Here is a 109,075-nt window from a genome sequence, read left to right as displayed (position 1 = left end):
GGTCGGGAAGATCCTCTGGAGAAGGGAATGGCAACACACTCCAGTATTCCTGACTGAAATATTCCATGGACAGAGGAGCCTGGTGGCGGGCTACAGTCCACAGGGTAGCAAAGAATCAGACACAACTGAGTGACTAAAACACACACAGATATATACTGTATATTCTCTAAAACGTTCAACGGGTCTGGGGAAATACTCCCGAATCAAATATATTAATACTTCTGTGGCAAAATATATTCATAATCACATTAAAGTGGCATAAAGACCATAAACAGCCTCCTATCAATGCAATCAGGTTTTACTTGCAAATGAGTTATGAAAAAACTTTCCATTTTTAAAAATTTTTGTAGTTTATAATTTAGACAGGGAATTTACCCTAAGAAAATGAATTAAGCCTCCTTTTCTTATTGAAGAAGTTAAATGAAATGTTCTATCATAATAGTAATGTTTATCTTTAAAAATGGCTAAAATGTTCACTTGAAAAAGAAACCAACATATGTGAAGATTATGAGAAATCCCTAAGATACTTTTCAGCTAGTTGTGTATAGAAGGAAGCTAATCCACTATACATTTCATGTAAGCACACAACAAAAATTGAGCAGCTAATGTAAGCTGAAAGACCATTTGGAAAATTCATTAGTATACATAGCAAGCTAAACTTGAGCTTTATAGTATGTTCCAAATTTTTTTAATTTTTTCTATCTCATGTTTCTATATGTGCTTTGCATGTTCCCGTTCCTCTGTCTCTGTGTTTATAAAAAGCATGTGTTGAAATGTCCTTATTTTCAGCCTGGTCCCTTGTGTGACTCTCGAGCACTGCCATTCCATGTCATGTCATTTTAAGTCTTAGACCAGTCAGAAGAACCTAGAAGACCAGAGGAAAATGTCTTCCTCCTTGACAAAGTCAAAGTGGGAATGTAATACAGGAATTCAATTATTGATGGGGACTGGAGAAATTTATTTGTATGTTTTTATTTAGAAGTTATTAGCCACTTCTTATCGGAGAAGGAAATGGCAACCCACTCCAGTGTTCTTACCTGGAGAATCCCAGGGACAGGGGAGCCTGGTGGGCAGCCGTCTATGGGGTCACACAGAGTCGGACACGACTGAAGCGACTTAGCAGCAGCAGCCACTTCTTAGTGAAGGAAATCATGAGAAAAATAGTGAATTGGAATAGGTTTTCCTTAAATCCTAATTGTCTTAATACAATAAGTTTGTTTTCTTATGGGGTGGCAGTGCTCAAGAGACACACAAGGGATTCAAGCTGAAAATAATGACATTTCAACATATGAACATATGCTTTTATAAACACAGAGGCAGGGGAACGGGAACATGGCTGGCTTAAAACATTCAAAAAACAAAGATCATGGAATCTAGTCCTATCACTTCACGGCAAATAGATGGGGAAGCAATGGAAGCAGTGTCAGACTTTATTTTCTTGGGCTCCAAAGTAACTGCAGATGGTGACTGCAGCCATGAAATTAAAAGATGCTTGCTACTTGGAAGAAAAGCTATGACAAACCTAGACAGCATATTAAAAAGCAGAGACATTACTTTGCCAACAAAGGTCTGTCTAGTCAAAGCTATGGTTTTTCCAGTAGTCATGTATGGATGTGAGAGTTGGACTATGAAGAAAGCTGAGTGCCAAAGAATTGATGTTTTTGAACTGTGGCATTGGAGAATACTCTTGAGACTCCCTTGGACAGCAAGATCAAACCAGTCAATCCTAAAAGAAATCAGTCCTGAATATTCATTGGAAGGACTGATGCTGAAACTGAAGCTCCAATACTTTGGCCACCTGATGTAAAGAACTGACTCACTGGAAAAGACCTTGATGCTGGGAAAGATTGAAGGCAGGAGGAGAAAGGGACAACAGAGGATGAGATGGTTGGATGGCATCACTGACTCGATGGACATGAGTCTGAGCAGGCTCCAGGAGCTGGTGATGGACAGAGAAGCCTGGCCTGCTGCAGTCCATGGGCTTGCAAAGAGTCAGACACAACTGGGCTACTAAACTGACTGAAGACACAAGAGAAAAACCAGACACATTTTAATAATATGTATTCATGGAAATGACCCAGAAACACCCAATTAACTCAACCAAAATGGCTAAAAACCTGACATTGCATACCATCTTCACCTAAAGACAAAAGAGAATACTACAGGTGTGGGTTGGGAATTCATGGGGAAGACAGCATTTCACAAGTATATAGAAAAACAAATGTTTGGTAAATGTTTGTTAGGCCATAGAGAGTAGGACACTGGAATTTTAAGACTTTGCTAGGTTCCTCCCTGTCTGCACACCTAGTTTGTATTATAGTTATGCATGGTGATAGCTTCCTTCAGAATTTCTTCCAGAGTCTTTAGGCCTTGTTTTCAGCTCAAAATAATCAGCATACCAAAGAGACTTAGTGGGGTAGCGTGTTTTACTCCTCTACAATTTGTGACTTCTGTTTTAAATAAACCTCTTCATCCTCCTCTAAACCAACTCTTACCTTCTCATTTACTTTTCTCATAAAATTACTGTAATTGTATTTTAGGCTGTAATCCCACTGAGTACTGAGCTTCAAAGGAAATTCTGCCCTCAAATGCAAAATACTCATGGTATGTTCAATGATTTGCTGTTCTACCCTAGACCCCAGAACATGCTTGCACCGGTGGTTTCTTTAACTTCTATTTATTGATATAACCATAGAAGCTGGAAGAAAAAGAAAAGGCTGATATTAGCCTACATGTGGGAATTTTCTTCTACGGAGCACTGTTGATTTTCTCCCTTAGAAGAATAAAAAAAAAAAAGTGAGATTAGCAACTACCTTCCAGTGATTGAGGTCTGATATATTAATAGATAACTGGGGAATTGGCAAGGGTTCAAGATCTAATGTCCTCTTTCTGCAGTTAAAGAACATTAAGTCCTGCAAGACCTAAAGATTTTGGCCTCTTGAGAATAATGAAAATGATCTTCAATTTATGGAAGAGTAGCTTGTGAAACAGGACACAGACTCTCCGGAATACCATCTTGCTTGTCAGAAGGCATTAGAAGAGCTGGTCCTGTGGGAAGGCTCATTTGAAAAGCCTGCTGAAGCACCAGGTAAAGGACCTTAACATCTGAAGGCAACCCAACAAGTCTTGCCCTTGTAGTATAGGTCCCCAAATCTGCTACGGGAAGAATCTGGTGACAAGACCAAGGTGGACCTGAAGGAGCAGCCCGTAGCAAGTGAGAGGCAGGCCCACAGCTGGGTTGACCACAGAGAAGACGGTCAACTTCTTGTTGACCCACTTGTGCCCCACTTTGCAAATGTGGACCAGGCAGCCCTCAGGGAAGCCAGCTCAGACATGGAGGCCAACAGGCTGCTCACTCCTGGCCCCACCAGCAGCACTGAATAATGTTAGCTGCCTTCGATGGTGAAAAAAAATAAAAATAAAAATACTACCTTTGAAGGTAAGAACTACCAAATTTAAGTATTTAGACATGAGAGGCAGCTATTAACAAAAACAAAAGGTGAGGACAAATGAAAAGTAATTTTATTTTTGTTTAACCTTAAACTTACCAAACTGCTTCTTTCTTTGAACAGCAGTTATCTTCTGTTTGATATCCAACTGCACTTACACTGAAAAGTAGTGAAAACTACTTAACGATTCCACTTTGAAGTTATAAGCATACAACTAAGATGTTTTGAATATAAGCCTATCTGTATGTCATTTCCTTGGAGAAGGAAATGGCAACCCACTCCAGTGTTTTTGCCTGAAGAATCCCAGGGACGGGGGAGCCTGGTGGGCTGCCGTCTATGGGTCGCACAGAGTCGGACATGACTGAAGCAACTTAGCAGTAGCAGTAGCAGTATGTCAGATAAACTTTAGGAACTCTTAGTGTCTCTTCTTTTACAGAAATTCTCCCTCTATCCTGATATATTTTGGTTATCAAGAAAACTAAAGACTAAGGGCCAGAAAACTAATTTCCTTAAATGAGACAAAAGTTTTTCCAACTACTACTATAAATAAAAATCTTTCTTTCAAATACAAAATCAATTTTCCCAAGTGTACACTGAATTCTAATTTGATGGTTTCTTCCTTACTACTTCACTTTAAACAGTGACCTATTAATTTGTTTAAACAACAATAATAATTATCTGTTTTTCCAGAATAAAAATTAAATCATCTGTTAAAGATACTACTAAAAATACTTCACCTTTCGAATACAGCCCCTACACTATGATCTATTGGAATTTTTCCAATTAAGTTTCAATCTTCCCACAACCTATTTTTTTTTTTTTAATTACCTTTGAAATAACTTGAATGCTCTACAAATCAAAAACTGAATTCACAAATTACCATCATCAACTTTAACAAGTCGCTTAAATGTGTTTTGTATCAGTTATCTTGATGATAAGATAATAGGGAAACATTTTTTAACATATAACAGAATATTTAATTACATCAGTCTCCTATCAACAGATAAGTTAGTTAATGCTGTTTATATTGGCCATTTCCATTGGCTGGCTGGAGGCTCTTCCACTAAAGGCTCCCATGGTTTCCACTGGATCATTTTTCTTGCCAGACTTAGTTCGTTTTCAGCCTGTTAATAAAAGATTTTTAAAAGATCATTTGATTATATTGTTTAGTAGGTATTTACCATAGCTAATAACTGAAATATAACTATTTAGAAGTACTTCGTACATGTTAATACCTAATAAGCTGTTTCATCATCAAATGTGGAACATACTTAAATAAATTACCTTCATCATGAGTGAGAAAGGATGGCATTTGATTTTTCTGTTTAATTAAAATTTGCTTTTAGAGTGTTCAAAATTTAGTTGGTGAGTAAAGGATCCATGACATACACATATAACTAAAACAAAACTAAAAATATCATTACCTTTACTAGCTGTCATACTCAATTTTCTGATGAATGTAAAAAAAAAAAAAAAAAACTAGTCACAGTCTACCTAACTGATTTCATGATCCATAATAATGTTAGACCAACAATATGTAAAGCAGAGATCTACAGAATATAATAATAGAACAGTTATATTTTTATTCATCAATTGAATCAGTTTCCTTAATCAGATTATGCTACATTTATTTTCCTTTTAAACACAATTATAACATATTTAACAAATATATTTTAGTTATCTTTTTGCTTCACATTATTTTCTACAGCAAAAGATCTATGACAACTCTGGCCACTAGAAGAACACTGGAGAAGGCAATGGCACCCCACTCTAGTACTCTTGCCAGGAAAATCCCATGGATGGAGGAGCCTGGAAGGCTGCAGTCCATGGGGTTGCTGAGGGTCGGACACGACTGAGCGACTTCACTTTCACTTTTCACACATTGGAGAAGGAAATGGCAACCCACTCCAGTGTTCTTGGCTGGAGAATCCCAGGGACGGGGGAGCCTGGTGGGCTGCCGTCTATGGGGTCACACAGAGTTGGACACGTCTGAAGTGACTTAGCAGCAGCAGAACACTGCTGAACACTTGTCAGAATATGAGAGAAGGAATTCAAACACAGAACGAGTGCTTAGTTTCTATGCCAGTGATGTAGAACAGGCACATACATTTAGTGGTAACAGTCTAAAATGTATACAAACAATGAGCTAAAGAATCAATTCAGCTCACTCAGTTGTGTCCAAATCTTTGCAACCCCATGGAGTGCAGCACACCAGGCCTCCCTGTCCTTCACCAACTCCCGGAGTTCACTCAAACTCATGTCCATCAAGTCGGTGATGCCATCCAATCATCTCATCCTCTGTCGTCCCCTTCTCCTCCTGCCCTCAATCTTTCCCTTCATCTTTTCCAGTGAGTCAGTTCTTCGCATCAGGTGGCCAAAGTATTGGAGTTTCAGCTTCAGTATCAGTCCTTCCAATGAATATTCAGGTATTGATTTCCTTTAGGATGGATGGTTCAATCTCCTTGGAGTCCAAGGAGTCTTCCCCAACACCAAAGTTCAAAAGCATCAATTCTTCAGTGCTCAGCTTTCTTTATATTCCAACTCTCACATCCATACAGGACTGGTGGAAAAATCATAGCTTTGACTAGACGGACCTTTGACGGCAAGGTCATGTCTCTGCTAATATACTGTCTAGGTTTGTCATAGCTTTTCTTCCAAGAAGCAAGCGTCTTTTAATTTCATGACTGCAGTCACCATCTGTGTGATTTTGGAGCTGCTGCTGCTGCTGCTGCTGCTAAGTTGCTTCAGTCGTGTCCGACTGTGCGACCCCACAGACGGCAGCTCACCAGGCTCTGCCGTCCCTGGGATTCTCCAGGAAAGAACACTGGAGTGGGTTGCCATTTCCTTTTCCAATGCATGAAAGTGAAAAGTGAAAGTGAAGTCGCTCAGTAAGTGTCTGACTCTTCGTGACCCCATGGACTGCAGCCTATTAGGCTCCTCTGTCCATGGGATTTTCCAGGCAAGAGTACTGGAGTGGGTTGCCATTGCCTTCTCTGATTTTGGAGCACCCCACCCCACAAAAAAATAAATTTTCTCATTGTTTCCATTGTTTCCCCTCTATTTTCCATGAAGTAATGAGACTGGATGCAATTATCTTTTTTTGAATGTTGAGTTTTAAGCCAGCTTTTTCACTCCCCTCTTTCACTTTCAAGAGGCTCTTTAGTTCCTCTTCACTTTCTGCCATAAGAATGGTATCATCTGCATATCTGAGGTTATTGATATTTCTCCTGGCAATCTTGATTCCAGTTTGCACTTCATCCAGCCCGATATTATGCATGATGTACTCTGCATAAGAGTTAAACAAACAGGGTGACAACATACAGCCTTGGCGTACTCCTTTCCCGATTTGGAACCAGTCTGTTGTTCCATGTCCGGCTCTAACTGTTGCTTCCTGACCTGCATACAGATTTCTCAGGAGGCAGGTCAGGTGGTCTGGTATTCCCTTCTCTTTAAGAATTTTCCACAGTTTGTTGTGATTCACACAAAGGCTTTGGCGTAGTCCATAAAGCAGAAGTAGATGTTTTTCTGGAATTCTGTTTTTTCGATCATCCAACAGATGTTGGCAATTTGATATCTGGTTCCTCTGCTTTTTCTAAATCCAGCTTGAACATCTGGAAGTTGATGGTTGAAGCCTGGCTTGGAGAATTTTAAGCATTACTTAACTAGTGAGTGAAATGATTGCAACTGTGCAGTGGTTGAACATTCTCTGATATTGCCCTTCTTTGGGACTGGAATGAAAACTGACCTTTTCCAGTCCTATGGCCACTGCTGAGTTTTCCAAATTTGCTGGCATACTGAGTGTAGCACTTTCACAGCATCATCTTTCAGGATCTGAAATAGCTCAACTGGAATTCTATCACCTCCACTAACTTTGTTCGTAGTGATGTTCCCTAAGGCCTATTTGACTTGACATTCCAGGATGTCTGGCTCTAGGTGAGTGATCACATCATCATGAAGATCTTTTCTGTATAGTTCTTCTGTGTATTCTTGCCACCTCTTCTTAATACCTTCTGCTTCTATTAGGTCCATACCATTTCTGTCCTTTATTGAGCCCATCTTTGCATGAAATATTCCCTTGTATCTCTAATTTTCTTGAAGAGATCTCTAGTCTTTCCCAGTCTATTGTTTTCCTCTATTTCTTTGCATTGATTGCTGAGGAAGGCTTTCTTATCTCTCCTTGCTATTCTCTGGAACTCTGCATTCAAATGGGTATATCTTTCCTTTTCTCCTTTGCCTTTCACTTCTCTTCTTTTCTCAGCTATTTGTAAGGCCTTCTCAAACAACCATTTTGCCCTTTTGCATTTCTTTTTCTTGGGGATGATTTTGATCACTGCTTCCAATACAATGTCAGAAACCTCCATCCATAGTTCTTCAGGTACTCTGTCTATCAGATCTGATCTCTTAAATCTATTTGTCATTTCCACTGTATAATCATAAGGGGTTTGATTTAGGTCATACTTGAATGGTCTAGTGGTTTTCCTGACTTTCTTCAATTTAAGTCTGAATTTGGCAATAAGAAGTTCATGATCTGAGCCACAGTCAACTCGCAGTGTTGTTTCTGCTGACTGTACAGAGCTTCTCCATCTTTGGCCACAAAGAATATAATCAATCTGATTTCAGTATTAACCATCTGGTGATGTTCATGTGTAGTTTTCTCTTGTGTTGTTGGAAAAGGGTGTTTGCTATGAGCAGTGCGTTCTCTTGGCAAAATCTGTTAGCCTTTGCCCTGCTTCATTTTGTACTCCAAGGCCAAATTTGTCTTGTTATTCCAGGCATCTTTTGAGTTCCTCCTTCTGCAATCCAGTCCCCTATGATGAAAAGAACATCTTTCTTGGGTGTTAGTTCTAGAACGTCTTATAGGTCTTCACAGAACTCCAGAGTTATCTGGGATCAGAGGTATTTATTGCTGAAATTGGGAAAATACTGATTAAAAATGTCCCTTATTAAAAATATCCTTTATTAAAAATAAAAGAGTGCTCTTTTTCTGACTGCCCTGTAGCCTGTTTCTCTTGAACACTCATCTTTCTCTATTTCCCCAAGTGACAGCAGGCTGGGCAGGGTTGTTGTTGATTAGTAGAGAAGTTGTCTCCAATTCTGTTGCAAACCCATGAGCTGTGGCCCACCACGCTCCTCCGTCCATGGGATTTTCCAGGCAAGAATATGGAGTGGGTTGCCATTTCCTTCTTCAGAGGATCTTCCCAAGCCAGGGATTGAACCTGTGTTTCCTACATTGGCAGGTGGTTTATTTGCCACCGAGCCACTTGGGAAGCCCAGGCTGGGGAAGGTCCATGTCCTTAAATATAACTGAGGTCAGCCCTATCTCATGGAGCTCAACTCAGCTACATGTAGCTCCACTCCCTCCCTCTTCTCCGGCCTTCTTATTTTTCTCATACTGGCCCTCTAGAAATGGGCTGTCCAATAACGTAGCCACTTCCTACCTATGACTATTGAGAGAGTACTAAAAATATAGCTAGTTCAAATTCAGATGTGCTGAGAGTATAAAATACATCCCAGATTTTAAACACTCAGTATTCAAAAAACTTTTTCAGTGTCTTACTTTCTATATTGATGATATGTTTCAATGATATTTTAGATCTCTTAGGTTAAATAAAACATTATTAAAATGAATTTGACCCTAATATTGCCCATGAAGATGTAAGACTTATACAGCTAACTTAAAAATACTTAGTGTACCCTAAGACTTTAATTGCATGATAAATTAATGTATCAACTAAACTAAAGTCAAGATCCAAGTGAAATCAGATATAAAAGAGGAACAGGAGGAAAACAGTAAGTGTGCAGCAAGTTCCCACAATACTATATCTAGTACCATATTCCACCCAGCAAAGGAATAGAAAGGCCAAGAAGACAGACCTTTGAGTGACTGAAACAGTCTCCATTCATAGAAAGCTATCTGAATGCTCCATTCCTCTTTTAGGAGAGACCTCCAACAATTCTTTTGAATTTGTGTATCATTGGTATATCATTGTATATCACGTATATCACTGTACAATTGTATATATGTCATTGGTAATATACTTTGATAAAAAGGAAGAAAAAATAATAAATGGTTACAGTTTTTAAAAATATTAAATGAAACACAGTTGAATGTTTATTAGATTCTTATAAGGGGAAGACATTCTAAAGCTATAATATTGGCAAAGAGAGCAGATTGTAGGGGAAGTGAGAAAGGGGAAGGTGATTTTACCAAATAAAAAATTTTAAAATCTCTAAATATGGGAGAAAATATTCAACTAAAATCAAAAGGCAAAGATAGACTTAAAAAAAAAAAAAACAGATAATATAGCAAAAATTAAAGGCTAATATTTTATTACAAAAAAAAAGCTTGGGACTTCCCTGGCCTTCCAGTGATTGGGATTTCATGATTCTACTGGACGGGGTGCAGGTTTGATCCCTGGTTGGGGAATTAAGATACCTTCATGCCATGCAACACAGTCAAAAAAAAAAAAACTCAAAAAGAAAATATAAAGAGAAACACAGTAAAAACATTAAAGATATAATTTACAAAATATGAAATACAAAACAAAGACATGCAGTATAAAAATTTAACCTTCAATAGTCAAAATGATAATAAATATTTAACTGACAAGCATGTCAGAAGTATGTATTTGCTTATGTGACTAGTCTTATATTTGATGAGTTGATATAAATTAAAAATTTTAGTTTTCCTTTCTTTCTGGAAAGTCAGTTTTATACCTCTATACATTGTGCCTTTGAACACTTAAAGCCAAATATCTGAATGCTCAATTTTTTCTTTACCTGAAGAATCACCTCTTCTATTTGGCCACCCTGCAGTCGCTCTTCTAGTTTTTTAACATCAGGTTCCTATAATTTAAGGAGAAAAGAGAAAAACATATTTAAACAAAGCAGCACAAAAAGCAATTAATGTGACAGACATAATTAACTTTTCTTTCACTGTACCGTTGCTACTTTTTACCAAATATCTGGTGAAAAGCCATTTTGTCTCTCTACTATTTTATTGCTTTTCTGTCTTAATATTAAAAGGGTTAAACATTTAATGATATGCTTATCAAGGGTAAGAATATGATGTTTAATTCAGTTTTTCTGAAATAGAGATTTTAAATAATGCTTTATTCTCTGAGTATTTCCTATCCCTTAAACATTAGCATTAAAAATAAATGCTACCCTATGACCCAGAACTCTACTCCTAGATAGATATCAAACAGAAATGCGTAGTACATTAATCAAATGACAGGTTCAAGAATGTTCAAAGTAGCACAAATTACAGCTCCAAACTAAAAACAATCCAAATGACCATAAATAATAGAATAAATTATTATATTTGAATATAATACCATAGAGCAAGAGGATGAACAAACTAAAACTGTTCACAACACAGATAATTCTCTCAAACATAATATTAAGCAAAAGAAACCAAATACATAATGATGATTCCACTCATAAAAAGTTCAAAACCAGGCAAAATGAATTTCTGGTATTAGAGGTAAGAAGAGTAGCTATCTTTAGGAGGGTAATAACCTTGAGGGTAAAGAGAGGGTTTGGGCATTCTGGAATTGTTCTCTTTTTTGATTTGGTGTTGACACGTGGATTGCTTTGTGAAAATACATCAAGTTCTATACTTATGACTTCTGCACATTGATTTCTGTATATTATTCAATAAAAGGTTTTGTAAAGAGAGATGTTAATATAGTAACTAGAACATTCAATAACATATATTTATTTTCTAGTAAACTACACTTTTTGAGAGTCAGAAACCATGTCCTATATATACATGTGCAAATGTAAACAGGGTATTTTCTTGGCTTAATAAATAGAATGAAAAGAGGGAGGGGAAAAAGAAGTTATTTTCTATAGGAACTGGCATCTGTCTCAGGGCGTCTGCTGGCTGACCCAAGGCATCTGTATGCCATGTTCCTCCACTTTCATCAAAGTCCTCACTCATACATCTTAATGGGGAGTACTCTGATAATGTATACAGTGGTAGGCTGGAACAATGCCACACAAAATGCACGTGAACTAGTCCCTGGAATCAGTGAATGTTACCTTATATGGCAAATACTTTGCAGATATGAGTACAGATCTTGGAATGGGGAGATTATCCTAGATTATCTGAATGGGCCCTAAATATGAATACAATCATATGTATCCTTGTAAGATAGAGGCAGTGAAGAAAGTAATGTGGCCACAAAGGCAAAGACTGGAATGACTTAGTCATAAGCCAAGGAATACCAAAAGTCCACCACTCCTTAAAGAGGCAAGGAATGAATTCTGTCCTAGAACCTCCAAAGGGAGTGCAGGCCTGCTGACACCTTGACTTGGGCCCTAATACTACTCATTTTAGACTTCTGGCTTCCAGAAATGCAAGACAATAAATTTCTGTTGTTTTAACTCACCAAGGTTGTTGTAATTTGTTATAGCAGTCATAGGAAACTAATACATACTGTAACACCCCTCATCACCCTAGTACCTCCTATACATCATTCTTCCTTCCTTAATTTCCTTCACTTTATACTACATTCTAACATACTATGTATGCAATGTACTTCTTTATTCACTTATTTATTTACTTGCCTCCCATCATTAGTGTATAATCTCCAAGGCAGGAATTTTTATGTTTTGTTCATTGCCATGTAGGCACTAGCTTCCATGCCCAGAACCATATGTGGTATGTGACAGACATGCAGTAAGTGTCTCCTGAATACATACAAAATAGAAAAGGAAAAAGAAAGCAGATGAATGGTTTGATTAAGACTGTTTTAACTCAAAATGACTGAGCTATGAAGCCTAAAAAGGGAAGCTGGTCATTACTGTAAAGACCTAAGAGGAAGAATATAAAGAAGAAAAGGAATATTCAACATTATTTTCAACTCAGGAAAAACTTGTTTTGGGAAAAACAATTGAAAATTTGTCTTACTTGAGTCAATAATGTGATTTTTATTTACTAACAGTGTAATGCCACCAAGCTTAATAAGGTACCATGGACTGAATGCTCCCTATATGCTTGCAACTGTGTTAAGAAACTGTACATATATCACCCATTCAGTGCTAACAAGTGATGAATGAAGGTATTATTATACCTGTTATAGATGAAATTGAGACAGAAAATGGGCCATATGCCAACTCACCAAGTAAGTATTAGACCTGAGATGAAAATTTTGCAAAGGCCACAAACCAATGCTTTTCACCACTATGCTATTACTATCTCCCTAGTATAATCTGGGGGAAAAAATTTATTTTTATTTTAAATTTAGTAAATATAAACTTTATAATCATTATAACAGTCAGTGAAGATTCTATGGCTCTATTAGGGGGTGTAAAATCTGTGCTGATTTTATCAAACAGGTTTCAGCAATACAGATATTATTAATACACAGTGCTTGATGTTCTTAAAAAATATTTGTAATACGCACTTTGGATAAACAAACATTTCTAAGAAACTTATTAAATGTCAGGCATTAAGCTAGATTTTTGAGATAAAAAGAAAAATGCAATCTACAAGTAGCTTATAGACTACTGCTGCTGCTGCCAAGTCACTTCAGTCGTGTCCGACTCTGTGTGATCCCGTAGACAGCAGCCCACCAGGCTCCCCCGTCCCTGGGATTCTCCAGGCAAGAACACTGGAGTGGGTTGTCATTTCCTTCTCCAATGCATGAAAAGTGAAAAGTGAAAGGGAAGTCACTCAGTCGTGTCCAACTCTTAGCGACCCCATGGACGGCAGCCTACCAGGCTCCTCCGTCCATGGGATTTTCCAGGCAAGAGGACCGGAGTGGGTTGCCATCGCTACAGACGTTATAAAAGGCTTCACAGAGGAAGCAACAGATCTTGAGAGCTGAGCAAGAACTGCCTGGCAGAGAAAGTAAGGTTATTATAGGAAGGAGGAACAGAAAATACAAAGAAACCAAAAATAAAATCACATGGAATTCATATAACTGTCAACAGGCTTGCGTTAGTGAAGCATAGTGTACAAAACAGGAAACGACAAGGTAAGATTGAGAAGATAACTGACAGCCAGATCTTAGGGGGCTTCCAAACAATGATAAGGGCTTTATTCCCTATGCCACTGGTTCCCAAACCTGGCTGTACAGCAACATCATGCAGATAAAGGTAGCTAGATGGTTAAACAGGCCAAGCATAAATTCTTAAACTCAGCCTTTGAGAAAACACCAAACAGGAAACCAAAATAAAATATGATGGAACTACACACAGCCAATTTAGTTATAAGACAACTGAAATAAGACAACAGTCAGAGAAAAGAATTTTAGAACTAAATGAAAGCAGTAACAGTGAACTATTCTTTGCCTGACACTGGCAAAAGTAAAGGGAACAAAAGGATAAGTTTTCTTTTAAGGTAAGAAAAAGCTAAATACATTTTGAGGTTAATTGAAAGATGATGATAAAATGGAGACTAAAAGAAAAACAAAGAAATAATTAAAGGGGGAAAAGGTTACAGGGAAAAACAAAAGATAAGACTCTACACATGGACATCACCAGACGGTCAATACCAAAATCAGATCAATTATATTCTTTGCGGCCAAAGATGAAGAAGCTCTATACAGTCAACAAAAACAAGACTGTGAGCTGACTGTGGCTCATCAGATCATGAACTCCTTATTGCCAAATTCAGACTTAAATTGAAGAAAGTCAGGAAAACCACTAGACCATTCAGGTATGACCTAAATCAAACCCCTTATGATTATACAGTGGAAATGACAAGTAGATTCAAGGGATCAGATCTGATAGACAGAGTGCCTGAAGAACTATAGATGGAGGTTTTGACACTGCACAGGAGGCAGTGATCAAAACCATCCCCAAGAAAAAGAAATGCAAAAAGGCAAAATGGTTGTTTGAGAAGGCCTTACAAATAGCTGAGAAAAGAAGAGAAGTGAAAGGCAAAGGAGAAAAGGAAAGATATACCCATTTGAATGCAGAGTTTCAGAGAACAGCAAGGAGAGATAAGAAAGCCTTCCTCAGCAATCAATGAAAAGAAATAGAGGAAAACAATAGAATGGGAAAGACCAGAGATCTCTTCAGGAAAATTAGAGATACAAGGGAATATTTCATGCAAAGATGGGCTCAATAAAGGACAGAAATGGTATGGACCTAATAGAAGCAAAAGGTATTAAGAAGAGGTGGCAAGAATACACAGAAGAACTATACAAAAAAATCTTCACGACCCAGATAATCACGATGGGGTGATACTCACCTAGAGCCAGACATCCTGGAATGCCAAGTCAAGTGGGCCTTAGGAAGTATCACTACGAACAAAGCTAGTAGACGTGATGAAATTCCAGGTGAGCTATTTCAGATCCTGAAAGATGATGCTGTGAAAGTGCTGCACTCAATATGCCAGAAAATTTGGACAACTCAGCAGTGGCCACAGGACTGGAAAAGGTCAGTTTTCATTCCAGTCCCAAACAAAGGCAATGCCAAAGAATGCTCAAACTACTGCACAATTGCACTCATCTCACATGCTACCAAAGTAATGCTTAAAATTCTCCAAGCCAAGCTTCAACAGTACATGAACCATGAACTTCCAGATGCTCAAGCTATATTTAGAAAAGACAGAGGAACCAGAGATCAAATTGCCAACATCCGTTGGATCATCGAAAAAGCAAGAGAGTTTCAGAAAAACATCTACTTCTGCTTTATGGACTACGCCAAAGCCTTTGACTGTGTAGATGACAACAAACTGTGGAAAATTCTTAAAGAGAAGGGAATACCAGACCACCTGACCTGCCTCCTGAGAAATCTGTATGCAGGTCAAGAAGCAATAGTTAGAACTGGACATGGAACAATAGACTGGTTCCAAATAGGAAAAGGAGTACGTCAAGGCTGTATATTGTCACATTGCTTATTTAACTTACATGCAGAGTATATCATGAGAAACGCTGGGCTGGATGAAGCACAAGCTAGAATCAAGACTGCTGGGAGAAATAACAATAACCTCAGATATGACACCACCCTTATAGCAGAAAGCGAAGAAGAACTAAAGAGCCTCTTGATGAAAGTGAAAGTGGAGAATGACAAAGTTGTCTTAAAACTCAACATTCAAAAAACTAAGATCATGGCATCAGGCCCCATCACTTCATGGCAAACATATGGGGAAAAAATGGAAAAAGTGACTGACTTTATTTTTTTTGGCTCCAAATCACTGCAGATGATGACTGCAGCCATGAAATTAAAAGATGTTTGCTCCTTGGAAGAAAAGTTATGACCAATCTAGACAGCATATTAAAAAGCAGAGACATTACTTTGCCAACAAAGCTCTGTCTAGTCAAAACTATGGTTTTTCCAGTAGTCATGTACAGATGTGAGAGTTGGACCATAAAGAAAGCTGAGGGCCAAGAATTTATGCTTGTGAACTGTGGTGTTGAAGAAGACTCTTGAGAATTCCTTGGACTTCGAGGAGGAGATCCAATCAGTCCATTCTAAAGGAAATCAGTCCTGAATACTCATTGGAAGGACTGATGCTGAAGCTGAAACTCCAACACTTTAGCCACCTGATGCAAAGAACTGACTCATTGGAAAAGGCCCTGATGATGGGAAAGATTGAAAGTGGGAAGAGAAGGGGTGACAGAGGATGAGATGGTTGGATGGCATCACCAACTCAATGAACATGAGTCTGAGTAAATTCCGGGAGTTGGTGATTGACAGGGAGGCCTAACGTGCTGCAGGCCATGGGGTCGCAAAGAGTCAGACACAATTGAGCAACTGAACTGAACTGAAGGTTATGGAGAAGGAAAAGCAGAGAAAGAGTAGAATACACAGATGAAGAGGTTCACCTCATGAAGAAAAAAAAAAAAAGTGAAATTTCTTATTTAGAGATGGGAGAAAATGCATCAGCCCGTTTTCCTTAGAGAGGAATTGAAAAGAAATGTTAATATCTCCCTTAGATACATAAAATCTGCAAATTACTTCCAGATCTGCCAAGATAAGAACAGAAGTTCCAAATCAAATTGCACTGTTTTGCCATATACCTGCAGAAAATATAAGAATTTCCTCTGGACTACAGAGGTTGGTGATCTAATAATAAGAAAACTTTATTAGGGCCACTTACTACATACATGTAAATTACTTTGGGGATTTATGGACACTACTTTGGATAATAACAAAAGTCCATGAAATAACTGCTAGTGTGGAAATTTACCAAGAGTGCAATATAGTTTGTTCTAAAAGAAGTGGCAGCAGTCTATTGTGTGCCTGTCTAGGGTCTACGATCCAGAAGCTGTAAAATGCTTCTATTAGTCTACCTGGGCTGCCATAACAAAATACCATACATACCATACACAGACTGGATGGCTCAAATGAGAAAAATTTATTTTCTCACAATTCTGGAGACTGGAGTCCAAGGCCAAGGTACAACAGAGTCAGTTTCTGGTGGGAGCTTTCTTCATGGCTTATACACATTGACCTTCTTGCTGTGTCCTTACATGGCAAAGAATGCCAACTCTCTGGTGTCTCTTCTTCAAACAAGAACTCTCTGGTGTCTCTTCTTATAAGGACACTAATCCTATTGGATCAGGTACCACTCTTATGCTCTCATTAATCTTAATTACTCCGCACTGGAGGTTGGGGCTTCAAAATATGAATCTGGGAGGACACATTCAGTCCATAACAATGCTCAATATAATTTCTGGCAGTTAAGAAACTAACTTGGTCCTCTTTTTTTTTGGTAACAAAGCACTTTTTAAAATAGCTAGTCCTGACAGGTGTTAAACACAACATATATATATTTTTTCCATTTTGCTTTCACTCTTCTCTACTCTTAAAACTAGAAAAGTGAAATAAAGATTGATGTATCGATATATAAGAGGTAAAGATCAATAAAGGACTTGACAGGTAACAGAGATAAAAGAAAGTTATAATGTTAATGTAAGGAAGGGACTTGATCTTATTCTTTCAATCCTGTGTTTAGTAGTGCTTGTGATATAAAAAGTATTCAGGTAGACAGGAGTCTGATGAATGAAAGGGAGAAACAATGGAAGAAACACATGAAAGGAAGGAGATTAGAAATGAGAGAGGAAAGTGTGCAGAAAATGCAAAAAGTAATCAAGTGAATTTGCTTTGTTAAATGCTGCACTGCATACCAAAAATCCTAGAAAAACAAACCAAGTTAGCTACTTACCGCTTTAACCATACTCAGCTTCTCATTTGTAATCTGTTCTGTATACTTTCTATATGCTGCATTTTTAGGGATGTGTCCAAGAACATCAAGAATTTTTGTATACAATATTTTTAGCCTCTGAAAAGACAACATACATATTTCCAGTTTAAAATATCACCAAAGATTTAAAAGTTTCACAGATGATATTAAAAAAAAAAAAAATTCACACCTGTTTTTAAAGAAAGCATTATTCCTTGCTGCAATTTCTTATTTATGCTTATCTACCCCCTTTCGCTGCTGCCACTTAGTCACTCAGGTGTGTCCAACTCCTTGCGACCCTTTGGACTGTAGCCCACAGTCTGCTGTATCCATGGGATTTCCCAGGTAAGAATACTAGGGTGGGTTGCCATTTACTCCTCCAGGGGATCTTCCCCATCCAGGGATCAAACCCTGGTCTCCTGCATTGGCAGATGGATTCTTTATCACTGAGCCACAGGAAAGTTAATTTAGCAGATCTGAATTCACAACAGTACATTAATAGTAAGTATAATCATAAACATACCAACTAATGAAGAATTTTTCCTTATTATTTCTTTGTATTTGAAATTTGTTTTAAAGTGTATAACACCATAGGTGCAATATCTAATTTCATTCATATATATTCACCATATATATGAATAAACAAAACCAATCTTGAGGGCCTCTAAGAACCATTTTTATTAAAAAGTACTCTGCATATTTAGACTTTATACTTGACGATGATGTTCCATAATAGAGAGTATTTTACTATACTAATGTAGAGCTTGTCAGATAACATATAATCTGAATTGTGTGTGAGGGGGGTGGTTTAACCTCATTTTTAAATTTAAGGGTATGAAAATACAAGGTCTTGTAAGAGACTTAGGTTCTAAAATGGGGGTGTTAATAACATCAATTTCAAAGGATCCTGTATAACTTAGAACAGTACCTGGCACACGTAAGTTTCAATAAATAATAGCATTATTATTCTATTGGGGAAAGAGAGTCCATCAGCAGATATCAGAGAAGGTTTCCTAGAAAAGGCAGCATCTGAGACAGACTGGAGGGATGGCAGGACTGAGACACTTGAAGATGTTAGAAAAGGCAATCTTACACACTGACTTCCCTCGTGGCTCAGACAGTAAAGCCTCTGTCTACAATGTGGGAGACCTGGGTTCGATCCCTGGGTTGGGAAGATCCCCTGGAGAAGGAAGTGGCTACTCACTCCCTTCTGGCCTGGAGAATTCCATGGACAGAGGAGCCTGACAGGTCCCGGGCGGCGCAAAGAGTTGGACATGACTGAGCAAATAACACACACACACACACACACACATTGAAATGGTAATATTTTGATGTGTTGGTTAAAATATATATATTATCCTTTCTTTATTAAAAAAGTAATTCCTAGAAAATTTTGAACTATTAATACAAACATAGTTTACATTTATGACTTGCATTATATTTTCATTGCACAGCATGAGGCTAGAGTTTAGTACACACAGGAAATGCTTAGGAGATAAGTTTAGAGGAAAAGCGAATCAGGTTGTATGTGGGTTCTGCATGTCAAAGAAAGCATTTGGGCTTTATTCTGTGGGCAATTAAAAGATTTATGGAAATTCTGATTAGATGTGTGCCTCAGAAAAATTAATCTGGCAGTAGCCAGTTAAAAAAATGATAAAGGAGCAAGACCAGTAACAAAGTTGTTGCAATTCTCTAAACAAGAACAAGGGACTAAACTGTGGTAATGACAGTAGGAAAAGGAAAAAAAGAGAGAGATGGCGTGATTATGCAGGGAGGGAAAAGATCAAGGGAGGGTTTTTGTTTTTTTATGGAAGCATGACAATATTAGCGGTAAAGTCCCACTAGAAGGGAAAACTGATGACAAAAGGGGGCAACTCCTGGAGAACTATCTTAGTAATCCAAAGTGTATAGAATCCAAGGCACTTAAGAAAAGTGAGGCAGGGGAGACGGGTGGAAAAATGGGGAGAACACTCACAAAAGTACAAGTGACAACACGAGAATGCCTCGGGAAAAAATCAACAAGAAAAGTGATTTGAGAAAGAGATCATGGCAACAAAAACATAAAAAGTGGCACCAAATCAACTTAGTACTAAATAGCGCTATTGTCTTAAGAGCTCACGCCGACTTGAAATCCGGAGCCGGAAACATCCGTATTCCGTTAACCACTCAAAAAACAAGGTCGCGGGGCTCTAGGCTTCCTTGGAAACTCAGGAAGGAAAGAGGTACATACCTCATGTGGAGTTTCACAAACAGCCAATCCCACCAGGCCAGTGGTCTGTTCAAAAACCAAGCAAGATTCAGGCTGTTAACTACAATTCCGACGGTTCCCACGTTAAGAAAAGCAAAACCATCACTGTCTTGGCTAAAACTGGCCTAAAACCAGCTACCGGTGTCTCAAAACCTCTGGTTCGGAGTTTTTCCTGCCTCTCCAATCGAGGCCGCTAAACTGGTCACCCCTAGGGGCACAGCAAAATGAGTCTCCAAGAATTACCGTTACCCGCACCAGTTCAGGCCACCACCCGCGGACTGACTCCATTCCCGCAGTCTAAACTACAGCAGTGACCTCCACCCGTCTCACCTTCTTCAGCAAGCCCGCCATGACAGCGCCGAGAAGCCGGGACGCGCGGCCCTCTGGGAGCCTCTCTCAGACCCGCTCAATCCACCGCCGAGGCCGCCTCTCCGTCACCTTGGAAACAGCTTGGCCCCGCCCGCTGAGGCTCTGCCGGGGAGCAAAAGGCGTTGCACCGCCCACTCCTATGCGAAAAATTGATGTCTGAGCAAGGAGTGCACAAGTCTCTCAATCAAGCACAATCAGGGAAAGAGTTCTCTTAAATGTCTCTCGTCTCAGTTCCTGTACCTTTACAAAGATCTATTGAACATCCATTGTGTGTTAGTTTCTGGGACAGAATTTGTACGACAGGATCTCACATCCCGGAATTCACAGAACAATGACCGAAACTCGCGTTAATAAGTAATGGGGTAAGAGTTCCAAAAGAGGTTTGTGCCAAGTGCAGTGGTAGCAGGTAGACTAAAAATCGTGGGGCTACTGTTGTTAAAAAGGGGCATTTGCTTAAAAAGTCAATGAGAGAAGAGCACAAAAAATTGAGACTACGTGTAGCTTAAGCATCAATAATAAAACAGCCCACAGAATGGGAGAAGATATTTGCAACCATATATAATCACCAAACGGAGAAGGCAATGGCACCCCACTCCAGTACTCTTGCCAGGAAAATCCCATGGATGGAGCAGTCCATGGGGTTGCTAGGAGTCGGACACGACTGAGCTTTTGACTTCACTTTCACTTTTCACTTTAATGCATTGGAGAAGGAAATGGCAACCCACTCCAGCGTTCTTGCCTGGAGAATCCCAGGGACGGGGGAGCCTGGTGGGCTGCCGTCTATGGGGTCGCACAGAGTTGGACACGACTGGAGCGACTTAGCAGCAGCAGCAGCATAATCACCAAAAGATAAGTGGTGCCTAGAATATATAAGGAATTTTCTTCAATCAGTAAGAAAAGAATTAAATAACCAGAACAAGTCTTCCTGCTTCAGTTCTTGCCTTTCTGAGATATATCAAATGAGTTTGTAAATATGTAAAGGGCCTGGCTCAATGCATGGAACATAGCAATACACAGGTGACTGTGTTATTTTTTGTTTTGCTGTTATTATTCTCAACCCAGTAGCTAGACTAATCCTTTTGCTCTTCTGTGATTTTTCACTCAAAGTGTAGAAAGCAAAGTCCTTACATCTGCCTGCATTGTCCGGTACTGTTGCCTCCTCTGCCTCTCTCCCCTCAGACCTAACCTCCTATTCCCCTCTTGCTTCCCAGATAGCTGCTCTTCTAACCCCTTTCTTGGGAAACTCTTCCACTAGATGGGTGCCTGGTTCATTCATTCAAATATTTCAAATATTTGCACAGTTACCTTCCCAATGTGTCCTGCCGTGGCTTTGAGATTTAAAATTGCAAATCATCACAAAGACACTCTTTACCCTCTTCTCTGTTGCAGTCTTCTTCGTAGCCCTTGTCACCCTCTAATATGCTGTCTAGTTATCTTATATTGTGTTTATGTATCATCATTTTCTAAAATATAAGCCATGTATGGGTGGAAATTTTTTTTCCTACCATATCTCAAGGGCCTGAAATAGTACCTAATGGACACCCAGTTAATACAGGTTTAGTGAATACAATAGAAATACAGGCAAGAGAAATAAATAAGCCATTGGCAGAAATGGAAACAGAAACAGTCAATAAACATGAAAAGGAATCAACCTCCCTATTAAGAAAAGAAATGCAAAGTAATAATTTTACTGCTGTCTTATGGGCAAAAGTTAAGGATTGACAATACCAATTGTTAACTAGGATGTGGAGCAACAGGAATACTCATACACTGTCGATGGGAGTGAATTAGTATAATCACTTTGGGGAATAATTTTGCAGGAGTTAGTTGAAGATATTCGAAACCTATGATTGAGAGCTATTGGTGAATCTGAATTGTGTCCCCTCAAAATTCTGTTGGAAGTCCTAACCCCCACAACATCAGAATGTGACCTTAGGTGGAAACAGCGTCAATGAAGATGTAAATTAGTTAAGCTGAGGTCGTGGGAGTGGGCCCTGGTCCCATATGACTGGTGTCTTTATTAAAAGGGGAAATTTGGACACAAATGATACACACAGGGAGAACATCATGCAAAGATGAAAGCAAAGACTGAGATGATGTTTCTACAAGCCAAGAAACACCAAAGATTTCCAGAAAACCACTAGAAGTTAGGGGAGAGGCCAGGAATGAATTCTGTCTCTTAGCCCTTGGAGGAAACTAACCCTGCTGACTCCTTGATGTTGGACTTCAGCCTCCAGTTCAGTTCAGTTCAGTCACTCAGTCATGTCCGACTCTGCGACCTCACGGACTGCAGCACACCAGGCCTCCCTGTCCATTACCAACTCCCGCAGTTTACTCAAACTTATGTCCATTGAGTCAGTGATGCCATCCAACCATCTAATCCTCTGTCTCCCCTTCTCCTCCCACCTTCAATCTTTCCCAGCATCAAGGTCTTTTCCAATGAGTCATTTCTTCACATCAGGTGGCCAAAGTATTGGAGTTTCAGCTTCAACATCAGTCCTTCCAATGAACACTCAGGACTAATTTCCTTTAGGATAGACTGGTTGGATCTCCTTGCAGTGCAAGGGACTCTCAAGAATCTTCTCCAACACCATAGTTCAAAAGCATCAATTCTTCAATGCTCAGCTTTCTTTATAGTCCAACTCTCACATCCATACATGACTACTGGAGAAACCATAGCTTTGACTAGGTGGACCTTTGTTGGCAAAGTTATGTCTCTGCTTTTTAATATGTTGTCTAGATTGGTCATAACTTTCCTTCCAAGGAGCCTCCAGATGGCTGAGCAAATAATTTTTATTCTGTTTAAGCCATTCAGTTTGTGGTATTTTGTTACAGAAACCCTACAAACTGAGTAATAGATTAGTTTAATCATATGTTCCTCTCTTCTCTTAAAGGATAGCTACTCCTAGATATATGAGCTATGGGGATATAATCTTTCTAGTTCAGATTACCCAATAATTTGTTATTTTGTTGTTTAATTGCTAAATTGTATCCAACTCTTTTGCATCCCCATGGACTGTAGCTCACCAGGCTCCTCTGTCCATGAGATTTCCCAGGCAAGAATACTGGAGTGGGTTGCTATTTCCTTCTCCAGGGGATCTTCCAGACCCAGGGATCAAACTCGAATCTCCTGCATTGTGGGTGGTTTCTTTACCACTGAGCCACCAAGGAAGCACCCAAGAATTAGGCTTTACCATAACTTCCATCATAATTTCCAACTTTGGGGAGGCCCACTCCCATGACCTCAGCTTAACTAATTACATCTTCAGTGACCCTATTTCCACATAAGGTCCCATTATGATGTTGTGGGGGTTAGGACTTCCAACAGAATTTTGAGGGGACACAATTCAGATTCACCAATAGCTCTCAATCATAGGTTCTGCATATCTTTGAGTATTTAAATCATCCATAGTTACTGTTCAGGACAGAGGAAATATGTAGTAACAAATATGCATGAATAATGGCATTTTAAAGATACACAGACACGTGTGCATGGATATACACACATACGTAAATATAAAGAAACTGTTGATTTGGAACAAACCTGATGTACACATTTGCTCCTAAAAAGGTGACATATATATCTGGACATACTAGATTAGATTCAGGAAACAGCATTAGGACTAAGAGGAAAAGTCCTTTTTCAAACCAGATAATGCTGAAAGAGTGACTGGAACTTAGATGAATAGAAGTTTATGAGGTCACAGTCTTTGTTCCCTGTCCCTCCAGATTCTAAGAATTTTCACCATTGTAGGGTGTGTTCTAGAATGTAGAATCATGTGATTATAAAAGATGCATGTGTTTTCATTGGTTGTAACTTTGACTTTGGGCTTCTGCTGTATCACCTTTGCTAAAGACACCACAGCTAAACAGACCTAGCTGATCCTGGCTAAGGTACTGCACAGCTAATCAGTTCTATGTGGTGGGAAAATGTGTAGGTTTTCAGAACTAACCCCTTTGCAGAGGTGCCAGGCTATGTCTGGAGGGGTTTGATAGTGGTGTCCCATGGCTGGTGGCAGTAGATTTAGCTACAGAGGGAAATCAACCTTGGCATCTATTATATCAGAAGGGGATTTGGGAATATCTTATTGTGAGTAGCAAGAGCATCAAATGCACTATATTCTCAGGTAAGAGTTCCCAGAGGGGTAAATATTGGAGATAGATGTTGGGGAGTTATTTGGCAAATAAAGTTAGCAGGCCAGGTGACTTAAAGCTAAAATCTGTAACACAATTTGCTCTGCAGGACCTGTAGCCTAGCCAATAAAGTGAAAGTGAAGTCGCTCAGTCATGTCCGAAGGTCTTATTTCTCTAAAATTAATTAACTGGGAGAGTTAGAAACTCCTACACTGCTTCTTGGACTTCTCAGGTGGCGGTAGTGGTAAAGAACCTGCCTGCTAATGTAGGAGATATAAGAGATACAGTTCGATCCCTGGGTAGGGAAGATCCCCTGGAGGAGGGCATGGCAACCCACTCCAGTATTCTTGCCTGGAGAATCCCATGGACAGAGGAACCTGACGGGTTACAGCCCATGGGGTCACAAAGAGTCAGACACGACTGAAGCAACTTAGCACGCATGCATGCACACTGCTTCTTAATGACTCAGAACTCTTGTGTGAAGGGCTGGATCTTACCAGAGTTGCACAGTTAGAGTATTTCCTTAGAAGGTATGGCTCAGGGACCTCTTACCTGAGAGAGACATGAGACCAAATGACTGAAAAAGAAGAAAACACCTCAATTTTCAGAGCAGGAAGAGTTCATTCTACAAAATCTAGAGATGATGAATCCTATCTTGGTCACACCTTAGTTTTCATGTCAGGAGCAGGGGTGAAAATAATTGCCATTTAGGGAGTGTTCTTTCCTCTTCTAACTTTGTAACCAAAAAAAAAGTTCATTTTTCTCAAGTTAGTTCTTAGAACAGACTGACATATTAAAATTCTAATAGTTTGGATACTATCCACCTCTAATGCTTCCATCCATAACAAGTTGGATTTCTTCTTGTCTTCTTCTCTATCTGTGCTATGGATACTTCTAAAAAGTGTTTGTAACCAGATAATTAGGTGTTTCTGGTATGATGGGTTTTAGAACCTCATTCTAAATTGGACTGTAAGTCAAATAAAAGCCATTACCCAGTTTTATCTGACTGGCTATTGGCTTCCAGATGTTTGGGTTATCTAACATGTCAGAATGGGACTATCCAACACTCCCACCTGGGCTTCCCTGGTGGCTCAGGCAGTGAAGAATCTGCCTGCAGTGCAGGAGACTCAAGTTCAGTGCCTGCATTGGGAAGATCCCCTGGAGAAGGGAATAGCTACCCACTCCAGTATTCTTGCCTAGAGAATTCCGAGGACAGAGGGGCCTGGCAGGCTACAGTCCATGGGGTTGCAAAGAATCAGACATGACTGAATGACTAACACAGCACTCCCACCCAGATTTGAATTAAGCTTAACAACAGAGGTTAAACACAGTCATCTCCATCCTACAGGAGGAAGGAATAATAAAGATGTCTGAGGGGGCATATCTGTGTACTTAAGTCTGTCACTTCTTATTTAAAACCAGGAAAGAAAGTAAAGAAGTGATGAAAAACAGGAATTTTTTTAAGGAGATAAAAAATATTTTATGAGACTAAAATAAGCATTTATTAATATAAAAGATAATAATATACTAAAAATGGTAATAAAACTATTTTAAAAATAAATTTCTTAACAGAATTTAGAAATAGGAAGATAAAATGAGGTATAAGAAAAAAGTTGAAAATGGTGAAAAGATAATCAACACTGTATTTTTTAACTAGTTCTTCCAAAGTAAAAGGACAAATCAAGTGAAATAAAATAACCAAGATAAAATGGGGGGAGGGCGGCACTAGCTAAAGCAGAGAAAGAACTTCAGAAATGTGAGAGGAAGCATATGACTGCTTTTAAAAAATGGACAAGCAACAGAAAAATAAAATAATCATTCATTCAGTTCAGTTCAGTTCAGTCCCTCAGTTGTGTCCGACTCTTTGTGACCCCAAGAATCACAGCACGCCAGGCCTCCCTGTCCATCACCAACTCCTGGAGTTCACTGAGACTCACGTCCATCGAGTCAGTGATGCCATCCAGCCATTTCATCCTGTGTCGTCCCCTTCTCCTCCTGCCCCCAATCCCTCCCAGCATCAGAGTCTTTTCCAATGAGTCAACTCTTCACATGAGGTGGCCAAAGTACTGGAGTTTCAGCTTTAGCATCATTCCTTCCAAAGAAATCCCAGGGCTGATCTCCTTCAGAATGGACTGGTTGGATCTCCTTGCAGTCCAAGGGACTCTCAAGAGTCTTCCCCAACACCACAGTTCAAAAGCATCAATTCTTTGACGCTTAGCTTTCTTCACAGTCCAACTCTCACATCCATATATGACCACAGGAAAAACCATAGCCTTGACTAGACGGACCTTTGTGGGCAAAAGTAATGTCTCTTCTTTTCAATATGCTAGCTAGGTTGGTCATAACTTTTCTTCCAAGGAGTAAATGTCTTTTAATTTCATGGCTGCAGTCACCATCTTCAGTGATTTTGGAGCCCCAAAAAATAAAGTCTGACACTGTTTCCACTGTTTCCCCATCTATTTCCCATGAAGTGATGGGACCAGATGCCATGATCTTCGTTTTCTGAATGTTGAGCTTTAAGCCAACTTTTTCACTCTCTGTTTTCAGTTTCATCAAGAGGCTTTTTAGTTCCTCTTCACTTTCTTCCATAAGAGTGGTGTCATCTGCATAGCTGAGGTTATTGATATTTCTCCCAGAAATCTTGATTCCAGCTTGTGCTTCTTCCAGACCAATGTTTCTCATGATGTACTCTGCATATAAGTTAAATAAGCAGGGTGACAATATACAGCCTTGACGTACTCCTTTTCCTATTTGGAACAAACAAATGTATATTGATTGCTTACTTTGTATCAGAAGCTACCATGGGTCCTAGGGTCTGTCAGTGTACCAGATGGTCAGGTCTCAGTCATCAAGGAGATTCGTTCTAGTGGCTAGACATATGGTAAACACATAAATTGATTCATAAATAGAATTACCAAATGTGGTTATTTTCAAAAGGGAATGAAAATAATTATTTGCATGATCTCCATCCTCAACCTCCAGACTGTTCCCCTTCCACAGAGACCTGTCAGGACTGCTGCTGGCACAGAACACATGTCTAGAGTCACGTGATGCCTTCTTGACTGACCTTTATTTGGAGGATATTCTAGGCATGGGAAAGGAAAGCTGAATATATTAAGAAACTGGGTTTCCATGTACTCATTTACTGCAGTAGGCATGCCTGCTCATCTTTACCTGTAGGCTTGAACTAATACACCTTGACAAATTATGGTCTTAGCAGATTGACCCGAGAGTCCTTCAGTTAACCAGCTATTAATTCTGCAAGGGACATAATACAATAGAGTTACCAAGCAATTTCTCTCTCCCTATCTTAATTTGGAAGAATCAAGAAAGCTATATATCTTACTTCTTCAGCCCTGTCTATTCCCCATTCCCACTGAAATTTATATATTCCTTCTGAATCATATACCCTACCCATTTACTCAAAATAATTATGAACTGAAAGGAACTCTAAGCAGGAATATTGGCTGCACTGTTTACCAGCTCTATGACTTGTGTGCGTTGCATGCTCAGTCACTTCATTTGTGTCTGACTCTGCGACCCCATGGACTGCAGCCCACCAGACTCCTCCGTCCATGGGATTCTCCAGGCAAGAATACCGGAGTGGGTTCCCATGCCCTTCTCCAGGGGATCTTCCTGACCCAGAGATCAAACCCAAGTCTCCCACGTTGCAGGCAGATTATTTACCACCAGGCCACCTGGGAAGCCCAGCTCTATGATTTAGGGAGGTCCTTTCACTTCTCTGGATCCAGACAAGTATCTCCATCTATAAAGCTCATGATGGTTGGTCTCGGGCTTCATTTCCTAGGAAGTAGTTGTAGAATCCCTAGCTGTTCCAGACTGTGTTCCAGGGCATTCCAGTCAATATATGTTATGATGATATTTGTTTCAATTTATATTTTCAAGTAATAAAAACTCTTTTAAATTTCTCATTAAAATGGAAATATTTGAGCTCCTCCAATAGCACAGCAGGTGACTATGTGCTGTGGTTTGTGAAAGTCAGATTATTACGGATCAGTTCATTGCTCCTATACAGAGAAACTGAATAATTTTGAATGTTATTCAGTATTGTTTTTTTTAATTGTGGAAGGGATGTTAACATTTATACAAGCTGTTGATATCTATACAGTTAAGATATGGAGCTTCCATTATTGTAAGGATCTCTCAGGTTGTCTTTTAGTAACTACTCCTAATTCTCTCTCATTCACCAACACCCATCTCCCCACGCCCCACCCCGCCTCCGCCTCGCCCTTTAGCTCCTGGCAACCATTAATCCTTCTTTCATTTGGAGAAAGTTCTGTAAATGAAATCATACAATATGTAACCATTTGGAATTCACTTTTTTCACTCAGAATATTCCTCTAAAGTTTCATCCAGAGTGTTACTGTATCAACAATCCTTTCCTTTTTATTGCTGAGTAGTATGCACCCCACTCCAGTACTCTTGCCTGGAAAATCCCATGGACAGAGGAGTCTGGTGGGCTGCAGTCCATGGGGTCGCTAAGAGTCAGACATGACTGAGCAACTTCACTTTCACTTTTCACTTTCATTGTTGGAGAAGGAAATGGCAACCTACTCCAGGGTTCTTGCCTGGAGAATCCCAGGGATGGGGGAGCCTGGTGGGTTGCCATCTATGGGGTCGCACAGAGTCGGACACGACTGAAGTGACTTAGCAGCAGCAGCAGCAGTATTCCACACTACGGATATACAGTGTTTGTTTAACCATTTGCCTATCAAAGGATATCCAGCTTGTTTCCAGTTTTGGGCCATTACAAACAAAGCTGCTATGGACATTTGTGTTCAGATATTTGAGTCAGCATAAGTTTTCATGGTTCTGTATAAATGTTCAGAAGTGCATATGCTGGGTTGAATGATAGCTCTATATTTAAGTTTTTAAGAAGCTATCAAACTATTTTCCAGAGTGGCTATATTATTCTACATTTCTCCCAACCATGCATGAATGATCCAGTTTTCTACATTTTTGCCAGTATTTGGTGTTGTTACTGTTTTTTGGTTTTGTAGTTTTTTTTTGTCATTCTGATAGATGTGTAATTATATCTCATTGTGGCTATAATTTGCATTTCCCTAATGGTTTATTGATGTTGAACATCTTTTCATGCATTTTATCATTTCTATAGGCTCTTCTCACGCAAAAAATAAAAAGGTAGTTGTATGAGTGATCAGTAATGGGTATGTTAACTAGCTTATGGCAGTCATTTTACAGTATATACGTTCATCAAATCATCACACTGTACATTTTAAATATATACAGTTTTGTCAATTATACATCAATAAAACAAACAAAAATTACCAGCACACCACTAACTTTATTTAACTTGCTAATTTCTCACTTCCTTGATTTCCTTGTACTCTTACGTTAGTACCACGCAGCTTAAAAATAGCTTGATTTCTGTTTTCTCTTTCCTAATTTTGAGAGCAGAAAGCATGATTTTTACTACCTGCAGTTTCCCATTACATTTTTCTAGAGAGCTAGTCAGAGAGTAGGTGTGCCTAGCAAATATACCTAAATCAATGAATAGATTGCTGAAGCTTTGAGGGAGTCCTCAGCAATTATAAGTGATGGAAGAAACTTGGATTTGAGAACCATTGTTTTACCATCCATATTTTGTTTTTACTTTTAGTATTTCAGACTTAAAGATCGCTGAAGGAAAATATGCATCCAGGCTCTGAAGAAGTGTTCCGGAGCGTGGGCATAAGCTGTTCTCTGTTCTTCACAAACACATCTTTGGCCTGAGGCTGCACTATTTAATTTTTATTTATTTTTTAGTAATCTCTATTTACTCAAGCAGTTCATTCAAACAGCTAGACAGCTGATTCCTTCACCTAATGTGTTTTGATCAGAAGACCTTGTACCTTGTACCTCTTCAATATTTTTTCTTGAAGAGTGAATTCATTTCTTATCCAGGAACAGGCTAAATATAACATGTTTAAATTCTTACAGTCTCCTTTTCCTCCATAGGACTCTTTTAGTTTACTTTGAAAGTATTAGTCACTCAGTCGTGTCTGACTCTTTGCAACCCCATAGACTGTAGCCTACCCTGGCTCCCCTGACCATGGAATTCTCCAGGCAAGAATACTGGAGTGGGTGGCCGTTCCCTTCTCCTGGGGATCCTTCTGACCCAGGAATTGAACCTGGATTTCCTGCATTGTAGGCAGATTCTTAATCGTTTGAGCCACCAGGGAAGCCCCTATTTTCGTTTACTTTTACTTTATTTTTCTGTTTCAGTCTTGAAGACTTGGTTGGATTTAGATCCGACTCTATTTGCTTCCTGCTCCCTTGCACTCTATTTAAGACACGTTAAAAAAAATATGGAGAGAAAGGTAAGAACCCACCATAAATATGTCAAACTGATTCTTTTCCTTAATCAATGGTAAGCTCATTTTCATTTAATGAATAACAGATATGTTTGTTCTGGTTTTTGTAGTTTTTAAAATTATCTTTTCCTATGAATCTGTTTCTATTTTTTATGTTGTTCTTCAGATATTTAGGAAGACTTTAGTTTTTGTTTCATGGTTATATTTATAATATTATTATGTATCTCTCTTGGTTTCCAATTTTCCTAGACAATTTCCTAGACAATTTTACTGTCAGTTTTCTACTAGGAAAAATTGATAAAATTATGAGGTTTCCTTTTTGTCTCCTCTGCTCTGCATTTCCTCTCCTATTCAATTTTAGGGGAAAAAAAATTACTTTTCTCAGTGTTCACCTTCACATGTTAAATATTTTTATACTTTGACATTTGGTATGTCAGATTTACTTTTTATTATTTTACTCCCAGCTACACCAGAGGAAGCAATTTCTGCTACTTACCTTCTCTTCCTTTCTGTCCCAAATTTATGTCCCAAATAATTGTCTCATATCTGTGTTGTCAGAGCATATAATATCAACACTCCATTCTGTCATCCTAATTCCTAAATTTCTTTTTCTACAGTAAATATATTTTGTCAATATTCTCTGCCATCAAGGATGGCAAATTTTTCCTTACTCCTCTTGGTTATTTTGGCTGGTCTAATAATTAAATGGACAGGAGGCAGATTAACAGGGGAAAGAAATAATTTTGTATGTACAGGAGTTCATACAAATATAGACTCAAATAAGTGACCAAAGCAGGCAGCTTTTATACCTTTTGGACAAAGAAACAATAAATTTGTGAAGAATTGAAAAGAGGAAGAAGTTTGGATTTGAGGTAGTAAATTGGTAAAGAAGTAACTCATTTTGTGTATACAGCCTTCTTGGCCCTGAACTTCCTTTGTATCTCTGGAGATCAGGATGTCTCTTTGCCTTCTGGTTCAGAGAAGTTTCCTTTCACAGGGGAGATTTATTTCCTACTTTCAAGGGAGCAAAAGAGAGTCAGAAGGTCCTCCTCACACCAGCTGTTTCTTGAGTGACTTTAATTCAAAATAATCAGCATGTCCAAGTGGCATATTTGGGGGCATCCTGCCCTGACCTCCATTGCTGCTAATCCGTATGTAATGTTTACCCCTGTCATTTATTGTTTGGCAGATTTAATCCTTTAGCCACTTCTTTTTTTCCCCTATAGGTTATTATCAAATCTCATCTGAATTTATGCTGGTTCATTATATGTGTCAGGAATTTCTGATGTTCAGTAGTGATTCAGTTATACATATGCCAAGCACATATAATTTGCACATAGAAACTGCTATTAAAATATTGAATGAAGAAATGGATATATGAATAGTAAAATAAAGTTCAAATGATAAAAGTTATTCACAATCCATCCTGGATAATCTAGACCTAACTGCTCACAAACTATCTGCTTATATTTTTGCATCAGTTTAAAAAAATCATGGCACTTTCCCTTCCAAAGCTTCCTAATGCCTTTTTCATTCTCTTGTCTTGTTCAGACTTTACTAAAAGTAGTTCTTTGATCAGAACTAACTGTTCTTCAGTCTACAGGAAATAACTTGCCTCAGCCTGGATACCTGTCATTTTAATATTTGCCATTTACCTAATTTGTGAACATAGGTTCAGTGGTAAAGAATCCGCCTGTCAATGCAGGAGATGTGGGTTCGAGTGCTGGGTTGTGAAGATCCCCTGGAGAAGGAAATGGCAACCCACTCCAGTATTGCCTGGGAAATCCCATGGACAGAGGAGCCTGCCAGGCTACAGTCCATGGGGTTGCAAAGAGTCGGACACCACTTAGCAACTAAACAACAACAAAACTGTGAACATACTATTCTTTCCTGCTTCTACTTCTTTCTCTTTAATAAACTGTTAAACTGTTAAAAAAAATTCTGTAGTTTTAGTACTTGTTCAATCATTCCTTCATTCATGCCATCTCAGTTAATTTGAGGCTTTAGCTTTTAACATTATTAGCACCAGTCTTTATATTTATCCATATTATAGGGGCCTTTGTCATCTTCTATACAGGCCCTTTTAATATCTGAGCTCGTTAAAGAGATCACTGTGAAGCCCAGGAATTTCTTGCAGTGCCTCACCCTTTCCTTTCTCAGTCAAATTTGTTTGCCTGGTTAGAATTTTCTATCCTATGATCTTCCCTCCTTCTTGTGGACAACTGAATCACTGTCATCTGGAAACTTTATAAATTCTAATTCCTCTTATTTCCTTTCTGAAAAATACAATTTTTATTTTCCTTAGTGTAAATCTATGGTAACACAATTTATATATGATGTATTTTATATATAAAAATTAAGAAGTAACAGTGTTAATAATAGATGTTATACAATATATAAAAATGTAGGTCATGTTTATTTTACCAATTATATTTGAGTACATTGATTCCATAGTAACAGCATGTTTTCTTTGATAATTTCAAAGCTTAATTAGGAAAAATCTTAGATGAAAAATATCTTCTTAGCTAGGATTGAAGAATAAGGATCTTAAGTTTATTTTTTAAATGAATATCTACTGTTAAATTTCTACATTGCTATGTACTCACTGAAGAGGTTATAATAGTTATGTTCTCTGAATTCTTTTTTATTACCAATTCATTTTTATGCAAAATAAATCCTCCATAAATATGTTCAAAAATACTCTGAATGGCTTTTCTATTTGTTTTCTTCTATTTAACCCTACCTGGCTTTAGCCTGAGGGCCAAAAAGGTAATTGTAGTCAAAATAGAAGTTTAAAATCAATTCAGAACTGGTTTGTAACTTCCCTGATACCAAGGGCTTTGCAAATCTATAACTCATTCAGCTCTTGGAAGCTGAGTTAATTATGGCAAATCACACTAATTAAATTATTTACAAGGTCTTTATTAAAAACAAATCTATTATGTTTAGCAATGCATTGTGGATTTGCCTTGAGACTCCCAGCTGTCTTTCCCGACAAATTTCGTAGTTAGACATTTAGTTTAAGTGAGAACCTTAAGCATATGGTGAAGCTGCAGGTTTCCCTGGCTGTTGTTTAGGTCCCCAGGCCTTCAATTCAATTCAGATTTATTGAACACCCGTTTTGTTCAAATCCCATGTGTTATATTCTCTGTCCTCAGAGTTTCCAAATAACAGCTGATGTAAGAAATGTACATAAATGATTACAATTCAAGGCAAACAAAAAATATATCATCAGAAGATAAAAGAGAAAAACAGATGGGCTCTGACAGAACTTCATAGAAATGAAGAGCGAAGATTTAGGCTGGGTCTTAAAAGAGCAGAACCTCTGCTCTGCAGGCAGAAATCGGGAGTGGCACTGAGGGCCTTTGAGACAGGTCACAGAGTGAGTAGGACCCAGAGGGAAGAATGTACAGAGCCTGATCAGAGAGCAAGCAAGTTGAGCTAGGGGAGCCGGGGAAGACTTGAGGGGCATGGCAACCCTCGGGTCTCCACTGCAGTGCTTGGTAAGAATTTGGTTTGGCTATTTGGTTGAGTTGCTTGAATTATTGAACAAAGCAATTACAGTACAATCGAACTTGCTGGGAACAGGGATAACTCTGAGCTTGCCTCTGCTTTGGGCCACTTGAGCAGGGGCTACTCTAGTGCAGTCACTGAATGACATCTCTTGCTCCAGTATGGGAATGGAGAGGGCAGTGATTCTACATGAGAGCTTGGGTGCACACACTCACACACACCCTCAGTCACACTCCTGGGAGCCCTCCAGCACGTGGGCCAGCCTGACTGTGTTAAAACTGTAGCTCTGCCCCCAGTAGCCATGCAAACCTGGGCAATTTACTTAGCCCCCTAAGTCTTGTTTCCTCCTTAAAAGTCTTCCTTCCTCCTACATTGCAGGAATGTTGTGAGGATTTGTTGTTATTTAGTCACTAAGATGTGACCGGCTTTTTATGACCCCATAGACTGTAGCCCGTCAGGCTCCTCTGTCCATGGGATTTCCCAGGCAAGAATACTGGAGTGGGTTGCCATTTCCTTCTCCAGGGGATCTTCACAACCCAGCACTCGAACCCACATCTCCTGCATTGCAGGCAGATTCTTTACCATCTGAGCCAGAATACAGAATTTGAAAGCAAATCCCTGAGTAGCCTTCTTGTGTGACTCTCCTCCCACTAGGTGGCGCTGTCTTCCGCGCAGTTTCCGCTTCCGCTTGCTTTGTTGAAACTGACCTCCGTTTAGAAAATGGCCTTTATTCAGTCAATAGCGACTTGGTATCTGTGACCCACAGGCTTCCTTCAACTCCTTAGGTGTTATGTCTCAAAGTGTATACTTAAACAGCGCTTCAAGGAAAGAGTCTCACTAGATAGTGGAAAGCTGAAGGAAGGCTATCAGTTGTTGTGAAAAAAGGCTCCATTAATTTCCTAACTCTTTGGATTCAAAACCAGAATGTTGTGAATAAGTTCGTTAACAAGTAACAGCACCACTTTACTATTTGACGACCTATGGCATTGCTAGAGTGTGAGTGTGGAGGCAGGACATGATAATTCAACTGTGTGGTTTTAAAAAAGTCAATCTCCAACACCTAGTCTCAACACCAGAAGAAGATTCTGCTCAACTTAAGTCCTAAAACTGTGTTTTCGTTATTAACATCTTTATAATTTTTAAATGTTTTTGGTTCTAAAGAACTTGTGAGCTTCACTACACATAAGTTTTAGGGAACTCTTTCGGTTAAAGTTCTATACATCAAATTATGAATGTAACTTGTTACTTAAATTATTTAATAAATTACTTTATAAACTGAAAATTTTCTTTTATTGCTGTTTAAATCTAGTTGTGAAAACAACATATATGTTTCATCAGATCAGATCAGATCAGTCGCTCAGTTGTATCCAACTCTTTTCGACCCCATGAATCGCAGCACGCCAGGCCTCCCTGTCCATCACCAACTCCCAGAGTTCACTGAGACTCATGTCCATTGAGTCAGTGATGCCATCCAGCTATCTCATCCTCTGTTGTCCCCTTCTCCTCTTGCCCCCAATCCCTCCCAGCATCAGAGTCTTTTCCAATGAGTCAACTCTTCGCATGAGGTGGCCAAAGTACTGGAGTTTCAGCTTTAGCATCATTCCTTCCAAAGAAATCCCAGGGCTGATCTCCTTCAGAATGGACTGGGTGGATCTCCTTGCAGTCCAAGGGGGTCTCAAGAATCTTCTCCAACACCACAGTTCAAAAGCATCAATTCTTCGGCGCTCAGCCTTCTTCACAGTCCAACTCTCACATTTCATACATGACCACAGGAAAAACCATAGCCTTGACTAGACAAACCTTTGTTGGCAAAGTAATGTCTCTGCTTTTGAATATGCTATCTAGGTTGGTCATAACTTTCCTTCCAAGGAGTAAGCGTCTTTTAATTTCATGGCTGCAGTTTCATAGTTTCTGTCTTTTTCTCAATCCCATGTCTGACAGATTTGGAGGGAAAAATATGAGACTTTGTGGGTATTTTTCAAAAAATTACTGCAGACCACTTAAGATGAATGACATTTTTAAGTAAAGCAAATGGATTAACAAACTGTAAAGAGCCTTTTGACTGCTCCTGCCAGTCAGTCTGGGCAATGCTGAGGTGTATGTTGTGCTGCTGGTGCTCCAGGTCCATTTGCAAACAGAGCACCTCCTATTCATTTGGAACAAAATCTACATCTCCATTTTAGTGGTGAAATATCTGCAAAATGAGAAAAGGGAGGAGAAATTGTGAAATCAGATCAGGGCATTGTCCTGCCTGGAATGCTCCTGTAGCTTCCTCTTGCCGAGGCAGTTCTCAGACCCAGATGCTTGCAGGATAGACTCATTCCCCAGCATTTGAAGCTTACATTTTTGTGGAAGGAAGGATGAGAGACTAGGCTATATTAGACTATTCAAAGGGAGTGTATGTTCAAAATGTTCAGACCCTACACACAGCCTTTGAGATTCTGGTGAATAATACCACATACACTAGTTCACCCCAGAGAGAAACCCCTTTCTCATCTCCACTGCCCTAGAAGAAGAAATAAAATCCTGAATTCCCCTAGTTCAGTATATAACATCCTACATATTATGACTTCTGCCTAAGTCTCCTGCTCGTCTACTGCAGGCTTCCTTCCCACTGCATTCTGTGACCAGCAATTACCCATCAGTTCAGTTCAGTCACTCAGTCGTGTCCGATTCTTTGCGATCCCATGAATTGCAGCACGCCAGGCCTCCCTGTCCATCGAGGTGATTCACAATTACCCCCATGTATGCATTTTCCTTTAGACAAATGTGCATTTTTTTTTCTGCCTTGAATACTTGTCCCTTCTTTAGATTATTAAAAAAAAAATCCTCATCCTTCAAGTCTTGAGCCTTTATCTTCTCTGTGACACACTCTTGTCCTCTCCTGGAAGCTAATTATCAACTTCTTTTGGTCATCTCTTTATCTACTCCATTAACTGATACTAAAAATGGCCTTGTTTAATATTATCAGTGTACCAGGCACATAATAGCAAATAAACCCATGCCTAGTGAATAAATGAGTGTAGCGCTGTTCAAAGGGGATACATGTCATCTAGGTTACTTGGAAATAATAACTTAGGACTGTGAAAGAAATCAATGTAAATCTTATTTAAGAATTAATTAGCCTTTTAAAATCTGATTTAGATAGAAGGCAAAAAGATGGCACACATCACAAACAAAAATACTTTAGCAGAATCTGAAACTTTAAAAGTAAAATATTCAGGCTATAGAAGATGAAATGATAGCATTGCAGATTCTTAAAAGAGAAATTCAAGCTCGTGTAGTTCCAGGCCTAATTTCAATATTTCAGCTGAGAAAGAGAGGATCCCAAGAAGTAAGAGACTGACCCATTTCAAAGAATCTCAGAACTTTCCTTTCTGATGATCTGATAGCACAGGAAGCGATATGGAAAGTGAGTTCTCAGGACAAGCTGGAAGGGCGGGCCGTGAAGCACAGCAAAATTCTAAGAAGCCTAGGAAATCCTCTCGCATGGCAGTCACCATGGCACAGTCCTGATGTTCACCTCGACCACTTGCTTCTCCTGTGTTTGATGATTTTTCTACCAAAGTATAATACAACAGTTTTCATTTCTACTTCAGTTTCTGCTTTTTGACATCCTTTTAATCCTCAAGTAGCTGCTGATATAAACTTTAAAAGAACTGATTTTAATAGATCAATGGCCCTTTTTCACAAAGTGAGACAAACAAAATGAGCTGAGAGATTTTTCTCAGAGAGAAACAGCCTAAGTAAAGAAAGTAATGTCCCTAAATTTAAGGAAATTGTATGTGGGTCGTAAAAGCCCTTAGACACAAGAACCTTGTGTCTTTATTCTTTATACTGAGAAGAAGGACAGAGGGGGGAAAAGATGGAAAACCTCTGAAATGCAGTCAGTTAGGGAGATGATTCTGGAATAGAAGACAAACTGACAGTTTGCTGAGTCCCATGGTCAGTTCTTAGTCCTCATCTTACTTGGCCTGGCAACAGAATTTGATACAGTTAATTGCTCTCTCCTGCTGCAAATATTTTTCTTCCCCTAGCTTGCATTCTGTTCTATCCTGCGACTTTGGTTAGCACAAGGCTAATCCCTTGAATGCCTGTATTTTTATGCCTTTGTGTATTCATTTGGTGAATTTATCCAACCTCATGGCTTTATGTATCACCAATTTGTTTTTCCAGCTCAGACTCCCTTGCCTAAATGTGGACTCACATTCACCTGCCCCCTTAACCTTTCCTCTTGCTTGGATTTTAACAGGTATTTCATGCTTTACATGATCCACGATGAACTCCTGTTCTTCCTCTTTAAACCTGCTCTTTTGGGGACTTTTTCCATCTCAGTTGATGGCAACCCTATCCTTCCGGTAGTTTAGGCTCCATCTTTCTCCACCTCGTACATCTGACATCAAATCTAAGACAAAAATCTGTAAATTTTACCTTCAAACACAGCAAAATACCTTTATATTAGCTGGTGAAATGTTATGCTCTTTCCTGTATCCTGTGCTCAATCGCTCAGCTGCATTCAACTCTGCAACTCCATGGACTGGCAGGCTCTTCTGTCCATGGGATTTCCCAGGCAGGAATACTGGAGTGGGTTGCCATGTCCTTCTCCAGGAGATCTTCCTGACTCCAGGGATCAAACCCATGTCTCCTGCATCTCCTGCATTGCAGCCAGATTCTTTACCACTGAGCCATCTGGGAAGCCCTCCTGTATCCTGAGTACCCAGAAAAGAAAGCCCCTAGAAAGTATTCACTTACCTGACACTGGATGGTCCAGATCTTCAGGATTGGCGGATTACCCAGACATTCCAAACTGCATCCAAATATTTTCACCAAACCTCAAAACTCAACTTGAGTTTAACATTTTTGAATTATAGCCCCAGTGAAGGAAATGTGAAAATGCGCCTTATTTGTATTGTAATTACATATTAAATCCTGAAATCAAGTTACAACTAAGCTGCATATAATGTATGGTAGTAGGCATTCCATTTTGGAAAAATTGGAGTGTTTTATTCTTGGATTGACACTATTTACTAGAGGTAAATCTAAGTCTAGCAGAAATAATCACATTTTTCTAGTTTCCTGAAAGAATCACTAAGCTTAACTTCTTTATTGAAATTGTTTGAACAAAATGGTAAGTCAATTTTGATATGTAAAACATAAAAGATCTGAATGCAAATGGGGTATTAATGTATCTCTTAATGGTAATGAATTTATGTCGAAATTTTAAAATTTTAACATGGTAAATTTTATTCATCAAATTCTTATAATTTTTCCATAACAGGTAATGTCAAAATGCTCTTTTTCATAATTAGCTATTAATTAGGGAAACATCATACACTAGCAACTTCAAAAAAAATCAAAACATAACAACAAGTGTGATTCTTTTGAGAAAGAACAGGATACTGAATTTTCAACAATTCAAACTTTACTTTGGTTGTCAATATGAAGCTCTATTATACAGTCTTGATTATGATTATGTTCAATTGATATAAAAAGATACTAAGAATAGTGAGAGTCTCCTTGCCTTAAGTCACTATCAATTTAGGATATGTAAGAGGTTAGAATGGCACCCCACTCCAGTACTCTTGCCTGGAAAATCCCATGGATGGAGGAGCCTGGTGGACTGCAGTCCATGGGGTCGCTAAGAGTCGGACACGACTGAGCGACTTCACTTTCACTTTTCACTTTCATGCATTGGAGAAGGAAATGGCAACCCACTCCAGTGTTCTTGCCTGGAGAATCCCAGGGACAGGGGAGCCTGGTGGCTGCCATCTATGGGGTCACACAGAGTCGGACACGACTGAAGTTACAGCATAGCATAGCAAGAGGTTAGAATCAGAAAAGATTAGAAGAAAAGGACTCCACATACTTTGATTTTCCATTAATGTAAAACTGATCTCTCTTTGTAAAACTCAAATGTGTATCTGTATGAGTCTTTTGTTCTCTGACCCTCTCTTCCGTAGCCTACTTATGTCTTATCTCTCTTACCAAGTTTGGGCCTCTTTTCCACTTATTTTCCTCTGCAAGATGGTAAACTTGTTCAGGACTAGAGCTGTGTGTCCCACCCATCTTGCTGTGCATGCTTTGAGCGGTCCAGCACTGCCTTCTGCATATACTAAAATGTCTGCATTTATAGCACAGACGACCGAATGGGACAGTTGCCTTATGTTCATTTTATATCCCAGAAGTATGATACTGTCAGTACATACTGTGTCTGTACAGTGATTACTATTTTTCAAGGAATTTCCATAATTATGCTCTTGTTTTATTCTCATAGTGGTGGGGAGTAGTGAGAGCAGTGTTTATACAGGTGGGAACTAAAGCACAAGCATTTCAGTGATCTGCCTTAATTCACAAAGATACGGACAGATCTGAGGCTAAAATAGAGGTTCCCTGCCTTATTTTAATTTAGAGTTCTTTCTCTTCGATGCACTTGAAATGTCTTTCGTGATGTTGAAAATTAAGAGCTTTGTTCTAAAAAAAAAAGAAAGATCAAATCGCTTTCTTAAAATTCAGCTGAAGTTTTAACTGAATCAGCCTTTAGTTAAGTGAGACAGGAAGTAACTGCTAACCCGGTGTTAGAGAGTAATAAGTCACCAGTGTTTAGCAGAACATTTAGCACATGTTTGATGTGTGCTTTCTACGTGGCAAACTCTTTACCAGACACTGTTGATGAAGTGGTAAGTCTAACTGAGAGCCAGTACAGAATACTCCCGCTTTTTGCCCATCATTAGTTCAGTGTGCTGTCTACAGCACTATCTTACTAAAAACTACCTTCTCGTCACTTGCCTTTGTCCCTCCGCGTGGAAACAAAATGACAGTGATGTCAACAACGCAGGTTCTCCCAGGGGCCTGTGACATCAGTGCTACTGATGAAAGGCAATGCTAATACATTTGACTCAGTTTTAGTTGTTTCTCAGTCTGGGGGAAAAAAACAACAACAATAGAAAGCACAACAAATGCAAACAACCAATTATCAAAGTACTAGGAAGCACACTAAAATAAAAAGCATACTTTTCTCACATTTTTCTCCTCTGTTTTATACCCAACTGAAATAAAATGTGCATTTTTTTTTAATAACAGCTCCCAAGACCAAACTAATGAACACGTGTAGAAAGGGAGGAAGGAGGAGAAGAAAATCTGAACTATCCTAAAGTAAAAATTAAACCAAGTGAGGTACACAGTACCACTCACTAAATTACAAAATAAAAGAGCAGAACAAAGGAGGGTTCTCCAAGATGTGTGGACAACCCCATTTTGCTCAGGAGGCAAAGATAAAGCTGTGCTCTGATAGGCTTTTATGAATAAGAGGATGTATTGAAAGGGAATATGGTAATGGCCTCATAGCAAGAGTGGTATGTTAAAAGTCACAGTCGAAGGCCCACAAGCCCCGCACCTGTTTTCAGGAACAGAGTACCTGTGGGCAAGTAACAAGTGTGGCAGCAGTTCGTGTGTTAAACAAGAAGGCCAGGAAGCCACCTAACTCCCTGGGAGTTCACCGTGCAGTGCTGCCCAAACTTCCCGGCCCCCGAGTTCCAGGGACAGTCCCTTTAATAATGTGTTACAACCATTTCCACCTAAGCCTCCTGGTGTCAGTTGCTAGAATTAGCATCTTGACACAGGACATGCATTTCTTGCTATATATAGATAGAAAGGACACGTATTTGGATGTTGGTATCATTGTATGTACCTTCTCAGAACAATGATAATATTCAGTAGCCCTTCACTGCCTGATCATACCCCTCACTGAAACTCACCCTAATCTACAAAACAGGGGTGCAAGGTTCTTTGTTTCCATTTGAGAAAACCAGCAGGAAAAGTCAATTTCCAAAACAAGCAAATGTGGAAGTGATTATTACCATTATGAAAAGCTCATTTTCTTAAATACTTGAATTACTCAAAGCCTGCTTTACTGTGTGGGTATAGATGATTAGCTACTTGAGGAATAAATCTCATAAAAATGGTGAGTGCCAAGGTCATTGTGTTATTATTTGTTATTATTATGGTTTTGATTATTATTACCCCCATATTACAGATGAATAAACTGAATTTCAGAGCCTTTAAATAGCAAATGTAAGGTGACAGAGTAAGTGATAAGGCAAGACTTGTTCATAGATCTGTGTCATCAGTAGCATATTTTCATTGATTTGATACACTCTGTTTTTTTCTATTATATTAAGCATTATTTTTAATATTGTGCAACATAACTAGATCCACAGTAATCATTATATAAATGCATAAAATGGGCATAAATTTATTCATATAAGAGCAGAAAAGTCCCTGAAATGTACCAAATCACATTTTTAAATGTTGAGTATAGATTTTTCTTACCCTTGATATAAATTTTAAATATCGTAAGTTAAGAAAAAGTCAATAAAAAGAGTTTCACAATGCTGCTTGCTTTTTATAAGAATGCTTCATTGAAAAATTCCAAATCAGATTAATAACTATAAAACATGCATAGTATTCTAGCCTTCAACCTTGATTATTTCAAGACATGGTAATAATGGCATAAATACAAAATATTTCATGGGGTTTGTTCCAAGGCTGACAGAAATATAGCCTTTTTTTTTTAATCACAAAGAGAAGGTAGAACCTCTGATTTCACATTTATGGTTTCCCACATTTTGAAATAAACCTGATAAATCCACTACAGTCCGTGTGTTTATTCCTTAACACTAAGTACAGAGTGACACATAGAAAAATCAGATACAAAGAAAAACCAATGCATATAGTACTCCCCGGAGCCTAGGGAGTAGAGAGTTCCAGGAAAAAAGGGAGGGAGTAAGAGCAGTAAGTCCAATAGAGGGCCTGAAAAATAAGAACCAAAAAGTGTCCATCAACCTTAGACACTAGCAGGTCAATGAGACCCTTGAGACGAGTTGTTTTAGTCGAGTGGTGGGGACAGAAGCCAGATGGCTTTGTGAGTGCTGACAGTGACTGAGTTAATCCAAGGATACCCATGTCAAAACAAACTTAAGGCAGATTATTTTCATTAGAAAATCAGTGAAACCCTAAGCTTTATTTTTTTAATAGAAAACAAACAACTCTTCCTCATTAAAATAATTTTCTGCTTGCTTTACCTCTGCTGCTCACTTTATATGTTTTATAACTTGACATTAAAATTTTTGGTCAGATTAGATGTCATTGCATATCATATCCCCATCTGTGTATCAGACTGGCAGCTTTGAAATGCAAATCAAATCAAAACCAGTAGATTCCTACAACAAGAAGATTGTATTTAATGAGATTTGACATGAGTCTGAAAGATGAAGAATGAGAAATAATGTGTGTTAAAACTGACTAAAAGTGGACTGGAGTCTGCAGACACAGAGAGTCACAGGTTTGTTTCCTGAACCACTGATTTTAAAATATTTTTAGGGTTTTCTATGTAGAGGATCATGTCATCTGCAAATAGTGAGAGTTTTACTTCTTCTTTTCCAATTTGGATTCCTTTTATTTCTTTTTCTGCTCTGATTGCTGTGGCCAAAACTTCCAAAACTATGTTGAATAGTAATGGTGAAAGTGGGCACCCTTGTCTTGTTCCTGATTTTAGAGGAAATGCTTTCAATTTTTCACCATTGAGGATAATGTTTGCTGTGGGTTTGTCATATATAGCTTTTATTATGTTGAGGTATGTTCCTTCTATTCCTGCTTTCTGGAGAGTTTTTATCATAAATGGATGTTGAATTTTGTCAAAGGCTTTCTCTGCATCTATTGAGATAATCATATGGTTTTTATTTTTCAATTTGTTAATGTGGTGTATTACATTGATTGATTTGCGGATATTGAAGAATCCTTGCATCCCTGGGATAAAGCCCACTTGATCATGGTGTATGATCTACATAGAAAACCCTAAAGAATCCACCGGAAAATTACTAGAAATAATCAATGACTACAGTAAAGTTGCAGGATATAAAATCAACACACAGAAATCCCTTGCATTCCTATACACTAATAATGAGAAAACAGAAAGAGAAATTAAGGAAACAATTCCATTCACCATTGCAATGGAAAGAATAAAATACTTAGGAATATATCTACCTAAAGAAACTAAAGACCTATATATAGAAAACTATAAAACACTGGTGAAAGAAATCAAAGAGGACACTAATAGATGGAGAAATATACCATGTTCATGGATTGGAAGAATCAATATAGTGAAAATGAGTATACTACCCAAAGCAATTTATAGATTCAACGCAATCCCTATCAAGCTACCAACAGTATTCTTCACAGAGCTAGAACAAATAATTTCACAATTTGTATGGAAATACAAAAAACCTCGAATAGCCAAAGCGATCTTGAGAAAGAAGAATGGAACTGGAGGAATCAACCTACCTGACTTCAGGCTCTACTACAAAGCCACAGTTATCAAGACAGTATGGTACTGGCACAAAGACAGAAATATTGATCAATGGAATAAAATAGAAAGCCCAGAGATAAATCCACGCACATATGGACACCTTATCTTCGACAAAGGAGGCAAGAATATACAATGGATTAAAGACAATCTCTTTAACAAGTGGTGCTGGGAAATCTGGTCAACCACTTGTAAAAGAATGAAACTGGACCACTTTCTAACACCATACACAAAAATAAACTCAAAATGGATTAAAGATCTAAACGTAAGACCAGAAACTATAAAACTCCTAGAGGAGAACATAGGCAAAACACTCTCCGACATACATCACAGCAGGATCCTCTATGACCCACCTCCCAGAATATTGGAAATAAAAGCAAAAATAAACAAATGGGACCTAATTAACCTTAAAAGCTTCTGCACATCAAAGGAAACTATTAGCAAGGTGAAAAGACAGCCTTCAGAATGGGAGAAAATAATAGCAAATGAAGCAACCGACAAACAACTAATCTCAAAAATATACAAGCAACTCCTACAGTTCAACTCCAGAAAAATAAACGACCCAATCAAAAAATGGGCCAAAGAACTAAATAGACATTTCTCCAAAAAAGACATACAGATGGCTAACAAACACATGAAAAGATGCTCAACATCACTCATTATCAGAGAAATGCAAATCAAAACCACTATGAGGTACCATTTCACACCAGTCAGAATGGCTGTGATCCAAAAGTCTACAAATAATAAATGCTGGAGAGGGTGTGGAGAAAAGGGAACCCTTTTACACTGTTGGGGGGAATGCAAACTAGTACAGCCACTATGGAGAACAGTGTGGAGATTCCTTAAAAAACTGGAAATAGAACTGCCTTATGATCCAGCAACCCCACTGCTGGGCATACACACTGAGGAAACCAGAAGGGAAAGAGACACGTGTACCCCAATGTTCATCGCAGCACTGTTTATAATAGCCAAGACATGGAAGCAACCTAGATGTCCATCAGCAGATGAATGGATAAGAAAGCTGTGGTACATATACACAATGGAGTATTACTCAGCCATTAAAAAGAATACATTTGAATCAGTTCTGATGAGGTGGATAAAACTGGAGCCTATTATACAGAGTGAAGTAAGCCAGAAGGAAAAACATAAATACAGTATACTAATGCATATATATGGAATTTAGAAAGATGGTAACAATAACCCGGTGTACGAGACAGCAAAAGAGACACTGATGTATAGAACAGTCTTATAGACTCTGTGGGAGAGGGAGAGGGTGGGAAGATTTGGGAGAATGGCAATGAAACATGTAAAATATCATGTAGGAAACGAGTTGCCAGTCCAGGTTCGATGCATGACGCTGGATGCTTGGGGCTGGTGCACTGGGACGGCCCAGAGGGATGGTATGGGGAGGGAGGAGGGAGGAGGGTTCGGGATGGGGAACACATGTATACCTGTGGCGGATTCATTTTGATATTTGGCAAAACTAATACAATTATGTAAAGTTTAAAAATAAAATAAAATTAGAGAAAAAAAAATAAATAAAATATTTTTAAATTTTACTTAGCTGGTTTTGCTTTGTTCCTTCATCAAGGACCCTGGGTTGGCAGGTCGTTTGTTTTCATGAGAGCTCTTTGAACCAATGAGGATCTGGATAATCTTATTATACCTCTGTGGCCGTGTGCTTCTTGTGATGAGGGTCCAGAGAAGTGGCGGGTAATGCTTCACTGTGTGCCAGGAATCGCTCATGTTTCAGTTGTACAAGGTCAGAGCTTAATTTAGCCACCAACTGGGTACTTAATTTTAGATACACAGAGGAACACATTGGCTCCAGGGCACTTCCTCTGATTTAGGAAGGCAAGGCCCTGGATAAGAATGACAAGACGATCATTCCAAAAGGTGAGATTATGAAATATTTGGTTTGTACCTGATCAACTAGCTTCAGTAGTTTAGTATTAGGAATATTTTGAAGAGATGGAAACATTGTGATCACTTCTCCTTACCTTCTTTCTGATTGATCACTTGTGGGTTTGCTTGTCAATGGCATTTTTAATTATAGAATAAAGCCAGGGTTGTTTTGTTTGTTTACAGAATACTAACTCAATTGCATAATTATTAAACTTGATAAAAAATAGTATCATGAGTAAAGCAGATCAAGAATGAATATGCTTATAAGTATCAATGTATACACTGTGGAATGTCTTTGCTAGCTTTGGTTTCTGAGAAAAAATTAAATGATTTTTGTGAATAATTAAACTTCTCTCAAGGCTTTTTAAAATCACTTATAACAAAAAAATGAATTAAATTTAAAAAATTTATATTCAGATTAAAAATGCCTTTAAATTCTTTTAGTCAGATGGAAAACAAAGGAACTCAGTAGAATTGTAAATTCACTTCTGGAAGTTCAATCATAGCGTCTGGAGGCTGGAAAGTCCTTAGAACTTGTCTGAGACCATCACTCATCTGGTTCTTCAGTGAACAGATAATTTCTAAGGAACATTCTACATCTAAAATAAAATGGTTCCTAGGAAACAGCAGCAGTGTGCACAGAGAACACTTTGTTTAACACATTTTTTGCTGAGAACATTGTATAATTGTCATAAAATATCGTAATTCTACACTTTGTTGTTTTTAATGGGAATACCTTGTTTTGAAATGAAAATATACCTAAAATATTTATAGTTTTACTAGAGTTGTTTGGTAGTTTGCTAGTTGCTTGCTTAAACTCATTAGAAAATTTTTTCTGAGGCTTATGAATATTTGGGTTATAGGAATATGATCCTTTGGTATTAATTCCCAGTAGCTGAGTTATCAGTTACAGTACAAGGGTCAAGCTGTGTGACCTCTAATGTCAGACACCTCAGTTCACATCTACATCATCTCCATCACTCAGCAGATATTCAGGCTTGGACAAATTACCTAACCATTGTGTGCCTCAGTTTCCTCATCTGTAAAATGGGAGTTATAATCTATTTAGCATACTTAGCGTAATGCATGTCACAGATAGGCACTTAATAGATGTTACCTATAATAATTATTAAATTTGATAAAACAAATATTTATTGAGGACTTCCTGTGTGCTTAACTCTCTGCTAAACCATTGAAGGAAGGGCAGATATTGGTGTTGTTTCTGGGGAGAATGCATTATTTAAAGGCAGCAAACTTCTTAGGGCATGGATCCTATTGTCTGATGTCTAGCAGTGTGCCTGAAATATAGCAGATATTGAATATATTTGAATAAGCAAATAGGATGGTCTGAAATTCCTAAGAAAAATTAATAATAATTATTGAGAACTAGTGAGTCAGTGTTCCTCATTTGCTTTTTTTGTCTCAGTGGAGAAAGAGAACGTAGTAGATACAACGTATCTGTATTTCAATAAGATATTTGACAGCATCTCTTGATGACGGTCTTGTTATCAAAAAGGAGACATTAATACTAGATGTGGTGTCTTTGGGAGGATTTGTAAATGGATAAACAGCCTTTCTTGAAGAGTGCTAAATAATAGATCAATGTCAACCTGAAGGTCTCTGTCCCACGCCAGTTTCTGTTCAACATTTATCATTACTAATGAAGCGGGTAGACACAGAAGACTTGCAAATAGAACACTGATACTTGGAGGATAGAAAATGCATTTTCTTTTAGCTGACTGAAATAAAGGTCAAATCCAAAAGAAAGAAGTAAATGTAATAGGACTAAATAAAGAGTCTTGCACAGAATTGTGCAGCAATAATGTGGATGGAAAAAGTGACATGTAGAATTTAGGGCAACAGGAATCCAAATCAAGTCTGTAACATGAGAGCCCCAAATTCATCTGAACATGGGTTAAATTAACACCTCTTCAGTGTCCAGCAAAAAGGAAGTGGTCACAGTCACTTAATGTTGTGTTGGTGTGACTGTAGCTGTTGTGTTGCCTTCAGAGTCCATGGTCCGCAGCTGCTTTTTGAAAGAGATGGATAAATGAGTGTGTTTACAGGAAAGCCATCAACACGGTGGAGGGAGGTAAACTGTTCACGGGAGGAACAGTTGTCCAGGCCTGGGCGGAGAAGGCTCAGTGCAGACTGACAGCCTTCCTGAGGCCTCTCATGTGGCAGAGAACAAATATTTTCTCAGCGTGGCTCTGAAAAATAGAACTAGGAGTATAGAATACTGATTTGAGGAGATGGATTCTAGTTCAATATATTTTCTAATTGTTAAAGCTGGCCAAAGATGAAGGGTTGTGTGGGGTATAGTAATCTGCCTGCTACTTTGCTTTTCAAGCTGAGGCTGGACAATTGCTAGACAGCATCTGTAAATGGAATTTACAAGTGGGGCTTACCTAATGGTCTTCAGCTCTGAAGTCTGGTGATTCTAGAGAAAAGAAAGACAGAAGAAAGTGAAGTCGCTTAATCGTGTCTGATTTTTGTGACTCCATGGACTGTAACCTATCAGGCTCCTCATGAGAGCCTGATGGGATTTTCCAGGCAAGAATACTGGAGTGGGTTGCCATTTCCTTCTCTAGGGGATTTTCCTGACCCAGGGATCAAACCCAGGTCTTCTGCATTGCAGGCAGACACTTTACCATCTAAGCCACCAGGGAAGCCCCGGAAACAAAATAATGAGTGTGCCAGAGAACCTGTTTAAGATAAGGATTAGAGCTCAAACCACCAGACAATCTTTAGAATTCGACTTCCTTGTTCCAGAGGGGTTCAGTCACAGAATAATAACAGGTAACAGGTAGTGTTTCATGACTACTTGCTACATGTCAGACACAGCTAATAAGGCAGCTAAGCCAGGAAGGCAAATTCAACTACTGTCTCCAGCAGAAAGAAACCAAAAGCCTGTATATGATTTCAAAATAACATATGAAGAAATACAATGACTCGTTTGAGTTTTGAATAGAAAAGGATTTGATGAGCACCAAACAGACCACAGTCCCTGAGGTCACAAAAATCGGACATGACTGGGCATCCGAGCATGCATGGGCGCAAACAAGAACTTCTGCCCTGATCAGTGAAACCTTTCAGGAACAAATATTTTCAGAGAGAGAATATATGCGTATGTATATATGTATTTGGGCTTCCCTGGTGGCTCAATGGTAAAAGAATCTGCCTACAATGAAGAAGATGCAGGTTCCATCCCTGGATCAGGAAGATCCCCCGAAGGAAGAAATGACAACTCACTCCATTATTCTTGCCTGGGAAATCCCATGGACAGAGGAACCTGTCAGGCTATAGTCCATGGGGTTGCAAAGAGTCAGACACAATTTATTGACTAAACAACAATAACAATATATGTTTTTGTATATGTACAAGTACAAAAATGCGTATGTATGTACATTTTTTTTATTAAGGTCTAAAGATATTATTTTTATTGTTATTGTGGCTAATAATGTAATCAGAAGATTTTACTCACCCTACACCTCAACTGTGTAATAAAATTATATAAATAGAGTGCAGCTATTTTATAATCTGTAACTGGCTTCACTGTCCCCAGGAGCTGCCACTCACTGATTAGTGCAAAATAAATTTGGTCTCGTGCAGATGGCACAATAACTTAGGTGATGAAACCTTTGCTTGGATGACTCATGTACATGGATCAGTTTTTCAGACTTCTGCTCCTTCTTCTCTACTAAGTATTAAGTGAAGTGAAAGTGGCTCAGTCATGTCCAACTCTTTGCGACCCCATGGACTATACAGTCCATGGAATTCTCCAGGCCAGAATAAGGGTGGTTAGCCTTTCCCTTCTCCAGGGGATCTTTCCAACCCAGGGATCAAACCCAGATCTCCCTCATCGTGTGGATCCTCCTTCTCTGCTTTACTATAAATGAGGGCAATTTTCTCTCTTCTCGACCTCACAAAGTCTGGCCTACCAGGAAGTGACCTATCTTACCACCTGTAAGGTTCACCCTGTGAACCAGATACCAGCCTGTTTTCTGGAAGACTTTGTAAGATTTGGCTCGATAAAGTCAGTCTTAGTTCCCTCAAAGCATCTGGTCATATCTGATTACATGAACCTGATTCTCTTATATGATACCTTATCTATAGTATTAAATATTCTTCAAGGATATGAATGTTAATAGCTGTATAGTTTTCCATAGCTTGACTGCACAATAATATCTTCTACAAATTCCCTCTTGTTGGACATTTTATGTTATTTCTAATGATTTGGCTGTTCAACTACGCCTGCGATGAACATTTTCACATACAAATCTTTTTCCACATCTCTGAATCTCTGTAAGATTCTTAGAATTACAGATAAAAGGGTGAGTCTTTAAAAGGATCAAGGTATCATGCCAGCTTGTGATAAGGACACATCTATGAATAATTTGCCTCTTCACAGGCCATACCTGCTCTATTCTTATCCATTCTCTGTTTATATTTCTCTGGAAATCCACATAATTGTAAACCTATAGCTCCCTCCTACTCTGCATCACTTTCAAAAGGTAGTATGCCATCTTCTTCCATCTGTCACAATTGAAATTGCCTTGGAAATCAATATTACAGAGTAAAAATGTCTAATGTTGTAATATGGAACTAGAGATAAAACTAGTATGACAGGCTTTATCATAGTGTATTCACCTATAAATTAAGCCTAAGTTAGTGCAGTCCTGAAATTGGAAGTGAACTTGGCAAAAACATATGTGTGACATGGAGAAAAAACACAAGCTTAATCTATCCTTTGGCTAATTTTAAGAGTGTGTATTTGATCATTCCATTTTTTACTCATTCAGCAAATACATAGTGAATTCTTACTACATACCAGATATCATATTTAGTGTCTAGAGAAAAATATATCTATTTTGGCTTTTTATGTCATTTCTAAAATGTTGAAGGCATTTTGTTGCTGTTCAGTCATTGAGTTGTGTCTGACTCTTTGGCAACCCCATGGACTGTAGCCTACCCAGCACGGCCAGCGTATTCTTTACCACTAGGGAAACCCTGAAGACATTTTAAGGCAACATAAAAGTAGCTTTCATCTGGACTAAGGGGTGTGTGTGTGTGTGTGTGTGTGTTTTATCAGAACTAGCTGTGCTGTTAAGAAAAATGCTGTTTGGACTGGTCTATGTCTCCTTGTCATCCATAGGATTTCTCTCTAAAAGACAAATATCTTGAAGAGGGAATGGCTGTGACTTATTATTTGTAGATAGAAGCTACTTGTGTCTGTGTGTTAGAAACTAATTCTGACAGTTTTACCTCCTCCTGAAATCTCTTGGGGACTCATTGACTCTGTTGCTGAAATGAGCCTAATAAAGCTGATTTGCCATTTTGTACTACAGGATTCTGAAGAAGCAAACATGTGTAGCTACCAAATAAAAAACAAAACTGTTGCAACATTTTATTTATTTTTATTTCTGTATGTCTTCAGAGTTACACAAGTGAATGGTCAAAGTGCAGAAAAATGAAAATGAGTATTGTTTTGCATACACTAACTGTGAAATCTTCACAAAACCAAAATGTGAAAATGCCTTTTAACTAAAGCTACTTTTCTCATAGGACGAATCCTGATGATTCTCTCTGGAATCTCCAGTAGATGATTTTCTCTGGGACCATAGCAGTTTCAAGGTAAAAGAAAACGTCCTCAGAGTATCAGCGCTGCCCCTACCCACTGCCCCCACGCCCCTGTTTCAAACAGCAGAACCTCAGAGCATTTGGAACTGGGCTAGCCCTGTATAAAAAAAGAAACAAATTTTACTGTATTGCCCTTTTCTTATCCCCTCCTGTTACCTCCCACTAGATTCAGTCTTAATGAAAGTGAAAGTGTTAGTTGCTCAGTTGTGTCCAACTCTTTGCAACCCCATGGTCAGCAGCCTGCCAGGCTTCTCTGTCCATGGAATACTCCAGGCAAGAATACTGGATAACTTGCCATTCCCTTCTTTAGGAGATCTTCCAAATCCAAGAATCAAACTCAGGTCTCCTGCTTTGCAGGCAGATTTTCTTTACTGTCTGAGCCATCAGGGAAGCCACCAAGATTCAGTCTTAGATCGTTTACCATCTTCCCCATCCCATTCAACCCTCAGCAACTATTCCAAGATATCCTGGTTCTACACTGGGGGCCAGTATGGTGCTCCTGGCGCTTTAAAAGGGGAAACTGGAAGATGGAACAATAAGCCACAAAGGACAGAATTGCTCAGTGATGTAACAGAATTGCACTGATGTGACAGGTGCTGGGGCAGGGTGATATTTATGAACACAGAGTCCTTCCTTGCATCATGGAAGCACCTGTCTACTCTGGGAACTCTTAAGGCCAGCCCTGTTTAGGACCCACAGAGATGGTTTCAGTTTTTTATGCCCCAGACAGAGCATGTGAGTGAGGGGTGAAGACTTAATGTAATTGGAAACAAGCCAACCAAACAGTTCACAGGGGACAAAGTTATGTTGGCTCTGGTCCCAGTAAAAGGAAAATACCTTGAGCCCATGTTCTGGGAGCTCCCATGGTTCAGGGGAAGGCCTGAGAGGCCTCACAAACTTATCAACAGTAGAGGAGAAGCCTGTTTTGAGGATTGAGGGTGGTTTAGAGAATTCAGTGCCGAGAGGCATCATATACCCATGTTCACCTGTGCCTCATATCCTGTACCATTGTCCCAACCCCCGGCCACTTCAGGCAGGCACCAAATGGAATGTTGATCCAATTTTTTAGACAGTAATGTTTAGACTCCAAGAAAAGAACACAGAGTGAAAGCAAGTTTAGGACACCACATCCCCCCTAAGCAACACAGAGCCTTATTGCACAGAGTCGACGATAAAGATTCATGTGTCCCTAGAAGCTATGTTTTATTTTTGGAAGTTATTGTCATCAAGAGCTGGCTGACAAGATCAGAGTGCTTTCTTTTAAGGACAACAGACTGTGGGTTTTTTCCCTGCAGCTCTGGAAAGACATTAAAATGAAGGTACCATTCTCTGTCCAGACTCTACTTATCAGCTCTGTGACAATGGGTGGGCCTCTTAACCTCAGGAAGTCTAAGTTTTCACTTTTGCATGATGAATCTCTAATACCTAGAAAGTAGAACTGGAGGATTTAAAGCAAGGCAGCATAGGCAAAGTGCTTTACATGGAGCTGGAAATAAAGCAAGCCCTCACTATTATTATAACCACTATTTTTATGATTACCAAAGTTATTCTTTCCCACTATCTAAATCTAGGATTTCACTCAGTCCATTCTGAAAGTAAACTAATAATTCCTGGTCTCTGAATAATGCATTTGGAAATCCTTAATTTAGTAGTTCTTTAACTGAGACACAAGAATGGGCTTCAGAGAACCCCATAAATGCCCTACAATTTTATGCAAACTTTTGAGTGACATACATCCCTCTGGAGAGAGAATCCATTGCTTTCATCAAACATGTTCCTGACTCTAAGCAAGATTTGTTTTGTTCAGTCACTCAGTCACGTCGGACTCTTTGTGACCCCATGGACTATAGCCTACCAGGCTTCTCTGTTCTTCACCATCTCCTGGAGCTTGCTCAAACTCATGTCTGTTGAGTTGGTGATGCCATCCAACCATCCTATCCTTTGTTGTCTCCTTTTCCTCCTGCCTTCAATCTTTCCCAGCATCAGGGTCTTTTCTAATGAGTTGGCTCTTCTTATCAGGTGGCCAAAGCAGGATTAACCAGTGCCTGAAGTGAAAAGGCTAACTTTCCAATAGGATTGTCCCAATTATTTCATATATCAGCTACTTTGAGAATAATTAAATTTCACTAGTGGGCATTTCCAGAACAAGGTTGACAAACTGTTATCTAGAAAGAGTCAATTATCTAGATGGAGAAGTGGGGCTCTCATGAATAGGTCTTCAGTTCAGTTCAGTTCAGTTGCTCAGTCATGTCTGACTCTTTGAGACCCCATGAATCAAGCATGACAGGCCTCCCTGTCCATCACCAACTCCCAGAGTTCACTCAGACTCATGTCCATCGAGTCAGTGATGCCATCCAGCCATCTAATCCTCTGTCATCCCCTTCTCCTCCTGCCCCCAATCCCTCCCAGCATCAGGGTCTTTTCCAGTGAGTCAACTCTTCACATGAGGTGGCCAAAGTATTGGAGTTTCAGCTTTAGCATCAGTGCTTCCAATGAACACCCAGGACTGATCTCCTTTAGGATGGACTGGTTGGATCTCCTTGCAGTCTAAGGGACTCTCAAGAGTCTTCTCCAACAGCACAGTTCAAAAGCATCAATTCTTCGGTGCTCAGCTTTCTTCACAGTCCAACTCTCACATCCATACATGACCCCTGGAAAAACCATAGCCTTGATGAGACAGACCTTTGTTGGCAACGTAATGTCTCTGCTTTTGAATATGCTATCAAGGTTGATCATAACTTTTCTTCCAAGGAGTAAGCCTCTTTTAATTTCATGGCTGCAGTCACCATCTGCAGTGATTTTGGAGCCCCCCAAAATAAAATCAGCCACTGTTTCCACTGTTTCCCCATCTATTTCCCATGAAGTGATGGGACCAGATGCCATGATCTTCGTTTTCTGAATGTTGAGCTTTAAGCCAACTTTTTCACTCTCTGTTTTCACTTTCATCAAGAGGCTTTTTAGTTCCTCTTCACTTTCTGCCATAAGGGTGGCGTCATCTGCATATCTGAAGTTATTGATATTTCTCCCGGCAATCTTGAAAGATGTCAAATATTATATGGCCCTTTATCAGACTGCTGGCTGGTGCTTTATTTGAATAGTTTTAAACAAAGCCTAACAGTAAACAGGCTCTCCTCCTGCCCTCCTCTGCATCTTGACATCTCTGGTTCTGTTCCACTGATGCTTCTTTGATTGTCTGCCTGACACCTTCATCCAAAGCTTTCAGGAAAGGTTAGAGACAGCTTGTTTTAGATGGGGGTTGCTCCATGTAGCAGTAAGAATTTTCTCTCCATTGAGATCCCGCTGTTGTTAGAGATACCAAACAGTTTTTGTTGTGTGTTAGTTGCTCAGTTGTAACTCTTTGCGACCCCATGGACTGTAGCACGCCAGGCTCCTCTGTCCATGGAATTCCCTAGGCAAGAATATTGGAGTGGGTTGCCATTCCCTTCTCTAGGGGATCTTCCTAACTCAGGGATCTAACCTGAGTCTTCTGCACTGCAGGTGGATTTTTTATCATCTGAGCCACCAGTAAAGCCCACAAAAGAGTTAAGAGTTTTAGATAATTTCCTTTTTGGTGGTAGTTAAAAGACATTTAAAAGAACTTTTCACAGAGCAACTCAGTTCTCTAAAGCAGGGATCCCCAACCTCCTGGATCTTATGCCTGATGATCTGAGGTGGAGCTGATGTAATAATAATAGAAATAAAGTGCACAGTAAATGTAAGGCACTTGAATCATCCCAAAACCATCTCCCCAGCCCTGGTCTGTGAAAAAAAAAATTGTCTTCCATGAAACCAGTCCCTGGTGCCAAAAAGTTTGGGAACTGTTGCCGTAAGGAGTCTGTGATATCTCACGTACTGGAAGGCTACATTTCAAGCAGGTTTAGCATTAAGCTGGTGATTTAAATAGGCAAAAGGCCCTGTATCCTATTACTAATCCCAGAGCCGTGCGATGCTCTCCATCACCACGTGACATTAGTGAGAAAGGTGACAGGCGATGCCACACATCTAACTTCATCATCCAGTCCTGCTATCTGAAGACACTCAGGACTTGTCTGCCAGTAATGAGTCAACAACTGTTTTCCAGTGACCATGAGAACAGCCATTTCCTATAGTTGACTAGGAGTGGGAGCAAAGAGAAAAGATATACAAGACAAAAAAGTTAAGGCTTTATTCCCCTCAGAAAATGAATAGTCCTGGTGAGAATACAAAATACAAAAATGTAAAGAACTTGCAAAACTAATACAAAATGATTGTAAATTCAGTTGGAAAACACCGGGTGAGCAGAGATACTCAAGGATTAAGAGGGTCAGAGAGGAACTGAAGAATTCACCAAAGGCTTCCACAGGAGGAGTGGCTGGAGCCAGGCTTGGGGCTGTGGAGACCATGAGTGAAACAGCTGGGAGGGCCTTGTGAATGAAGTGAGATAAGACATAAGACATAAAAGCACAGAAGGGAGAAAAATGAAGCCTAACACAGAATGGGTAATCTAATTCATCTAATTAGAATAAAGACACCAGGGACTTCCCTGATGGTACTACGGTTGAGACTTCACCTTCCAATGCAGAGTGTACAGGTTCGATCCCTGGTCAGCAAGCTAAGACCCCACATGCCTCGTAGTCAAAAAACTAAACCATAAAGCAGAATCAATATTATAACAAATTCAATAGAGACTTTAAAACTGTTCCCATCAGAATAAAGACTCTCCATAAAGAAAATGGTTAGTTCTAAGAATAAAGCAGAGCCTAAATTATCTTAAGTTCATTTATTAGCTCATTCATTCATTTTTTCATTCTTTCAACACATGTTTAGAGTCCATGTACCTTGAGATACTGCTTTCCTAGTCTCTGAAGTTAGACTAGTTCTCTATTCTTATTACATTACATTCTAGGAGGAAGAGATAGACAATGAACCAATAAGCAATAAATTTTTTAAAATGCCATCTGAGTCTATTTGGTGAATAGGATCCCAAGCCCATATGTCGAGCTTTTAAGGTTGCTAAGATACCCTGGTATGAGAGACATACTTAGCGAAGTGCTATTACTATCTCATGGACATCCTCCAAACATCATCACTGTTCTCCCCTTTCTGTATCAAGGTTATAGTAGGGCCACTGGTGCAGAACAATAAGCAATAAAGTCATGATGCCATTGAGTTCATGTGCCGTCTGTCCGAAGGTCAGGGACCTTGACTGTCAGCATGTATAGAGCTGTCCTTAAGGCTTGAACAATAAGAAGAGGCAAAGCAAGAATCAACTGTGTTTTGGAAATTGCTCACAGAATACTATTTGTGACTTTCCCCCCTTGATAACACACTGGACAATGTAAAATTTTGCATAGATGATACATTTTGGCTTGAAAAGTTCTATGGCTCAAAATACTTCCTGTGATTATCAGCCAGCTGTAGAACTGGCTTCCCAGGTGGCGCTAGTGGTCAAGAATCTGCTTGCCAATGCAGAGACGAAATGTTCCAATGCCAGTAAGAAACATGGGTTCAACCCCTGGGTCAGGAAGATCCCCTGGGGAAGGAAACCCACTCCAGTACTCTTGCCTGGAGAATGCCATGGAAAGAGGAGCCTGGTGGGCTACAGTCCATGGGGTCGCAGAGTCAGACATGATGGAGCAACTTAGCACGCAGCAGCTGTTAGAACTGTTTTGATGTGCATACTTACTAAACTTTCTCTTTATAAGGTAAAGCAATTGATCCAACTGTAATGGGAGACACATACTCCTCTAATTTGATATCTGAAAGAAATAAGACAATGAGAAATAAGCTACATTTTTGTGTTTGTCTTCAGAGGAGCTGGGCCAGTCAATGGCAGTGGTTTGTAATAGAACAGTGCTAGGGAAGAAATGGGGAATCTATAGGAGGGCTGATCTCTGGTCTGGCCATGGAGTTAAAATGACCCAAATTTTAACTGTTCAAATGATGCTGAGACCCAGTCAGACCTTAGAACTTTCCCTGTAAAACAAGGCAAAAGAAAATGTGAACCAAATAGTAGCTGCATAAAATTTCATGAATATCATGGGTATGGTATCCCTATTCTTTCTGAAGGAGAGTAACCAAATTCTGAGGTCCTTCCACTTTGGGAGAGGATTGAAGACTAGATGGTAAAAGATGTCATATCTGTTTCTCCTCATTTTTTATCTAAAATACTAAATAACTTGGCCACTTTTTGTTTAACTTTCTGGTGTTAAAAAATGCTCGACCAAGTTCGGGAATCCCACAGGCTATAAGCCCTTTGGTGCAAATGAAGAAAAATGCTGCTTCCTTGGGGTGTGCATAGCGGCCTGCCAGCGGGCACAGCTCATGTGGGGGAGGTTTGGCTGGATTTTATCAGCCAGGAGCACTTGTGCAGTATGCAACCTGCACTCCCATTCATGGTGGCTCTGAGTTGAAACATGGATTAGGGAGAACTGAAACAGCCATCAATAAATTAAATAAGTCAGTCCAGAAGTTCTTCTGTTTTGACTGTTTTCTTCAAAAGCAAGAAGTCAGTTTTAATTCGGCTTTGTGTTTGCCAGTTCCCACATTTAAACCTCACTGGATAAAGCAGGTCCTTACCACTCCCTTACATTAGCACTTCAGCATCCTTAACTGCATTAGGAATGCCTTTCTGCCAAGGTGTGAGAAAGGATCTTTCTACAGCCAGGAACACAGGTAGCTCAAGTCCATAAATGTGGATTTCTGGGAGCATCCAGAGAGCCACATGATCTATCAAACCCATCTGGTCAGTAAGGAAGTTCTTCAAGCGCTTAAGGCCATTTTTATCGGATTAATCCTCTCCTCTATTAAAGTTCTGGACTTCTGAAAGCTGTTCACTTCATTGTGAGACTGCTGCTGCTGCTACTAAGTCGCTTCAGTCATGTCCGACTATGTGTGACCCCATAGACGGCAGCCCACCAGGCTCCCCCATCCCTGGGATTCTCCAGGCAAGAGCACTGGAGTGGGTTGCCATTTCCTTCTCCAATGCATGAAAGTGAAAAGTGAAAGTGAAGTCACTCAGTCGTATCCGACTCTTCACAACCCCATGGACTGCAGCCTACCAGGCTCCTCCGTCCATGGGATTTTCCAGGCAAGAGTACTGGAGTGGGGTGCCATTGCCCTCTCTGTCATTGTGAGACTAGACAGTGTTTTCTCAGGGACAACAGGGCTGAAAGTTGTCAGTGCCTTCTATTTAAAGTTACCTTTGTGTCTTCTCCATGTACACCATCAAACTTCCTGAGGTCAGAGCTAGGTCATTATGTTTGTGACGTTCCATTCTCTCAACTTTAATTCAACAGATGTTCGCTGGGATGCTTCCTTATGCCAAGCACCTTCTAGAGTTGTAGGTGATGCAGAGATGAGTCACATCGAACCCCTCACCTCAAAGAGTATATGTTTTCGTAGAAGGAGTTGAACGCAAATACAGAAATAACTGCAATTCAAGGCAGTCAACTCAAACCACTTTGGGAGTAGAAAGAACTAAATCAGTGAAAAAGCACACACAGAGGACAGAGAATATAGAAAAAGTAAAGGATGTGAAGGACTTCCCAAGTGGCTCAGTGGTAAAGAATCCACCTACCAATGCAGGAGACACAGTTTCCATCCTTGGGTTGGGAAGATCCCCTGGAGAAGGAAATGGAAACCCACTCCAGTATTCCTCCAGGGAAGTCCCAGGGACAGAGAAGCCTGGTGGCCTACAGTCCATAGGATCCAAAAAGAATTGGACACAATTTAGCAACAAAACAGCAAAGAGGAAGGCTAGTTGTTCTTTACTCCTTCCTTTGTCTGTCTTCTCGGAGTTTTAAACTTCTAATGTGTTATGTAGAGTAATGTCTTGAGGAAATGATGGGCCAAATTAGTGTAAATCAGAAATGTAGAAAAATTCATTCTAAGCCACACTGTAGTCATTACTCAAAAGAAAGTCAAAAGCCAGAAAACACTGACACTTAAAGGGCAGGTAATCAAAGGTTTCAAAAGTTAGAATGGGCATTTTATACATATATAATATAAATTAAATGTTAACTACCTCTGTATCTTTTTAAATGAGGAAAGATGAATGTATTTTTCATTTTGCCTCTTCCATGTTGACTCTATATGCTGTTCTGTGGCTTTTGCTGATAATAAGAAATTTCCTGCTTCAAAATTAAATCCCGTCATGGATGCTAATGATGACCCTGATGAAGACCATCTTACAAGTTATGATGTTCAGCTCAGTATTCAAGAATCTATTGAAGCCGGCAAGACTGTATTTTATCCTGAAAGGTAACATTCAAATTGATGATCCTCAACTAAACTTCATGGCATTAATTTTTTGTAAGATAAAATGAATAATGTTTCCAGACCCCTCTACCTTTTTTTTGTGGCAGGAAATTCAACACCTTTACAAGAACTGCTGTGCACAGGTTTAGCATTCTGATTCTACAAATTCCCATTTCCTGTGAAGTATGAGACTACCTAGATAGGAAATTCCCAGTTCAATTTGGTTGTATAGGATTGCCTATTTCCTCAATTCATATAGAATCAAAAAGGACAGTAAATAATGTGAATGAAATTGTAAACACTGTTTATATGACTAACATATAGATACATATACAGAACCGGTTGTGCTACTTTCTCAGGCAACCTTTATAAGTAATATATTCCATTTTGCATCTTTAAAATATGAAGAATAATGCTAACTCACCTGCCTATAAGCTTAATGAGTGGGAAAAGAGTTGAAGGCTTTTCTAATATATAGCAAAGTGATATATAAACCAGAATTTTTAATTATCTACTGTTAAAGTGACAGCAGTTAAGAAATTATACATGAAATTGGTGTTTTGTGTTGGCAAGAGTTATAGCATCTAAAACCGCCAAAGTACATTTTTGTTTTTGAGCAGCACACATTATACTTCTGACAAAACTAAACTTTAATTTACCTTTAAATTTGATTATAGTATTTAGAATCCTGTATTCTGAAATTAGTAGTGCTTTTGAAAAGATTTAGTGCTAGAAAATGATTGCTTTTGAGCTTTTAAAAAACAGACATGTTAACATTTATATTTCTGGTCTCTTTCATTCTTCCCTTATCTCCCAGGAAGGCATTCACAACCCTGGAATACCAGTGGATGTTTCTGCTTTAATAGAGTTAAATCAATTTGTTATTCAATACCTAGTCACCTTTGTATAAACACACATCAGAGAATTTCCATGAGGGTTGACAATGACCTCCTGGGTCAGTGATTGGAATTTGTTCAGTAAATGCTTTGCCTATTTTTCACTAGTTTTCACAGTTGATTAAAGACTAACATGCAATGTACAGCATATGCTCCCAAACAAGCAACCATTAATTAGCCATTATTAAATTCAGAGCAAGAAACCTTTATTGAGCATAGAATTTTTAAAGTTGGGAGAAACCTTAGAGATCTTCCTATATAATCTTCTCATTTTACTGATGCAGGAACCACCGTCCAGAGAGGCTGCTGGCCTCCTCAGGTTCACAAAATCACAACATCTGAAAGCAGCTCTTCCGTCTCTGACTCCAGTTATTTACCCCTTTTTCATTGCCTACAATTAATTTCAAAGACAATGTTTTAACCTTCTACTTTTCCATCTTCCCTAATGTTCATAGGTCCAGTGTATCATAAACATACTCTGTATCTGACTTTTAGACATTTACATTTTTAAAGTAGATAACATCAGTTGTGTGCATTTCTTGAAGATCCTGATTATTAAACGCATGTGCAAAAACTGAATAAATGTTTCGGTTCCTTTATATCATGAATACAAATATGGCTTGTATTTCTTTCCCTGGTAGATTTGTACCACTAAGCGATCAGAACAGAAAGCTTGTGGAGGCCATACAGCAAGGTAAATGGATTTATCACCTACAGTAGAATGGACTGGAGATTCCATCTGGCTGAGAGATTTGTTATCAGCCCATGTGTTTATTTTAGGTCACATTCTTGAGCTCCAGGAGTATGTGAAATATAAATATGCTTTGGATGAAGCTGATGAAAAAGGATGGTTTCCATTGCATGAAGCTGTTGTTCAACCCATTCAGCAGATACTTGAAGTTGTCTTGGATGGTAAGAAAATGTAGAATGCCTTTAACCAAACTGAAGCCCAAAGGCAGATGTTCTGGAGTATTCCCAATGAACATAATAAGCAAAAAGAAAAAGTAGAATAAAAGGTGATTTGCAATTTGGAAAAGATAGTACTCATGCTTTAAACTGAGTACAAAATTAGCCTATTTTGTGGAGTTCAGGGTTTACCCTTTACATCTTTCTAAAAATATGACCCAGTTTGGTGGGAAGATGTGATTATCACCTAAAAGTTTATATACACCATTAACTAATTGATTTAAGTATAAAATATTTTGCTTTTCAAAGTCAGTTGTAAACTGTCATCTTGAACTGAGTTAATAGTTTCCAAAAGAGTATTATTTTGTACAAGTAATACTTACATTATCTGTCCTTATATTACATTACTTTTTTCATCATGCAAATATGAATAACTGTTGTGGTATATCTACCCAGGGTTAAATATTATTAATAATTTCTACGTTCCAACAGTGTTTTTCACATCCCAGCATCTTGTAAAACACTTTGAGAATGCCCTTCTTGTCAACCTTCAATGTTGCTTCCTAGTGCTGTTGTAAGAGATAATGATAGCTACTGGATAATTAACTATCCAGCTGGTCAGCCAGCTACAAAAAGTTAAAAATAGACAGATAGGATAGATAGTCAGATATAGAAGATGATGTTAAGCATGGTATTTCTTTTGTAACATATTCTGATAGGATACATCATTGATCAAATACTTGTCATTCCCACAGGCACAGACTTCATTTGACAAAAAACAATTTCAGGTTCAATTTAAATAATAATACAGAGGATTAGGGAAGTTGTTTATAATTTATTAAGAAGTGAGAAGTCACAACCCATTATCTTTTTTTGTAAAAAACACCTTGAAACACAGATGTTGGTTTGCTAGCTGTCAACTTGATTAGCAAGCCCATGCTCATCTATTTCTACTCACCATCATTTGCTAGACTTTAATCATTTCTCTTTTTAGTCTTCTTTTTTTCGTCAATTGACTTTGTCCCATCTAGTGTAGATGGTATTGCATCATTCTGTTCTATATGACATCCTTTAAGTAAAGACTTTTAATTTTCCACATGCTTTCATATCTCAGCATCTTATAAGACGCTCTGGGAGTTCAAGACCTCTGATGGAGAAACACCTTTGACTTTGGCAGTCAAAGCTGGTCTGGTGGAAAATGTAAGAACTTTACTAGAGAAAGGAGTGTGGCCAAACACCAAAAATGACAAAGGAGAGACGCCCCTTCTGCTTGGTAAATGACCTATTTTTCCTAGAACTTTTATAATTTGAGACAAATAATATTTATTCAGTATTTAATGTATTGGCTAAAATTATGTGACCTCATCTGTTTCCACTCTCTGACGTCCTTTCCTAACCCCCATCTCACCTGCCATATGATTTTGTTTTCTTGTCCCACCAGGAGGTGAAATGTGAAAGCTCTTTCAGCACCAGTTAATCAGTACCAGTTAATCAGAAACTCCTCTAATGAGGAGTTTTATGAGCCCAGGAGTGTCAGTTTTGAAGGAATAGTTTCTAAGTGGGGTCCGGCCTGTAAGGGATATTGCATTTGTGATCTGTAGCTTAATCAAAGAGGCAGAAAGGGGACTCCAGAGAGAGACATGAGGTACAGAGCAGAATGATGAAACCAAATTTGAAGGCAGGAGATCCAGCAGATTCTGAGCACACAAGTGTGTCCCTGGGGTCACCACTGCAACACATCAAGGGAATGATTGTAAGCATGAAGATGTTGTTTATCTATACACAGCTTCTTCTCAGGCTTGTATATCCTGCTGTTTGTTGACCAATAAGTATTGGCACATCTATTTGCAGTAGCAGAGTGAGATGAGATTAACTATAGATGACCACAGATAACCTTTCTTTCTCTCAGGGACATAGGTCCAATTCTCACATCCATACATGACTACTGGAAAAGCCATAGCTTTGACTAGACAGACTTTTGTTGGCAAAGTAATGTCTCTGCTTTTTAACATGCTGTCTAGGTTTGTCATAACTTTTCTTCCAAGGAGCAAGCGTGTTTTAATTTCATGGCTGCAGTCACCATCTGCAGTGATTTTGGACCTCTAAAAATAAAGTCTCTCACCATTTCCATTGTTTTCCCATCTATTTGTCATGAAGTGATGGGACCAGATGCCATGATCTTAGTTTTCTGAATGTTGAGCTTTAAGCCGACTTTCTCACTCTCCTCTTTCACTTTCATCAAGAGGCTTTTTAGTTCTTCTTCACTTTCAACCGTAAGGGTGGTGTCATCTGCATATCTGAGGTTATTTCTATTTCTCCCAGCAATCTTGATTCCAGATGGTACTTCATCCAGCCTGGCATTTTTCATGATGTACTCTGCATATAAGTTAAATAAGTAGGGTGACAATATACAGCCTTGACATACTCCTTTCCCAATTTGGAACCAGTCTATTATTCCATGTCCAATTCTAACTGTTGTTTCTGACTTGCATACAGATTTCTCAGGAGGCAGATCAGGTGGTCTGGTATTCCCATCTCTTTAAGAATTTTCCACAGTTTGTTGTGATCTACACAGTCAAAGGCTTTTGCATAGTCAATAAAGTCAATAGAGAAAAATATTAATATGTAAACTTCTGCCACATGGTAGATGCTCAGGAAAGGAGAGATGTTATGAAATAATGCATGTGTGGCAGGAGGAGGGGAAGCAGCCCTGAGATTTTTCACCAGCCATTCCAGCCATTCAGTTCAGTTAAGTTGCCCAGTCATGCCCAACTCTTTGCAACCCCATGGACTGCAGCACACCAGGCCTCCCTGTCCATCACCAACTCCCAGAGGTTACTCAAACTCATGTCCATTGAGTTGGTGATGCCATCCAACCATCTCATCCTCTGTCATCCCCTTCTCCTCCTGCCTTAAATCTTTCCCAGCATCAGGGTCTTTTCAAACGAGTCAGTTCTTTGCATCAGGTAGCCAAAGTATTAGAGTTCCAGCTTCAGCATCAGTCCTTATGAATATTCAGAGATCCCAGAAGAAGCCAATAAAGCATCGTGAGCTGTGGTCACAGTGAGTCAACACTACCGCAGTGCCTGTCCACAGGGAAATCTCTAGAATTTTAAGAACAGCCTGAATATTGTTAACAGAAAACTTAGATAATTCAAACATCAGTAAAATATTTACAGTTGACAACATTAATTCAGCAACATCAATGCACCCAACATTTATCTAGTTCAGTTCAGTTCAGTCGCTCAGTTGTGTCCGACTGTTTGCTACCCCATGGACTGCAGCACACCAGGCCTCCCTGTCCATCACCAACTCCCAGAGGTTACTCAAACTCATGTCCATTGAGTTGGTGATGCCATCCAACCATCTCATCCTCTGTCATCCCCTTCTCCTCCTGCCTTAAATCTTTCCCAGCATCAGGGTCTTTTCAAACGAGTCAGTTCTTTGCATCAGGTAGCCAAAGTATTAGAGTTCCAGCTTCAGCATCAGTCCTTATGAATATTCAGAGATCCCAGAAGAAGCCAATAAAGCATCGTGAGCTGTGGTCACAGTGAGTCAACACTACCGCAGTGCCTGTCCACAGGGAAATCTCTAGAATTTTAAGAACAGCCTGAATATTGTTAACAGAAAACTTAGATAATTCAAACATCAGTAAAATATTTACAGTTGACAACATTAATTCAGCAACATCAATGCACCCAACATTTATCTAGTTCAGTTCAGTTCAGTCGCTCAGTTGTGTCCGACTGTTTGCTACCCCATGGACTGCAGAACACCAGGCCTTCCTGTCCATCACCGACTCCCAGAGTTGACCCAAACTCGTGTCCATTGAGTTGGTGATGCCATCCAGCCATCTCATCCTCTGTCATCCCCTTCTCCTGCCCTCAATCTTTCCCAGCATCATGGTCTTTTCAAGTGAGTCAGCTCTTCACAGCAGGTGGCCAAAGTATTGGAGTTTCAGCTTCAGCCTCAGTCCTTCCAGTGAACACCCAGAACTGATCTCCTTTAGGATGGACTGGTTGGATCTCCTTGCAGTCTCATGATGTTCTCTTTATATAAGTTAAATAAGTCTCTTTATATAAGTTATATAAGTCTCATGATGTTCTCTTTATATAAGTTAAATAAGCAGGGTGACAATATACAGCCTTGACGTACTCCTTTCCTGATTTGGAACCAGTCTAGAAGTCACAGTAAACCAGATTCTATGCTGAATAGCACAGTACAAATGGAATGATCATCTTTCAAAGAATCTAGTGAGAGCCTAGATATAATCGAAATAGAAAACAAGTATTAATAAATGCTATAACAAAGGTGTATATCCAAAGTAAATTGGGGAAATAAGAGAGCAGTGGAATCTGTGAAACTTCCAAAGAAATAGTTGTGACTCATGGGACATAGAGGGGATCAACAACAGGCCTTTGCCCCTGCACATAAATGTTAAATGAATAGTGTTATCACATCTCGGGAGCGTTCTGCTCTGATTTCTTCTTTACTCTTGCCCTATGTGGCAGCTTTTAGCCTTCTCCAATTCAGATTAAATTGGAAAAACTAATTATTATAGTCAGGGTACAGGTAAAGCTTCCATAACAAAACCAGCAAACAAACACAGATAGATAAAACAAACAAACCGCAATGACTTCGAAAAGAAAGTTCATTCCTCTCTCGCACAACAATTCAGAAGTGAGTGTAGATATCTGATTTGTGATGATCTTATAGTTACTAAGTGTTTTTTGCACACAGACTCCTTCTCAGCTCATCCCTCTAAAGTTGGTGTCACCTTCCTCCAGTAGGACAGTCACATGATTGTCCTGACCAGAGGGTCCCAGCGTGCAGAGGAAGCCAAGGGAACGGTCTGGTACAACAGCTCAGCTCCTCTGCTTTCCACTTTCCCAGAACATGGTGCCATTCACAGCTCAGTTAATTTTACTTTATTTTCTTTCTCACAAATCGGTATATATCCTCTTTACTCCATCTCCTCTCTCAGTCTTCCAATCCTTCTCTAGGTACTGCAGAAGAAAATCTCTATTGGTATGTCATATGAGTCAGATTATCACTGAAGATATTAAGTAAATTATATGGGCAAAACTCATGAAGAGTAGGACATGACTGAGCGACTGAACTGGAACTGGATGGGCAAAACACATATATCCAGAAAGAAAATTACAAAATTTTTTTTAAAGAAAGAAAGTGCCAGCAAACTATAAGGTGTTCAAAAGTGCCTATAACTTATGCAAAATACCCTCTTAAATTCCTTAACTCTTCACCTGAGGCTTGCTGTCCTCTAAGCATATAACGATACATATATTATGTGAAATGTATTCTTTACTTCATAAATTATTTAATTTGTATTTTACTCAGTTACATTTCACACATACTGTACCTTGTTAGTTTTCAGTATTTAGCCAATTATTGGTTAAGGATGTCTTCATGGTTTAGCTTGGAAGAGGGGTTCCCCACGATTTTCATTATTATTTCTATGAGAAATAAAATATATTTTTAGTTCCAAAAGCTGAACTACAAGTAAAGTTTTATTTTTTTTAGTTATTTCAAGTTGAATATGGCTTATATATGCTGTTATTTTCTTGAAGAAAGGGTAGTATCTCTAATCAACATGTTCCCTGAGTCAGACAAAAGGAAAACAGATCATAAAAGAAGAGATTCATTATTTTATTACATTTTTTTTCTAATTAGAAAAAATGGAATAGGAGCAAGAAGATAAATGAGGGCACATTATCTCTTATTTCATTTAAGTTATCGATGTTTGCTTCACAAGAGCACCAGCTAGGATGAGGTAATTCACTGTAATTAGAGCTGCCAGTGGCAGGTGGGTGACTCAGAGAAAGGCATTTGTCAACAGATTGTGCTTCAGACAGTGAGCAGGAGAAAAACTGAAATTGCTGCAGTGATGGCTTGCTTGCCTCCTAGTGAAATAGACAATTTGTCCTCATCCTCCTTTTCTGCCTTTTGGAGCCATCTCTCTTGCCTTGGCCTCAGAGCCTTTCCACCTTCAGCTTCTTACCTGCCCAAGATGTTCCGTGTGCCCCCATATCCCCTTCTGTCTTTCCCAGCAAAGGCCCAGTCTTTGAATCTTTATTCAAACAGAAAGCAGTATCGCCTTCACTCCCCAGGCTTCAAATTCCCCAAGTGAGAACCATGTCTGTCTTTTTCCTGCTGCCCGCTGTACCTAACAAGTGACTCAAACAGTAAAGAATCTGCCTGCAATGCAGGAGACCTGGGTTCAATCCCTGGGATAGGAAGATTCCCTGGAGGAAGGCATGGCTACCCACTCCAGTATTCTTGCCTGGAGAATCCCCATGGACAGAGGAGCCTAGTGGGCTACAGTCTATGGGGTCACAAAGAGTCAGACACGACTGAATGACTAACATTTACATATAGCCAGCACATATTAAATGAATGAAAGAATGAACAAATGAATAAGTGTTAAAGAGTAACCTTCATCCTGCTGTTTTTCTTATTAAGATTTTACATACTGATAAGAGGGAAATGCATGACACCTTAGAGAAGTATTTATATCTAACCTGGGAGAATCCATTAACAATCAGAAAGAGAAAAAGACTTAACGGTGTAATTTCAGCTACTAGAAAAAGAAGAGAGGGAGAGAGACATCTGATTTATTGAACCTCAGAAAACATGGTACATCAGCTGTCATGTACTTCACCTGTAAGAAGAACAACTGACCTACCTGGATTCTAAACATTCCTATTGCTAACATCTCATAAGAGTATGGGAAAGAAATGTTCATTTAATATTTCCTACTTTGGTGGGAAAAAACTCTCTCTACAGGGAGAAAAACTTGATAAACACTATCTGCACAGGTGACTCCATGATCCTATAAGTGAGGAAATCATAATAATAATAATGGTTATCATTTATCAAGCTCCTACTGTATACTAAGCATTTTACATACATTATTTAATTTATTTAACTGATACAAAAGTTGATATTATTTTCATCTCAGCAATGAAGTGGAAGTTTAGAAAGAGGACACAAAGTATCCTAACTCAGTGACATGCATCCTGTTTTCCACGAAACTCTTACCCCTGCTCAGGTCAGGGTCTTAAGAAAAGGCAGTATCATCTTATATGCTTACATTCCTTGAGAGAAACCAGTTATGAGAAACAGAGGGGTATGGAAAATACAAGAAAAGGTGTCACTAATATCTCTCTTGATATTAAATCTGGTAATTAGTGTAGTGCCATGTAAGGGATTTATGTTATATGCCTCCTGTTGACTGTTCTTTTTAAAACTCACCTTCAAGCTATTAAAAGAGGCTCCTATGACATGGTGTCTGCTCTGCTTAAACACAACACCAGTCTTGACCAGCCCTGTGTGAAGCGATGGTCAGCAATGCATGAAGCAGCCAAACAAGGCCACAAAGACATCATAGCTCTGCTACTAAACAATGGAGGCAATGTCCACCTAAAAGACGGATTTGGAGTGACCCCGTTAGGTGTTGCGGCCGAGTATGGTCACTGTGATGTGTTGGAACATCTGATCCACAAAGGTATGTGGAAAGGAATTACATGTTGCTGATGTTTCTCCTGCGCTTCCCAGGTGGCTCAGTGGTAAAGAATCTGCTTGCCAATGCAGGAAACACAGGTTCGATCCCTGGGTCAGAAGATCTCCTGGAGGAGGAAATGGCAACCCTCTCCAGCATTCTTGCCTGGGAAATCCCATGGACAGAGGAGCCTGGCGGGCTACCATCCATGGGGTTGCAGAGTCGGACATGACTGAGCGACTGAGCACAAGCAGTGTTTCTCCTGCCTCTCAGATCTCCTTTTCTCCATCTGTCTCATTTCAGAGACAGACCTCACTGCCTCCTCTTCCTCTCCTGAATGTATCTGGGCATCAGATTTTTACTCCATCCCTCAATAAGCCCCGCAATAGGCCCCTATTGCACAACTCACTTGAATCCTATGCATGGGGACCTACAAATCTGAGTGCCCGGCCCTGATGGCTATCTCTGCTGTTGCTGCTAAGTTGCTTCAGTCGTGTCTGACTCTGTGCGACCTCATAGATGGCAGCCCACCAGGCTCCCCCGTCCCTGGGATTCTCCAGGCAAGAACACTGGAGTGGGTTGCCATTTCCTTCTCCAATGCATGAAAGTGAAAAGTGAAAGTGAAGTCGCTCAGTCGTGTCCAACTCTTCCCGACCCCGTGGACTGCAGCCCACCAGGCTCCTCTGCCCATGGGACTTTCCAGGCAAGAGTATTGGAGTGGGTTGCCTAGGACCACATTATTCTCAAGGATCCTCTGTAGGGAAAAGATAACATTTTTGAAATTCCCCCACAATGCAATTCATTTAATTATCAAATAAGCCATATGAAATAAGCTGTATTACTGTAGTTTACAGATAAGGAGTTGGAAGTTCATGGAAGTAAGTAGCTTGCCCCAAACTCTCACAGTCAGCAACAAAGCCATAATTCAAACAGACCACTTTCCCCTACATCATGCCTTCTGGTCCTCATGACATTTGAATATTACACAATTTGTGTTCTTTGATGATATTTTGTGTCATTCTCCCTCTGAGCCATTTAAGATAGTCAGGCTTATTCATCTTAGGATCTTCTGCTGGATCATGCATGGTGTTTGCACATAGAAGACAGTTGATAAAGATTTGTTGAAATGAGACAGAGCATTAACTTTGTCTTTAAAAGTCTAACTAGACCTTTTTTAGGGAGCATTTTCCTATCATGAAAATTGACTTGATTTCTCAGATGTCAGTGAGGGAAAGATTTTCTAATTGAATGAAACATGCTTCATGATTGCTTATTGAAAAGGCTAAGAACACAGATGTTCTTAATTCTGTATTTTTAAGTCCTAACCAGAAAGGAAAACCACAGGTTATTTTTAAGGAGATGATCTTGACGTCTGCCCAGTGATCACTCTGCTGCATGTCTTATACTGCCAGGAGGTGACGTGCTTGCTTTGGCGGATGACGGTGCATCGGTGTTGTTTGAGGCAGCAGGAGGGGGCAATCCTGACTGCATCTCCCTCCTTCTGGAATATGGAGGAAGTGGAAACATACCTAACAGAGCAGGGCACCTTCCTATACACCGAGCTGCCTATGAGGGACATTACCTGTGAGTAATAAACCATAGCGTTATCACTTTAAGTTGAAAACACAAACTTGTATATATGGTATTATCTTAAATATGTCTCCCAACATCCAAAAAGAAAAAGGCAAAATGTTCACAAGTTTTGTATATCTATGTGTTTGATTTTCCCCTTCTTTTTATATTCTTATACCTTAAAAAATTTCCACATTGAATTTATACTGCTTGTCAAATGAAAAGATATTTTCCTTTAGAAGAAAGTTATAAGTGAGACTTCTGCACACGCCACCCAAATGTGCCTTTTTTAAAAAAAAATCTGTTTAACAGAAGGCTACAGGGCTTCTAAAAATTTTGCCCTTGGCAAAGGATTGAAATTTGTAATACTCCAATTTTTATCAACATAAACAGATATTATAATATAAAATATATCCTTGAATAGAAAAGTATCATTATAAATTTAGGTTTCTTTAATAAAATGGTCAGATATATTTTAAAATCACAAAATGTGCCACAACCAACACACCAATAGAAATCTATAATCATAATAAACTACCCACCTTGAAAGGATGGTTTTTGGCAATTAAATGTATTTCATAAATTCAAAACCTTTGAAATCATTAGGCTTCATCACTTTCAGTGGTGACATTGGCTAAGTTAAGTGGCTAATGACAAGTAATTGATGCGAAGTGACATGTTGTTAAAGTTTACCTGGATTTACTCCCAGTGTTCATAAATTCACACCTGGTAGCTCTGAATTAGGCACAAGAGATCAAGTTCTCCTTGCCTGTGGCTCTCATACATGTCCAATTCATCAGTCAAGTGTGAAATTCACAGCTATTTGTCACAGGTTCTTAGTAATACAAGCTGTGGTTAGTTATCTCAATTGAATTCATGTAAGACTGATGGAACAATAAAGACCCTTCTTGTTGCTAATAATTCAGGTTCAAGTAAGTAGAGAGGATATACATGGACAATACTAAAGCATAGATTGTTCATGGAGCAGTGAAGCGGAATAACAAGAATTCAAGAGGCCTAAATTCTAGTCATTAGTCTTCTGCATCTGTGTGACCTTGGACAAGTCATTTCGCTTCTCAAGTCTTCGTATGGCTCTGCTGGTAATAAAAGGGCTGGACTCAGTGATGCCCAAGGTGACTTCCAGCTCTAATTTCCTGTGACTCCATGGTTCTGATTAAGTCAACAGTATGAAGCATTCATCTGTGAGATTGAATGGACCTACTTTTCTGTTATATTTTCTTCATTAAGTAGCCTTGGTTGATTATAGATAATATGTTGTTCAGAGAATAATTGAAAAATGGGGAGGGTTCCTGAAGAATCACAATTCTAGAACCAAATATATAAGATCTAGTAGGTTCCCCAGGAATATTTAGACTGGGAAGCTAAATCAAAACTAAACTGGATAGTACTAAGTCAATGGACAAAGACTGAATATTTTTGTGTAAGGTTATCTAGAGAAAATAAAGGAAACTAATCAAATTGTGTTCACTTGTCCAGCATGGAAGCTGGTTTATTTCATTTCTTGATTTTCTTCCTGCCATGTGGATATTCGATTCTTTTTTTTTTTTTTTTTTAGTGCACTGAAATATCTTATTCCAGTAACATCCAAACATGCAATCCAGAAAAGTGGGCTAACACCAATTCACTCAGCAGCAGATGGACAAAATGCACAGTGCCTAGAACTGCTTATTGAAAATGGCTTTGATGTCAACAGCCTGCTTGCTGACCACATTTCTGAGAGCTATGATGACGAACGGAAGACTGCGCTCTATTTTGCTGTTTGCAATAATGATATCCTTTGCACAGAAATCCTCCTGGCTGCAGGTGCAGACCCAAACCTAGATCCCCTCAACTGTCTACTGGTGGCAGTGAGGGCCAATAATCATGAAATTGTCCGGCTGCTTCTTGCCCATGGAGCTAATGTCAATTGTTACTTCATGCATGTGAATGACACTCGTTTCCCCAGTGCCATACAGTATGCCCTAAATGACGAGGTAATGCTCAGGCTGTTGCTGAATAATGGCTATCAGGTGGAGATGTGCTTTGAATGCATGCATGGGGACATCTTTGGAAACTCGTTTGTGTGGTCGGAGATAGAGGAAGAGGTACTGCCGGGATGGACATCTTGTGTCATAAAAGATAACCCGGTGAGTTACACCCTTCTCTTCTTCGTATTGGGTCAGCATCATAATTTTGCTCATTTAGGGATGTTCCAAGAAAAGAAAAACAAACTCCAACTTTTATATTTTTCTTCTTCTTGTGTTTTTGTTTGCAATGAGATGGGGAAATAAGCATAAAACTAGGCCCCCAAAAGTATAGTTTTCTTGAATTGGAAACCAAATGTTGAATAATTTGGAAAATGTATGCAATTAATAACTCATGCTTATTTGGTGGAATTTGGGGGCTAGAAACACAGTAAGAAGAATCATGGAAAATAGCATGGTTCTTCCACATTATGCTGAGTACTGTCACATCAGAGCCACACATGCTCCAGGGCTCATTGTTTCACAGAAACAAACAAATCATTTACTTTGCTTTTTTGGTTCATAACAAGAAGGGTACTTTTATTTCATGTAAAAAGGCAAAGGTAGTAATTTGTCAGAACAAAATTTTTTATGAATATAGTATATTAAAATTGCTACTAACTTCAATTTTATTACTTCTCTCAGTTCTGTGAGTTTATTACAGTCCCCTGGATGAAGCACTTGGTAGGCAGTGTTATTCGTGTATTAATAGATTACATGGATTATATCCCTCTGTGTGCTAAACTGAAATCTGCACTAGAAGTACAGAGAGAATGGCCAGAAATCCGTCAAATACTAGGTAAAAGCAAAAGTTTTTCCTACAAAATTTTTTATGGAGAATGTATATAGGAAAAATTTCTTAATGTCAGTTTTGATACTTTTTCAGTGCTACCTTATATTCAGATTTATCTGTTTTCTCAAATCATCCTTAATAGTTCCTCTGATAGAAGATACTTTTTGCTTTTTCTTGACACTTTCCAACTGTTTAATTGTATAATGAACAATACCATAACTATATCAACATTCTGAATAGAACTCACTTTTTAAAAGTTAACTTCTATAATATCATAAAGTATAGGATTCTGCATGTGGGCAGGGATCCGTTTTGTTTATTTTTGTACTCTCAGGGCTTAGCATAATGCCTCATAAGCAGTAGATACTCAATACTAAATAAATGAATGAATGGAATGAATTAAAATATCCTTTTTGATCTAGTCTCTCTGGGTCTTTACTGACAAATTCCTACTATTAAAAGTATGTTTTACAGGCAGGCCATTTTGTATTTTCTAGGTTAAAGCTTAGTTATAATCATAAAAGTGAGTCATATTATGAAAGTTTCAATAAAATACATCTAAAATTACTCCAAATACATATAACAACCAGAAAAAAAATTATAAATTGGGAATGTTTTCTCTTTCAAAATATGAGTTTGGAAAAATGTACTTTCAAAATCTACTTGGACAATTTCATGGAGGCTAAAGAAGCATCCTAGAACCTGACAATATATTTAAATATTCTGGCACTCTTAATACACCTAAATCAATCTTCAATGGTATAACAAAACCACAACATCCCATTCTTTAAGATCAAGCAAATTTTATGCAAATTAGTAGATGATATTTTATAGTCAGAAAGATGAAATTGAAATGTTTACCTGATTTACATACCATATTTGTTAGATATAAAGTTCTATGAAAAGAAATGTTCATCTAAGCACTTAGTTTCAATCAGAGTCTCAGACATTAAAGTATATAATCTGAATTTGGACTGTTCTGACCATGGTAGCAAGAGACGGAAGTTGGCAAAAACAGTGGAGATTTGATTGGCTAGAAAGAGTGTTAGTTCAGCGGAACACACATTAGGTGGTAAGCCTGGGTTTTCCTCACGTGGCTCTTCCATTGGAATGAGTTCTATGCTAGAATAGACTTTGTGGCAACTAAAACAGGAATCTCAGAGAATCTAGTGAATGATGGAGCTTAGAAATTGACCTCTGGGGTCAGATAGGTCTGAAATAGGATGCAGCATTGTTCTTGCCCTGGTATAGCATTGCTGATCCACATAGTGCACAGGTCATTCAGGGCTGATATTTTCATGGAAACAAGCAACAATTTATTCTATCATTTTTGTTTCATTCAGGGAAGGGGATTTTTTTTAACGCTTAATTTCCTATAAGAAAACCAAGATAGTCATACTGGTTGTGTGACTTTGAGGATGGTTACTTATTCTTTTTATATCAAGGTTTTCCCACTGCAGAATGGGCTTGCATAGTATTTACCTCTTAAGGTTGTTGTGGGAATTTAAAGAGATGTCACATGTAAGGTGTTTAGCATAATGCCTACAGCATTAAAAACACTTAGTAAATTTACCTATTTTAAAGACTAAATTATTAGTATTTTTATGTTATTTTTATTACATGGTAAGGTTATATGAAGTATCTGAAGTGTGTATGTAAGCATGTCATGAACCCCCACAGCTTGAAGAGTTAGGTATTATCATTGCTAATTTTTAAAAATTAAAAACTAAGGCTAAAGGGGGTTTACATAATAGCCTGGACTCTATAAATTCTTGAAGCTAGTTACCCTTCTGAACAAAAGCCCAACTTAGGAGTGAAGTCCAAATGAAGCAGGACAGATGAAGACAGCATTTTGGATCTTAAAGATTAACTGAAAGAAAGAGAAGGGGATGGAGAGAAGGACCAACAGATTAAAAGAATTAAAAAGAACACATCAAACTAAAAAAAAAAAAAATACTGTCAATACTAGTTTAGGGATAGCACACGAAGATAATGAAGCTGTAAAGAAAGTGATTACTATAAACGTCTGAAGAGTAGTTTCTTACAGGGAATGAAGTTTGGACGGATTGTGGAGGGAATTCTGGGATGACTGGGGAAGTCCTATTCATGACCTAGGAGAGGTTTGCAGATGTTCACCTGATAATCACTTAAGAAACCATATGTACAGTTGCTTTATCTATATTTTACAACGAAAGAGTTAAAATATTTTGGAGATTGTAAAGGAAAAAACCATGAGGCTTATATAAATTATTTCCCAAAGTTACAGACAGAAAAATAACAAAACAAGGATTTGAACTCTAGTCCATCTCATTTAAACATAGGCTCTTTCTCCAATACTACTGTACTTCCTGTCATAGAACAGATTTTCCTTCTAATTAGTAATACATTGTCCATGTGTTTGTATTGGAAAAGAATTACAAATTCCTGTGACTTTAGAAAAGAAATCCAAGTAAGAATAAGACCAGAAAGTTTTCTAGTTGTTTCAGACACATCATTGCGACTAGAGTGTAGTCAGTTGACTGCTATGAATATAGTTAACCACTGGATGTCAGGATTTCTCCAGGTATATGTAGGGCAGAGTTTTTGTTAGAGGAAAAAATAAATTTTTTTAAAGATGGGTTTATTCTATCTATTTTAGTAATGATAACTTTGCCTCAATAGTTTTTGAAAAACAGTCTTAATTTTTTCAAAATAACTTGAGTATTTATAATTGCAAATATAACAAAAAATGTGATCTCTTTGATTATTAAATTGAGTGATCGTTCACAAAAGATTACAATGTACCAAACACTTTTGTAATGCTTTACGTGAATTAATTTGTTCCATATTTAAACAGCCCTATGAGGTAAGTCCCATTGTGATCCACATTTCCCAGGTGAGAATGCTGAGATCATAGGGGTTAAGTAACTTGTCCAGGATAACACAAATACTATTTAAGTGGCAGAGACATGATTTTAATCCAAGCCGACTGAGTCCAGAGCTTACCTCTAAGCCTGTGGGCAATGCTGCCTTTTCACTCACTCCTTTGCTGGATTAATATTTCGGTACTGTAATTATACTAAAGATAAAGTTACTAGAGATAAAGTAAGAGTTGAAAAGAAAGACTAACATCAGTTATTTGAACATTAGCAGATTTTTTGAAAAATATAAAATTTTTAGGTGTCATACACTGAACCAAACCTAAGATTGAATCATGGACATATGGAATCAGTTGTATCAGATGTTTCACAGATAACTATTCATCAGAAAGATGGTAGGAGAGAACAGAAGCGAAGGAATATATCTCTAAAATACTCAGTTCTAAAAAATAAATAGTAGGAGATATGAGCATTTGCTTTCTTTAATCAAGTCCATTCATTCATTTAACATATTCTGTACTTCCCTGATGGTCCAGTGATTAAGATTCCACTCCATGCTCCCACTGCAGGGAGTCTGATCCCCAAGGGAGGAAGATCCCCCATGTCACATGGTGAGGTTAAAAACAAAAACAAAAAGCATATTCTAGTTGAACACTCTCTAGAAGTCAAGCTCTCTTTTTGACACAGAGGCACACTAAATGCCTACCTCCATGGAGCTTGCATTCTAGAGGAATGGTGTGGAATGCTTAATTGCAATTTGAATTTTACTTAGTCACCAGTTACTAATATGTGCATGCTTGTTTTTTAGAATGACACTTAGTATTGTTCTAAAACAGTCTGTATCTTATAGTTTCATTCATATTGTTTTTATTTTTTGCTTGTTTTTCCCATTCACTTTAGAGAATCCATGCTCATTAAAGCATTTATGTCGGTTAAAAATTCGAAGACTGATGGGGCTGCAGCGGCTCTGCCAGCCAACCTTGATGGAGAAGCTCTCTCTACCACCAACTATTCAAAGATACATATTATTTAAAGAGTATGACCTCTATGGACAAGAGCTAAATTTGCCATAATTTGAAATAATATTTTTAAATGTGACTTTAAAAATATGTTTAAATGAGATTCCCTCAGAGAATTTCTTGGAATCATGTTACATCCTGACATATACTTAAATCCATTGACAATTTTATAACTGGATCCTGGGTTCTTTGGGGAACACCATATTTCACATCTTTAAAGAACTTTACATTGTGATTTTTTTAAAGCAAGTTAATATTTTGCATTTGAATTTCTATTATCATCGCTTGCAACAAGTCTTCAAACTCTCCTATCAAGTGGCTCCTACAGTATCCATGAGCAAGTCTCTCCATTGTTCGTAAAACAAAGAATCACTTTCTCAAACCCCAGTTGCTGGCAAATTCTGTCCTTTCTCTTATTGCCACACTGTATAAAAGAGCTCCTCCCTGTCTCTTCAGACGCCCTCATTGTCATCTGACTTCTACTCCCTCCACTGCCCTTCCCAAGGTCCTTATCAACTTGTTTGTTGCTACTTTCCGTGAGCATCCTCCAGTCTTTGCAACTGATTGCTGCAGCATCTGACACTATTACCTAGTCTGCCTCCAGAAAATGATCTTCCCTTGGTTTTCCAGGTATCTTGCTCTCTTGGCCATCTTCCAACCCCTCTAACCAGTCTGTCTCTGGCTTCTTTCTATGCTGTGCATCTCCTACCAACTCTTTAGTAACATATCTTAAGTTCTCTTTTTTTATGCTACGTTCAACAGGAAATTTCATCCATACCCATGGTTTTATTTACAACCTACATGTTTTTTGACTGTAAAATTTATATCTGAAGTTTAACTTTTTCTCTCATACACATGAGACCTGTGTAGACAATTGGCCTAAAGGACTTTTGAATACGAAGAATCCTCAAATTCAACATATCCTAAAGCAAACGTGCTGCCTTCCTCCACAAAAAAAAAAAAAAAAAGCCTCCTTCTCTTACTATCTCTAGCTCAATTATTCAGTCACTCAGTCATACCTGAATCTTTGTGACCCCATGGACTGCAGCACACCAGGCTTCCCTGTCCTGCACCAACTCCCAGAGCTTGCTCAAACTCATGTCCATTGAGTCGGTGATGCCATCCAACCATCTCGTCTTCTGTCATCCCCTTCTCCTCCTGCCTTCAATCTTGCCCAGCACCAGGGTCTTTTCAAGTGAGTCAGTTCTTTGCATCAGGTGGCCAAAGTATTGGAGCTTCAGCTTCTGCATCAGTCCTTCCAATGTATATTCAGGACTGATTTCCTTTAGAATTGACTGGTTTGATCTCCTTGCAGTCCAAGGGACTCTCATTAACCCAATTATTGATTCAGTTTCCCAAGTCAAAAGCTTGGACATAAAACTTGACCATCCCATTTTCCTTCTCCAAGTTTATTTCATGAAGTCATCTTCTTCTACTCAGTCTCACTGATTCAGCCTGAATACCAGCTCTTATCTCCTTTCTTCCTGGGATATTGCAGTGCTGCCAAACTGATCTTTCTCTCTGCTGTCTTGCCTCATCTAACCCATGTTCTACACATAATATCCCAGAGTGATCTTTTACAAATGTAAGCAAGTTTCACTCCCCTGCTTAAAATCATTCCCACTGCTCTTGGGATAAAGTCCAAAGTTCTCCATCCGCTCCAACTCCCTGCCTTCCTCTTAGCCTTATCTCTTGGTATTTCCCTTGTGCCATCTCTTTAAACATGTTAAATGCCCCTGATAAGTTAATGCTTTGAACAGTGATTTTATACATCACTGTGGTGGTGATTTAGTCGCTAAATCATGTCCGACTCTGGCAATCCCATGGACTTTGGCCCACCAGGCTCCTCTGTCCATGAGGTTTTTCAGGCAAGAATACTGGAGTAGGTTACCATTTCCTTCTCCAGGAGATCTTCCCAAACCAGGGATAGAACCTGGGTCTCGTACACTGCAGGCAGATTCTTTACCAACTAGGCTACCTATACATCACTAGTTTCCGTTTTAAAAATAGGGCCATCTATTTTATATATACATATATAAAATCTATTATCATGGATATTTCATAAAAGAAGGGCCATTTTAGTGCCAGAAAATGGGGCTGCCTTAAACTTGATTATTAAAATTGAATTACTTTATCTTTGTAAAAGCTTAACAGTTTGGTCTTCATTTCCACATTGATGAGTGAAAATTTCATTCTAGCCCAACAAGTCTCTGAGGTCTTTGGTTTGGGAACCACTGTTTTAAAAGAGACTCTATTTTCTTAGCTCTCAGGGTCTTTGTACGTTCTTCTCCTTCTGCCTGGAATCCTCTTTCCACCTCCTCCTTCCTCCCTCCACCCCTTATCCTACAGGTCTCGGTTTAGGTGTTCCTTCCTCTAGGATGGGAGGCCCTAGAACAGCACTTCTCGTGCCGTATTACAGAAACCTATGTTCCCATCTGTCTCTCCACTAGACTGTAAGCTCTGTGAGGGCAGGGTCTATGTCTGATTTGTTTTACAGTGTTTTCTTAGGGCCAAACACATTCCCTAGAGCATAGAGAGAATGCAAAAATTACTTGTTGAATACATTGAATGAGTGAATGTTATGTTATGTAAGATCCAGACAAAATTAATCAGTGACCTCATGGTAAAATGATAGTTCTGAATCTCTGAATTGGTTATATAGCTTTAATTATGTAATTACTTGGATTCATTCTTAGATTTTCTTATAATCATTTTTATCTTGAGTTATTGTATTCTTTCAATAGTATTATCTCACTAGTTTATGAGCTATACAAATTGTATTTAGCTCTAGCTATAAGTATGAAAAAACTATAATTAGACATATAGTTTTAATCACTTTTATTCCCTAAAGAATATATTTTCATATAGATTAAACTCTAATGTATTTAATTAGAACTATAATGTTTTGGGTATGGGATTTTGTGATTCTTCTGTCGCTCTCCTACTTGTGGCTAAAATGCATTGTTATCTATAATATTACTCTAAGTAGATTTTTTTTTTTAAGATTTAAGTGTACCATATGACACTTCAGATATTAAATAAACTAAAACTTGGATATTTACTGTATTTTTGTATAAATACATTCAAGATACTTCAGATATTAAATAAACTCTAGTACACAAAAGTTTGACATTTTCTTTAGTGTGTTTTATGTAAACATATTCAAGAAACACTTGAATGAAAGGATATGAATTAATTGCACCTACTATGGGTTGAAAGTGGTTCTTTGGTACTTGTGAAGCAGGAGAAAAATATATTCTATGAAACTGAAACAATCACTATATTCAAAATGGACTCAACCTCTTTTTTATTACATGTTGAAATTTTCTAGCAGTGTTTTTGTTTTGGGATGAGCTGGATGGTAAGAGGATTATATTATATCTAATTAGAACTCTGTTTCTCCAAGAATATGTCACTTTATCTGGGAGGGCAACAGCTGCTTCTCCCCAGTGAGCTTCAGGAGAAGCCAAACATTCTACATGGTGCCTGTTTAACCACTATCATGTTTAATCAACATGATAGGGTTTTGATGACATCTTCCATGCTGCCAAGATGATCATAGCTGTTTTGGTAACTGTGGATTCTGTTTTGTACCATACAGAGACTCTGGTTGGGAAGAAGCAGATATGGCCTCTCATTTGAGTGAGGTTTGTTTAGTTTTTCAGTAGGTCATCTTTAAATACTATTTGCATTTCTGACTTACAATAATTTCATAAGCTCATTGAAACCGTGTACCTCCTGAAGAATATGGGTTAATCATTGTAAATAGTCTCAGAACATGTTTCCAGGCATAAGTCAATGGTGCATAAGATATGACAATTGTGTAAATGTTGTACAGCAAATATTCTTAGGTAACACTTGCTTTGATGCAGGTTTTTGAAAAATCAGTGCATAAGGGTGAGACAGTATGGAAATTTCCAAAAAAAAGATGGAGTCTTTTATGACACAGCACATGAAACCCCACATCTGCTATTGCTTGATATAGTCCCGATCATCAAAAAGGAAGAAGGGCTTCTTAGGGGAGAGGATGTGTAGAAGGAAATAGACTTATTTGACCTCAGTGGCCTGTGTTGTGTAATCTCACGGAGTGCTAGAGATGTCTGGGGATTTGCTGTTTTCGGAAGGAGACAGTCTAGTAATTTGAATCTGGGCACTGGGAGTGCCTGAGTTCTAATGATGGATTGACCAGGGATTCCACCAGAGGCACTGGACGGGTGCTCATATTCTGTGTTTCAGATTCTAGTAGATGAGAGACAGTCATTTCTCTTTCTTTGGAAGTCTTTCATCCCAGGAGATTCCAATGAGATTTTAGATAAAACTCCTTGGAAGCAGACTGTAGTGTTGGATAAGGTAGAAAGTGTGGAGGGTGATAAATATGATACTTACTTGAGGATTGAGTGGGTGTGAGACAGCAGTATCTGGTTCTTTCTGTTTGAAGCAAAGCCTGTACTGGCTTCTCAAAAAAACTTTTTCATGCTTTGTGGAAGTCAAATAACCAGACATGACATTCAGTAGTCAGCAATCTATGTTCCTGATTGTTCTAGTAGCCCCTCATGATCTAGTTATCCAAATTAGTTTAATATTGTTTCAGTGAAGCACCAGTTTTAATAATTTTTATCTGGAGGATAGAAATATTTGCTCAGGCTTTAACTCATTAGAAGCCTTTCAACTTGGACTCAACTGTGGCCCTAAGCCCCTTACTGGGGGACTGACCTTCAGAGTTGTCTGAGGTACCGAAGAGGCAAAAACTGAACCTGTGGGTTGGATGCCCTGATTAAATTTGAACTGCAACTATACTGAGTCCAACTTCATGATTGATTCTAGGATATCTGAAGACACTCTCTTCAATGGGAAACAAAGCCTTTTATTTGACAATCAAAAATACAGTTTAAAATACAAATAAATTTAAGAGAGAATCATTCAAAAATCTTTCTAAATAGCAGGGTTTGGTAAGGGAAAATGATGAGAACCCAATGACCATGGAAGGAAAAAGATAGTTACTTCCTACCTTCCTGCCATAGATCATTTGTTCTATGAATGTGGAAAGATTCTTGAGAGAAATATGGTTCATTTTAATATGTTCTAGCAGGACTACTTCAGTAACAATGCCCTTCCTTTGTCCTGTGTTTTACAGTTCACGAAGCATTTCTCATATGTCATCCCCCTTTGCTGTAGGAGCAGGACAGTGAAGGGGTTAATGAACTCTACTCTATAGATAAGGAAATCAGTTCTACAGTTAACTAAGATAGTAAATGCTGGGGCTAGGATGCAGTATAGGGCTTCTGATTGCAAATCCCATGTTGTTTTCACCACATCATTTTTAGTACGGATTAGGAGAGCATTCGGAGAGCAACCCAAAAGTGGAAGCAATCCAAATGTCCATCAACTGGTGAATGGATAAAGACAGTGTGGCCAGTCTATACAATGGATTACTATTTGGCAACATACTACAACATGGATGAATCTCAAAAGCATTATGTTGAGTGAAAGAAGCCAGATGTGAAAGAACACTATTGCATGATTCTGTTTGTATAAAATGTCCAGCTAAAGCAAATATACAGAGACAGAAAACAGAGGAGTGGTTGCCTGGAGCTCAACGGGGTGGGCACAAAGGTTGAATGCAAGCAGGCACAGGGATTTTGGGAAGTCACGGGAAATGTTCTAAAATTGAATCATGGTGATGGTTGCACAACTTGGTAAATTTACTGAAAATAATGATCGAACTTTACACAAAGTTGAGTGAATGTTATGGCCCATCAACTACACTTAAAAAAAAAAAAAAACAAGAAGAGCATGTCTCTTGCTGACAGGTGGTGCCGTGTTTACAACCTTGCTGAGGTCGCCCAGCTGAACAATGGAGTCATCTGGCTCAGAGGAAAGTGCTCAGTTCTTGCACTGGCAGCCCATGATTTATTAGTTTTGCTCTGCTGATAAGACCATGAAAAGCAGATGAGGACACAGCATTCAAGGGCAGTGCCTATTGCCTTCACCAGTTGAACTGGCTCTCAAACCCAAACAAACACAGCCTGCTCTGCCAGCCTCTGACATTTCCATGAAGCTTATAATATGACTTTCCCACCTATTATTATTATCTACAAAACACACAAAAACATGTAGTTTAGAGAGCTAAAAATGAAGCTTTCCTGTCCAAGTGAGGGCATAAACTGACAAGGTGTCATGGTATCCTGGGATGGATGGGTGTTTTGTAACACTCATGAGAACTAGTTCGGATTCCCTGGAGGTGCAGTGGAAAAGAAAGCCAGGAGAAATGGGGGTGGGATGGCATTCCAGGGGAAATCAGAGAAGGCAAGCTTTCAAAAGGCTGTGGATCTCAGGAATCCAGGACAACCGAGGACGGAAATGTCAGTGAGGAACTGTGAGTGTGTGAAAAGACAGTGCCCTTGATTTTCCAGAGAAATTTGCCAATGAAAAAGCTCAGTAACCAGACACCAGCTCTCAAGCACTGACTGTGCCATCTCAGAGCACACCGTGTCCCCACAATTCCCAGACTTTGACACTGAATTTACCTTTCTAGCCCCTCTTCACAGTGGAATCTCAGCTGTTCTGCCTTTTCAGTTACCACTTCCCTGCAGGACTGGAGTTTTCTTAAGTGACAGTTGTCATAAACTTGAGGAGAGAGCTCTCCCAGGGAACAAATCTGTGTCTTGGGTGGTCTTGAGTGCCGATCATTCTTCTTAATACACAGTGAACAAACCGGCCCCAAACTATCATATCAACACATGAGGTTACAACTAAGTGGTTACTGAAATGAATGAAAGTCTCAGACCTTCCAGGATACCCCACGTAAAACTTCCTTTATCAGGATTTCATATGATATATGTCAAATCTGTTCCCACTTCCGTAAGTGGAATTTCATGTTTATGAGCTGCCTTAGGAGGAAAACCTGATTGAAGAAATTCAGCTATTCTTTCCTCACTTTTGAATTTTTTCTGACAACCACTTTTTTTTGGTCTTTATAATTTTAACATTATCAGCTTGTCTATTAACTTGCACTGGGGCTCATTCTTACATGTTTGAATTAGTTCAGCAAAGGATACTTGAACCTACTACACACAAGACAAAGCATTAGCTGTGCTATTAAAAATTTCTGTCTTTCATCCCATCTGTCTTCTATTTTGGTACATTTTGAAATGACAAACTGGAAAATCTCAACATGAGAAGCACTCGGACTCACAGAACATAACACTAATTATCACATCGTAGCTGGGTATACTTAAAGAGAATTTTTAACCTCTCAGAACCCCAGAACCCATTTTCACCCTTTATAAAATGGGTGGCATAGTATCTATTTCACCAAGCGTTGCCTCACACGCAGTAAGTGGCAGCTACACACAATTATTCAGTGGAGATCCGATTACTATGTCGGACTGCCTGGCACACTGTATGTAAAAGCATTTTGTAAACTATAAACGTTATACAATGGCAAGATATTAGCTTTATAAATAGCTCTAATAATTTTAAATTTGACTCATGCTCACAACCACAAGCTGGCACAGCTGGGAGATTTGCTTGGCTGCCAAGCCTGAGAGAGAAGACTTGATAAGGGTATTGCCAGTTCTCATCTGATCCATGGGGCCTGTTTGGTTGTCATCTGTGCTGGGCCTGACCTTTGCCTGACATTCCCCCCGGGAGCCTGTCTCCTGCTATCTGAGAAGCTCCCAGCAGACAGACTGAGTGAAGTCGGAAGCTTCACTTCCTTAGGGGTCATTGCGTTAGTTCTGCAGCCTTTGGATCAACCAGCCATAGGAATTGTTGAAAACCCAAATTCTTCTGCATAAGTGAGAAACAGGTTAAATCTAGTTCAGGAAGCAATCTGGCAATTGTACAATGAGAGAGAGGAGCTAAGCCCTTTTAAAAAAAAAACAACAAAAATAGAAGGTGAAAGTTAGGAATAACTTGTTAACAGTAGATAGTTGATACTTGTGAAAATAAGAGAATTTCCAGTTCCCCAATTTTGCAAATGACACTGTAGCATATGATTTTCATGTTTCCTCATCAGCAAACTGAGAACAATTTAAATAAGAAAGGCATCCATGAAATGAACAAAAAAGTCATTGTGAGATATGAACACAGTAACCAGTCAGGCTAATTTGTTAGATTGGAAGCCACATTCAGAGGCAGACTGATCATGAAGCAGGAGCTTCTGGGCCCTTGTGAGTGTTGGGAGTCCCAGGAGTAATGGAATGTTGAGGGGGTTTTTGTGTGAGAGCCAAGAAGCCAGGTTATAATTAGGTGCCATTTTGCTATATGCATTTCTGGTAAGCCACTTCAAGAGAAAAAAGCTCTGCTTGCTCAGTTGCTTCAGTCATGTCTGACTCTTTGCAACCCCATGGACTGTAACCCTCCAGTCTTCTCTGTCCATGAGATTCTTCAGGCAAGAATACTGAAGTGGGTTGCCATTTCTTCCTCCAGGGGATCTTTTGGACCCAGGGATTGGACTTGAGTCTCCTGCATCTCCTGCATTGCAGGTGGATTCTTTACTGCTGAGCCACCAGGGTAGCTGTGTTTTATACACTCTTATAACTAATTTTGTTTTATATTATTATTCTTAAAGAGGTCCCCATCACTGTAAAATCACTAGACTCCATAAGACCTGGATCTACCCCTGTCTACACTGGAAACCATCTGAGTTGTTTTTTCAACTTTTTCTTTCTTTTATATTTTTACTTTATTTAATCTTATTTATTTATTTATAGACTGTGCCAGATGGCATGTGAGATCTAGCCCTGGCTGGGAAACCTGCACCCACTCCCACCCCCACCCCCACCCCGGCATTGGGAGACCTGAGTCTTAACTACTGGACTGCCAGGAAAGTCTCTGGGCTTTGTGTTTTTGTTTTTTTTTTTAATTCTTCTTAAACACCTGAGAACTTTAGTAAGCCTTGGGGATGATGAATGAGCAGACATAGCTCCTTCCTTTGGGAAAAAATTCCTTTCCTGTGAAGACAAATTCAAATCAAGTGATCCCAAGTGGGATGCTGCATAGAATAAAGTTTTGTGGGAACTTAGAGAACTAAGCTGACCTCAGGCATCAGGAAAGACCTCCCTTTGGGAGTGTTACTTAAGAGTAAGGAATCTAATGAGGTGCATGAACCTAGAGCCTATTATAAGAGTGAAGTCAGAAAGAGAAAGAGAAATATCGCATACTAATGCACTTACACTTCATGGCAAATAGATGGGGAAATAGTGGAAACAATGGCTGACTTTATTTTTCTGGGCTCCAAAATCACTGCAGATGGTGACTGCAGTCATGAAATTAAAAGATGCTTACTCCTTGGAAAGAAAGTTATGACCAACCTAGACAGCATATTAAAAAGCAGAGACATTACTTTGCCAACAAAGGTCCATCTAGTCAAGGCTATGGTTTTTCCACTGGTATGTATGGATGTGAGAGTTGGACTATAAAGAAACCTGAGTGCCAAAGAATTGATGCTTTTGAACTGTGTTGTTGGAGAAGACTCTTGAGAGTCCCTTGGACTGCAAGGAGATCCAACCAGTCCATCCTAAAGGAAATCAGTCCTGAATATTCATTGGAAGAACTGATACTGAAGCTGAAACTCCAATACTTTGGCCACCTGATGCGGAGAGCAGACTCATTTGCAAAGACCCTGATGCTGGGAAAGATTGAGGGCAGGAGGAGAACGGGACGACAGAGGATGAGATGGTTGGATGGCATCGTGGATACAATGGACATAGGTTTGGCTGGATTCTGGGAGTTGGTGATGGACAGGGAGGCCTGGCATGCTGCGGTTCATGGGGTCGCAAAGAGTCAGACACGACTGAGGGACTGAACTGAACTGAACTGAATGCATATACATGGAATCCAGAAAGATGGCACTGATGAATTTATTTGCAGGGCAGCAATGGAGAAACAAACAGAGAACAGACTTACAGACACAGGGAGAGGGGAGGGGAGGGTGAAATGTATGGAGAAAGTAACACAGAAACTTACATTACCATATGTAAAATAGAAAAATAGATAGCCAATGGGAATTTGCTGTATGTCTCAGGGAACTCAAACAGGGGCTCTGTATCAACCTAGAGGGCTGGGATGGGGAGGGAGATGGGAGGGAGGTTCAAGAGGGAGGGGACATATGTACACCTATGGCTGATTCATGTTGATGTTTGACAGAAAACAACAAAATTCTGTAAAGCAATTATCCTTCAATTAAAAAAATAAAAATTTTAAAAAAGAATGTATAAAATAGTAACTGCCACAGAGGAGAAAAAAAAAAAAAGAGCAAGGAGAAGGAAGCAGAGGCCTCCCAGGCAAGTGGAGGGAGCATGCAAATGGCTTGGGATGGAGGCCAGCCTAGGGTTCAGAAGCCCCGAGTGGCTGAGGGTGAGGGTTGGAGGAAGTGACCCAAGTTGAGACTGGAGAGGTAAGCGGGGACTTTTCCTGGAGTGGCCAGAGGGCAGGATGAAAGTTTCTTTCTGAAGGACAATGGGAGCCCTATATGAGGGTCTTAGGTAGAGAATGACCAGATGAGATCTGTGGTTTCATAAAATGAGCTATACTGTGGCAAAGGAAACAATGTTGGGCATCAGGGAAAATGAGGACAGGAGCTTAGACTGGGACTGGGCGGAGCATACACAGATAAAGTAGGATTCAAGAGCCTGTGACTGAATATGATAATATTGGTGAGAGAAGATGACACACAGGCTCCACAACTAGGTGGATGAGGAGACCATTTTCAGAAATGTGAAAGCTTTGGGGTGGGGGAAGTGGAAAGAAGAAAATCAGGTTACTGATTCAGAGCAAGTTGAGGTTTTCGTGCCATGAGACAACACTCTTTCCTACCCCACTTCCTCCCCACCTCCAATGAAGTTTTTATTGATGGTTTCATAAAAAATTCCTGAAGACACAAATATTAGCTCAGTCAAATTACATGTTATTGTAAATCTTGGCCCTTTGGGGTCCTTTCAAATCGCTGAAACTACGTATGTTAAATTTGTGAGCGACAAGTGCTACAGTAGAATAAAGCCAAGAACGAGGGGAAATGAAAGGTTTATTAAATATATTCTTATGATACATTCATTTAACTTTTCTTTGTGGTTATAAATTTTAAAAATGCCTATACAAACTTTTTTTTTCTTTTCTGTTATGACTTATTACACTGGACATTGAACATAGCTCCCTGGACTATACACCAGGATCTTGTTATTCATCCGTTCTATATATAATGGTTTGCATATAAATATTTTGAAATATGAACAGTTCCTAAAATTACCAAATTCTTCCTGAAACGTAGGGGTTATTAAAGAAAATAAAGACTCAACTAATAGAACCTGAGGTGATGGAATTCCACTTGAGGTATTTCAAATCCTAAAAGATGATGCTGTGAAAGTGCTGCACTCAATATGCCAGAAAATTTGGAAAACTCAGCAGTGGCCACAGGACTGGAATAGGTCAATTTTGTTTCCAGTCCTGAAGAAAGGCAATGCCAAAGAATGCTCAAACTACCACACAATTGCACTTATTTCACACGCTAGTAAAGTAATGCTCAAAATTCTCCAAGCCAGGCTTCAGCAATATGTGAACCGTGAACTTCCAGATGTTCAAGCTGGTTGTAGAAAAGGCAGAGGAACCAGAGATCAAATTGCCAACATCCGCTGGATCATGGGAAAAGCAAGAGAGTTCCAGAAAAACATCTATTTCTGCTTTATTGACTATGCCAAACCTTTGACTGTGTGGATCACAATAAACTGTGGAAAATTCTGAAGGAAATGGGAATACCAGACCACCTGACCTGTCTCTTGAGAAATCTGCATGCAGGTCAGGAAGAAACAGTGAGAACTGGACAGGGAACAACAGACTGGTTCCAAATAGGAAAAGGAGTACATCAAGGCTGTATATTGTCACCCTGCTTATTTAACTTATATGCAGAGTACATCATGAAAAATGCTGGGTTGGAAGAAGCACAAGCTGGAATTAAGATTGCCTGGAGAAATATCAATAACCTCAGATATGCAGATGACACCATCCTTATGACAGAAAGTGAAGACGAACTAAAAAGCCTCTTGATGAAAGTGAAAGAGAAGAGTGAAAAAGTTGGCTTAAAGTTCAATATTCAGAAAACTAAGATCATGGCATCCAGTCCCATCACTTCATGAGAAATAGATGGGGAAACAGTGGCTGGCTTTATTTTGGGGGGCTCCAAAATCACTGTGGATGGTGATTGCAGCCATCAAATTAAAAGACTCTTACTCCTTGGGAGGAAAGTTATGACCAACCTAGACAGCATATTAAAAAATAGGGACATAATTTTGTCAACAAAAGTCCATCTAGTCAAGGCTATGGTTTTTCCAGTAGTCATGTATGGATGTATTGGACTATAAAGAAAGTTGAGTGCTGAAGAATTGGTGCTTTTGAACTGTGGTGTTGGGGAAGACTCCTGAGAGTCCCTTGGACTGCAAGGAGATCCAACCAGTCTATCCTAAAGGAGTTCAGTCCTGGTTGTTCATTGGAAGAACCTATGTTGAAGCTGAAACTTCAGTACTTTGGCCACCTGCTGGGAAGAGCTGACTCATTTGCAAAGACCCTGATGCTGGGAAAGATTGAGGGCAGGAGGAGAAGTGGACGACAGAGGATGAGATGGTTGGACGGCATCACCGACTCTATGAACATGAGTTTGAGTAAACTCTGGGAGTTGGTGATGGACAGGGAGGCCAGGCATGCTGCCATTCATGGGGTCACAAAGTCGGACAAGACTGAGAGGCTGAACTTAATTGAACCGACCTCTCAACATTTCTGAACATTAAGAGCCAAAAGTGCATAAGCCACAAGCCAAGAAACTCACCTTAAAGAGAGGGTCTCCCTCAATTATCGAGGTTTAGGCTGAAGCATTTATTACATACCACTGGAGTTAGGAGGTGTCTGATCACTGCCTAAAAATATTACTTACTGAAATCCCAGCTCTGCTGGCAGGGCCCATAGTGCTGATTTTTGGAGGTGCTGATGAGTTTTGCTCTTCTTGAGTCTCCATTAGTACCAGGACACTTGCTGGGATTAACGGTAGCTTGTATTTAAGAAGGCAAGTTGTGGCTATGGGATAATGTTAGAGATGTCCACTTAACTTTAGATGTAATAAAGTCCAAAACTCCTTGACATGACCCTGCAAATATAAAATATTCAGCATCTATATGTGTCTACCAGGTGTCAGCCATGATGGTGGTGGCTAGGAGGGAAAAAAAGGAGTTGCAGGGGAAATAAGAACCAGGGCCAGTTTCTGCCTAGCCCCACCTACTCCCCACCTTTACTGAACAATGCCTGGTTTTGTTTTTGTTTGTGTTTTTGTTTTCATACTCTTGTGTGTTTGCTCAGAGGCTTCTCTCTCTTCCAGGAAATCTCTTTATGGTTCCTGTGACTTCTCCAACTGCAGCCACGTGGGCTGCCTTGCTTCTTCATCTGTATTTATTCCACAGCTCTACTCTTGTTGGCACCTCGGCGGAGCTGTCACTGCACTTTGTTACTGTCAGCTGTCTGCCTCTCTCTGAGAAGCATGAGCTCCTGAGGCAGCAGCGTCTAGATCAATTTTTATTTTTCAGTTTATAACCCTAGCTTCCAGCACAGCACCTATCCACACAGCAGACATCTGGTAAATGGACGTTGAATAAAGAAACAAATAATACTATTTTCAAGAGGAAATCAAAGGGAAAAAACGGTTGAAAGAAAAAAAAAACTATTTTCACTAAAAAGGAAATTGCTGATGTCCTGGGAAATAATGTATATCTGATTGACAATCAAGAAGCATGAAAATAATTCCCTCTGAGAGAGATTGTTTTAAAGAGAAAATGCAAATCTTCAGAAGGCTTGTAGTACTGATGGCTCTAAAAGCAATCCTACTTGAAAACACAATGTGATCAGGTTAAATATCCCAAAATAGAAAATGGTGACGCTCAGAGAACTTTTGACTGGGATTTTTCCCCTCAGTGCAGACAAGTTTGCAAGGAAATCTAAATTTTTCATCATACTTACTTCTGGCCAGAGTCAGGCATTGATGTTTAATTAGTCAACAGAATTTTATCCAATGGATTTAAAGTCTGTGGAGAAAACATAAAGAGGGATCCAGTGAACTAAGATCATCCATGAGCTGTGATTGTTAACATAATTAGAGTGATTTGTAATATATATACTACGATGTCTGAATGACCATTGTTCTTAATGGAGTGTCTTGAGAGGCTATAATATTTTTTTTTCCCCCAATGATGCTGCCACAGAGCAAAACACTTTAATGTCGCCTCTTCCAGAGTAATTTTCAGAGTCATTCATGGGCTACCTAAGATTTGGAAGAAGAAACTCACAAAAGAACATATTTATTCTGCATTGTTCCAATGAGAAAACTTAAATATATTTATGGTGATTTTTCAAGAGATTAGTTTTAACACAGTAGAAAGAAAGATGTTGTAGTGATTTGAGCCCTCCAACAACAGAAGGAGTTTTTGGTAATGTACAGTTTTCACCAAAAGTACTCAAGCAAACACTAACTAAACGACCACTTATAGAAGTCACAGAGGATTGAGGTTTTTCCAAGTCCCTTTGAAAGCTGAGAATCTGTGATTCCAAAAATATTTCAGTCAGTATTTTATAGTCATATTAACTGTGTATTATTGCATCAAGACCTTACTTCAGATCTGTGCTCAAAAGTCACCTTATTAAAACAGAGATCTTCCCTACTTGAAATATTACCTGCACAATCTTCTTTCTTCCCTTTTATCCCACTTTATTTCTCTCCACTGAACTTCTGTCTGTATGTTCTGTATTTACTCATTTATTTACATATTGTCTGTTTCCCCCAGTGAGACTGTAAACTCCATGAAGGAAGGAATTTTTATTTTTGGTTTTCTTCAATGCTCTAATGCCAGCACTTAATTTAGAACCTGACAGGCAGTGTATGTTCAATAAGTTGTCAGATAAAAATAATATTAAAATAGAAAAACTACAAACAAGAGAGAAAAAGTAAAACACAATTTTATTTTTTTTACAATTACGCATCTCAAATTTATATAGTGGTCAGCATATCATATGTGCCTAATACATAATTGTTGAAAAAACAAAAGAATACTATCATTTTAATGCATTTTTCATCTTTTAAAAAAAAACAGGTTTTTATACAGTTGTAATCATAATTCATCTTTTAACCTAAAATTTATTATTCAGCTGAATAACTCATCTTATTCATCAGATTTGGATATAATATTTGATGTAATTTCCAAAAATCAAAATTATTTTCACATAAAAAATGTATTATCACTAAGGCTACAACAAAGGTATATGCTAAAGGCCATAAAAAGACAATGAACTCATCATTTCTAATATCATAATTATCCCAGTAGTATCACTGAAAAGAGTCATAGTTATTTTGGGAGACAGAATTTCATAATGAGTTAAGACCATAATACTTAGCCAAAACATTCTTGCAAAAGAAAAAAAGTGAAGAACTTATACTTCCTGGTTTCAGTACATACTACAAAGCTATAATAATTAAGACTAGGTGGTACTGTCTTAAGAAAATAGACTCACAGATCTACAGAACATGACCTACTTTCCAGAAATAAACCCTTACATTTATGACCAATTAATTTTCCACAAAGGCACCAATGCAATTCAATAAAAAAAAATCCTAAGACAATTGGACATCTGTATACAAAAAGATGAATTTAGACCATTACCCTACACAGATGCAAATATTAAATCAAAATGTGTAATATACCTATGAAAACTCAAAACTATAAAACTCTTAGAAGAATGCATAAAAGTAAGTCTCAGATCTTGTGTTAGGAAAAGATATCTTAGTTATAATACCAAAAGCTCAAGCAATAGAAGAAATAGATAAACTGAACTTCATCAAAATTAAATAGGTTTACTTTTCAAAAGACAATCCACAGAATGACAGATAATATCTGCAAATCTGATAAAGTCCAGATTATAAAAATAATCTTTATAACTTAGTAATAAGACAACCTGATTTAAAAATGAGCATAAGATTTAAATGAATATTTTACTAAAGTTGATATAAGATTGCCAGTAAACATATGACATGATGCTCAGTATCACTAGTTATGGGCTTCCCTGGTGGACCAGATGGTAAAGAATCTGTCTGCAATGTGGGAGACCTGGGTTCGATCCCTGAGTTGGGAAGATCCCCTGGAGGAGGGCATGTAACCCACTCCAGTATTCTTGCCTGGAGAATCTCCATGGACAGAGGAGCCTGGCGGGCTACAGTCCATGAAGTTGCAAAGAGCTAGACACAACTGAGCAACTAAACACAGCACACATCATTAGTGTGTGTGCTGTTATTAGTTATTAGAGGAATGAAATTTAAAACAATAATGAGATACCATTTCATAGGCACTGAAATAGCTATAATCCAACACTTCAGCAAAAACATGTTAGGATGTGGAAAAACTGGGATGCTCCTCATTGCTGGTAGGAAAGTAGATTGGTATAGCCATTCTGGAAAATAATTAGGCAGTTTCATGAAAAGTAAATTTACCATATAACTCAGCAATTCCACTACTGCAAACTAGCTACCCAAGGGAAATAAAAACATGTGGCTACATAGACTTGCAGTAAGTGTTCAACATTGGTCATAACTCCCCAAACCTGGAAACAACCCAAACATTCACAACTACTGAATGTATAAACAAAATATCATGTATTTGTGTTGACACATGTATAGTTCTATATATATATACATTTTAACAGATGTTCATATATCTGTATGCTAGGATGATATATTTATGAAACCCGGTAAACTGTGTGTTTATTTCATCATATTCATAAAAATGTGGGCAAGTATATAATTTCAAATTAGCATCTCTTCAGTTTTCAGCCCAGACACAAATCCAGTTGCAAATTCTAGCTCCACCATTTCTTAGCACTATGGTCCTGGACTAGTTACTTAACCTCTCTGAATCTGTACTAGTAAAACATGGGTAATAGTATACACTTCATGGGACTGTGGGATTAAGTGAGATCAATGTTTAAAATGCTTAGCACTAGACTGGCATAGTGTCAGTTCATAATAAATCTTGTCCAATATTGTTATTTGTCTTTTGGGGAGTTTCATTTGTGAATCAAGTTGTTTACTAATACTTAGGGGGTGAGGAGAAGGAAGCCATTTTGTGCAGAGGAGAGAGAGTGCAAAGGCTTCCGCCCTTCTAGCTGTCTGACTTCACTTAATTTCTCAGAGCTTCACTTGCCAAAATCTGTAAAGGGAGATTTTAATGTAAATCATCTCTCAGGACTTATGGTTAGGAAAATTACATTCAGGCGCTTTGTAAACTGCAAATGCAATGACAATAGAAAAGTGCTATATCAGTATAACCTTCTGTTCTCATCATGCCACCCACGATATGTTTTTTAGGAGAACCAGAATAACTACTCTAAAGGCATGTGTAGTCATTTCCCATCCTGGAAGATTATAGGAAGAGAATCTTTTCATGACCATGGTGGTGGTAGTGAGCCATTTTAGAAATACGTTTTTACCCTCTTGTTGTTTGAAAACAAAATAAGAAGCCGGTTACTTCCTATCTGAAGCCCTGTCTGCCTGTCCTCATGAGCCATTAGGCTCAGCTAAATATGTCCCTGGCCAGTATGTGAATAATCCCCACTGGTTCTGAGACCTCCATCCACCACTGATGTGACATTCTTTGTGTTCAAATGTCTAGCTGACGTCTGATGCTTAAAACAGCCTATGCCTTCACCCCTCTCTGCATTGTCACAGCCTGTATCACCACTCTTAAAAGGCTATCGCAGGCACTCCCAACACCAGTTGCTAACCAGCCTGCCCACTCTCCTCCCTGCCTGCTGCTGGCTGCCTTGAATGCCTGGTTCCCCAAGCTCCTTGTGGGTCTGACAAAGCAGGGACCATGTCTACCTTTGGCTACAGGAGAGGACTTAGCAAATATGAATCCATCGATGAGGACGAACTCCTGGCTTCCCTGTCAGCCGAGGAGCTGAAGGAGCTAGAGAGGGAGCTGGACGACATTGAACCTGATCACAGCCTCCCGGTGGGGATGAGGCAAAAGAGTCTGACCGAGAAAACCCCCACAGGGACATTCAGCAGAGAGGCGCTGATGGCCTATTGGGAAAAGGAGTCCCAGAAACTCTTGGAGAAGGAGAGGCTGGGGGAGTGTGGAAAGGTAGGCTCTTGGATTATTTTCCTTAGCTATTCCCAATCTCCCAACCCCGAACCCAGGAATCTTTTTTATTTTTTTCTAATTTTTCATTCCTCATCACTTTTCTTACAATCCACTTGCACCTGCTATTGAAAATTTTCTCAGGCTGAAATAGTCATCTAACTTTTATCACAACCTAATGGATTATATGAAAGATTCTTAGTTGGGGGGTCCCATCATCAACAAGGATGGGATCTTCAAGAGGAAAATAATTCGCAAGCAAAGCACGGGTTTAGATATTTTGCCAAACAAAAGTCTAATTTGAGTTATAAGTTAAGGATGTGGCATAATACTTGTTTTATACACATATATATGGCAGTTATGTAAATGTATACGGCAGCTAAGTAAATTTATTTTCTTCTATAAAGACAATAGTGGGTAATCTGTTGCTTGGACTGTGATGGTGGCTACAATAAAACTAATTCCTTTTTCCAACACCAGGAAACATAGGGTGGTGAGTAATATATGGGGTGGAGAGTCAGGGGACCTTATTTCTTATTCCTGCTCTGCACCCAAGTTGTAAGACCTTGAACAGAGAGTCAGTTCTGCAGAGTTCTCTTTCATATCAATGTAGGGTGTTCTTCAAACACCATTTTGAGATTTTTATGTTAAAGATTTTCCTAAGAAAATGCATGTGTGCTTGTGTAAACATACAAAATTTTACATGGAATTTCAAAATGATGGCACACATCCTGAAACCCTCCTAAGGCTCCAGGTTAAGCATCCCTGCTAGGATGATCTCTAAGATTCCTTCCTATTTTATAATGGTGATTCTGAGGCCAGAAAATGCATTTATATTAGAGGTCAGGTCTATTAAGCTCTTGTTCTCTGCCCAGTAAATAGTTAATTTGAATTTGTCAAATAAATCATTCATAGAAGGAAGTTCAAAAGACTAAGCTCTGGAAATATAGTTATGGCAATAAGAATATAAAAATAACAAATTCTTGAATTTGTGGAAGAACATTGCTCAAGAGCAATAGTTTAAAACCTGTGTGCTCTACTGGAATCATCTAAGATCAAAATGGCCTGAAGCCAATGGCAAGACTTTCATAGTACTAATCCAGGAAGTGTTAGATGATCTTGATGATAGAGTGTGGGGGCCACATTTGTAGCAAGATACGTGTGAGTTTTGTCCATGTCAATCATTGCAGAATGGGCCACCAGAATCAGGCCAGGGTTTGCCAAGGCCACAGTGGCAACCTGCATTGAGGGTCTGAAGGTGAGTGGTGAGAAGGAAGGATACACAAAATGGGCCAGGATTTGGGTCGGTCAATTCTTCCACAAACATAAGGTCTTTTTTTTTTTTGATGTGGAAATGTGTGTCTGAAATCTGGTCAAATATACGAAGTATCACATTTTCCTAACAGTTCTTAAAGATTTTCCCTAATAAAAAAGATTAAAATTGCCTCATAATATCTAGGACAGACAGCCACTGGAGTAATCACCCAACAAAGGCATTTTAATATCATAACATATTGAGATGAGTGGAAAACAAAGGACAAAGCCTGTTGTCAGCTGTTGATGAAACCCACCTGCTCCTGCCAAAGGTTTTGCTGATCCCTGAGCCCTGCCAATGGCTTATCAGCTCAATTAGAGAGGCTGTGTGTTGATGAACTTTGATTCCTTTCTCAGCTAGTTAACTTTTCTCCCGCTCCCCTTTCCCCGCTGGCAAGTTGTCTCTAGAGTCACAAGGAGTGCTGAGCAGAAGTTTGCCAGTGGAGGGTGTCAATCCATCTCAACTCCAGGAAAAAGCTCAGAGCAGCTGACTGGTGGGTGGGTGGGGGAAAGGGTGACAGTGTAAGTGAAGAGCAGCCCAGTGTAGACCATGAGAAGGAGATGAGGGGTCATGCTTCTCAGGCTACTGTTGGCTCTGTAAATATTTATGAAAATCATGTTCAACACCTATTGAATGACAGCTTCTGTCCACCTGGACTCCCACAAACTTATCCTACATTAAACATCTCCAAGAAGCCCTGGAGACCCAAAGGTCCAACTCCTTGAGCTTGAGTATCTGCTGGGTGTCAGGCATAGGTGCCAGTAAGTACATTCACATTACTTCATTGAACTCTCACCTTCTGGATATGAGAAGTGAGCCTGGGAGAGGTTAAGAAACTCACTTGAGATTAACAGCTTCTAGCTGAAATTCAAACCAAGTCCTGTTGGCACAAAGACTGCAATTCTCAGAATGTGGGTACATCAGCAACACCTGGGACCTTCCAACTCATTCTAGGGCTCCCCCAGACCAGATGAATGAAGAACTCTGGGAGTAGGGCCCAGCACTGTGTGGCTTCACAAGCCCTCCTGGTGCTTTTGACATACCCTGTGGTTGGAGAATCACTCAACTCTATTGCAGTTTCCTTGAGACCATCTATCCCAGGGATTTACTGATTTGTCTAAAATCAACCAGCTCTTTTTGAGGCTTCCCTGGTGGCTCAGCAGTAAAGAATCTGCCTGCCAATGCAGGAGACACGGATTCTAACCCTGAGTGGGGAAGATACTCTGGAGAAGGAAACGGCAACCCACTCCAGTGTTCTTGCCTGGAGAATTCCATGGACAGAGAAGGCTGGTGGGCTACAGTCCATTGGGTCACATCTTTGTGACCACATGTAGGACATGACTTAGTGACTAACACAATGAACAAAACCAGCTTTTTATGGGTAGAACCAGAACCAGAATGGGAAACCATGCTTACTGCCTCCTTCTTCATGTAATGGTGCCATGGAAGTAATGAGGAGAAATGGTTGGCCACCCTCTTCTTGTTGCCTTATTTATTCCCTAAGTGTACCCATATTTGCTTCTCCCTATCGCCCCCTTCAGTGCTTCAAGCTTCCCTGCCTCACCCCACCCCAACCTTTCCACCCCCATTCTTGCAAGTGTTAGTCAATCATGTCTGACTCTTTGTGACCCCATGGACTGTAGCCCACCAGGCTCCTCTGTCCATGGGGATTCTCCCAGCAAGAATACTAGAGTGGTTGCCATTCCCTTCTTCAAGGGATCTTCCCAACCCAGGGATAAAACCCAGGTTTCATGCATTGCAGTCAGATTCTTTACCATCTGAGCCACCAGGGAAGCCCTTGCAAGGATCTGGGTTAATTCCAGAGCAGTTGCAGATAGGTGATCTGGAACACTGCAGTCAGTCCAAATGAGAGAATTATTTTGAAAGTGGGCAACAATTGCTTTAACATCATTCTTCCTTCTTCTCTGGATATCTTTCTCCCTTCTGCTGTTCTTCTCTGAGATGTCCCCCAACTAGAGTGGCTAACCATCTTGGCTTGGACTGTGTAGATTTTAGAATGCAGAACTCTTTTCTGGAATACCTTTCAGCCCCGGGCAAACCAGGACAATCAATCACCTTCTTCCCATCCACCCGATCTGTACTCTTATCCGAGACCTCCCCTGACTTAGAGGCTGTTATGCTGTGCTGTACTTAGTTGCTCAGTCATGTCCGACTTTTTGCGACCTCATGGATTATAGCCTGCCAGGCTTCTCTGTCCATGGAATTCTCTAGGCAAGAATACTGGAGTGGGTTGCCATGCCCTCCACCAAGGGGATCTTCCCAACCCAGGGATCGAACCCAGGTCTCCTGAATTGCAGATGGATTCTTTACCAACTGAGTCACCAGGGAAGCCTGAGGCTGTTAACACCAAAGGCTGTTAACCAATGTCAATTTAGAGCCATTCAGTTAACAAATTTTACCGAGCCCCTAATACCTGCTGAGCACTGTGTGAGGTGAGAACAGACATGATCCTTTTTGTCACCCTGCAAACAGTCTTTTGGGAGAAAAAAACAAATAATTAAAGAGGTACTTTATTGGAGGAGTTACAGCATCGTGGGATCACATAACAAAGATAATTTGAGGAGATGTCAAAGAAGGCTTTCTGGAGGAAATGTCATTGAGATGTCACAGGACAACTCATTGCTGAATAAGAGTTTCAGATATGATCTCTGCAAATATATTTAAGGGAAAAATATCTCTTGAAGATAAAGCCTAAAGGTCTTTGAAAAACTAGAGGGGTTCCATTTAACAGTGGTATGACAGGCAGTATACCTTGAATTTTGAGACAGGCCCCTTTCCTCCAAATACTGAAACAGCTACACACACACACACACACACACACACACACACACACAGTGTCACTCTCCCTCCTGCTCCTGAACAAGTGAGTAAATTAAGACTGGACAAGCCATCCCAGGAGTGGCTGACCCCTTCCCCAGGCCATCACTTGGTGCCTGCCACTCCAAACAAGTGGATAACTGGAGGCTATTTTGTGACAGCAACTGGGCAAACAAACCTGGAGACCAGCGCAGTGTTTTCCAAAGCTCATTCCACGTGCCTCAGGCAGCAGGAGGCTGGGGTCAAAAACATTCCCATGTAGAAGGAAGAATTCTGGCTTTGGGGACAGGAAAGGGTCTTCAGGCTTTAGAGAAACTAAAGGATTAAAAAGATAGCATTAGGGAAAATCAGACTCTGTCAGCAATTGCCAGATTTTTATTTTATCAGAAAAGGTAGTGAGGAAAAGAAAAAAGTGGGGGTCAGCTGAACTTCTCAGTACAAAGTCTTGTAAACAGGAAGGACCAAGATGAAGTGAAATTGTGTTTGCCTGAAAGTCTTTCATAATTGATACCTGGTAAATAATTTAAGGCCATCAGGCTGAGGCAGTGGCTTGCTTCAAGATTTTTCTACTGTTCTCTGCTGTTTCACATAATGGTTGAAATGTAGTTAATGCCAAAGGCAATTATCTTTCCCACCTCCTGTCTTCTGAAGTCCCGTCTCATTTAACCCTATGATAACATGAAATTTCAAGCCGATTTGCTGCAAAGGATGACCCGAATGAGTTTCTGCATAGAGATGGGTTTTGATCTGCTCCCTCGGTTTTTTTCCCCAGAAAAAAGACAGAGACAGCCTCAGCTTCCAGGTGGTGTCGTCTCTGAGACCTCGTGCCAGGCTCTACTTACAGGGAGGTGCCCAGCCTCTGTATGCACTGACATAGGACATGGCAGAGGGCTCTGGGCTCCTGTCACAGAGACTATAGGAGGCAGACTGGGGGAAGAATTTCTGCACATTAAGAAAGAGAACCCAAGGATTTCCCTGATGGTTCAGTGGTTAAAACTTTGCCTTTCAATACAGAAGGTGTAAGTTCGATCCCTGGTCAGGGAGCTAATATCCCGCATGCCTCAGGGCCAAAAAGCCAAAACACAAAGCAGAAGGAATAACGGAACAAAATCCAATATGAAGACTTTTAAAAAATGGTCCCCTCAAAAAAAATCTTAAAGAAAAGAAAGGGAACTCATAAATGTGTTATGTATTTTTGTTGTCATTTGTATGTTTGGGATGGAGAAATAAGGAAGGACAGAAGGGTGATTCCCCAAGGGACGGCTGACTCTGCTAAATTGTAAGTAGACTAGAATTTAAGTCATTCAGGAGAGGGAGTTAAGAGAATAAGAATGCTATCAAGGGTTTTCAAGAGCAGAAGCTCCCACTTATTTGTTAAAAACTGGCAAAATGATGGCGAACTCTTATTCCATCAACTGAATTCTGGATATTTATTTTGCAGAATACTAAAAAATTTCTGCAGAATACAGAAAAAGCTGGTGAAAGTTATGCAAGGAAATGTTAACCCTGTTCACCTGAACTAGGGAGATTAGTAGCTGGAGACAACTTTTTATCCTTAGAAAGTTTTGTCTTACTTGCTTGTGTTACTTTTTTAAAGAATGTATTCAGATATAATTGACATATCACATTGTGTGAGTTTTAGAGGGACCACCGTGATGATCTGGTTACAGGTATATATTGCAAAGCCACGTGTTACTTTTGTAAAATGTAACAATGTGCTTAAAACGGCAAACCTTATGAGGATACTCTGCTCTTCAGGTTGCAGAAGAGGACAAAGAAGAGAGTGAGGAAGAGCTTGTCTTTACAGAATGTAACAGTGAGGTTTCTGAGGATGTGTACACGGAAGAGGAGGAGGAGGACGAGGACGAGGAGGAGGAGGACAGCGAAGGAGAGGAAAGAACAGGTGCGAACGCGGAAGGGATGAACGGAGCTGTGCATTCCGATAGTGTCCATTCTGACAACGCGAGGCCAAAGACGTTTAAAAGTCAAATCGAAAACATACATCTGACTAACGGCCACAGTGGAAGGAACACGGAGTCCCCCCCGGCTGCCATTCACCCCTGCGGGAACCCCACAGTGATCGAGGATGCTCTGGAAAAGATTAAAAACAACGACCCCGACACCACGGAAGTCAATCTGAACAACATCGAGAACATCACCTCGCAGACGCTCGCCCGCTTCGCCGAGGCCCTCAAGGCCAACACGGTGGTGAAGACCTTCAGCCTGGCCAACACGCGCGCCGACGACAGCGCGGCCACGGCCATCGCGGACATGCTCCGGGTCAACCGGCACATCACCAGCATCAACATCGAGTCCAACTTCATCACGGGCAAGGGCATCCTGGCCATCATGAGGGCGCTGCAGCACAACACCGTGCTCACCGAGCTGCGCTTCCACAACCAGAGGCACATCATGGGCAGCCAGGTGGAGATGGAGATCGTCAAGCTGCTGAGGGAGAACACCACGCTCCTGAGGCTGGGCTACCATTTCGAGCTGCCAGGACCAAGAATGAGCATGACCAGCCTCCTAACCAGAAACATGGATAAGCAGCGGCAGAAGCGGATGCAGGAGCAGAAACAGCAGGAGGGATACGACGGAGGAGCCAACCTTAGGACCAAAGTCTGGCAGAGAGGCACGCCAGGTTCTTCACCGTACGCGTCTCCCAAGCACTCCCCCTGGTCGTCCCCCAAACTCCCCAAGAAAGTCCAAACTGTGAGGAGCCGCCCTCCGTCTCCGGCGGCCCCGCCCCCGCCTCCGCCTCCGCCTCCGCCCCCTCCCCCTCCCCCACCCCAACCGCCACCTCCTCTTGCTCCCCAAAGGCTGCCACCCCCGCCTCCGCCTCCCCCGCCTCCGGCCCCAGAGAAGAAGCTCATTACCCGCAACATTGCGGAAGTCATCAAACAGCAGGAGAGTGCCCAGCGGGCATTACAAAACGGACAGAAAAAGAAAAAAGGGAAAAAGGCTAAGAAACAGCCAAACAATATCCTAAAAGAAATTAAAAATTCCCTGAGGTCGGTGCAGGAGAAGAAAATGGAAGACAGTTCCCGACCTTCTACCCCACAGAGATCAGCTCACGAGAATCTCATGGAAGCTATTCGGGGAAGCAGCATAAAACAGCTAAGGCGGGTAAGTAACCCAAAGGCAGATGGGGCGAGCACCTAGCGTAGGAGTCAGCCTCCACCGCACTCGGGTACCAAACCACCTCTCTAACACTTATCAGTATACGCCAGAGCAGGCTGCCAAATCTGGAGCATCAAGAGCAGCTCACTAGAAAGAGGACGTTTCTGTTTGAGAGATGCGCTTGGTCCACCTTCTTGGCATCTCATTCTTTTAAGGCCAGGCTCATCTTAAGACATTTCAACCTAAAAAAGAAAAAAAAAATCCCAATTTCCTTAATAAGAAATCAGGGTATATGTCTCCAAAACAGATTCATCACTTGACAAAAAGTTTACCACCAAGTTGCAAGTGATTGGACTTCCCTGATGGCTCAGAAGGTAAAGCGTCTGCCTGCTATGCAGGAGATACGGGTTCGATCCCTGGGTCAGGAAGATCCTCTGGAGAAGGAAATGGCAACCCACTCCAGTTTTCTTGCCTGGAGAATCCCATGGATGGAGGAGTCTGGTAGGCTACAGTCCACGGGGTCACAAAGAATCAGACACAACTGAGCAACATTTTCCTTTTCTTTCTTTCTTGCAAGTGACTTAACACTTAATTTATAATAAAAAATTTGAACATCACCCAGCAAAAATCTGGGTTTCCCAGGTGGCACTAGGGGTAAAGAACCCACCTGCCAATGCAGGAGAGGTAAGAGACCTCTTGGGTTCAATCCCTAGGGAAGATCCCCTGGCAAAGGGCATGGCAACCCACTCCAGTATTTTTGCCTGGAGAATCCAGTGGACAGAGGAGCCTGGCGGACCACAGTCCATAGAGTCGCAAAGAGTTGGACACGACTGAAGCAATTTAGCACACACACACACAGCAATCTGAGTTCTTTCTGGAAAATACTGCTAAAGTCATACTCTACAGATATTTTTTTTTCCACTTTATCATTTGCATTGTTTTTATTGAAAGAGAATCCCCTATTTTTGTAGGTGGAAGTTCCAGAAGCTCTGCGATAAAAGCCTGATTTTTAGAAGAGGATGCAGCATTATTCAGTTGGTATTAGATAAAATGTATTGTGAGATGTTTCTAAAATACCTTCTTCAATTTGAGATGTTCTCCGACTTTAAAAATAGCCTCACCCATTAATTCCAAAGAGAATGTTAAGAAACTACCGGCATGTTTCTTCTGTAAATATGAAAATAAACTTCTTTTTTATGTCATGAGATTTGTATTGACAAGAAGCAGTTTATTTAAACATGCTCTGGACGTGTTGGTAACTCTGAGCTGTAATGAGTTCATGAAATGTGCTGTTATTTTTGTAATCCTAATAAATTTGGATTGAAGTTTTTTTGTTTTTTTTTAAGCAAACTAATATTTTTTGTAAGTGGATAATCACATCTGTCAGGTGTGTATGTAACTTTGCTAAATATTAAACATATTACATTCTTACCCCCAAAAAGGTTTGGGTACTTAGCATTTGCCTTTGTTTTCTCATGTCTAAGAAAATCTGATTAGAGCTCTCTCTAAAGGTCTGGAATCAAGAACCCTTTTAAAGGTCTTTTTGGTAGTGAGATACTAATAAAAGCTTGGGAAAAGACCCAACTTAACCATTGTCATCCTAGAGGCATGAATAATGGACCCAGGATGTCAACTGATACTCCCCCATTCCCATAAGGCTGATAGACACCCAGAAGTCATTCAATCATTTATAATTAAAGTTAACTGTTTCTGGAAAAAAATGGCAAATTAGAAAGTTTCTTGGTAGAGATGAAACAAGTGCTAAGGGAACACCTGGAAGATAGGCGCCCTGCATACCTGTCTTGAGGGTAATGCTAAAGAGTCTTGAGGGTAATGTTAAAGAGTCACCACTCAAGTCTCCTTTGAGCTCACCCTGTGATAAGCTTTAGTTTAGTGCAGCGGTCCCCAACCTTTCTGGCACCAGGGACTGATTTCATGTAAGACAATTTTTCCATGGAAGGGGGTGGGGGAGGGGAAGATATTCTCCAGATGATTCAAGAACATTACATGTATTATGTACTTTATTTCTATTGTTATTACATCAGCTCCACCTCAGATCATCAGGCATTCTATCCTGGAGGTTGGGGACCCTGAGTTTAGTGCATCTGTGTGCTCTGCCTTCGTAGTGGTGATGTCAGCGTCCACTACACACATGCATGGACAAGGGTGCATGCATTTGCAATCATCCTACACCATCTCTCTTTCATTCAAGAAAGATCTGGATTTTCAGATAAGAGGAAGATCTGTCAGAGATTACCTTCATTCCACCTGGTGCTGCACTCCAGCTTATGAAAACTACAAATCTCCTCTAAAGTCCTTCGTATTATCTTTGATTAGCAATGTTTCCTTTGTGTCCTATAGAGAATGACAGAGGTCCTGGTGAGCTCTTGGGTCACCAGGGTCTTTAATAATTATTTCCTGACTTTGTGTGGGGAGTGACTGACATTTTCTGAACTAAGTTGTATACTTTTCACAACAACATTAAAAGGTGCTCTTTCCATTTAATCCACGAGGAAAACCAGGTTCAGAGGGGCTGGGGATGCATGGGAGACTGTTTCAGAAGTCCATGCATGCTCCTTCTGCATCCCTGCATGTCTCTGCTTCCATCTGGACTCAGAGTCCTAAGGCTCCCTGTGCTTAGAAGGACAATGGGAATGTCAGTTTCCTTTAGCAATGACTTCAGTATTTTACCCCTTTTCGTGAATGTTCACAATCATGCTTATTTACTATTGTGCAAAAGAAAAAAAGCTAAAATATAGATTTTTAAAAGGCAAGCATGGGTGTGTGTGTGTGTGTAGTCAATTAGCACAAAAAGCCAAGACTGACCTTCCTTTCCCCTGACCTCTGTGTGTGCATGAGAACAGGGCTCTTCTGAATGTGAAGAGCTTTCAGCTCCACCATGATGAAGCAAAGGAGTAAATGGTTGCTGATAAATAGATCCTTTGATAAAACCATGTATAAATCCCAGAAAAAAGGGGGTGTGCAGAGGTATGAGGAAGAGGCTAGCTCCTGGGCTGCCAAGAGATGCTAGGCTGTGGGGACTGGCTAGGCCTTCTCACCAGACAAGAGTGTTTGGGAGACAAATATCTCCTCCTTCAGATTTTGGCCTTGCTGGAAATTTTTGGGCTTCGAGAGAGAGGAGCATCCACTGATAAGGCACTTAACAAAATGGAAATAAGCATCCAGATCCCCATACTCAACCTTCAAAACATTGTAAAGCCCCTAATAAGACAAGTATGATATAGTTGGACACTAAGTTGGCATATTTTTCATTCAAGGAAAGCATTTTTAGAATGTGATTTCAGAAGACAGCACTAGAGCCAGGCAAAGTGTCATGACTCTTCAGCCCAGAACAGGAATCCCAAGTTCATCATTCCTGCAAACTCACAGACCTGGTATGAAAGCTAGCTAGTTCATTCCCTATAAAGAGCGTTCAGCTCACTGGGAGAGGGGCTGTCCAAGACCAGATGAAGTGTTTAGACCATGATTTATATCTGCACATTAATCTCTTAAAGTACACCTCATCCTGGTTGAAACAGGGCCAAAATGCTGAGTCTCACTCTGCGTCTGGAGCCCTGCTGCCACAGGTATTCAATAACTCAGTGTCAGCAGGATCGTGATTTAATACCTGCCCTGATGCAGTTGCTCCAAGTGAGGGAGTTCAGTTCAGTTGCTCAGTCGTGTCCGACTCTTTGCGACCCCATGAATCACAGCATGCCAGGCCTCCCTGTCCATCACCAACTCCCGGAGTTCACTCAGACTCACGTCCATCAAGTCAGTGATGCCATCCAGCCATCTCATCCTCTGTCGTCCCCTTCTCCTCCTGCCCCCAATCCCTCCCAACATCAGAGTCTTTTCCAACGAGTCAACTCTTCGCATGCAAAGTGAGGGAGAGGAAGAGGTAAAAAGAGACTGCAGTGCGTGTATTGAGAGGCACCATAGACAGGGGTAAATCGATATGTTCTTGAAAAGACCTCTTAACTACTTCTTTTTGTGAGAAGTTCACACTGTCTTTTCTTTGTTTCTCTGAGGTTTGGAAGGTGGGGTTTTGTTTTCATCAGTCATCAAATAGTAGATGTAAAAGTCAAAGACCTGACCTAAGAATTACAAAACTCAGAAATATTGCATTGATACTGAGGCACTGAACTTTCACAATTGTTCTCTGAGTGCCTGCCACATTCCAAATACTTCTGGACACTGAGGATGTGCAGTGAACAAAGGAGATAAAACTGCCTGTCTTCATGTCACTTACAAGTCTGGGGGAGGAAACTGACACCATTCCTTCAGGCACTGTGTCTATCAGGTGCCTCCTGTGGATGAGGCTCTCTGCTTGATGCTGGGGAGACCAAGTTGAATTAGAAAGTGTCTTTCACTTCCAATCAGGATCCTTGTTCCTTCCAGAATTTGCAGGAGGTATAGAGTCCTTTGTGAGCACTGAGGAAGCCTAATCTTCTAAAACTGGTGTTAGTAAATCTCTATAAAGGGCCAGAGATATTTAAAATATTGTATAACATATTTAAATATTTTAGACTCTGTGGGCCACTTGGTCTCTGTCACAACTACTCAACCCTGCCATTATGGGGTGAAAACAGCTACAGATAATATGCAAGTGAATGAGTATGTCTCTGTTCTAATACAACTTATTTGCTGACACAAGAATTCAAATTTCATGTAATTTTCATGTGCTGTTCATATTCTTCTTTTGATCATTTTTTCAACCATTAAAAAATGTTAAAACTCTCTTTAGTCTGCAGACTGGACAGTAGAAGAATTGGATGGGTTTGACTTGTGAGCCAGCCACTGTTTACCACAGACCCTTGACCATAAGCAGATAAGGGGTCAAGAAAAGCTTCTCAAGGAAGGTGACACTTGTTTTAGAATTTTAAAGAATGGAGAAGACACCAGGCTGAAAAAGGAATCAAATGGTAGGGGTGATGAATGAGGAAAGACATTTAAGCTTGAGAGAACAGGGTCTTACAGAAAATAGAAAATCATAGGGTTAATGTCATTCTATAAAAAGCAAGAATTTGGTGAAGAGTTAATATTTCAGTCTTTCTTCTAGTATTGATAGGTTTTGTGGATTAAGAATAGTACTAGTAAATAGTTTCTGTATGGTCTTTGACAAAAGTAGTATGTGATCATTAAGACAAATTAGAATATACAGATAAGGCAAAAAACATACAAATCTCCACAATCTCACCCATGCAGAATTGCTGACAACCCTTTAGTATATCCTTTTAGACCCTTCTTAATGCATATTTAAACACACATATAACTTACATACCGTCACATAACCTACTGTATTTTATTTAAGCAATTTTAATAACTTGGATATTTAGGTTATTTTGATTAGACTGCTTATTTGGAATTTGGTTTGTTCCAACTTATCTTTTTGAGTCATTCTAACATTTAACTTTTCTGAAAAGCCCCTAGAAGAAACGACTGACTGAAAAAAATCACAGCTGAGAAGCCATCCCCCAGTTAAACAGGGTTTGTGAATACACCATCATTATGGTGCACCAAAACTGGAAATTAGGTTTCGACCAAACTGTCATGTTTACCAGCTTTCTCTCAGTCAAATCATATGCCTACTGAACCACAGAGGCATGGCTTGGTAAGATAAATTCCCAAAAGTCCATAAAATTATCTATGTCTGAATAAAAAGGCTGGAAGGGTCCAAGAGCCACAACAGTCTGCCCTGAACAACTCAGTGT

At 39.5% G+C, this 109,075-nt stretch overlaps 3 protein-coding genes and 1 long non-coding RNA gene across 10 annotated transcripts; 2 read left to right on the top strand and 2 right to left on the bottom strand.

The window, feature by feature from the left end:
* Positions 1-2,033: 2,033 nt before the first annotated feature.
* Positions 2,034-20,200, bottom strand: NDUFA5 (NADH:ubiquinone oxidoreductase subunit A5). Of its 3 annotated transcripts, XR_015162203.1 has the most exons (7): positions 20,174-20,200; positions 19,826-19,870; positions 17,578-17,694; positions 10,230-10,295; positions 4,434-4,573; positions 3,549-3,608; positions 2,034-2,773 (listed from the first exon to the last, which is right to left on the bottom strand). XR_015162203.1 is itself a non-coding variant. In XM_086395832.1 (6 exons), the coding sequence occupies exons 1-5, from the start codon at positions 20,192-20,194 to the stop codon at positions 4,472-4,474; spliced, it is 351 nt and encodes a 116-aa protein (XP_086251958.1). In that variant the 5' UTR covers positions 20,195-20,200; the 3' UTR covers positions 2,662-3,608; positions 4,434-4,471. The 3 variants fall into 3 exon arrangements, 2 of the variants coding, with proteins under 2 accessions (XP_086251958.1, XP_086251956.1); XM_086395832.1 differs by having other exon boundaries at positions 2,662-3,608; XM_086395830.1 differs by lacking the exons at positions 2,034-2,773; positions 3,549-3,608 and having other exon boundaries at positions 4,403-4,573.
* A 701-nt stretch (positions 20,201-20,901) lies between these two features.
* Positions 20,902-81,048, top strand: ASB15 (ankyrin repeat and SOCS box containing 15). 5 transcript variants are annotated; one of them, XM_086395825.1, is made up of 12 exons: positions 20,902-21,229; positions 30,593-30,687; positions 52,025-52,093; positions 60,204-60,340; positions 61,875-61,927; positions 62,014-62,145; positions 63,254-63,412; positions 69,419-69,664; positions 71,071-71,242; positions 72,807-73,377; positions 73,900-74,053; positions 77,806-81,048. In XM_086395825.1, exons 4-12 carry the CDS (start codon positions 60,234-60,236, stop codon positions 77,976-77,978), a joined length of 1,767 nt encoding a protein of 588 aa, XP_086251951.1. In that variant the 5' UTR covers positions 20,902-21,229; positions 30,593-30,687; positions 52,025-52,093; positions 60,204-60,233; the 3' UTR covers positions 77,979-81,048. The 5 variants fall into 5 exon arrangements, with proteins under 5 accessions (XP_086251951.1, XP_086251953.1, XP_086251950.1 ...); XM_086395827.1 differs by lacking the exon at positions 73,900-74,053; XM_086395824.1 differs by lacking the exons at positions 20,902-21,229; positions 30,593-30,687 and adding an exon at positions 46,357-46,450.
* Positions 81,049-88,936: 7,888 nt separating this feature from the next.
* Positions 88,937-100,556, bottom strand: LOC147373897 (uncharacterized). Its single transcript, XR_015162204.1, has 3 exons — positions 100,420-100,556; positions 91,923-91,987; positions 88,937-91,059 (listed from the first exon to the last, which is right to left on the bottom strand). It is a non-coding gene; the product is annotated as an uncharacterized LOC147373897 (long non-coding RNA).
* On the top strand, positions 95,627-104,802 carry LMOD2 (leiomodin 2). The gene is made up of 3 exons (XM_086395829.1): positions 95,627-96,091; positions 102,000-103,367; positions 104,333-104,802. Exons 1-3 carry the CDS (start codon positions 95,819-95,821, stop codon positions 104,357-104,359), a joined length of 1,668 nt encoding a protein of 555 aa, XP_086251955.1. The 5' UTR covers positions 95,627-95,818; the 3' UTR covers positions 104,360-104,802.
* Positions 104,803-109,075: the final 4,273 nt, after the last annotated feature.

This window comes from Bos grunniens, chromosome 4 (assembly GCF_055505025.1).
Source record: "Bos grunniens cultivar Pamir isolate PY7600 chromosome 4, Bosgru_T2T1.0, whole genome shotgun sequence".
Classification (NCBI taxonomy): domain Eukaryota; kingdom Metazoa; phylum Chordata; class Mammalia; order Artiodactyla; family Bovidae; genus Bos; species Bos grunniens.
The sequence above is the reverse complement of the archived record's forward strand: the minus strand, read 5'-3'. Positions and strand labels throughout refer to the sequence as shown.

Excerpts from the sequence above, each read along its gene's own strand:
- NDUFA5 (XM_086395832.1), bottom strand. The coding sequence starts at position 20,194 with ATGGCGGGCTTGCTGAAGAAG. Across the intron at positions 17,695-19,825 it reads TTTGTGAAACTCCACATGAG|AGGCTAAAAATATTGTATAC; the intron begins GTATGTACCTCT and ends TTGTCTTTTCAG. Across the intron at positions 10,296-17,577 it reads AGCTGAGTATGGTTAAAGCG|GAACCTGATGTTAAAAAACT; the intron begins GTAAGTAGCTAA and ends CTTAAATTATAG.
- ASB15 (XM_086395825.1), top strand. The coding sequence starts at position 60,234 with ATGGATGCTAATGATGACCCTGATGAAGACCATCTTACAAGTTATGAT. Across the intron at positions 62,146-63,253 it reads ACTTGAAGTTGTCTTGGATG|CATCTTATAAGACGCTCTGG; the intron begins GTAAGAAAATGT and ends TTCATATCTCAG. Across the intron at positions 63,413-69,418 it reads AGAGACGCCCCTTCTGCTTG|CTATTAAAAGAGGCTCCTAT; the intron begins GTAAATGACCTA and ends CTCACCTTCAAG.
- LMOD2 (XM_086395829.1), top strand. The coding sequence starts at position 95,819 with ATGTCTACCTTTGGCTACAGGAGAGGACTTAGCAAATATGAATCCATC. Across the intron at positions 96,092-101,999 it reads GGCTGGGGGAGTGTGGAAAG|GTTGCAGAAGAGGACAAAGA; the intron begins GTAGGCTCTTGG and ends TCTGCTCTTCAG. Across the intron at positions 103,368-104,332 it reads GCATAAAACAGCTAAGGCGG|GTGGAAGTTCCAGAAGCTCT; the intron begins GTAAGTAACCCA and ends CTATTTTTGTAG.